The sequence below is a fragment of the Zingiber officinale genome, chromosome 8A, assembly GCF_018446385.1.
Source record: "Zingiber officinale cultivar Zhangliang chromosome 8A, Zo_v1.1, whole genome shotgun sequence".
In the NCBI taxonomy this organism is placed as follows: Eukaryota; Viridiplantae; Streptophyta; class Magnoliopsida; order Zingiberales; family Zingiberaceae; genus Zingiber; species Zingiber officinale.
The window spans coordinates 27,930,981-28,075,159 of NC_056000.1; the positions used below are offsets into that span (position 1 = coordinate 27,930,981).

General features: G+C 39.6%; 7 protein-coding genes across 25 annotated transcripts; 5 read left to right on the forward strand and 2 right to left on the reverse strand.

The window, feature by feature from the left end:
• The first annotated feature begins 11,418 nt into the window (after positions 1 to 11,418).
• Positions 11,419 to 15,853, forward strand: LOC122008178 (ubiquitin-conjugating enzyme E2 variant 1D-like). The gene is made up of 6 exons (XM_042563797.1): positions 11,419 to 11,660; positions 11,729 to 11,802; positions 14,883 to 15,022; positions 15,128 to 15,253; positions 15,329 to 15,458; positions 15,539 to 15,853. Exons 2-6 carry the CDS (start codon positions 11,775 to 11,777, stop codon positions 15,595 to 15,597), a joined length of 483 nt encoding a protein of 160 aa, XP_042419731.1. The 5' UTR covers positions 11,419 to 11,660; positions 11,729 to 11,774; the 3' UTR covers positions 15,598 to 15,853.
• A 1,653-nt stretch (positions 15,854 to 17,506) lies between these two features.
• On the forward strand, positions 17,507 to 35,572 carry LOC122008179 (chaperone protein DnaJ-like). Of its 3 annotated transcripts, none has more exons than XM_042563798.1 (12): positions 17,507 to 17,823; positions 19,561 to 19,629; positions 19,944 to 20,039; positions 20,197 to 20,315; positions 20,799 to 20,994; positions 21,845 to 22,020; positions 24,169 to 24,298; positions 32,973 to 33,133; positions 33,397 to 33,470; positions 33,573 to 33,666; positions 34,616 to 35,200; positions 35,303 to 35,572. In XM_042563798.1, the coding sequence occupies exons 1-11, from the start codon at positions 17,551 to 17,553 to the stop codon at positions 34,821 to 34,823; spliced, it is 1,596 nt and encodes a 531-aa protein (XP_042419732.1). In that variant the 5' UTR covers positions 17,507 to 17,550; the 3' UTR covers positions 34,824 to 35,200; positions 35,303 to 35,572. The 3 variants fall into 3 exon arrangements, with proteins under 3 accessions (XP_042419732.1, XP_042419734.1, XP_042419733.1); XM_042563799.1 differs by having other exon boundaries at positions 17,691 to 17,823; positions 19,571 to 19,629; XM_042563800.1 differs by lacking the exons at positions 34,616 to 35,200; positions 35,303 to 35,572 and having other exon boundaries at positions 33,357 to 33,470; positions 33,573 to 33,599.
• A 2,340-nt stretch (positions 35,573 to 37,912) lies between these two features.
• Positions 37,913 to 40,433, forward strand: LOC122008181 (actin-like). Its single transcript, XM_042563801.1, has 5 exons — positions 37,913 to 38,156; positions 38,829 to 38,907; positions 39,026 to 39,419; positions 39,497 to 40,110; positions 40,180 to 40,433. Exons 2-5 carry the CDS (start codon positions 38,848 to 38,850, stop codon positions 40,243 to 40,245), a joined length of 1,134 nt encoding a protein of 377 aa, XP_042419735.1. The 5' UTR covers positions 37,913 to 38,156; positions 38,829 to 38,847; the 3' UTR covers positions 40,246 to 40,433.
• Positions 40,434 to 41,129: 696 nt separating this feature from the next.
• On the forward strand, positions 41,130 to 50,172 carry LOC122008182. Of its 12 annotated transcripts, none has more exons than XR_006119228.1 (9): positions 41,130 to 41,216; positions 41,302 to 41,504; positions 42,054 to 42,157; positions 46,858 to 46,946; positions 47,210 to 47,282; positions 47,993 to 48,084; positions 48,257 to 48,307; positions 49,154 to 49,507; positions 49,675 to 50,172. XR_006119228.1 is itself a non-coding variant. In XM_042563803.1 (9 exons), the coding sequence occupies exons 1-9, from the start codon at positions 41,150 to 41,152 to the stop codon at positions 50,011 to 50,013; spliced, it is 1,020 nt and encodes a 339-aa protein (XP_042419737.1). In that variant the 5' UTR covers positions 41,144 to 41,149; the 3' UTR covers positions 50,014 to 50,172. The 12 variants fall into 12 exon arrangements, 7 of the variants coding, with proteins under 7 accessions (XP_042419737.1, XP_042419740.1, XP_042419739.1 ...); XR_006119227.1 differs by lacking the exons at positions 42,054 to 42,157; positions 46,858 to 46,946 and having other exon boundaries at positions 41,144 to 41,221; positions 47,989 to 48,084; positions 49,154 to 49,225; ... (1 more) ...; positions 49,425 to 49,507; positions 49,598 to 50,172; XR_006119226.1 differs by lacking the exons at positions 42,054 to 42,157; positions 46,858 to 46,946 and having other exon boundaries at positions 41,144 to 41,221; positions 47,989 to 48,084; positions 49,154 to 49,225; positions 49,287 to 49,348; positions 49,425 to 49,507.
• A 749-nt stretch (positions 50,173 to 50,921) lies between these two features.
• Positions 50,922 to 81,986, reverse strand: LOC122008183 (protein OPI10 homolog). Of its 5 annotated transcripts, none has more exons than XM_042563811.1 (5): positions 81,661 to 81,986; positions 81,527 to 81,556; positions 79,880 to 79,971; positions 56,612 to 57,388; positions 50,922 to 51,274 (listed from the first exon to the last, which is right to left on the reverse strand). In XM_042563811.1, exon 4 carries the CDS (start codon positions 57,227 to 57,229, stop codon positions 56,639 to 56,641), a length of 591 nt encoding a protein of 196 aa, XP_042419745.1. In that variant the 5' UTR covers positions 57,230 to 57,388; positions 79,880 to 79,971; positions 81,527 to 81,556; positions 81,661 to 81,986; the 3' UTR covers positions 50,922 to 51,274; positions 56,612 to 56,638. The 5 variants fall into 5 exon arrangements, with proteins under 5 accessions (XP_042419745.1, XP_042419743.1, XP_042419744.1 ...); XM_042563809.1 differs by having other exon boundaries at positions 56,632 to 57,388; positions 81,661 to 81,985; XM_042563812.1 differs by lacking the exon at positions 50,922 to 51,274 and adding an exon at positions 52,719 to 55,417 and having other exon boundaries at positions 56,632 to 57,388.
• Positions 81,987 to 89,825: 7,839 nt separating this feature from the next.
• Positions 89,826 to 93,465, reverse strand: LOC122008185 (homeobox-leucine zipper protein ROC8-like). Of its 2 annotated transcripts, none has more exons than XM_042563814.1 (11): positions 93,328 to 93,465; positions 93,095 to 93,236; positions 92,912 to 93,029; positions 92,566 to 92,754; positions 91,998 to 92,465; positions 91,820 to 91,921; positions 91,546 to 91,755; positions 91,309 to 91,468; positions 90,969 to 91,237; positions 90,806 to 90,895; positions 89,826 to 90,697 (listed from the first exon to the last, which is right to left on the reverse strand). In XM_042563814.1, the coding sequence occupies exons 2-11, from the start codon at positions 93,187 to 93,189 to the stop codon at positions 90,326 to 90,328; spliced, it is 2,073 nt and encodes a 690-aa protein (XP_042419748.1). In that variant the 5' UTR covers positions 93,190 to 93,236; positions 93,328 to 93,465; the 3' UTR covers positions 89,826 to 90,325. The 2 variants fall into 2 exon arrangements, with proteins under 2 accessions (XP_042419748.1, XP_042419749.1); XM_042563815.1 differs by having other exon boundaries at positions 93,305 to 93,465.
• Positions 93,466 to 95,958: 2,493 nt separating this feature from the next.
• LOC122011599 (transcription factor MYB52-like) lies at positions 95,959 to 96,878 on the forward strand. Its single transcript, XM_042567983.1, has 3 exons — positions 95,959 to 96,164; positions 96,234 to 96,497; positions 96,567 to 96,878. The coding sequence occupies exons 1-3, from the start codon at positions 96,041 to 96,043 to the stop codon at positions 96,767 to 96,769; spliced, it is 591 nt and encodes a 196-aa protein (XP_042423917.1). The 5' UTR covers positions 95,959 to 96,040; the 3' UTR covers positions 96,770 to 96,878.
• The last annotated feature ends 47,301 nt before the right edge of the window (positions 96,879 to 144,179 follow it).

Consider the following 144,179-nt stretch of genomic DNA (forward strand, 5'->3'; position numbering starts at 1 on the left):
AGACTCACTCAATCAAATGAGCTCAATATCCTATATTGACTCATTTGGACATGGCCATGCACTTCGTGGTCTCACTCTATCAAGAATATCGATGTCGCTCCCGTCATATATGAGGGATAGATCCTATCTACATCACTCACATCCCTCTGCATAATTCGTTACATACCCAGTAATCGCCTTTATAGTCCACCCAGTTACGGGTGACGTTTGACGAAACCAAAGTACATAACTCCTTATGTAGGGATCCATGGTGACTTCAGGTCTAAGGACTAGTAGTCATACTAATAGCCACATGAGAAAGTATATGACACTTATATAACGATCCATGATACTTTCTCATGGCGGGTCATTCAGTATACATTCTCCAATGCATACCCATGTGTCAACTTGATATCTCTATATCCATGACTTGTGAGATCAAGTCATCGAGTTGACCTACATGCTAGTCTTATTGCATTAACATTGTCCCTGAATGTTAATACTCGACTAGGAATGATTAAGAGTAGTGTTCCCTATATCATCTCACTATCGGTTCAACTAACCGATTGATATAGGTGAGAACCGTCTACTCAAGGACGTTATTATACTTAGTTTATTTGGCACCAATACAAGTAAGTATAATAACCAAAAACCAAATGCCTTTATTTATATAGAATATGATACAACAAGTCCAAAATACAATCATCAAATGATTGACTCTAGGGCTCTAGCTAACAGTGAGGTTTATTCCGGATTACCAAAATCATCCAAGCGAGGGGAGCTAGAGCGAGAGCCTGGATCACCTGGGCACCCCCTGGGCGCCTCGCCCACCGGGGGTCGTATCGACACCGTCCAAGCGCTCGGAACCCTTTCGGATGCTCAGATCAGAAAGTTTATCGAAATTCAATGTGTCGCGATCCGTTGCGACATGAATAAAATTTTATCCATGTCCAGGCGCCTGGAACCCTTCCAGGCGCCCAGATCAGGGCTATAAATACAACCGTAATCCCAAAAACTAAAAATAACACTTGTAATCAATTCTGTTCCTATTTAGCTTTGCAATTCAGTGCTTCAACTATTGTAAGAGGCTTCTCAGCCCGAAAGAGACTTTACTGAGCTTTCAACGTCTTAGATTAGTAATTTCCTGATTGCAAGCCAAGTAAAATCTCTGTATGTCTCTTCTTTTAATTTGCTTACTATTTTTATACAAGTGTTTATGTTAATTAAGCTGTAAATTTCGAGAAAGGTATTTGTATTTGATTTTAGGCTATTCAACCACCTCTAGCCGGCCGTAAGGGATCAACAAGTGGTATTAGAGCAAGGACACTTTAGAAGGACTAACTGACGACCGAAGCATAAGAGATGGCCGAACCAAGTATCTACCCACCGAAGTTCTAGGGGGAGTTCGTGATTTGGAAAAGAAAGATGGAGGTGTTCTTCAAAATGGATTTTAATTTATTACTAATGTTAAAATATAGTTTTTAGCTCCAAAAGACAAAGAAGAATATCAATGGACCAAGAAGGAGCAAGCAGATTTCGTAGCAAATGGATGAGTTGAATTCCATTTACTGAGTGTGCTACCTCTACAAGAAGTCAACAGAATCAGGCCTACGAATCAACAAATGAGCTTTGGGAGAAATTCCTGGAGCTACACGAAGGTAAGTCCGAAGCCAAACTCAAGAGACGGGACATGTTTCGGAACCAGATCAGCAATCTTCGGCTAGAAGAAGGCGAAACCGTCGCACACATTCACTCAAGGATCAAAGAACTCATCACCAGACTCACGAATCTCAGAAAAAGGTAACCAATCGAGATTCACTAAGGTACGTGCTTAACGAATTTCCAAGGAATCTTGAATGATCAACCTTAGTAGATGCTTTTTACATCTCTAAGGATCTAGAAGTAAGTACATTAGAAGAATTATTTTCTACACTTGAAGTGCATGAAACTAGATGTGCAGATCCGAAGAAGGAGCCCAAGCACAACATTGCCTTAAGGGAAAAAATGGACAAATCAAAATCTGAAACGACTCTTGATGATGATGAAACGACCTTTATGGTAAGAAAATCGAAAAAATTTATTAAAACCAATAAGTTTAATCAAGTGTAGGATAATAGAAGAAAAAGAAAGGTAAGATGCTACCACAGTAATAAAGAAAGACACATCAAGAACAACTGTCCAAAACTAAAGAATAAGAACAAGGACAAGGAAAAAGACAAAAAGGCAACCCAAAAAAGGCACAAGAAGTTAAAGGCGATATGGGACGAAACTTCATCAGAATCAGAAATTGAAACCTACGCTGGACTTGCACTAATGACAAATCACGAAGAAGGTGATGAAGCAAGCTCATCAGAAATGAGCATCGAGAGTATCAATAAAGGGAGAGCAACGTTAGAGGAAAGCAACTCTTCAGGGGGAGTGTCTGAGCTCGACAAGGTAAGTCAGGTACGATCTCTACCTCCGGATAAATTATTTAAATTTATAAAAATGTTGTCAAAAAGTTCTTGCAAATTAAAAATAGAGAATAAAAATTTATTAAAATAATGATTTTAAAAGAATCCTAACAACCTATTGTCGATTGGAGGATTTCGATAAACTAAAAATAGAGAATAAAAATTTAAAAGAACAAATGCAAAATTTGAAAAATTCTGCATGTTTAACTTTTATTCCTTCAAATTTTATAAATAATTCATGACTAAATTGATATTTTAGATATCATAAGAGCAAAGTTAGAAAGTTATAATCAAAATATATCTCTAAAAAATTTTAAATTAATCCAATAGAAAAGAACCTATTTTGGGTTCTAAAATCATGCTTGGATTAAATTTTTAAGCATGTTTTACATTTGAATTGATTAAATATTTTTTCTTACTTAGAATTGACTAAATAATTTTTTTACGTAATTTCTATTAAAAATTAATTTGATCCAAATTTTTTTGAGAAAGAAGATTTCATTACTCATTTATAGAAATTTTTTTAAATTTTTTTTTGACCTTGTGTTATTTTTTTATAAAGTTTTCAACAAAATTCCTATTTTTTAATTTAAAATTATTTAGCCAAGTTAATTTCTGCAAAATGTATCTTTCTATAAGATATTATCATTTTTTCTATCTATGAAATTTTTTAACCATTGGTGAATTTTTTTTATGAATTATTTATCCAAATATAAATTTTTAATATTAAAAATTCTTGAAAAGTTATTTTTTAAAAATATATTTTCTCTGCAAAGCTACTTGTTATAATACATATCTAAATTTTTTTTCAAACTCAAAAACTATTTCTAAGAATTTCTTTTGAAAATTCAACTTGTGTAGAAGAAAATTTATTACTGCTTAAATCAAATTCATAATTTCATAAAAATTTTATTAAAGCCTTGGTTATGTCTGCTTTACCGATATAAAAATTTTCAGATTAAAAATATTTTTCAAATTATTTTTTTTAAAAATAGTTTATAAGTTATAAAAATCCATATTTTCAAAATTTAAACTTAATGATTTCTTTTTTGGATGTTAGTCACCTTATTTTTATCCCTTAGATTCTTTTTACATTTTTTTTCAAGTTATTTTCATGGAATACCCCATTTTAATGTGATCAAAGGGGGAAAACTAGAGGTAAAGTCTAAGGGGAGGGTACATTTTTAATTTTTAATTTTTGTATATTTTTCTTAAATGTAAAATATGTACTTGCTAGTTTTCTATTATTTATTTTGGTTAACACTAACTTAACTTGAGTTGCTCACATCAAAAAGAGGAGGTTGTAAATACTCCATGGTAGTTTTGATGTGATCAACTAAGTCAAGTTAGATCATGTTATGATTTGATCCTTGTGTCTAAGTGTACAGAAGCTTAGGAGCACAGGAAGTTGAGCCAAAGACGTAGCTAGCGAGAAGGATGACACGGGAGCGAGTAGAGGGGACGAGGCGCTGCGGAAGAGTATGTTGGCGGACCAGAAGGAAACGCGTGGTGGTTCCAAGGGACAAGTAGCCGAAGCGTAAGGTTGCTCGAGAAGGCCGAAAAATATGTTCGGGCGAGTCCTATTCCAGATGGATGAAATCATCCAAGCGAGCAGAGCTAGAGCGAGAGCCCAGACTGAAAAGTCAACAGGGAAGTTGACTTCGGTCTCGGTGCCCGGACTTGGTCCGAGGGCCTCGATCACTTGGATGCCCTCGGGGCGCCTCGCCCAGCTGGGGTCGTATCGACATCGTTTAGGCACTCGGAACCCTTCTGGGTGCTTGGACCATAAAGTTTATCGAAACTTAACGTGTCGCGATCCGTTGCTACCTGGATAAAATTTTATCCACGTCTAGGCACCTGGAACCCTTCCAGGCGCCCCGATTAGGGCTATAAATACAGTCTTGATCTGAGAAGCTAAAAATAACACTTGTAATCAATTCTTTTCCTGTTTGGCTTTGTAATTCAGTACTTCAACTGCTGTAAGAGGCTTCTCCGACAGAAGGAGACTTTAGTGAGCTTTCAACGTCTTGGATTAGCAATCTTTTGATTAGAAACTAAGTAAAATTTCAGTGCCTCTCTTCTTTTAATTTGCTTACTATTTTTTGTACAAGTGCTTATGTTAATTAAGCTGTAAAGTTCGAGAAAGGTATTTGTTTTTTATTTTAGGCTATTCACCCCCCTTTAGCCACCCGCAAGGGACCAACAAATTATTCTGGAAACTTGAGTAGGAAGAATTTCCAATCTTGGACAATTAGGGCTTTAATTCGATCACTACCGGGTCTTTAATTATAAGGTGCATGCTATGAAAGACACATCTCATATTCAGAGTTGTGTGTGGAGCTACTTCACAATATGGAGCAAGTGGATCCTGAAGAGTTTGAGGAGGATCTTGAAAAGTTTGAGGAGGATCCAAAAAAAGATTTAAATATGAACAAAATGGAGAATCTTAAAGCTAGCCTATCTGAGATTGCCCCAAATGAGTCCAGGTTAAAAGGGATAGTGTTGACCACTACACTAGTGTTTGTCCAAGTGGGAGTAATGTTAGCTTATCTAGTTTATTGGAGTTCTGTTATTATCATTATGTACGAATAGTATTAGCTCATTTAGTTTATGAAAATAATATAGTAGAAACTGTTGTTATGTACACACATTGCTATATAATGAAAAAATTATATTATGTATTAACAAACTTTAAAATGATTAGTTCATGTTTAATTTAAATGATTAATTTATTTGATGGGATGCGTGTAATAAAATTAATCAATGTTGATTAGATTAGATTATATAAATGATGTGTGGAAATGAAGTTTGATTTTGTAAACCAATTCAAATTTACATTGAGTCAATCATAAATTATATATATATAAATTACATTGAATTACTAAGTAATGTGTTTATTTTAGATTATGACTAAGAGCATCATAGCTGAATTTAATAAGGGAGAGAAACTATATAGGGATAACTATAAAATATGACATCTTAAGATACAGTATGTTCTTGCGGATTAAAAAGTTCTAGATGCTATAAATCAGTTTATAGAAGAACCTGTAGATGGTTCTACAGTACAACATAAACGTGATATTGATGCCTATAAGGCATGGAAGAAAAAGGACTCCACTACTAAGAGGATATTGATTAGTTCATGGTAGACGACTTGTATTTGATTATGAACCATTATCATCAGCTCATGTTGTCTGGATTGCCCTGAGAGAAAAATAAGTGGAGTTAACTTGAGCAAGCTTCGTCAGCTGATAATTAAGTTTGACAATTATAAAAAGCATTCGACTGTATCCATGATTCTGTTAGTGCAGTTTGCACTAATAGTCTAACTCAAGTTTTGATAAATGACAAGTAAGTTAAATTTGATTTTGTTGTGATCTAACCACTTAATTAAGTATACAAGAGAAGTCCAGATAGGTTGAGGGGTTGACTGGATATCTGGCAGAAAATTCAGCTAGGTCAACAGGCCGACTGGATAGCTGGTACGAAGTCCAAATAGGTCGATGAACTGACTAGATATCTGGCGAGAAATCCAGCTAGGTCAACGGGTCGACCGGCTAGCTGGCATGAAGTCCAGACAGGTCGACGGGCTGACCAGATGTCTGACAAGCTGGTAAGTTAAGGTAAGTAACTAGAGGAGAGTGACCTTGTGAGGACGCATCCTGATTAAGGGACAATAGACGTCGATCCAATTTAGGTCTATTTGAGATCCTTAAACTGAGACTTTGACTAGTTCCTGGTCCTGGGAGGACAAGAACTAATTATTACTCTTTATTATTAATTATTATTGTCCAAATACTTGTGTTGCAAGTTATTTGGACTAATATTATTTTGCAGGACAAAGGAGAAAATTTGCCTTCGGATGAACAGTATCTGAAGGGCCTTTGTACTGTTCATAGAAGACGCCTTCCACAGGATAAATTTTGGACGCAGTCTTGGGTAAGTCCCGAGCTGCTCGGGGGTCAAATTTACCAGGTTGAAGGCGCCTTCAACAACTATTAAAGGCGCCTTCCAAGCCCTATTTAAGGCAGTCTCAAGAAGGCTTTGAAAGAACACTGATATATGAGCTACTGCGCATCCATTTGAGCTTCCGACTGCTCCAGACTTATGCTACGACTCTGCTGCAAAGCTACTGCACCCGACGACTATTCCGAGGACTTCCGATCGTGGCTGGTAGACCGACAATGACACATGAACGTTCCCATTTCTATCCTTAAGTGTCAGTAACGAATTTTATTTGTGTACTTAATTTCTACAAAAGGACAAGTGTAGTGTGTTGCATTTGTTTTAATCTGTTTGTACTCGATTCCCTCTTCCGGAGGTATCGGAAGAGGTTTTTAGTGGATTACCCATAGGTAGGTCCTCGGGAGTTGGATTTTGGAATAGGAATCATTGAAGGCTCCGAACCAAGTAAATCGACTATGTTTTCTTGTGGTATTTATTTTTGATTTCTTATCTACTTTTCACTGCGTTCACACTCTATATTTTAATAACGAGAAAACAAGTTTTTGAAAATTACGTGATTCACCCCTCCTCTCATGTTCATATCGATCCAACAGACTCAACATCTAAGGGAAATGATGAATATGATTCGTGATCTAAAGTTGCTGGTCGTGAGTTGATTGATGAACAACAGGTTTAGACAGTAATTCGTTACCTTCTTGATTCTTGGGAAACGATGAAACAAAACCTTACACATAGTGACACTATCAAGATTTTCACTGATGTTTCGTGCTATATTGAACTTGAGGTGGAGAGAACTGAATTCGTATGGATTTTTGGACAAGCTTTTGTAGTTGAAGGTTTCGTTGGAGCATATGGATCCATGAATAAGAAAAGATAGTTCAAGAAAGGAAAGGGAAAGAGAATAGAAGCTAGTGTTGTTGCTGGGCATGATCCAATCAAGAAGAAAGGAAAAAAAAATATGGAAAGAAACTTAAAAACAAGCTGACTTGCTATAATTATGGCAAGAAAGATCATTTTGTTCGAGAATGTACTGAGCCGAAAAATGTAGATCCATGTTTATCTTCTTTTCATAAGTATTATATTGCTTGTTCAGTATTATTAGCTGATTTTTATCCTTTATGAATTATATATTTAGAAGCAACGAACCATATAGCTCGTGATTGAGCTATATACATAGAATATCATTAGGTACCAGTTGACAACAAATAGATATATATGGGAAACAATGTAAGGATTGAAGTCAAATGAGTTGGCACTTGCAAACTCGACATACATGGTGAATGTATCTTATTTCTACATGATGTTATGTTTGCTCCTGAGATTCAACAGAATCTGGTTTCTGTTACTAGTCTTCTTAATTTGAGTTATTGTATAAACTACAGTCATTGTGTAAAACTAAGTATTAACTATATGTTAATAGAAGATGGTTATATATCAAATGGTTTCATGATTTTTGATGTAAAACCATATATTAATTAGACACTAATGGTTATTTTTCAAACATTGTTCTTACTTGCGATGTTGATGTAAATGATGAAGTTAGACACTCTAGATTAGGATATATATGACAATAACGAATGAATAGATTAGCTAAAGAGGGTCTACTCAATATTCGTGCTAAAGTTAACTCGTGAGCATTGTCTTGTTGGAAAAATAATTAGGAAACCATTTGATAAGACTATTAAGGCTCAATCACCATTGTAGTTAATTCATTCAAATATTTATAGTCCAATAAATATGAAGGCTAGATATAGAAGTTCTTATTTTATTATATTTATTGATGACTTCATACATTTTGATTAAGCATATTTGATTTGTCATAAATTCTTGAAATTGAGTTCCTAACAAAAGGTGAAGTTGATAAGATAATTTCTTTATTTGTAATAGAGGAGGAAGATAATGTTTCTTCATCAATATATCAGGTATCACGAGAGATACCTGAATCTAGTCAATCTAGTGGGAGTGATTATTTCTCGATGAATGAGTTAGTTTCTCAACAATCTAACCTACAAAGAAGTAGTCATCAGATTATTTCTCGGAGAAGGTTTGTCATTAAGAATGAGGCATTAATGATTCTCATAGTTGATGATGAGGAACGATTGAGGAAGCATTGAGATGCTCAGTTAGAGAAAAATTGAAAGTTGTAATGGATGAAGAAATGAAGGTGATGAGAAAGAATCAAGTTTGGGAATTAGTCTATCTTCCTCTGAGCCGAAGAGACATTAGGAATGAGTGAATTCTCAAAATTAAGAGGAAAATAGATGGATTGATTAATCAATATAAAGCTTGACCATTTACAAAAAAAATATATCTAAATGGAGGGTATTGATTTTGAAAAGATATTCTCTCCAGTTGTGAAGTTTGTGTCAATACATGTCATCCTAACTGTAGTAGCATATTATAACATGGAATTACATCAGATAGATGTAAAAATGACTTTCTTTAATGATAATCTTGACAAGTAAATCTATATTACACAACTAGAAGGTTACATTGCTGAAAGCTAAGAACATATTGTATTTAGACTTAAAAAAGTCTATATATGGCTAGAAGGTTCATGTAAATGATTTAATAATATAGGATAAAGGTAAGATATTAATGTCTCTGATTTATTTGACAAAATAGCTAAATTAAGTATAACAACTTTCTTAACAGTAATTGCTTGGTGTGCTTACTGTCACATAAACTATTTTATAAATTGAGTATTTTTTCATAGTCTTTGTGAGTAGATCATTTTTATGGATTGACTTGGATGAGTGGAAGATGTTGGATGTGTGCAGTGATTATACATGTTAATAAGAGAATGAGCATTACTTGCCCATATATATATATCGTTCATAATTGAGATTCAATTTATGGATACGGTAAGAAGGTTCCTCGTGTGTTCTTCTTGAAGACTGCAAACTCTCTTCTCCGAGATCACGGTAAGTGTTTAACATTTACAGATTTTATTTCTGTATTTTTCATTCTTAGAATAACTACACCGTCCAAGAACAAAATGAATTGACTTTGTAAAATTTTTAAAAAGATTCTTCAATTTCTTCCAGAAACATATGATTATTGAGGAACATTAAAAAAGCATTTTAAGAATTGATCTATTCTATTTTATTCGTTCCGTTTGAAGAAGGATTCTCAAGAATCAATCAAAATTGTTGAATCTCTATTATCGATCAATGTGAGGATATTTTAAATCCTTATTTCTGATAGAATCAATATGATATATGGATTGATTAGAGGATCCTTCTCATCGGTGCAAGCATGTCTCAATTCTAGACTAATTTTTATGATACAAGATGCTAATGTCACAGTTTGATATTTTTATTTTTTAAAAATTTGATTAAAAATGCTAAATCTGTGCCAATTTTGATGGCACAAAAACTAATTTAAAGATTAACTTATTATCTAATAATTAAATACTTTGCTCACTTGGCAATATTATTAGAAAGGCATGTCCAAAGCCTCCAGACATTGTGCGATGATAAACGGCCAGGCGGATAATTTGAGTTTATTCTCATGTTGGATATTTTTAAATGCTTGCAATGCTTAAACTACTGGTGATGCCTGATCGTTTTGCCCTGAACATCTGCACTTCCCAGGTTTACTCATTGTGATGAAAAATTTTGATTGAGTCTGTCTGTTTTCAGAATTAATCATGAAAGGAGCTGAATATTTGAATTATATAAAACAAATAAAAATAAGTCATGTCAAAAGATTTCAACGAAGAATCTTAAACTAAAATTATAAAAGTTGATTGTACGTATAAGAGAATCTATATGTGAAATAAAGTAACTTTCATCACAACAATCATTAATATTACGTTTTTTTTCTCAAGAAATCTAAAGAGTATATATTGTCCCGGGACAATTGTACAATGATACCACGTTTCTTAATTTTCTATATATCTAAAGATCGAGTTTTAATTTCAACTAATTAATAAATAATTTTTTTAATAGACAGTTAATCTAAGAACGTCTGGTTGAGCTGATCAATCTTACACTACGAGTGCTTCATAATTTATTCTGGTAATAGATTGGAAGTTTTCTTAGGACTAGATTGGTCGTCTCATGATTAATCTACATAAATTGAATATATTATATTAATTAAAAATAATAAAAAATAAAAATAAAGAGTGTTTTTTTGAATGATGATTTTTTTTTTGCCATTTTCATATTCTAACAAAACATCTAATTAAAAATTTTAAATGACTCAAACCCGACTAAAAAAAATTTACAAAGAATTATCATAATATTATTTGATAGAGGTGAAAATCACCCTAATATTATTCACTAGAATTTATCATCCCAAACAAGACACTCATAATCCAACTAGATACAATCACTTCCATTATAAAATAGCACATGAAAAAACAAAATTAGTTCCCCTAAATTTTTTCATGATCGATAAAAAAATATTTTTTGGTAAAAATCACATAGGCGTTCCAAATTATATACATTGTTAAAGGGGTGCCCATTCAAAAAAAAAAAACAGTTAAAAAGATTAATCACTAGATGTTTTTTCTCGATAATACATTTAAATTTAATAGGGTATAGCAACTATGATTAACTGCTAAAACAGATAATCACTATAATATTGTTCTTTATTCCAAGTGGCATTGTAGTAATTACGATTAACTGACGTGTAATAGTTATCGTAATTATCAGTTATCTAAATAGTGGTTATGACTATTTTAAAATTATTTTTATAAAATTTAAATAATTTTAATTAAATTGATTATTCCATCTTGAGAAATTAAAAATGGAATCAAAATGCTTGAAAAGACTGTATTATTATAGGACCATAGTCTTCGCAGTTTCATACGTGCACTGATATTATTATTGTTATTATTATTATTATTATTTTATAAAATGTCAAAAAGTGTATTTTGGTAACTTGCCAGAGTAATTATCCAAATAAAATATTTTTGTGTATGAAAATGTAAATGGAAGGCGAGCGTTTGCCCACCATTCATATTTGGTCTGGCTGCGATGCTGATCAATAACGAAGCAGGTGAGAAAACGGGTGGAACCCCTTGTTTTATCTTTTAATTCCGTGTTGCCAATGGACAGCTTTCCGACACACGGCCGTTCGGCCTTCCTGCGCTTGGTCACCTACTCTTCTTCAACGCTACTGATGGCGAATTAGGGCGGAGAAGTGGAGGAGAAGAAGGTTTTCGGTCACTTCTGTTGGCTATCTGCTGTTTCCGTCCTGCATCAACTGCGCTTGCTTTGCGTGGAGGCGGGTCGAATCCCGCGGAGTCACGAGGTGGTTATCTGTCCAATCGTCCGATCCCTTTCCTAGCTCAACGATACAGTTCGGACTCCCCAGTGCAGGGTCGCCTCTGGAAGTGAAATAGAGAGGGATAGAGTCGCCTTGAGGATGGGAACCGAGGAAGCGAGTGTGGTCGGTGCGTTCTTTTTACCACTTACTTGATTTCTTCCATATTTTATTTTATTTTATTGGAGTTTTCATTGGTTTCACTGCGTTCGCTGGATGGATTTCTTTGCGTTCGACCTTGCTGGTGTTGTTGATTTTGTGTGGGGGATATTTCTTTTTATACAGTGTTCACGGTTGTTTCGATCTGTGCTGATTTTTTTGAGATTCTCGTGGCTTCTCCTCTTAGTGCTTCTTCCAAGATCGTATTTTGTGGAGCTGATAACGATCTAGATGGAACTATCCAGTCTATGATGGTTTGAGTTGTTTGCTGAAGTAAAACTTCGGCAAATGATTAACGGCATATGTTAAATGAAAATTTAAAAGAAAAAAAATTAAGATGGTGGTGTGTATTTGATTCCTGTTTCTATGGAAGTTGTTAGGAAACGAGATTTGAAGAGATTAGCTTGAAAATGTAACTATTTGGGATTGTGGGTGATGGTTCCGAGCTTCATAGTGGATCAAGAAGAAAGTTAAAACTTAGGAGGTTTCATGTCAGAACCGTAAGGTTCAGAATAAGCAATTCAGGTTGAAGTTGGGAAATTTTTACATGTTCATAGGAGACTGAGAATGTGCCCTATGGGTACTCTGATGCTCAACTTAGTCATACTCCCCTAAAAAAATAAACTTAAGAAACTTCAATGTTCTTTTCCAATCGCATTTCTGGTGGGAGGGAATTTATGTAGGCATGAAGATGATTTGTGGCCAAACAAGTCCAATAATTTTCATCACTTTTTTCCATACAAGGCACCACTTTGATGTATGTTGAATCATTTGAAACTTGACATCTTCTGTTTAGTACTTGATTGATGTTTGCATGTGTTTAGGAAAACTCAGCCTCATAATATCCTAGTCAGGTCTTCATGGTTGAAGTCAGGTTTCTTGGTTAAAGTTGGAATTCCGAATTTGAGATGGGGAGTTTTGAATAGGTGGTAAATCATCTTCACAGTTTGGTTCATTTTAAGTGTGTGTGAAGTTATACTTCGTCTTATTAGCCTAGGATGTTGGTATTTCAGCATGGTCCATTTAGGCTTGTGTGGAGTCGGAGCTTCATCTTACCATCTTAAGATGGTTCTCTTATTAGCATATCCCATTCAGGCTTGTGCGGGGTAGGAATTTTATCTTACCAATCTAGGATATTGCTCCTCTCAAATATGGTCCATGTTAGGCTCACACGAAGTTAGAACTTCTTATCATCCTATGCCATTGCTCTTCCCAACACAGTACATGTTGGGCTCATGTGGAGTCAAAATTCTGTATTCCCAGCCTAGTATGTTCATCTGCCAGGAGCGTCCAGGTTGTGTTCATGTGGTGTTAAAACTCCATCTTATTGACCTTTGACATTGCTCTTCCTAGAGTAGTTCATGTTGGGTTTGAGAAGGGTTGAACCTTTATCTTATTGGCTTAGGATATTGCTTTTCCTATCATCTTTCATGTTTTTGGCTCTTGCAGAATTTAACTTTGTCTGACCAACTTAGGATGTGTTTTTTTCTCAATTTGGTTTATGTTGGGCTGGCCTAGTGGCAAAATTCTAACAATCGAGGATGTTTCTCTTCTTAACTTAGCCCATGTTGAACTCACATAGAGCCGAACTCTTACTGACTTAGGATGTTGCTCTTCTCTGTCAGGCTTTAGCCTTGTAAGGAAAGGCCATCTTCTGACTTAATCCTCATAAGAACAAGAGCTCAATTCTCAAAAGATACTGGGGTCACTTAGAATGCTTTGATCATTCCATCCCCATTTATCCACATATTTGTAGACCAGTATTGAACTTACAGAGGCTTTTTAACCTACATGGATGCACAGAGGGTTTGTTTGGATTTAAAGACATTTTTGACTGCAATCATGGCAATGAAATCTTACAGCAATAAAATATTTGAAAACTTGTATTGTTTCATCTTCTCTGTTGTTTCTTGGATATGTCCTTTCCAAAGAAGGCCTTTTCTCTTGTGCCAATGATGAAGTGCAGATGGCTGTTGTTTTGGATCTCTAAAGTTGGAATTTTAAAGTTGAAAATTTAGGTTTGAGTCTAACTTCTGGGTTTACGGAACAGAATGGCATCAAGGATGGCTGCAACAGTGCCACAAGTCAACGCTCAAATAAGTGAACTTAGAAGCTTGAATGTGCTTATTCAACGCATTAGGGTGAATTGATGAGGGTGAAAGGTTTATATAGGTGCAATCTGTAGATTGTGCCGCTTTTCTAACATGCAAAAATTACTAAGATTTTGGATTGTCACATGGTTAATCATCTGACATGTGGCATCTCTTTGTTAACAACTTGTATCACGCTTCAGTATTTCGGGAAAATCAGTCTTGTAATCAAGGTTTAAAATCTCGACCTGTGCCGATGTTCCGCAGTACCTCAGGTGTGCCGGTGCCGATTTTGGTTAGCGAGCGGAACATATTTTTTTACCTGTGCCAGGCAACACGTCACGATATTTTAAACCTTGCCTGTAATATCCTTGTCTGTTTTAATGAAAATTTTCTAATTGGAATATCTTGGTCCGAGTCCGTGTTTTTCAGTTGGAATTCTTTATTGAAATGCTGACGTAGGTTGTAAACAATTTCTTATCAATATTCTCATTTTTATTTGAATAGTTTACAATGTGGGTCTTATTTAAAACTTATGTTGGCAAGACCTTCACAATCATGCTTGTGTAGTGGTTTGTTTGCTGTTAGCTGCATTCATACGCTTTGCATATTTCTCCATATGCTTTCTCACTTGCTGTTTAAGTAGAGGGACAGTTTTTTTTTTCTGCTAAAGAGTTGCAAAGAATTAATTGTATTGTATTTTTGGCTTGATAGCCACGCTTCTAAATAAAAAAGATTTGTGAAAAAGGCCGTCTAAGTAATATATTCAAAGACACTAGAAATGCACTTTGGGGTCATTGAAACTTGGAATTTTTATTCATCCTGAGTTATTCTAGAGTAGATCTTGAAGATATACACCCTCCCCTCCCCCATCTTTTTTCAATGCACTTTGATGGAAAGTACATCGCTCAAGTTTCAATTCAAAGCTTAGACCTTGTTCATTTTAGTTGTTATTTTGCAGTTCCAAGAAACTTCAGATTGCTGGAGGAGCTTGAGAGGGGGGAGAAGGGGATCGGTGATGGTACTGTCAGCTATGGAATGGACGATGCAGATGATACTTTCATGCGTTCTTGGACAGGGACTATTATTGGTCCTCCTAATGTATGCGTCTGATATTAGCAGTTTTGTTATACACATCTGAAAAACCAGTCTTCCTATGTTCTATATTTGTTAAAAGTGTCTTTTTTCCTTCTAATTCTCCTATAGAGCGTTCATGATGGCCGGATATATCAGTTGAAACTGTTCTGCGACATGGACTATCCTGACAAACCTCCGATGGTTCGGTTTCAGACACCGATAAATATGGCATGCGTAGACCAGGAAACTGGATTGGTACTCATTTATTTACACTAGTTAGCTGAAAATTGTAAAACCTCTTATCATTGGTATTGTTATCTGTCCATCCAGGTTGAACCAAACTTATTTCCAATGCTTACAAATTGGCAGAGGAAATTCACCATGGAAGACCTTTTAGTGAGCTTGAAGAAAGAGATGTCAGCTTCCTATAACCGGAAGCTTCACCAGCCGACTGCGCAAGGTATAGTCATCAATAATTGCACACACTATTGTAACTTTCTTCCCATTTTGGCATAAACATTCATAATGACAACGCTTTAGGCAATGACGATCGGAGGATGGAACAGAAGGACATAGTACTAAGATGTGTCATCCTTTGAGGAGGGCGGCATGTGAGTATCTGTTATCATGGAAGATGATGGTATCTGCTGAGGATCGAGGAACAACGAGAGAAGTAATAAAATTTTTATGTCATCTTTGTGATACATTTGTTCTTACAGAGTCTGTCTTGCAATCTGTATCCAAACTAGTGCCCTTCAGTTCCTGCTGGTGTAGGTGTGCCATTCCATCTTAAATTTCATGGATATTTAACTGATGTTGTGAATTATAATTCCAAAGAAGAGCATTATTGAGAAATGGTTCATAATTCAAATGCTTAGCTTAATTTTCATGCAGGCTTTTAGCTGATTAAGATGAACAAGACTGCATAATGGATCAATTGTTAATCCCAATTGCTTAACGGCATTAGCCACTTTCAACAAAAGCTTTAGGCATTTTTAATGTGTTCTTTTTGTAATATTTATATCTCTTACTTTCATCCTGTTAATTTAATGTATTCAGTAATAATAATTTTACATCTAATATTGTGGCCATAGATGGTAGAATATTCATGTCCAATATTTTATTTTTATTTAGTTTTTATATTTTTATTTTAGTTTTTTCAGACTTAGTACACAGGTCATGCCTGCTCATAGATGAGCCACCTGGTTTACTCCGACTAGCCTCAACCTAATTAGGTCCATTCCTTTATGGGTACGTCACGAGGATAGATCTTCTGGATCATTTTTTACGGTCTAGGAGATGATCCTTTTACATGTATTAGTAGAATAGATGACCCTTACTCATAAAATAGATGGAGATTATTCATCCCTATTAATACATATAAAGGGATCATCTCCCGATTACAAAAAGCGGTCCAGAGGATCCGGTCCCGTATGACACAGCCACTAGTGCAGCAGCTAAGTCGGATTCACATTAGGCCAAGGTAGACTAGTTCAGTAGCTCAGTCACATTTACATACGGTTGTAAATAAATTGATATTTGATTAGGTTTTATACTATCAGATAAATTTAAAAAGTACATTGATATTTGATTAGGTTTTATACTATCAGATAAATTTAAAAAGTACAGATGAATCCTGACAAACAGTGAAACATCACGAGTGATTCAAATATTATGGATGTATAAAATTGCTTGGCGTGAGTTTTAAACCTTTGTTATATGAGAGTCTATCTTATCTCTTATCATTTCATCATGTCTTAAGAGTGACGGTAAATTGTTCTTGAATAATATTTCCATAGACAATTTGTAAACTGTATTTGTCAAATAAGTTGTTTTACTAAATTTATAAATAAATAAAAATCTCTAAAAAAATAAATTTATAATATCACATTTATTAATAACTAACTTTACAAATATAAACTTTTAAAACAATCTTAATTAAAAGTTTGAACTAATATAATATTAATTTTAATGTTTATTGATTTGAGTTTATTAGATTAGATGTTCTATTCAAAAGATTTTATTATAAATTTTAAATAAAATAGTTAAAAAAAATCTTTAGTTATCTTATTCATTGTCTAAGTTATATATTTATAAATAATATTTATTTAAATTTAGGGAATAGATTTTATTTTTTAAAAAAGTAGATCCGTTATTTTAGCGGCCCCTCTATTGCCGGCCCACGGATATGAAGGGAGATTCATACAAGTACATAGGTCATAGGCGCATGGCAGGGTAAATCCTAGATCGTCAGTTCTTGGAAATCAACCCTTGATCATTATGCTAGAGATAATATGTGTCCATCGTATGTGAAATAGAGAAACAAATACAGATCTATTGACAAATGAATATCTAAATTTAATAAAATATTTTTTTATCATCTTAAATAAAAAAGTTGACGTGGATGTTGTTAGTATTTACCGTCCATCCACTGGGCTTTGCAAAATTCTCCGGGCCAAGCTGGACCGGGCCGCCGATAATTTCGGTCCAAAAGCTGTGTACGGTGATAATAGCTTTTCTAGTTCTATTCCTTTCTTCGCCCTTGCGCGGACATGGCGACTCTGCATGTCCATCCCTTCTCCTCCGTACCATTCTTCTCACTGCGCACACCGCGCCGCGGGATGGAATTGGCTTTCCCTGCTTCGGGATTCGCCTCCGGATCACTACCTTTCGCCGGCTCCCAGAGCTTCTTTAGGTCGAACAGCCGCCGACGCAGATGCGCCTCGATTAGTGCCAAGACGGCGGATTACTACGCGACTCTGAACTTAAGCAGGGATGCTACCCTCCAGGAGGTCAAGAGTGCTTACAGGAATCTTGCGCGCAAGGTAAACCTTCCGCGCTTCCGAAGCATCTTCTTTGTCCAGAAAAATGTTTTGATTACTGTGTTACGTTTCCGACAGAAAAAGGAATTTTTATTTTATTTTTTTTTTTTGGGGGGGGGGGGGATTATGCAATTATGCAACGACGAATATCTTACTCGAGCAACAGCCGCTCAACGAGAACATTGAAATTGTAATACCGTGAATACGTTTCTTTCAAATAATCCGTTGTTGAATCTTGATTAATCTCTTCTTTACCTTTTTTTTTGGATAGAGAACAAATGGTCATGAAATTTGAACGCATGACAACGGTGTGGTTGATTCATAGAACTGTGCAAAGTGTTCTTTGTTCCATTTTTTTCTATTTACTATGTCTACAACTGATATAAACAAAAAACACAAAATAGGAATGGAGGTGAGAAAACAAGTTTAGAAGCAGTAGAAATACAAAATTAAAGAAGGATGAGAACCAATACAGTCATTAGGTTGCATCCTTTAGTCCGTCATCTATATATGTGCTCCCTAAATGGACCCTATTGTTAATTATGGATTCATAGAATCAATGCACTCATCAAGTAATGGAATGAATATATCACCTAATCAAGAATCAGAAATCTAGGATTGCTAACTAAATTTTTTGATAGCAGTCCATGAGTATTCTAAAACTAGGAGTTTAAAATACATAAGAAGTTTAAATGATCACTTCAACTGTTATGCCCAAAGGATGTCCACATATCTCCACAATGACATGATATTGATCACTTTGGGCCTAGGCCTTCATGCCTTTGCTCTCGGGCTCTCTCCAAAAGGCCTTATGCCAATGGAGATATCCTACATCTTTTTAAACTCATGATCATTCCCAAATCTTTTCAATGTGGGTCTTTGATTGAACCCCAACAATCCTCTCCTCAAATGAAGGACCACAATTACTCTCATGGTTTGAACCTCCCCGCGAGCATCTGGTCACCTTGACTTGCTCTGGGCCTCCCGCGAGCATCCGATCACCTTGATCTACTTGCCTCCCCGCAAGTATCTGGTCACCTTAATCTGCTCCAGACCTCCCCGCAAGCATCCAGTCATCCTAACCTGCTTCAGGTCTTCTCGTGAGCATTCAATCATCTTGACCTGTTTCGGACCTCCCTGCGAGCATTCGGTCACCTTAACCTACTCGTCTCTCCGCAAGTATCCAGTCACCCTGACCTGCTTCAGGTCTCCCCGCAAGCATCCAATCATCTTGACCTGCTCCGGGCCCACCTTCAACTTCATTCAAGGCTACCCCATATGGTATCGGGTCTAGACCATGGTTCTGATATCATTTGTTGGGACCGAAGGATGTCCACATATCTCTACAATGACATAATGTTGTCCATTTTGGGCCTAGACCCTCATGGCTTTGCTCTTGGCTCTTCCCAAAAGACCTCATGCCAATGGAGATATCCTACATCCTTTTAAACCTATGATCTTTCTCAAATCTTTCTAATGTGAGATTTTGATTGAATCCCAACATCAACTAATTGGTTCGGTTTAAAGTTCTCATCAAGCAATTGATGAACCTAAAGAAATTAGTATGGACGTTATCACTATAATACAGCATCGCATCTTCTAAGAGTTGCAAAAACTTGTGAGTTTTTATAACTTATTACTTGGGCTGTAATTTTTTTACTTTGAATTGTTAAAAGCTTATGTTATTTTATTTCAACCTTATCATGTGTTATTTTAATGTATATTTTTTCTTTGTATTAGTATCATCCAGACATGAATAAAAACCCTGGAGCAGAAGAAAAATTCAAAGAAATTAGTGCTGCATATGAGGTACTTGTTTTTTCTATGTTATTTATAAACTGTGGAAAGGTCAGGTTACAAGATGAATTAATGCATATTTTATTCAATGCTTTGGTTTTTGTATATAATAATGCACTTTGATATTTCTGCACGTAACTTGTTAAGATAATTCATAAGCCAATCAAAAGCGTACTGACATAAAAATTACCTAATAAACAGGAAATTATTCCTTGTGTTATGTGTACTTTCGAAATCCTTAGTTTCAGTTTTCATTTTTTAAATTGAGATCACGTTGTCCTTCCATTGTTTTTTTTTTGCACTCTGGTGAGCAATCATCCTTGTAGGTCCTCTCAGACAAAGAAAAGAGATCTTTATATGATCAGTATGGTGAAGCAGGCTTACAAGGAGAATATGGAGCGGAAGGTGTTGGCCCACAGGGAGTAAGAATCTTGTTGCATCCTTCTAAGCCCTATTACATAAAAATTGCAGCATATCATTATCTTTGGTTTCTTAGTAATTAGTTATGCAAAAACATGATTACATGTTATGGATGTATGCATGAAGCAACTTATTGATTGTTCATCTACAATTTTGTAGGTAGATCCTACTGAAGTCTTTAATGCCTTCTTTGGTGACTCAAGTAGATTTTTCGGAGGTGACCTATATCCTGGGGGATTGAGTACCAACTCACATTTCAGTCAGGAACTTGATATTCGGTAATTCGCTTACACTGTTAGCTTTTCCCAATTTGTGCCTACCTTCCAGGTTCAATCTGGAACTAATTGTTTATTATTGGATATGGATATTGTCATATATACTTTTCCTCTGTTATTTATGTTTTCCAAGTCCTGGTTTCCTTTTGGTAAACTACTTATGAAATGCTTAGGAAACTAAAAAATGTGGAGTAATTGATTGTAAATGTAGTAGATTTTTTTTATGACACTAACCTTTTAGTACTTAAACTTTTTCTTTTTGCAAATTCACTCTGTTTTTCATTCTAATTAATTTTTCGATAGAAACTTATTTCAAGAACCATTTAAGAAATTTCTAGCTCAACTCAATTGCAGACTTCCTCTCTGAGGATGCTATTTGCTTGACAATAGCTCATACTTTTTTTTAGTGTTGGTTTGTTGTTTCCATTTTGGTATTGGGAGGCTTTACAAACAAGCCTTCTGTGTGTTTCTATGTTTCTTCTTCAGGGATGACTTAACTTTGAGCTTTGAAGAATCAGTTTTTGGATGCCAGCGCAAGGTAAATGTTACCCACTTTGAAACTTGTGACAAGTGCAATGGCACAGGTGCAAAGTCTAGCAGTTGCATAAAATCTTGTAAAGAATGTGGAGGTAGGGGCCGAGTGATGAATTCACAGAAAATGGCATTTGGGATAGTATCTCAGGTGAAGTAAAGTTAATTCTTTGGAATAAGGCTTCCTTCCATGTAACCTTTCTTGTTATGTTTGTTACAAATTGTGAACATGTGTAAATTCATATAGAACTTTACTATTGAAGAATATAAAAGTTTTGAGAAATGTACTATTGTTTGAAAGGATCCAACTATGAATATCATATTTATTGTGCTCTACATGTGTGTTATTGCTCTCTTCCTTAACGTGATCCTTTCAAAGTCACACCTTAAACAATGTTGTGTCCCCAGGGCGTAGCACAGATGGGGAGTGCATGGTTCTGTGGTTGAAAGGTCCAGGGGTCGATCCCCGGGGTGTCACTGCCTGGGGTTAACGTCTCCGCTATGCACTTTCCACCTGTGTACCTGCATTTACCTCCCTCCATATCCGTGGGACCGGCTCTAGGGGGGCCGCTGATGTAGCGATTCCACATTTTTTTTAAACAATGTTGTGACAATGTTGACCTGAAATAGCACCGATATCAATATCTTATCAAGTTATCAATTAATGCATGCTAATCTTCAATCATATCAGTTAATACATATCATGCTGTAAAAATGCTTGGTAGTATTTTCAATGAATAGACTATAAAATATAAACACTCATTCATATTGTCGGTACAAGTTTGTCCATGGGGAAGTTGGTATACATGTTTTTTATACTTTGTTATACTTATAGGCAGATATTGTTTAAATGCTATTTATTGTGGGATGCCTTTTATCCCACAAGATTTTGCAATATGTAGATCAAGCATTGTGCAATTACAGTTTGAGGGCACTCAAATGCATTTTATTTGCATTGAGCTCTCTTGTCTGATGTATATACATTGACATATGTTTTTTAGGTATCTACTTGTTCAAAATGTGGTGGTAATGGCAAGATTGTTACTGATTTCTGTAGAAGTTGTAGTGGAGAAGGAAAAATACAAGTTCAGAAAAGCATTCGAGTAGATTTACCTGCTGGTGTTAATGATGGATATACAGTTCAGATTAAGGGAGAGGGAAACTATGATAAGAAAAGGTAATTGTCTTGTTGAACCATGATTATATGTTATAATAGTAAGACCACCTTTGGTTTTAGTTCTTATATACATGTTCTGTAACTTGATTTGTAATGATTGTTTTCTGTTAGAATCCTTTTATATTCAATTGGGTTGCACGAGTTATGGAAATAATTATTAGAAATCTGGCTATGAAAAGAATAGGTATGCCTTTATGGTTCACTCCAGTGCTTTTGATTTCGGAATAATGAAAAGAATAGGTATGTCTGCAGTCTGCATTATAATGTATTTCAGCTGATCATTCTCAATTTACCATTATGTTGCATTATGGCGCTTCTTGTATTCTCAATGACTCTTTTAGCTCATTAAAAGTCAAGACTATTAGAGAAATTTTCTCCCTTTTTATGAGTGAGTTTCTCATATGATAAAATTGGAACTAAAGTATAGTATGTGGACAATCATGCAAGATCTGGAAGAACGGGAAAAAAGGGGGAAGGAAGATGTAATCCTTTGCTTGTCTGTCACTATAGCAAGGTGTTCTCTTGGGTGTTGGATACTTCTTATCATGTAATAAGTAACAACATCATGTCTTTTTGTTTAGGATCTAGGATAGTACAGTCTACAGATAGTGAAAAAAAAAGATAATACAGATAGTGAGAAAAACTGTCTAAAGAAGCTTGAGCTCTCATCACTGTCTATTGGTTTCTTCATATCATTGATTTTTCTGGGAAGCTAGAGTACGCTAAAAATCATGAAGTTGAATTTGAAAATTGTGAGTATTTGTATTGATTTCATGAATATTAAGCCTTGTTTGTTCTAGATTTTTTTTAAAAAATTATCTTAGAATAGAATTTAAAAGTTGAAAACAAAAATAAAACAAATACTTATATTAACTTTTTCAAAAAATTTAAGTTTATTAGAGGCGGTTGATGTGATGAATATATATATATATATATATATATATTATTTTTAATAACTTGAAATTATAAACTGAAAATACATAATTTTCAGTCGCCAAACACAGCCTTAATACTTGAAATTTCAAAGATGCTTATGACTCTTATTGATCATTTTCATTTGAATTACATGTTAGATGTTATTCTTTTTATGCATTAAGCATGATCACAATTAGGAATTGTTCATCCTTTCTCAGTGTTGCATTATATGAATCACATAGTTAGTATAACCATCAAATTTTAACTTTTAAATAATTGGTGTGTGAATATTTGTACTTGTCTTGTGTTGCAAATCCTATTATTTGTGATTTTTTATGATATATTTGGTATGCATACAACAAAGGCTAAGAAGCCAATCGTGGAACTCTTGATCATAGTTGTGAAAGACGCGCGCTTGGCTACGTCTAGGTGCAAGGCACTGCCAAGTGCGTCATTTTGCGCTTGGGTAGTGATCCAGGTGCATTGTTTGAAAGAAGCGTGTGCCTTTTGAGAGACAACAGACACGCGTAAGGTTTAATTTTTCTCGCCAACCCTTGCAGCGGCCGTGGAGGCATTGCGCAAGCCTCGTGGTCGAAGCGTCGCGCGAGCCCTATAGCGAATGCGTTGAGCAAGCCTCGTTGTCACTGCTGACACACGCGCTAACCCCACGGTCACGACAGATGCATCTTGCGAGCCCCATGGTCACAGCGGATGCTTCGCATGAGCCCCGCAGTTGTAGGCGAAGCGTAACATGAAGTCAATTAGTTTTTAATTAAATAAAACTTAAGTTAATAATTTTAATAACTCCTAGTTATAGTAGGGATAATTTAAATAGGCTTAATTAAACTTTAATAAAATTATTCCATTAATTATGTATATATATATATTTATTTATTTATTAAAAAATATTTTAATTTTTATATATATTATATTTTAAATATTTAGATTAATTTTTTTATTTTTAGTTAATATATTTTATATTTATGTGTTTTATTTGAATTATGCGTATAAGATATTTACTTGTTAGTGAATTTTATATTTACATTAATGTTTAATATTATATGGACTATAATTTTGTTAGTGAAATATTTTGACATAAATTTCCTATATATGTTAGAATTGTAAAAATTATACCCCACCTTCCACCTCAGGTCCCAAGTACCTATACGCTTTTGGGGTTCTCACGTCTTAAATAACCATGCTCTTGAGTATCATTTATTATTTTTTTTGCAGAAATGTAGTTGGTGATGTTTATCTATTCCTCCATGTCGATGAAAAACCAGGCTTTAGAAGAGATGGTCTCAATCTATACTCAGAAGTCAGCATAGATTATACTGAAGCAATTCTGGGAACTTTAACCAAAGTAAGTATTCTTTTAATATATTTATGCAGAGGTAATAGTACCTCTTCTTCGGTAGGCTGCTGTCATTGTCTGGGATGTCAAACTATTAGGATGGTTTTTTTTCATTTTTATTGTTAAGTAGTAAATGCTTAGAATGTTTAAGAGTTGCCGTAAACAATATTTACTAATATTCTTTATTTTTCTTATTATGAATGTTTGATGTACTGGAAAAACTACAGTTATAGCTTTGGTGATTTCTCTTGATTTGTTTATATTAAGTACATTGTTTCACTTGGTAATGATTCTCTTGTTAATTTTAGCCAAGGGTTATGGAACAAAATTATGATGTCACTGATATATAAATTTGTGCATTCACTTGCTGCTTGATTTATTTTAGTTTGTCAGTTCCTGCAAGCAATGTTTTGAAAAGTATATGGGTGATTGAAAGAGGACAATAAGAACATGGTGTAATATAATCTTATTTAAGATTTCAAAAAAACAAAACGAGTATTCATATTTCAGTTTTAAGTATTATTGAACATACAGCGAGCCTTTTATCTTAATATCACTTATTAGTTACTAGACTTTTGTGTGTATTGAAGTTACTTTATTTGTGTACCTGTTTTAATGCAAGTTTATGTATATGTATTAAGCAGTGAATCATCGAAGGCAAGTCTATAGGGTATATTAATATAGTGTCATTTAACACGTGGGTTGTTGCCCTTATTGGTGATAAGTAGCAATATAGTGAAGCATTCAATAATTGGCCACACACACATGATGGACACTGATCCTGTTCGAAAACAGTGAAGACAATTAGCTGGGGATATGGCTCCTCGGTGGACTGTGTGAAGGCTTCGCTCCGCTTTGCAATACAAAGAACGTCAGCGTCGGGCTAGGGAAGGGGTCTTCGGCGTTGGCCCTTTGACGCTCAAGTCAGTCATCGGAATAGTAGAAAAGGCGGCAAAGAACTGTAGCAACAGCAAAAGCTCTAGCACAGATAACATATACCTCCACCGGTACATGGACCTCCCCTTTATATAGTGCTCTGGTAGCAAACGTGCACACTTCTCAAGGCATGTGCACGTTTTCCCAATTGTCCTATGAAAAGATAAGAAAAGTGTCTACACTATTTGTTAACAAGGCGCGCAAATCCCTGACATGACGGTAGAAGCTTCCATCATACGATTTTGTCTGTTGACCATGCCTTGTTGTTAGCGGCACTATCTTCTAGAAAGATATAATGAGCTGTCACACGTTGGGTCGAGCGAGGGAGCCGCTCGGCCAACATTCCCTGTCTTGCTGCTTCTTCCCCATGTTTGCTTGGGCTCAGTAGGTCGTTCCTCGCCCAGCCAGACATGCGATCCGGTCGGACTAGCCTTCTCTTAGTCATAATTCTGATGTTCTCTATATGGTCATCTCGGCGTGATGAGCAGTTTGCTCAGATGAGCCTCCGTGCCGATCAGGATCCTTCATGCCATGTCGACATGTTGCTACCCGCTCAGCTGACTTTGGTCAGCCGACTCTTTCCTTCCTCTGACCACTTTGATTTTGATCTTCACGTCGGCTGCTGCCCCTGCCTCTGACCCAGCTTGGCGGGCTCCTTTTATCGTCGCATCACAAGCCTTCCCCTCAAGTCTAGTTGAAGGAAGCTGTAAGTTCGATTGATTGGACAAACAGTGTCCTTAGTGACCTTTACGGCCGACCGAACATTCTAGGTTTTAGAGTTGCCGCTCGGTTATAAGGAGTACTGTAGTTGCTTCCTGCCTGAGTTTAGAGACGCCACTTGGCTATATTTTATTGTCCTGGTTTAGAGCCGTTGCTCGGCTATCACTTATGGACTCGGATTTAGAGCAGCCGCTCAGCTATTGTTTATTTGCTAATCTAATGTTTATAACCGCCGATCTGCTTTAGTTGTCGTCAGGGTTCATAGCCGTCGCTTGGCTTTAGTTGTCATAGACTCTTGGGTTTATAGCCGCTGCTCGCCTTTAGTTGGGGTAGATTCTCAGGTTTATAGCTACCTCTCGACTTTTGTTGGCGTCGACTCACGGGTTTATAGCCGCCGCTCGGCTTTAGTTGGCGTAAACTCTCGGGTTTATAGTCGTTGCTTGGCTTTAGTTGTCGTCGACTCTCGGGTTTATAACCGCTGCTTGACTTTTGTTGGCGTCGACTCTCGGGTTTATAGTCGCCGCTCGGTTTTAGTTGGTGTAGACTCTCGGGTTTATTGTCATCGCTCGACTTTTGTTGGCGTCGACTCTCGAATTTATAATCGTCGCTCGGCTTTAGTTGGCGTAGACTCTCGGATTTATAGTCGCCGCTCGACTTTATCTTCACTATTCAAGGGTTTATAGTCGTCGCTCGACTGTTGGTATTCAATGCTCGAGGGTTTATAGTCGCTGCTCGACTTTTACACTTGGGTTTTTCATTCATTATTCCCCTGCAATTACAAAATAGACAGTCTTTCCCATGAGGCTTCTAGCTTGGTGACGTCGCCGACAAGTTTCACTCTCTTTTAAACCAAGTCGCCGACCTGGAATAACTTCGGAATCACCCTTCGATTATGGCTCTGCTTCATGCGCTGCCGATATGTCATGAGTCGAATGGCGACCTTATCTCTCTCTTCATCCACCAAGTCAAGTTCCATGAGCCTACGATCGGAGTGTCCCTTGTCGTAGAGCTGCACCCGGTCAGACTCTACTCCCACTTTGATCAGAACCACCGCCTCACCCCCGTACATCAGATGGAATGGGGATAAGCCCACAACATACTCGGGAGTTTGTCGACCCAGCTACCCCCGGCCTAGTCGAATCAAGCCCGGAGTCCTCTGATGATTTCTCTGTTGGTGACTTCCGCCTGACCGTTACTTTGGGGGTAGGCTATTGACGTGAAGGCCTACATGATGCCATAGCCCGTACACCATTCTCTGAGCCTCCGCCCTACGAACTGTCTTCCGTTGTCTGAGACGAGCTTGCGAGGGATGTCGAACCAACATAGGATGTTTTGCCATATAAATTTGATAACCATGTGCTCGGTTATCTTGGTGAGCGACTCAGGCTCCATCCACTTTGAGAAATAATCTACAACCACAAGTAGAAATCTCCGTTGTCCGGTCGCCATAGGAAATGGTCCAACGATGTCCATGCCCCACTGGTCGAACGGATAAGACACGACAGATGCTTTAACTCCTCAGTGAGTCGGTGCGAGATGTTCTGGTACTTCTGGCAGGAGATGCAAGTGGCCATCGTCCGAGCGGCGACGTCTTGCAATGTGGGCCAGAAGTATCCGGCCAGCAGGATCTTGCGGGCCAGTGATCTACCGCCCAGATGACTACCGCAGGAGCCTTGGTAAACTTCTTGTAGAATATACTCAAGGTGATCCGATACACTTGAGCAGCGGCTTCGAGAAAGCTCTTTTATATAACTGATCTCCTATTAGGGTGAACCGTTCGACCCTCTTTTTTAACAAACGAGCTTCTTCCCGGTTAGTCGATGTGGTCCTCGCTCGGAGGAATTCAATCAGCGGCGTCCTCCAGTCATTTGGGAAGCCCATTCCAACCGTCTTGTTGATATGTGCCACCAGTAAAACCTGCTCGACCGACTTATCTATGACGACTGGCGATAAAGAACTTGCTAACTTGGCCAGCTCATCAGCATACTGGTTGTCCACCCGGGGACCTTCTATATAATTACTTCTCGGAAACTTATCTTTAATTTCTCGAAAGCTTCAGCATACAGTTTGAGTCAGACATTATTTATCTCGAATGTTCCTATGACAGTTGTTAAGCTGCCAATTGAGAATCCGAATGGATGAGGATTCTTGTGACTCCTACATGCCAGGCTACTTGCAGACATGCTATCAAGGCCTCGTATTCTACCTCGTTATTCGTAATCCGATAATCCAGACGTACGGACAACTGCATCCTATCTTCGCGAGGCGATATTAAGAGGATGTCGATTCCACTGTCTTGCCGGGTGGACGAATTATCTACATATATCTTCCAAATCGTGTCCGTCTCGGCATTTTGTACCTCGATGATGAAATCGGCTAAGACTTGGGCCTTGATTGATGTCCGAGGCTGATACTGTATATCAAATTCACTTAGCTCGGTGGTCCATTTGATTAGTCGTCCAGACGCCTCCGGGTTAAGGAGGACCTTTTCCAGTTCGTTGTTAGTTAGAATCACGATGGGATGTGAGAGGAAGTATGGACTGAGCCTCCGAGCGGCGAGTACTAGTCCGAACGCTAACTTTTCGAGACAGGTATAGCGAGACTCTGCATCTTTCAATATATGACTTAAGAAATACGTCGACTGTTGTTCAAAGCTGTTCTTCCGCACCAACGTCGAGCCAATCGCATGCTTTGTGGACGATAAATATATCCAGAGTGGCTCGCCGGCAATGAGCTTTGCCAATATAGGTAGGGAAGTAAGGTATTTCTTAAGTTCTTCCAGTGCCTTGTCGCATTCCGAGTCCCACTGGAATTTCGCCGTGCTGCGAAGTATCTTAGAGAACGGGTGACTCCGGTCGGACGATTTGGAGATGAAGCTTGACAAGACGGTGATCCGTCCGGTCAGCTGTTGGGCCTCCTTTAGGTTGCGGGGTGGGGGTGCGTCTTGCAACGTCTTCACTTTGCTCGGATTTGCCTCGATTCCCCGCTTGGTCATGATATAACCGAGGAAGCGGCCACTCTTTGCCCTGTACAGACATTTATTCGGGTTCAGCTTGATCCTATACGTCCTCAGGGTTCGATAGGTTTTTTTAATATTTGCGCAAAGGTCAGTGGCTCGGAGCAACTTTATTAATATGTCGTCGACATATACCTTCATATTCCGGCCGATCTGCCGTCGGAACACCTTGTTCATCAGTCTTTGGTAAGTGGCGCCAACGCTCTTCAGTCCGAATGGCATGACGTTGTAACAGTAAATCCCGTCAGCCGTAATGAAGCTGACCTTCTCTTGGTCTTCCTTAGCGAGCGACACTTGATGGTATCTCTGGTACGTATCAAGCATGCAGATCAGCTTACAGCCTGCCGTGGAGTCCACCATTTGATCTATACGTGGCAAGAGATAGAAGTCCTTCGGGCAGACTTTGTTTAAGTCGCAGAAGTCGATATAGACTCGTCACTTGTTGCTTGGCTTAGAGACTAGGACAACATAGGCCGCTAACTCGGAAATTAGATCTCGCAGATGTGACCGACCTCCAACAATTTTTTCACTTTTGGTCGGATGATCTGATTCTGTTCCGAGCTGAAATCTCTCTTCCTCTGTTTCACTGGCCGTGCAGCTGATCAGATGTGAAGCTTGTGTTGCGCCACACTTGGTAAGATGCCCGGGAGCTCATGAGTTGACCGGGCAAACATTTCATGGTTTTGCCTAAGGCAGACGACCAACTCGGCCTTCCTTTCATCTGTCAGGTTGGCGACGATAAATGTTGTGGCTTCCGATCGGTTAGGATGGATCTGAACCTCTACTTTTTCATTATAGACTAGCGCAGGTTGTTCCTCCATGATTGTGTTCACCTCCAATCGCTGAGTCTTTTGAGCGGTTTTTGCCTCTGACTTGACCATCTCGACGTAACACCGCCGAGCGACCAATTGGTTGTCTTTTACTTCGCCTACCGTATTGTCCACTGGAAATTTGATCTTCTGGCAGAAAGTGGATACTACGGATTGGAACTCGTTCAGGGTAGGCGGACCACGCATCCATCACAATGAAATTTGTGGCCCTGGTCCTCTTGATAGGCTTCTCTCCAAGTGATATGGCCAGCGAGCCTGGTCGATCGACAATACTTAATTACCCGTGAACCCATACAGTAGGGTTGTCATGGGCTGTAATTTGCTCCGATCGATTTACAGCTGGTCGAATGCCTTCTTGAAGATGATGTTCATCGAATTATCTGTATCCACAAAAGTTCGATGAATAGTATAATTAACTATTACCTCTCGGATGAGTAAGGTGTCGTCATGAGGGATTTCCACTCCCTCCAGGTCTCGAGGGTCAAAACTGATCTCTGGTTCTTCGGTCTTCTCTTTGCTGCATCTCACAGCATGTATCTCCCGTCGCAGGGTGTGCGACTTCCTCTTTTTGTTGGAATCATAGTCGGTCGGCCCCCTGACGATCATTCCGATTTCGCCTCGAGCTGTATTGCTTCGATTTTCCTCCTCCCGAGTTAAAGGTTGAGCTCGCTCAGCCGAGACTAGGGCAGGACTTGCATTTCCTCTTCCCTCTTCGTTGAGGCTAGCGTTGACGTTGCTCGGCCGTTGGTCTCTCTTCTTTCCTTCGCCAGTCTGATTGGCGTCGATGATGCCGATCGGGAGAGGGTGAACGACGACGGTATCCTGGAGGAACCGGTCGGCTTGAAACTGATCTCAAGTCGTAGCAGTCCTATGTGTTGTGCGTCGCTGAGCGATGGTAGGAGCAGAACAATGGTGTCCAGGGCCTGCCTTTCGTAGCCTTCGGCCACTCTGCTTCCACATGCTGCACTGCATAGGCTAGGGGCTCCTAGTGCGTTTGTGTTGCTCTCGATCGAGGACCCTTTGGTGGTTGATGGTTATTGGTCGGCCGTCGTTCCGAGGGAGCAGTATGTTCAGCGGGCATTTCCTTCTTTCGTGCCGCTTGAGCCTCCTCCATGTTGATGTATTCAGTAGCGCGCCTAAGTAGGTGATCAAAGTCTTTTGGCGACCTCCAGATGAGTGAGCGAAAGAATTCCCCTTCGATAAGCTTCTGCGAGAAGACACCAATATCTCTAGGTGATCGATGGGATATCCATGCTCTCTATCTGCTCGGCCTTGTTCCTCTGCAGGAGTATGGAACAACGCCCGATGAAAGGGGATCGACGAATTTGGCGCATCCCCATATGTGTCGGTCGGCTTCATGTTTTGCCCCCGGACGGATATATTTTCCGCTCGGTCTCTACAACCGGCCTGTTGTCCCGCTGCTGATGCCGCGTGTTCATTTACTTGGCGCTTGACCATCGCCTGCTGTTGCTGCTCCACCATCTTGGCAGCCTGGGCTTGTATCAGCATGCCCAACTTCTCCTTTGTTAGTGTCACCGTCATGAGTCATCTAGTATCTTTCATCTCCACGTCTCGGATACAGGTTAAGTTCCCACACTGCCCTGGTCCAGTATTGACGTTTTTTGTGTTGCAGAGCGGAGCGAAGCCTTCACACAGTCAACCAAGGAGTCACATCCCTAGCTAGCTGTCTTCTCCGTTTTTAGACATGATCAGACACTATGTGGAGCTGATAGGTGGCTAGGAGCTTGATAGAATAGCTTATCTTGAAGTATTCACTTTTAGCATTTTTTTTACCATTTACATCATCCATTTGTTGTAGGCACGTTATTCATTTTATCTTTCCACATCATTAGGGGTGATCACGGATCGGGTTGGTTCGGTTATTGGGGTAAAAAATTATTCGGCCCTACTAGATCAGATAATGAAAAATCGGGACCTACATCCGACCCTATATCCGGCGGTTCTTATGTTTCAGATATCCGATGGGTTGTCAGTTATTTGGATATCCGACTCTATATCCAATGAAATATAAAATATAAATATAAATATAACAAAAAAAAAAAAAAAATTTAAAATGATAATAGATATTACTCATTACACGTTATAGCAGCTAATCGGAAATAACTATTACAACGTGTAGCAGCTTATCGACAATAGTTACTACAACGTGTAACAGCTTATCAACATCAGTTGCTACAAGTAGGGGTGATCGGATCGGGTTGGTTCGGTTATTGGGATAAAAAACTATCCGATCCTACTAGATCAGATAATGCAATATTAGGACCCTACATCCGACCCTATATCCGGCGGATTATTTTTTTTCGGTTCGGTTCGGGTCGGTATAAGAGGGTTGGTCGGTTTGGCGGATTGACTGCTCACCCCTACACATCATATAACAATTTCGCATTTAATGAATAGTTAATTTGAGGGACTAATTTATATCACTATTTATTAACCATTGTGCTTGTGTTATTAGGTAGTTTCTATCTTCTATAACATAAGAAAAGCATACAAGTATCCATATAAATCTAACATGTAGCATGGAAACTAAAGCAATTTAAAAGATACGTATTTGTCTAATAGTAACAAAGAGAAGAGTGCTACATGGAGAGAAGAGAGGAGATGAGTTTATTCTCCTAAGAAAATCAACTTTCATACTAACCCAAACAAGCACGTCTAAACCAGTCTAGCTCAAGTATAAACTTGGTTCAACCCTAAACTAGTCGATATACAAATTGGGTTCAGTTAATCTCCTTTGGCTACTTGATGAACTCAACCAAATCTTAATTATCACTTAATGTTACCTCCAAAGCTGATAAGTTGCTGCAATTCAACTTATTTGATCATCTAGAATTTAAAATAAATTAGGACGAGCAATTTAAATTAAAAAAAAAACAAAGTTATGGTTTTTTGTTCCATTTTTTACTTTTTACCATTTTTTTAATAATCTGGTTTATGTGGAAATTAAGATATTAAAAGGGTTTCAGGTGGCAAGCTATCAATTAATAAAACAACTTCTCTAAAGATTTTTATTTGAATTATTGACAGGTAGGTGTAAACAAATATTTATGAAAGAAAAAAATACATTACAACTTTCTTATATGAGAATCATTTTTATTTACTCTTTATTAGTAATTTACTTATTTTCTCGTAATTTTAGTTTGGATATATATTGTTTCAGGTTGAAACAGTGGAAGGACTTAGAGATCTTCAAATTCCTTCTGGTACTCAACCAGGAGAGACACTGAAGCTTGCTAACATGGGAATACCAAACTATAGGAGACCATCGGTCAGAGGCGATCATCACTTTCTTATAAAGGTGGAGATCCCAAAGAATATCAGGTTGGAATATTTTTTGCTATTCACTATCACCACGTCTCTGTTATTGATATGGATGTATCTGGACAATTACACACTTCTCTTCGTAAGAAATTTTGCTAGAATCCATTGAATTAAGTTTATCCATGATATGCTTTTTGTGTAAAACACAATTATGCAGGATTAGGAATCAATATTTTGATGACTGAATTTTTTATTCTATTAACTATCATTCTAACTGTTGCAGTGGGGAAGAGTTCTATTAACTATCATTCTAACTGTCGCAGTGGGGAAGAGCGCTTGCTAGTTGAAAAGTTGGCATCTTTCAGAGCTTCGAAGGATAGTTTTGTTGGATCAAAGGGTATTGTGGACTATCTAGTTGAAATTTTTGAAATTTCATACTTATATAAATATTTATATGTAAGCTGTCTTTTTTATTTTTGTTGTTGGGTGTTTTTGATAGGGATGCATCAGGATAAGGAAAACTTCAAGAAAAGAAATACCCGTGCTTCGAAGAGAAAAACTTCATTTTTGAGCTACATGAGGAACTTGTTTGGGTATGGAAATATTTGATACTTGTTATACCTATAATCACTAGTCATCTCGTCTGAAATTTAATTGTCATCTAAACTTTAAAGTTTAAACTTATCGATATTTTCTAGTTCCCTGGCATATAGCAATTGAAAGTGTCATACACCCATTTAACATATACAGTTCTGATATATGACTGTCAAGGAAGGGTACCTGGATGCCTTCTCTTCCAGGAAGTTCTTTGATACAACTTTAGTAGCATTAGAAGTTATCTGTAACAAGGCAAGACTGATAGACTAACTTCTAATTGAAAAATTACTGTATGATGTTTGTACCTTAGAAGTCAATCTAATGTAGTCTTTGGATCTGAACTGTTTTGGCCATATTGACTTTTTTCCTAGCTGCTATTCTAATCCCAGCTATTTTTGAAAGATAGCTTTTACTTTAGAAAGATGCCTTTCTTATGGATAGACATGTTTCTCCTACATGTTTATATGGGGTCTAATTGTGGCCTGGCTCAAGCAATTAGATCAATGTTGAAATTAGAATCAAACATCGTACATGACTGTTTGATGATCAGAGTATTCAAAGAGTACTTGTGGTAGTGGGGGTGGGCATGGTTTTGTTTATTGATTTGATAAGAAAAATCAGTATACGCATGCACAAATATGTAACCAAATTGAATCGATATAACCATAGAATGAGTTTTCTCAAAAGTCAGGTCAGACATATATGCTACCTTTCGAAGAGATATAATCTGCAAGAGCATATTTGGTATAAATTAGATTCATGAGTGAAACTGTTCAAGTTGATTAGTCAGGTAGTGTATGAGTCTATGATGGAAAAAGGAATATAATCACGGCATTGTAAAGGCAACTGTTATTCTTTACTAATCACTGCCAGCTATCTGAATCTATGTCAGGTTATGAAAGCTCTGATTTTTTTTTTGTTATGATAATTCCTTCTATTGTGCAGTGGAAACTACTCTGGAACAAGGTTTGCTTCCATTAGCCTACAAGCACCTGTGCCAGGATGGATTTCTCCTGGCAGAACTGAGCAGACACTCATAGCTTCTGTTTATGGGGCTTTTGTATTAACATGCACGATCTCCCTGATATTTAGGATTAGTGGCTTCGTACTGGTAACACAAAATAATTTTTTGAGTTGGAACAGAGCAAGATGAGTTATAAGAACACATTTGCACTTTACATCAAAAGTGATCATTCAGATGCAGATTTTTATTGTGCCTTGGGATCAGTCTCTTTGAATTAGGTACCAACTGTGATATGAGGCCCTAGATACTTGACAGGATGATATTTTGGAGGGCTAGGATCCTATAGTATTTAATCATACAACAGAGCAAATTTGTCGGAAAGTGTTTTTGAGATGGCTAACTTGGACTCATGCCAGCAAATCAATTAGAGAAACTATATTGTCCTCATTGCACTGATGCTTACTGTTTCTATTGTTTCAAATTGGTTAATTTGTCCCGAGTCAGATAAGTTTGTGACCTGAAGAAAGCACTGTAATGGTGGATGATTCTTCATTCTTGCGTACAGCGTACGTAGTATTTTTTATTTGCCTATTTTTTCCCTTTATTTTTTCTCGTTCTAATGCTTATTTCGGAACTTATGGTTGCCTTATTGGGATATCTTTTTGCAGAATTTGCTTCAGAAAATATGGAGACAGTGCAAGTTCTGCACAATTCTAAACTGTAGTCTGCTTGACAAGGAATAGCTGAAGTTGTTGCATCACAACCCTACAAGACATAATCTAGCAAACATTTTCTTCTCTTTTATCACAACAACAAGAGTACACATCAAATTTAGGATGTGTCCCATCACATCGCAAGTGTTTTGACAACTATATCAAACACCTTGATTTGATTTTGACTGTATTAATGCCAATTACATGTATTATTTTTCAGCAGCACAACACAGTTTCAATTTCATAGGATAAAAATCAGTTAGTATGAGAACACATTACATACAACTAGAATCAAGAATCCAATTCTCACCAGGTTTGGAGTCACTGTCACAAGCAAATAGGAATTATCTTAACACCAGTTTCATTAAAAATTTCCCCTTTTTGATTAGCAATATCCTTCTTTTATTCTGCAACTTATAGCGTCCAGGTTTGACATAGTTTTTTTTCCCCCCACTTAATTTTTATTATAAGATTTCAACCTTCTCCTCACATCATCATTAGAATTCTTCTGTGTTGTTCCTCCAGAAATGAGTCTCTTGACAAGAATGAAATGAATACAATGGGATTAACTCTAGAACTTCTTCATTATTGTACTAAACCTTTATGAAATGATTTCGACAAAGACAATTAAGTGATTGTCTACATATGTGCTTTCTACAAATGGGAATGCATTTGTTGCTTGCTCCAACTTTAACTGCAAATATCATTTCTTATTTCATGATTAGTGTTGGTGAAGGTCAAACTTATTATGCTACCAGCACAAAGAAATACAAATGTTTATATAAACAAAATTAAAATTGGTAGAAGAGGAAATTTTAACAAATTACATCACATAACAATATATATATATATATATATATATATATATATATATATATATATATATATATATACGCTCATACAAAAACTTAATTATTTTTTTTAGCGAGATTCAGCAAAATTTGATTATCTTATTTGAATTCAAACGTATTCACGTCTATTAGTTTGATCTTATTATAAAGTTCAAAACTTAAACTCATCTATATCTTATCATAATATTATTATCTATTGAATCAATGATTCAGCTTATTATAAATACAACCATATATCACTAATTGTGGATGAAATAAATTCTCTCTCTCCCTGTTAAAATCATTTGTGGTTAAGTGGAAACGATGTCTTTTAGTCCCACATCGTTAAATCATAATGTAAATTTCATATGTATATTTGATTTTGAAAACCTTACCGTGCCGAACTGAGTTGCTTCAGTTTGTAACCTAAGCAGGGGCAATGAATGGTTTGGATGCTGTTACTAAGTTCTGTGGAGTGGGCTTACCGTTAGATTAGTGGCCGGCCCGTTCCAAGTTGATTGTGAGCCGATCGAATTGGGCGTAGGCTCAGGTTGGTCGGGTTCATAATGGGGTGGGAACTGGATCAGGCTGGATTCACAGAGCAATTACGCCCGCCCACTTTCAACGGTGGAAGGATAACAGGTCATTATACGGTAGACCCACAATAATCCTCAGAACCATTGGCTATCAGACAAACCATTTTTCCATGTTTTTTTCATTAGCATAGAAATTTTTCTCCTTTGTTCATAAATTCATAGTATAATTTATTCAAAGGTCGACTTCCATCATATTTTAATTTATTTACCATCATAGTAGAATTGGGCGTAGGCTCAGGTTGGTCGGGTTCATAATGGGGTGGGAACTGGATCAGGCTGGATTCACAGAGCAATTACGCCTTTCAACGGTGGAAGGATAACAGGTCATTATACGGTAGACCCACAATAATCCTCAGAACCATTGACTATCAGACAAACCATTTTTCCATGTTTTTTTCATTAGCATAGAAAATGTTCTCCTTTGTTCATAAATTCATAGTATAATTTATTCAAAGGTCGACTTCCATCATATTTTAATTTATTTACCAGTTTTATACACGTGTGCTATTGTTTCTTAATCATTTCTACCAACGTAGTTTAGTATTCTAAGAAATTGGAGGTCCAATCCATCCGTTCTTCCCTGTTTATCTACAGTAGAATTTTGTAGGTATATACGTAAACTCGACCTTTTAAAGAAATTTATGCTCGCTATATTACTATTCCATCAAAAAAATTAAAAATTTTACCCTTTTTAAAAATATTTTTTCACTATCATAAAATTTCTCTTTTAAAACCTCACTTCTTTTAAAATCTTCTCTATTCTCTCTTTACTAATTTTTTTTTAAACATGATCTTAAGATTTTGATATAGATTTTAAAAAAATTATAAACCCCATTTGTATAGAGTAGAGGGAGAGATTTATATTGAGAAGTTCATAGTAAAAATAGTAAAATTGCATGGTATAAATTTTCTATTGAATATGCTCGTAAGATCCATCGGATCGATCCATCCACCCAATCATGATCTAAGATGGAGCCACGTGTCTTAAGTTACCCAGGCTTAAGCACTGAGGCTTCACGTCATTGCGAACAAGCTGTAGTCTGAATTTGCAGTTGGAAAAAGAAAAAACGTGACGTTGGCGATCATCAAATTTGAAGTACATTTGACAGGGTTTGACGAATACAAGACCACACCAAAGACAACTATAGTTGGTCGTCGCATAAAAGTCGGGTCGCGATGCGCGGATGCCCGCTGCTAACTCGCCGCGCGGTAGCAGCGGTGCACGGAGCGAACGCCTGCATACTCCGCTTCCTGCGGGTCATTCTACTTTTATAAGTCACTCCTGGGAGGAAAGACATCGAAGGAAACCGGCGAGAAGAAGGGCGAGAGGCAGCAGCGAGGGTTTGCACTCCACGATCGTCCTACTTTTCTTGCCTCCATTTGGTATTCATTTAATCTTATGATTCTCATGCAGTTTATCGACATGTTTTCTATCGTTTTCGCCAATTCGCCGTTGTGTTCTTGGAGGGGATAAAGTTGTTTTGGCAAGAGACAGAAAGGGTTTTTCTAGTTAATTCTATTTAGGAGCGAAATGCCTATACAGATTGCTTTAATTTTTACAGTTACATTCTCAGTTCCGTGAAGAATGGGATCTGTAAAGCTTGTGGGATTTCAATAGATCGGCAATTGTGTATTATTATTATTTTTGGGGAGCTGGTTGTCAGCTTCTGTAGATTCATATTGAAGCTGTTTGGTTTAGGGGTTGGATTCCCAAACTATCATGCGTTTTTAATACAATTTTCAATAAAAAAGTAACATCTTTGGTAATTACCCTGGGCATAGCTGCCACTGATGTTGATTAAACTGACTTAACAGAATGAAAGACATTTGCAAGAATTTATTTTCTTTTTGACAATAAGTTATTGCAGCGTCTACAATAGCCATTTAGCTTATGCCACTGTTTGTTAGGAACAAGGAAAAAAGGAAAATGAACAAAATGGAGCACAAAAGCAAGACTAGAATTTTGTATACACCAATCTCTAATGGTTTTAGAGTTTCTGATGGCCATTAATGTTGAAATGATGAATATTTGTGAATATGATCCATTATTTACAGGAAATCTTTTATATAGACAATGGCTGAGGGTGAGGATATTCAACCTCTTGTTTGTGATAATGGCACTGGCATGGTTAAGGTAAATTAAGATTCTTATTTATATGCAGCTTATGCTTTAGTAGTTTCCAAGTTAAAAACACTCCAATAGACAAAACTACTTTAGATATGAAAAGAATAGCTATTTTTCTCTTTGTTAGTCTGGATTTGCCGGTGACGATGCTCCAAGGGCTGTTTTCCCTAGCATTGTAGGCCGTCCACGCCACACAGGTGTGATGGTTGGAATGGGCCAAAAAGATGCATATGTTGGGGATGAGGCTCAATCGAAGCGAGGTATTTTGACCTTGAAGTATCCTATTGAGCATGGTATAGTGAACAATTGGGATGACATGGAAAAGATATGGCATCACACATTCTACAACGAGCTTCGAGTAGCCCCGGAAGAACACCCAATTCTCCTCACTGAGGCTCCTCTCAATCCGAAGGCTAATCGTGAGAAGATGACCCAAATCATGTTTGAGACCTTCAATGCTCCTGCGATGTATGTTGCTATCCAAGCAGTCCTCTCGCTGTATGCCAGTGGACGCACAACTGGTACAAAATTATACTAAAATTGGCAACAAATTTCTTTATGTTTTCCCATTCATGCGATATGCAATTTTTTTGTGTAGGGATTGTGCTGGATTCTGGTGATGGTGTTAGCCACACAGTGCCAATCTATGAAGGATATGCGCTCCCGCATGCTATACTTCGTCTGGATTTAGCAGGGCGCGACCTCACTGACAACCTCATGAAAATTCTAACAGAGCGCGGTTACTCATTCACTACCACTGCTGAGCGTGAAATTGTCCGGGACATGAAGGAAAAGCTTTCGTACGTTGCTCTTGACTACCAGACACAGCTGGAGACTTCCAAGAGTGACTCTTCGGTAGAGAAGACCTATGAACTCCCTGATGGACAGGTGATCACCATTGGTGCCGAGAGGTTCCGCTGCCCGGAGGTCCTTTTCCAGCCATCCCTGATTGGGATGGAAGCTGCAGGCATTCATGAAACCACCTATAACTCCATCATGAAGTGTGACGTGGATATCAGGAAGGATCTCTACGGAAACATCGTTCTCAGTGGAGGAACCACCATGTTCGACGGCATTGCTGACAGGATGAGCAAGGAGATCATTGCTTTGGCTCCAAGCAGCATGAAGATCAAAGTGGTAGCTCCTCCTGAGAGAAAATACAGTGTTTGGATTGGAGGCTCCATCTTGGCATCACTCAGCACCTTCCAACAGGTGAAACACTTCTTTCTAGTCTAAAATTGGACAGAGTTTCTGACGTATATAGTTTGATTTTAATTGCAGATGTGGATTGCCAAGGCAGAGTACGATGAGTCTGGGCCATCAATAGTGCACAGGAAATGCTTCTAACTTTCTGGATTTAGGCATCGAGTTCAACTCGGACACAATTCATTAGATATTCTGTTGCTGCGTTTTGTTTGTTTTTTGTTTTTGTTTTGCACATTTCCTCTTGTTTGTTTTTCATATGTTTTTGGAAATCAATTTGTTGGACCACATTCGTTATGAACTATGATTTCCATTTTACCTTTATTCTATAAGGAAGAAATTCGAGTTGAGGCCTTCAAGAAAAATATAAATAAAATAAAAAAGTATATTAATTAAAATTAATATTATTGTAAATTTAATTGTCATATACTCATGGGAGTTTTAGCACAATGTTAACGTTGTTGTTGTATGATCTAGAGCTTATAAGTTAGAGTCTTGAAAATAGTTTATTGTAAAAATAGGATAAGACCGCTTACCATATACATTTCACTATGATCATATTGGCAAGTAAACATTTATAAACAAATTTGATGTTTAACTTTGTAAGAATTTATTTATGTTCATTCAATATATACAGATCAAATAAATAAACAGATTTGGACAATTGGTTAAACTAAATAAATAAATTTAAACATACATGTTAAATAATAATAAAAATAAAATGAACAAGTAAATTTAAATTATTTAATTCAATAATCAATGCAATGAAAATTTCATACAATCAAATAACTTTAAATCAAAACATTAATATTCAACCTAAATTTAAATAAATAAAGTAAAACTTGAACAATGATTTTAGATTGAATTCGTTTCTGACTCGGTTACTAAATTTAAACACTCCAAAACTAAACTCAACTTGCTTTTTTCCAGCCCTCGTGGGCTGAGTGTTTGTTTTTTATCGGCGTGGCCATCATCGCATCCTAAAAGTGATTAATATAACTTCGGGGGGCATTTTAGAAAGAGCACTCCAAATATATCTCGCTTAACAATGGCGGCCGCCCCATCGATGGAGAATCCTCGTCGTCTCCTTCGTGGCTTCTTCTCCTTCGAGCTTTGTAAGGTTCTTCTTCTCCGCCTTTTTCTTCTTTTCCGTTTTCTCCTTTCATGGGCAAACGTAATCTGCGCTGGGTGGATGTTTAGGAGCTGGAGTTCATTCACCGGAGCAGCGGCACTGTGGGTTACAGGCCCAGCGTCTTCTCCACCACGCTTCCCCACCTCGCAGCCACCAACTGCGGTCACTTCATCCTTCCCTTCCTTCCTCTACGCGACCGCCTCAAGGATGCCGTGGAGGAGACATTTGGGTGCGAATTTGAGCTCTTTGTTGAGTTCACCGGCCTCATCAGGTGGGATCCTTTTCTTTCCTTTATCTTGAACATAAGATTACCAAATTTTACCTATTGAATTGCACAAGTCCGATTGTTAGAGGTACGATTCAATGAAGAAGGGCGTAACTTAGAGAGAGAGGAGTGTTTCTGCTTGTCATGAATTCACAATTAAATTTGTTATGATTCTTCTACTCAACTGGTCAACACACTGTTAGCCCTTATATAAAACAATATATACCCTTTGGTTGGACTGCATATCTTGAACTACACACGGCTACGCCTATCCAAATTTATCCTAGCTCATTGCATTGCTTGGATGCTGTAGATCACATTGGTTAACGTAAACACAATTGGTCAATTGGTTGAACCACTTGAGCCAAAATTAGACCTATTGGCATCATGTCTTGTTAGCAAAGCCATTGACCTGCATAGCGAATGAGGTGAACAAAGACTTCCTACATGATGATAAATTGAATGCGTGTGTGCCTCAACTTGACTCATGAGAATGTCTGTGTGAAGTAAAAGGATGTCAACAAAGTTTCACATTTCACCTCTTGTGTGTCACAGAATCCTCATTTGCCATGTGTGCTTGTGTGCGCCATGTGGATGCAACATTGCTCTCAACACAAGTGAGTCATGCGTCTACTTATTGTGATGTGGTGCACGTACTGGTATGTAAAGTATATAATGCCCCTACCAAGTATAGCTTGCCAAGACTACTTTTTGTAAGAATCTAAATTTAAATGCCTCTCTCCTGTAAAATTTTAGAATGTTTTGGTAGAATGTTTTGTAATACTTCAACTAGGTAGTCTCAAAATCTTAATTTGGTAGCTTCATCTAATCCTACTTGTGGTGCATATATGTTAATTACGTTCATAGTTTCTTTCGCTACTATTATCTATAATTCTATCTTATTTTCTAACTACTACAACTTCATCTTTTAACGGACTATCTACAACAATACCCACTCCATTTTTTATTTTACTCTTTCATGTCTACCATAACTTAAAACCGGAGTTCTCTACCATCTTTGCCTTCTTGCCTACCCATTTTGTCTCTTGTACACTCAAAATACTAATTCTTCTCCTAATCATCGCAGCTACTACCTTAATTGATTTACTAGAGAGGGTTTTTATGTTTCATGTTCCAAATATTAGACTATTAGTTTTCCTATAATATTTGTTCTTATCCAACCTATGATATGAGAACTATTGCCTATTTAACACTATACCCAAGTTCTCATAGAAATATAGTAGTCCTTGCCGATACGTTACAGTCGGACCTTGCAACGCGAACTCTTGCATATTTAGCACTACACCTAAGTTTTGAAGATGTAGCGGTCCTTGCCGAGACGTTACAGGTTTTTCGAGAACAACTTAGCATTAGCACAATAGTTTAATGAATTCATTTATTGAACATTTGTCATTGTTTAAGCTGGCAACATAATGCAACCCTCCTCTTTTATCCGGACTTGGGACCAATCATAACTGGTTCATCATAGATGGAGTTCTCTCAAAACAAAGCAATCTTGAAAAATATATTTCTATTATTTTTTTTGTCTTTTTTGTAAGCATATATGTCTTTTGACTTGAATCTATGATTTAGTAAGTCAAAATAATTCCCCATCATTAGATAAAGCAATTATAAAAAGTATATATTTAGACATTTGATGATTTGGTTTGTCCTTTTGCCTAGGCTTAGATTTCTTGCAACTTAACTCCATGCTTTAGTAAATTATCTCAAAGTTAGATGAAATTGCATAGTACACAAACCTTGAACTAGCTATTTTATTTATCTAAGTGGAGACAACATACACAAAAGAGGGATCTGTAAATCGGGTTCCTGAAATGTTACCTGACACTATTATGGCCATATGTCCATATCCATTTAAAATTAAACTCTTGAGTTCTTGGAGTGGGCACACTCTACATTCACAAGTGATCCGTGTAGATGCTGATATTTGACATTTGATCCTTGGTTCTTTAAGAGAAACAACTCACCCTCTTTTTATCCTATGAACTTTTATATGTTCTTTGAAAGGAAGGCAAGTTATTGCTTTTGATGAATCAAGGACCAAGTCAAGTATATGCATCTATGAAGATATTTGTGAATGTAGAGTATAACTGATCTTAGGATTTAAGGGTTTAGTCCTAAATGTTATGGAAGGATATGGGCACATGACTGTAATAGTGTCATACTGTCATGTAGTATTTTTGACACTCAATTTCGAGGATTATTCATGTGTAATTTATCTTTGGTTGGAGAAATGAAATAGCTAACTCAAGACTTGTCTATTATGTAATTTTGTCTAATTTTGAGAGGATTTATTAAAGTGTGAAGTGAAGTCATAAGACATCTATGCTATGCTAAGGACAAAAGCACTTTGAATTGACTTGAGAATGCACAACAAGCAATAAATCTCCTTTGTCCATCTGACAAATATCCTTCTTTCTCCCTGTAGAGGAAGCTCTGGCCACTGCATTTGCACACTTTAACATGTAAATTCTAATACCTTGTCTTCGAGTTAGATGGTGTTGACGTTTCTTAGGGAAAATTCATCAGACCCCAACATCACACCATTGGTAGAGGTGAATTAAGCATTAAGTGGCTTCGTGCCTCGGGATCGTCAATCGCTTTGAGAACAAACAATTATTCTGATCTAGCAGCAACTAAAGCTTACAACAAATATATTAAAAAAAAAAACTTAATGGCTCAGTCTTAAATGGAATGCCTGAAAAAAAAACAATTCAAGGGAACTTGTAGGTATGAGAAGCATAGTTCCTCCACCAATTATAGAGTAATGCGAGATTGTGCTGTGTTAATCTAAAATCTCTAGATCCTCATCTTGGGTAGATCTGGCAACAAAGTTCCAAGTTGCCATTTCCCTCACCACTAGAGGGGTTTTCAGATATTGTTTTCAAAGAAAATTTCTCCCAAGTTTATTAACATCATTAACCACCCATTCAGGAAGAAGTTATGAATTTGTTTGATAAGAAGAGGTATGTGACCAAAAATGCTATTGATGAGGGTTCTGCCATAGAAACTAAAGGTTGTTGCCATGGATGTAACTTCTTGGCCAATTTCGGAATTACCAGGATCTAGTAATCATTCTATGGTTTGCTAACCCCCAATTGAGAACCACATAAGGAGTTGGATGAATTTGAGAGACATCCAAACAAACTTGTTTAAGTTGATGTACAGCCTACTAAAGGGAGTGAATGCTGCAAGGATATCTTCAAGAGCAGTTGTTCCACAGCTTGTACAAACATCAAGTTATGATCAAGTGTGCAAAATCCTTAGTTGACATTTCTAAAACCTTGTTAGTCTCTGAGCATTCTAATAAGACGCTGATTTTGCATAAATTAGATCTCTTGGAGCTAATAGCCATTTCTAGAACCTTATTACTTGTTGAACATTCAAACACCAAGATGTTGAAAGTAAAGGACATATTTTGACATTGGCAGCAAAGATAAAAAAAAAAAAACAGATGAGTAGCAGCTGGAAATTACCAGTCCTTTGATTTGAGCTACATCAGGTTCAACTCAGGAGGATTCAAATCCAACAAAAGTGGCAATTTGAAGATGGTGTCTTCGAGTTGCTTGACATTGCAATCTCCTTGGAAAGTTGTAGATACCCTTTCAGTTGCATGACAGGCCAGGAGGGCAGTCCCTTTTCCATGGAAATGGTTTACCAAATCTACGGAACAATGGGGATTTTAGGGCCTTTGGCACTGATGGGTTTTGCATTTGTTCGTGGTTTAGGGATAGGGTCCTCACTGTTTGGACCAATTCCCTGATTGCTTGATTTCTCTTTGAAATAAATAGCTACTTTCCAAAATTGTCTCATTGTCACCCATATTGGAGGACTCTCAACGAGTAGACCTTGTATGGGAGCAATAAAGTTCAATTCATTCAACCAATGGAAGGAAGCAATAGGATGCAATGACTCGCCCAAATCTTGATCCAGGTGCAGGTTGTCATCAAAAAGTACAGAAGCAGAGTTGTTCAAGTTATGTCTAATATTGGACATAGCAGAAGTTTCATAGAACAGCAGTTGCATGGAGGTTGTATCCACCTGCAGGGTATCAGGTTTCTCCTTTTTGATTTTCATCATTGCATGCGATCCTAGAACCATCAGCATCATCTTCTCTAATGATCGAGTTTGCCAGAAGAGCATGAACCATATTTTGTCCAAAGGAGATTTGATGTCTAGAACCAGGAGGAGCAATTTCTGGTTCTTAGCAAAATCTGGCAAAAAATCAAAAGATGAAGCTAGCAAATCTTCTCTTGTTGGCTAATGAAGTCTTGACATATGCCTCAGATTAGACGATTTTATTGTAAATTTTGATTTTCTCAGGCTATCAGCATTCCTGAGAAGGATACGTTACATAGGCCACAGTAGTAATCCATAACCTCCTCGCACTGAGATAGATGGGAGCATTGAACAAATATTCATTGGTTGTCCGTTGTTCATAACTTTCAGGTGTCATGAGTAGTTTGCATGAGTCCGTACGATCAAGGAAAACTGGGAAATTAACGGTAAACTTACATGGAGAAAATATAGTAACTAGGATGGGTTGGGCTCATAATCTCTTTCAAATTTGAGTCTCCATCACTCTATCTAGGAAGACACCGTATTGACCTATGAGATTTTGTGCTCTTAATAATATTAAGAGTATGTGACAAATAATACTTTTCTATGTGCTTCTAGGACATGATTAAAATGCAGTTGTGTAGGTCTTTTGCAGCAGGGAACCACATTTCATATGGGCCATAAGGCCTAATATTCGATTGGCTTCACAGACCCAAGTGACGTTGTCTACTGCATATGTGCCATGTATGTGGACATTAACAAACTGAACTGTAGTTTACTCAAATTGATTACTTTAAATACTTGCTTTCCATGTGTTCAGTTATATGCACATTTTATATATGTCACATTGCACATTATTGATCAATGTGGATTGTTATATAATGTATTTCTTTTTTCTACATTACATATATTTTTTATATGGAATTATTGCTTAAATAGCTTGATTAGTATATACTCTGTTATATGTATGTAAGCATATTTTGTGAATATCAATAAATTATAATAAATTTTTAATATGGACCACATATGCCCTTAAATATGTGCTTGTATACTGCATGTGCTATATGCATATTTATTTTTTTTTAATAAAAATGGTCAGGAATATGGAAATGTTAAAAATAAACAGTTTTTCTACATCTGATGTCGTGTGCTTGTGGATCAATGCTATGGTAAAATGTTTTAGATGTACTTCTCATGATGAGACTTACTCCCAATTATTCCTATTCATAACTTTCTTCAACTGGTTTTAGCATAATGAGCTTTGGAAATATGAACTCAGGAACCAGTGGACACGAAGATGAATTAGCTAAATCAGATTTGATAGTTTTATCTGCAGGTCCAGTCTTGATGAAAGGCTGATGTCTTATGGTAATCTTTCCTTCGTTTTGTAAATTGTGGTATGGGCACTAAATTGTTCAAACAAATGCATGTAATTGGTTACCTAAATGAACTATAATTGGTGGCATGTAAAGCCATTGCCATCTCAGTACTCTGTTATTGTGCATTTTTGTGCATAAAGCATAACAAATTCTATATTATATTGTTTATTTATGCTTGTTAAAATCAAACTAATTACAAAAATGCTACTTGGTAATAATTTACTTATAAATTCCTTTCCTCATTGTCTGTAGTTGGTGTAAGGGTGCATCTATTGGATGGCATAGTGATGACAATAAGCCCTATCTAAGACAAAGAGACTTTGCGGTGAGCATACCTAATTTTCTTTGAAAGTGTACGGAATACTGAAAGTCTAATTCCACCATCATTTGTTCTTAATACTTGCTGAAATTGATAATACAAATTTATTCGCCGAAAAATCATTAATACTATGCAAATATGACTTTTGCACAGACATTGTAGCATTTACGGTGTCATTTTGGTTTAGAGAAGATATTTAGCATACTTTTGTTAATTCTTTTCTTTTGAAAGAGCACTATCAATAGCTGCATATGATAAATTGTCCTAGATCTAAAGATGTACAATGTGGGAACCAAACACCAGTATCCTACAATGTCAGGAAAAGCCTAGTTTTCAACTGATTATGTATTGATTGATGGTACTTGTTTCTAACAACCTTCAACTAGCTCCTGATACCCAATCTGTTCAGGAGCATCTTTTTCTCATAGCACAAGTATCATTCTAAATTATTTATTTTGCTTCCAACTAGAAGCCCCTCAATCTCACATTTAAGGTTCATCATCTAATTATGATTAAAAATATTTTATTTAATTCTTCTTCAACATTATGAAATAAAAAGGTAAAGCGCATTGAGTAATAAATTGTGATTTGAACAAGAAAAATCTTGTGTTTTTCCTAGTATTGCTTTTGGATTTCCATGTTCATTTCTGTTTCTGAATCTTTGTTTAAAAATGAGTTACATTATTAATTGGTGGTAATTACTTTGAAATAGGCAGTGTGCTATTTGAATAATCATGAGAAAGATTTCAGAGGTGGTCTATTTCATTTTAAAGACGGTGAGCCTTCTTCAGTTGCACCAATTGCCGGAGTAAGCAATTCTTAAGATGTTCCTAATTCTTTATGAAATGGTATTTCATTTGTTAATGTTTACTACCTTTACTTTTTTGCAATATTCCATTTTTTTCATAATGCATTGTACTTATCAATTAACAACTCTTCAAATGTGGCCCTTTAAAGTAACAAGTCTGCATGATATTCAGGATGTTCTGATCTACACAGCTGATGAACGCAATATCCATTGTGTAGATGAGGTATGTATAAACATCATTTCAGCAACTAAATATAATAGTTATCGCAACTAAATTTGCTTTAATTTTCTCTATTCATTTTTCTATCTACTGATGCATATTATTGATGCAAACATATTCTCACATTGGAAACTCTGGAATTTTTGTTCACCTTTCTCTTTGAATTTCTATGCTAATACTAGTGTAATCTGTCAAGAACAAATGCAAATTAAAATGTGATAGCTTGTGACCTTAGGACAACTCAAATAGGTTAAGATGCCACCTACATTCCGTGTGTTGCTTATATAGTTGACAGAATTAGATTTATTGTTTTTTTTAATGGTTTCATCTTTATGTATAGAAGGGGAGCCAACAATAAAGTTACTGCCATGTGACCTGGAGGTCACAAGGTGAGTCACGGACAAGTCTCTTGCAAAGTAGGGTAAGACCGTGTACAATAAACTCTTCTCTGGACCCCACATTGGTCGGAGTTTCATGTACCGGACTATCCTTGTTTCATCTTTATGTATCATCTGCAAAGTGTTCTGCAAACATGTGCTTTAAGAGAATGACTACACGAACATATAACAGAGGTTGTTATTAAGTCACAAATTACTCATTCCTGATGATCCTGTTTCATAGACCAACCTAATTTTAACTCCAATAAGATTTCCTGATCGGACAGGACTGAAAAGTTTAAAGAGCTCCCTTCTGATGATCAAGTTTTCTGTTCCCATTCATCAGAATCCACTATAATAATATGTTAACAATGTTTACTGGATGAAACTATTTGTTCATTTTAGATAGTTAACATTTGATCTCTCCATACAAAATTGTTTATATGTGGTCAAACCATTTATTCTGCTACAGGTAATTGATGGCGAAAGACTGACTTTAACTCTTTGGTTCACGCGTGACTGCTCACATGATGAGGATGCCAAGGTTATCAATATTCTCTCTCAAAGAATACAATATGAACCTGACTCCTTCCTACCTTTGCCAGCATCTAGTACCATGTATTGGTTTCAGAAGGATGGGTCAGGCTTTGATGTGCGCCATGCTAGAGTGAGCTTCCTTGGTTATGATTTCTCTTCAACAAAAGAAAAGTCTAGAGCAGATAATTCATTATGTGATCCTTTAGAGCTACTTGATGGGAGATTGTATCTTGCTAGGGGAGATGAAGTTCTTGTCAAAGAATTCTTAAATAGTCTACATGCTTTGCAGGTAATTGGGGAAGTAGACCTTTCAATTAAAGGACTCTATCTCATTACACATAATCACTGCCCTAATTTCTTGTTTGTGCTGCTCTTCCAGTGCCGGTTTACTTTTCCTTCTTCTCCAACCTGGTGTTCCCTAAAATTTCTGGTTCACTATAGTTTTGTTTATATTAGGTTCTACAATTCTGCTACTGGAGAGCTTCTGAATTAGCCAAAGGAAGGGAAGAGGTCCATCGTCAAGGATCTGCTCGACCGGCGATTTTAAAGAGAACAATCAATTTGAAATTGCCACTGCCACATGACGACAAACTTGCTGTGGAAATTTTAGGGGGGCCTTCTTGTAACTGCATAAAACTTCAATTCAAATGGGAAGATTTGGTGTTAGGAAGCGCCAAGTGGGAGGAATACGTGTCTCAATTACACAGAAACATGCTAGTGTGTATTCCTAGCTGGTTATCCAACCACACTCTTTCGTTAGATAATCATATTGTTGAATTCGTACATGCAACATGAGATGCAAACCGCACGTTCATGGTGATCAACTCAACTTTCCTATTCATTTTTGTTTGAACTTGTGTTCATCTTTGTACCTTCTTTACCAAATTTTTATCTTTTAAATCTTTTGTTGTAAACATTATTATTTTATTTGATAGTCCGATCATTTGTTTTTCATTCTTGATATGATATGATGCGAAAAGAGAAGAATTTAGGGATGACAATGGGTCGGATTCGAATTAGATTCTATATCCTCCGTCCCCATACCCATCGGGTATAGGATCTCCGATGAGTATACCCATATCCATTAAATGATCAGATATCTTCTATAATTATAATTTTTTTTCTTTCTATCCAACTATTATGATTCAATAAAAATATATTAAAATTAACAATCTATTAAAATATATATATATATAATTAAAAAAAATAGATTAAACATCTATATAGTCTCCTCCTAATATCAACAAAAATAATAAGTTAATTTTGAAAAAAGAAAAATTTCTTTAATATATGTATATATATTATTTAATCGGATATTCGGGTCGAGTATCGGATATTAATAGTCTCTCCATACCCTCTTCCATTCGGATCGGATGTCGGATCCTCTAACGAATTCTGGTGAAATTACCATCCCTAGAGAAGATTTTGAACATAGCTTGTAGCTGTCAATGAGTGAGACATTGGTCATGGAAGAACTAGTGACACTATTTTTGAGGAACTATATGCTCTTATAAAATTGAATGATGAAGGTTTGTTGTGACATTGAACTGAATGGAATCATTAGGATTGACCGTAACAATAATGAAATGATGATCCCTACTGAAGTTGATTTTGACCAAAGCCAACACATAATGTGTTCCATGGCATGCTTTCATCATTAAAACATTCTCGTACCAGTGTCACTAAAATAAACAAATGACAAGTACCTACGAACCACTTTTGGAGGAGTTTAGTAGTGCATTTATGAAAAGAACGAAAGAGATCTAGGATACATTCATTGAAGAACAGCAAGATATTACAGAACCTATGAAACATTGTAGCTGAACAGATGTTTCCGAGTGCAATTCATCTTCCCAAGAAGAAGATTTCGTCGGAATAGGGAAAAAAAACATAGCCTTCGTCTCAACGACTGGTGTCCCCTTATTAACGAAGATGTCATTTGCCAATTCCGGAGGTTGTAGTGTTTTGGCATGACACCTTTATCGCGTCAAATCCATCAGGTGCATACTATGTTCAAAATCCACAAGGTCCTCTCTGTTCATTAAATAAACAGCAACTGGAAATAACAAAAAAAGAAGAAAAAACAATGTTACATACTTTTCAGAGAAAAAGAAATTAAGCAATAGGTGCTTCTAGACATCTTCAATTAATTCATCTGCCATTACAGTTTGGGGAATGAGATCCTCTCGACTCGCCTTCTCTGGTACCCCCGACAGCATAACTCGTATAAAAGGCGGATCATGTGCAAAACGCGTGCATGCAAAAACACACGCATCCACGTAGCAAAACCCTAGCCTCTCGCGATCTGCTACCTCCTGCGATCTTCCTCCCGTAGCTTTTGACCCTCCTGCGACGTCTGAACACAACCGTCCGAAGCACTGAGCAGCATGCCGTCGACGACCCAGTTCTCCGACTCCTACGGCGACAGCCACCTCCAAGGCCCCGCCATGCCCTCGACAGCCCAAGCTCTGCCCTTGTTAAGGTTGATTTTCAAGTACTATTTTACCTTAATTTTGATCGTTACCCTAATTTTAACCTCGTCGGATTTGTGAGAAATAGAAAACGAAGGAAGAAAGGAATATCTATATTTTATCTTTATGAAATCTTTATGCTACACACCTGAAAATAAATAAAGGCTATGAATGTAAAATTCCTAGTTCTCTTCTACTAAAGACTATACATCCTTTATAACTGACATTTTAATTAAAAACGTGATGCTAACATCAATATTATACTCATAAGGTGTTGAACATTCTTATGAGCAAAACCTACTGCATTACGTTCGAATGTATTAATAGTTTCAATTGTGTAAAAAAATTCTTGATGCACACTAAATTCAATCTTGATACAAGACTACATTACTTGGGATTAGGATTGCTTAGCCGTGTTGTATACTTGCTAAACTAAAGGTTTAGTAAATTGCTGGCAGTTGAGGCATTTTCTGCATATATAGTAGAGCATGAACTAAAGGTTTACTGGGGATGGGGAGTTCATGAGGATTTTTCATTTGGAATGGTTAATTATCTTACATGCTGACTATACACAATTAACTAAATTGAAGTAATTGAGAGTTCCGAATCCTACACATTTTCTTAAAGAGAGATCTATGAAAAGGTTCAAGTGATTGTGAGTTATTGAATTTAACACTTGAAGGGCATTGATAAAGCACACATTATAATCCACCGAGTTTTTTATCTTCTCTTAACCCATAAGGATGAGAAAGCACTTTAAAGTATATTCTCTTTTACCTTTTTCTTTTTGGGTTTTCGATGGAAATGGGTAACCTTTGATAACGTCATGTTTGTCAAGTCCAAGTTACATATAAAGCAAATGACAGCAAGTGTGAGTTACTCAAAAGTTTTACACAATGGACAAGTAATGTTGAGTGTGACATTCTTAGATGGGATTAAGGCATTTTATGCATGTTGGAGGTTGTTGCTAGCTTTTTTTCGTCGAAATTTACATGCTTTAATCAAATTTATGTCTTTTTCGTAAATTGATGTTGTTCAGGTAAAATGAAAGAAAAATCATGGCAGCCAGCTCTTCATCAGCATCATCTTTCACTCGATGGCGCATGAACGACAAGCAATGTGAAGTTCCCCACATATTATGTTATTGTGGGTTATGAGCTATTCTCCATACATCATGGACGGAATCTGATCCAAAAGACGATTTTTTTCATGTCCAAAATTTAAAGTAAGTTTTCGTTATACCAACATGGTGTTGTGAGTTTCTTAATTATTGAGTTTTGATTAAGTTGATTTGAAATTCAAAAAAAGAGATATGACTTCTTCTTATAGCATGACCCAAAATCATCATAAAGAAATAAGGCAATGATTAATGAGTTGAAGAGGCATAACAAAAAATTAAAGTTGCAGATTAGTGGATTGAAGAAATGTACTAGTTACAAGGGTGCAGTTGAATACAATGATGTTCTGGATGATGGAAATAATAATCATGTAACTATGCAATTAAGTGATGAAATATGTTCACTGAATGAAAAATTTAGAATTGCTATCGTTGTAGTTGTATTTACTTGGATTGTGATGATGAGAATGCGGTTGATGTAACTTGTTTTGTGATGTAACTTTGACATTTTGCATAACAAAACAAGTTACGTCAAAATGTCAAGTTACATCACAATGTCAAGTTACATCACGAAACAAGTTATACCAACCATATCCCCATCATCACAATCCAGATACATACAACTACAACGATATCAACTCTAAATTTCATATTCAATGAACATATTTCATCACTCAACTGCATAGTTACATGATTGTTGTGTTCCCATCATCCAGAACATCATTATATTCAACTACACCCTCGTAGCTTGTACATTTCTTCAATGCACTAATCTGCAACTTTAATTTTTTGTTATTCCTCTTCAACTCATTAATAATTCTCTTACTTCTCTCTAACGGTTCTGGGTCATGCCATAAGAAGAAGTCATATCCCCTTTCCTGAAATCAACTTAATCAAAACTTAATAATTAAGAAACTCACAACACCATGCTGGTATAATGAAAACTTACTCTAAAATTTGGATATGAAAAAAGTCGCCTTCCTAGATTGAATTTCATCCATGATGTCTAAACAATAGCTCGTAACCCACAATAACATAATATGTGGGGAGCTTCACATTGCTCGTCATTCATGCGTTGTCAAGTGAAAGAAAGATGATACTGATGAAGAACCGACTGCCATGATTTTTCTTTCCTTTTACTTGAACAACACCAATTTATGAATAAGACATAAATTTGATTAAAGCATGTAAATTTCGACGCAAAAAAAGCTAAAAACAATCTCCAACATGCATAAAATGCCTCAATCCCGTCAAAGAATGTCACACTCAACATTACCTGTCCATCGTGTAAAACTTTTAAGTAACTTACACTTGTTGCCATTTGCTTTATATGTAACTTACACTTAGCTTTGGTAAATATGACGTTATCAAAGGTTGCCCATTTCCATCGAAAACCAAAAATGAAAAAGGTAAAAGAAAATATACTTTATAGTGCTTTCTCATCCTTATGAGTTAAGAGAAGATAAGGAATTGGTGGATTACAATGTGTGCTTTATCAATGCCCTACAAGTTCAAGTGTTAAACTCAATAACTCATAATCACCCAAACCTTTTGATAGAACTCTCTTTGAGAAACTGTGTTGGATTCGAAAGCACTAATTCTCAATTACTCCAATTTAATTAATTGTGCATAATCACCATACAAGATAATTAACCATTCCTGATGAAAAATCCTCATGAACTCCCAATCCCAATTAAATATTTAGCTCATGCTCTACTATATATGCAGAAAATGCCTCAACATGTCAGCAGTTTACTAAACCTTTATTTTAGCAAGTATACAACACTGCTAAGCAATCCCAATCCCAAATAATGCTTATATTTGTATGAGATGATAAGATGTTGTTACAATTCTGTATCAAAATTGAATTTACTATGCATCAGGATTTTTTTTACACAATTGAAATTATTATTACATTCCCACGTAATGCAGTAGGTTTTGCTCATAAGAATGTTCAACACCTTGTGAGTGTAATATTGATGTTAGCACCACATTTTTAATTAAAATGTCAGTTATAAGCTATAACTATGTATAGACTTGGTAGAAGGGAACCAGGAATTTTACATTCATAGCCTCTATTTATTTTCAGGTGTGTAGCATAAAGATTCCATAAAGATAAAATATAGATGCTCCTTTCTTCCTCCTTTTTCTATTTCTCACAAATCCGACAAGGCCAAAATCAGGGCAATGGCCAAAATTAAGGTAAAATAGTACCTAAAAATTAGTCCTAACAAGGGCGGAGCTCGAAGCTTGGGCCATCGAGGGTTGAGGCGGGACCTCGAAGCTGGCCGTCGGCGTAGGAATTGGAGAACTGGGTCGTCTACAACGTGCTGCTCGATGCTTCGGACAGTTGTGTTCAGACATCACCGGAGGTCGCAGGAGGATCGGAGGCCGCGGGAGGAAGATCGCAGGAGGTCACGGTGGGTTTTACTCAAGGAGGTCGTAGGAGGTAACGGATCACGAGAGGTTAGGGTTTTGCTGCATCTCTGCGTGGATCCGTGTGTTTCTGTGTGCACACAACACACGTTTTGCACGTGATCTGCCTTTTATACGAGTTATGCGGTCAAGGGGACCAGAGAAGGCAGGTCCAGAGGATCCACGCTGCTATAAGCTGAAGTGTGATATGAACCATGTAAAAGAGGAAACATCAGACCATTTAGAAAACCCCATTATATTATCCAACCTTGGTTGATGAAAAATTACTATTGGATAATGAGTATTATCTTGTTTGGTTAATGCTACTACAAGTATCAGGAGGATTCATGTTGATTTATATAACACATAATAATAATAAAATAAAATAATAAAGAAAGGTGACAAACTAATATTGCTACTTTTTAAACTCACCACAGAATTATAGCTATTAGATCCGTTCTTAATGTCTAGTAGGAAACATGCACTTAGAGTGCCTAGAATTTTCAACAGCTTAAACTACTATTCTATTTGCTAATTTTGTTAATGGTCAATAGGTCTTTAAGAATCAAGCAAGTAAATGTACACAAATCTTTTGAAATCATTGTGGAGACTATTTCATGCTGACCCTCAGATAGAAATACACAAAATATATTACTAAAACAATAATTAATGCAACTATTACAAATTGAAGAATATTGCTAAAATAACAATTGATGATGAAATTATCTCAAAAAATTAATTATGATGTGAAGAATGGAATGATTGCTGCTCTAGGAAGTAAATGATTTCAGTTCTACATCATGACTAATGAAATATTCATGTGGCAAGAATGGAGCTAGTTGAATAGTCATCAAAGAAAAGCTTTACTTTAAAGGAAGGTTAACTCAGATTTAAGTGTTTGGAGATTTCACTTTTGTCAAGGGTTTATTTATTTATTTATTTAATACCAATGCATAAAGAGTATTTTATATATATATTCAAATTTTATTTATACAATTCATAGTTTAAATTATAAGGATAGCTCTGTCACTAGTTGAGCTCGATAAAAACTCAGAAGACTTGGCTTGGTTCTTTTATAGACAGATAAGACTTCAAAAGTACCGCTGTATCAAGTTGCTCGATCCCTATATTCAATGTTTGAGGATGCCAAACAGGCAACAGCACACGAGTATTCTGTTTAACAATTTGATTCATTCTCTTTTGATTGTTATGGGATATCAGGCCCTTCCCTTTTGGAAGAGAATCAACAATGTTCTTCTAAGTTCTAATAGAAAAATTATATGCATTACTAAATGACTTACTAAGCACAATTCAAACAAATCAGATGCAACCAAAATATAATATGAAACGCGATACCATCAAGGAAAGAGATCCTTGCAAAAAGCAGCACCTTTGGGATTGGGCATTCACCTGTCTGTCACAAGGCAAAATCTTTGAGGTAACTGGGATCCTTCCGGGCTCGCTCCTGGAACTTCTTGAACCACCGGTCAAGGATATCCATGGGCACGACGAGCCGGCTTCCGTCAATCCCGCAGAAGGACTGCATGAAATTGAAGAGGTTCTCGCCAACCCTAAGAGCGAGTCGCTCGGCCTTCTTCTCCGCGCCGGCGTCAGCGACGGGTGGCAAGGAGGCGAGGTCCTCGACCGAGACGCCGATCTTGGCGGAGGTGAGCGCGAGCTGGAGGGGATTAGGGTTAGGGTCAGGAATGGGGGGTTCATCGGAAGGGTCAGGCCAGGGGAGGGAGAGGAGAGCGGATGGGCGGGCAGGGTGGACGGCGCCGCAAAAGAGGAAGGGATGACCAGGGGGCTGGAAGTAGACGGCGAGGGCCTTGCCGGGTGGGAAGGAGGAAGCCGCAGCCGGGAGGAGAAACACACAGAGTTCTCTGACGTCGCGGTAGGCATCGCCGACGAGGGAGTTCATGTCAAGGATCCAGTGGAGCGGGTCGATCTGCGCGAACGCCGATGCGTCCATGGGGAAGCTCCGCTCCGGGAAGACCACGCCAAACATCGCCGGTTTCTTCTGCGAATTAGGGAATCGAGAAAGAAGCACCGAGGACAAGCAGCGACTCGGCCAGGAAGACGAGAGATCGTTGATTATGAAGACTCGATTGCGGCGGCTTCCCGATCTTTCTGCAACGGCTTAGAAGGTTCGAGAAGAGGAAGAAGGCTGTCAGCAGAGTAGCAATTAAATAGTTAGAATAATTTTTAAAATATTTTGAAAATTAAAAATACCTTTCAATGTATTAATAAAATAGTTTTTAAATTAAATGGTAAGTAAGAAAGTAAAATATTTATTAATTTTTCATAATAAAATTAATAGTTGAATTTCAAAATGAAGAGAATGAAATTATTACATTCTTGGTTATCGATCACTTTTATCTTGGAAGGATAACATAGTTGTTGGACACAAATAATCAGTTTGTCGGAGAGCGACGGATTGAGGTTTGTGAGTAGGACTGTAAATAAGTCAAGCCGAGTCGAGCCGAGCTTTGAGATGTTCAAGTTTATTTGATAAGATAATCGAGTCGAGCCGAGCCGAACTTAAAATGAACCAAGCTTTTGAAATGAGTGTTCAAATTTGACTTGGTTTATTTTTTATGAGCTTGAGCTTGTTTGAAGCTTGGCTTGAGCTTGGTTCGTTAAGATATTATCAAGCTTTCAATTCAAGCTTGGCTTGAGCTTGGTTCGAGATTGACTTGAGCTTGGTTTGAGCTTGACTTGTTTAGATGTTATCAAACTCTCAATTCAAGTTTGTTTGATTATTTGAAATTTTTAAATGTTTAATTGGTTATTAAGATTGATAATTTAAATTTATTTATTTATTTTATTATTTATTTAGCATATTGAAAAGAATTTTATTAATAAATATGGTTCGTGAATATTGTTCACGAACGTTATTCACGAACATTAACGAACTGAACACATATGTATTCAAGCTTGTTTGTTTAGCTTAACGAGTTGTTTAAGTTTGTTTGTTTAATTAATCTTATGTATATTGAACGAACATAAACAATCTTTTACCAAACCGAACACCAAGCTTGTTCATGAACGTTTGGTTCATTTACAGCTCTATCTATGAGAGTCGCAGCTTCCTTAAAACAGATTCGTCTCCACCTCCGGCTGTGCTTCGAGGCTTTACTCGGGTCGTTTGTTTTCCAAAATACAACGGTTTGACAGTAATCCCCACCAAGCACTGATAGTCACGACGACTGATAAACACGTCCTTTTGGAGCCGCTCCTTCACCCTTTTTTTATTTTTTTAATTAAAATAAGTTTTTTTTAATTTAAATATAATATTAGAGTTGTTTTTTAAATTAGGAAAGAAATATATATATATATATATATGATTTGGAGGTTTAAAAAATATGGGATCATGAAGTTTTATGTTAACAATTTATAAATTTAAGTTTTATAAAAATTTAATGATGCATAATGTAAAATATGAAGGAGAAATGAGAATTATATATAGTGAAAAGTGTGGGACCCATGAAAGAATTGAGAGGTTTTTTGATAGTAAAAAAAGGTATGAAATTTTTAACTTTTGATGTGGTACAGACATGATAACATTAAAACTCTCAGTAAGTTCTAACCGCTATGGATACCCTTATACGCTTCCACTTGTACGAAATAAATTAAGTCAGAATCAAAAGGCCATGTCAATTCTAGATTCTGTCAACTAAAATACAAATATCTATTACACATCTAGAGATAATTTCTAGCGAGCAGTAACAAAAATTTTTTTAACGAAGGCTCGAAACAAAGAGACGAAGATAGTGAAAATAGAAATTTCTTCTTCCTCGTTTTCTTGAAATACTCATAAGATAATGAAAAAACATAATTCAACAATATTAAGATACAGAGTTCGATTCATAAATCTTAATTAATTTAGAGTATTAATATGATAATACTGGCGGAAAACAGTCCTATCAAACAAAACTTGAGGAAAGAAATCGTAAATTTCTAATTGTTAAGTTATAAAAGAGAACTTTTTCCATAGTATCTATTTTCTAGATAAACTAAAGCCGCACCAAAATTTTTTACTAGTACGTATACATCCCACCAAATTCTTGTCAAGAAGATCAATGATAAATATATATATATATATATATATATATATATATATAGCTCAAAGTTTACATTGAGTGTTCTTGTTCGAAAGCATGAAATTGGAAAGTCGGGAATGTAACGATTCTACTAACTAGATGAAGACATCGCTCCTCTGCAAAATAAAACCAAACCAAGAAAGGGATTCCTGACGTTGGTCCTCCGACGCTCAAGTTAGAAACAGAAGAAGAAGAGAAAGTGAAAGTACTAGGGATCAAGATTCATCTTGCCTTTCTTAATACCTATCATATTCATTTATACCTATCTTAGTGATCTTTCATATTCCTCTATTTAATGATATTAATTGCAGATAAAAGACATCTTTGTCTTGATTTCTCCGCATTCAATGATAGATGGAGTGTTCTCTTTTGTTTTCTCTTCCCCTTATTAAGTATCTGTTTTTTCCTTTTTTATTATATCGGTTCATTATTCACTGTCAATGGTGTACCCCGAGCCGGACGGATGGCCTACTCGGCCCACTCTATTGCCGATCGTGCTGGTCAGACACTGTTTCCTCTAAACAGCCGATCGGACAGCAGTTCCTCCAATCGGCCTATATATCCCCCTCTCGCTCGGGTGACGCGGTTGAGCCACGTTGACAATCTTAACTTTGACCTCCACCGTGGTCATTGACTAGTGTCAAGTGGGCTCCTCCTTACCGCCGCATCACAAGCCTCCCTTTCAAGTCTAGTCGAAGAAGACTATAAATTCGACTGACTGGACAAGATGTGTTGTTGATTGCTCTAAGGCCCGAGTGGCCTTCATGCTTCAGTTTCCGATTGGCGATAGGCTCATGCCGCTCGGCCCTCTTTCGCGGGGTTATTGTTCGGCCCAAGCCTTTGAAGCGAAAAGACGTATAGGTCGTTCGGATATGTGGTGATCACGTGTCCATGCCTGATCGAAACGATAGACGATTATACTTGGTGAAAATTTTCTCCTGCTTGCTTCTCGTGCCCCTCGGTCGAGCGAGGTCCTGATTGATGTCATATAAATTTCTCAAAAATTGTGTAAATCCTTGATAATCATGGTTGAGCACACTGTTAGGATCCTTCGTACGGAGGCTAGAGAGGGGGGTGTGAATAGCCGGCCCCAAATCGTCGTTTCTTTCTACAAAACGTGTTAGCGCAGCGGAAAATACAAAGAAACGAAAGAGAAGAAAATCAAACCTTAACACAAGGATGTAACGAGGTTCGGAGATTAGGGCTCCTACTCCTCGGCGTGTCCGTAAGGTGGACGAGTCCAGTCAATCCGTCGGTGGATGAGCCCCCGGAGAACCGGCTAATACAATATACTCCTTGTGGGTGGAGAAACCTCGCCACAAACGTTTGCAACAGCAAACAAAGAGTACAAGAACAGTAAGAAAAGCAATACAATATGAATACAATAGCACTCTACCAATTGCTTGCTTTCTTGTCGACTGGAGGTGAAGCAACAACTTCACAACCCAAACGCAGGTCCGGTCGGAAGCTCACGCGAAGCTTGAGGCGAGCTCAATCAAAGCTCGGTTGAGCGAAGCTTGACGGAAGAACAGTTTTAGAAGAAAGAAGAAGTTGCGGCAACCCTCGACCCTTTATACTGCGAAGAAGACGGTGAAGAAACTGGCGTTGCTACGCGGCTGGGGCGGACCGATCGGTGAAGCTCGATCGGTCGTGACCGATCAGGCCGATCGGTCCCGACCGATCGAAGGCTTCGCGCAGAGTTGCCCAACTCTGTGGAATCTGATCGGTCCGGACCGATCCACTCACGATCGGTCCCGGACCGTCGAGCTCCATCTTGATCGGTCCCAGCCGATCGATAAGCCCACCTTTTTGTTATCGATTGGTCACCGACCGATCGATATACAAGCGTATCATTTGGATCGGTGCAGACCGATCCGAGCTTGGTTTTGCCCAAACCAAGTCCCAGTCTCCCAAACCAACATCCGGTCAACCTTGACTGTTGGTACATCATGCTTAGCATCCGGTCACCCTTGACTGCTAAGACTCCACCAAGTGTCCGGTCAATCCTTTGACCCACTTGGACTTTTCTCTTCGTCAAGTATCCGGTCACTCCCTTGACCTACTTGACCTTCTCAACACCGGATGTCCGATCATCCTTGATCCATCTGAATTTTCCTCGGCTTCACTCACGGGACTTTCACCTAGCTTCACTCACTAGGGTTTTCACACCGCCTAACATCCCGTTAGGACTTTCTCATCCGCTTGGCTTCACTCACGGGACTTTCCAACCGCCTAACATCCAGTTAGGACTTTCCCACCGCCTCCTCACCAGGACTTTCCACACTGCCTAACATCCCAGTTAGGACTTTCTCACTGCCTGGCTTCACTCACCAGGACTTTCCAACTGCCTAACATCCCAGTTAGGACTTTCCCACTGCCTGGCTTCACTCACCAGGACTTTCCACACTGCCTAACATCCCAGTTAGGACTTTCCCCGTGCCAAGTCTCCATACTTGGACTTTCCGCGTGCCTGCTTGGACTTTTCCCCGTGCCAAGTCTCCGTACTTGGACTTTTCCAGTGCCAAGTCTCCATACTTGGACTTTTCGCGAATCAGGTCAACCTTGACCTAAGGTTGCACCTACAATCTCCCAAACACCTATTCTTGTCAAACATCAAGAATACAACTCTCTTCTCGTCAAACATCGACATGCAACTCAACTAGGTCAACCTTGACCTAAGGTTGCACCGACAATCTTCCCAAGTCAAACATCAAAATACAACTCGAGTCAAGTCACCTCGAGTCGGGTCAACCAGGTCAACCTTGACCTAAGGTTGCACCAACAATCTCCCCCTTTTTGATGTTTGACAAAACTCATAATCAAGTTAGGTTAACCCGATAACCTAACTTAGGTTTTCCAACCATCTTCCAATGTCCAATGTTCTTTCCTTGAACATTCTCTGGACATTCTCCCCTTAGGTTAACCCGATAACCTAACTTGGGTTCTCGATAATTCTCCCCTTTTGACACACATCAAAAGAATTCCAATGTTCTTCCTCGAACATTCCTTGACATTCTTCCCTAGCTTAGGTTAACCCGATAACCTAATGTTCTTCCAAAATTCTCCAGAACATTCTCCCCTTTGACACACATCAAAAAGAGAGGATCAAGGTCAAGAGTTTCTTCCTAATGAAAGTCTCATACCTTTCATTGAAACTCTTAATTTCCCTGATACTAAACTCAACAATCAACTTAGTGATAATCTCGTATCACTAATCCTCAAAAGTCTTAAGGAGTAAAACTCCCCTAAAAGTCAACTCCCTTGACAATTAGGTAAAACTCCCCTAAAGGTCAACTCCCCTTGACCATTGCACCAACAATGTCTTTGTGAGTTCCAACCTTTAGAAATCCACGAACCCAACTTAGCTGAACTTTCGGACAACGATGAAATCGTGCAAGTTAGCGCGCCGATCGGTCCCCGGACCGATCGAGTCCCTGGACGGTCCGGTGACCGATCCACACTCTGACCGACGCTGCCGGATCGGTCTGCAGACCGATCCAGCTTCTGGATCGGTCCGCAGACCGATCAAGGCTCTAAACACAGATTTCGATTTTCCTCTTAAAATTAAACCCTTTTAAAATTCAGAAAATTTCAAAATTATAAAATTTTGAGGATACATTCCTCATAACATATACTATCATGGAAAAATAATTTTCTATGAAAATAACTTCTATTTTTCAATCTTAATACAAAGTTCAAAAACTTTGAAATAGTTCAAGTTTAACTCAACTTTGTATCACAATGTTCAATGATGAATGCAATCACTAAGATGGCTTCATCAAGGTTTTCCAAATCAATTTCAAAATGATTTTAATCCTTTTAATTTAGGACCATAATCTTAGGGCTAAATGTACATGACTTGTACACAAGCTTTCCCTATGATCCTCCATTTCTTGAATTAGGCTCATCTAGGTACAAGAACTATGCACCTTGATCCTAATTCATGATCCTAATATCTCACACACATCTAAAGTGTATCAAACACATCCATGGCAATTTTGATGTGAGATATGGGTTTAGGTATCTTAGACTAAGGTCTCATGCATTTTCAAAACACAAATTTGATCTCAATATCAAGATGTGTTTTTCATCCTTAAATCAATTCAATTGATTATTAATGCAAGAGATGATGACATGACATGAAATAATATCATAAATAGAAGCATGTGCCAATGTCATGATGTCATGACATAAAGTTTGAAACTTAAATAAACATGACATAAAACTAACCTAAGCATTATCATGACATTTCAAAAGATAAACTTAAATATGATGTCATGACATGTGAGGGCAAACAATCATGGCAAGATTTAGCATGAATAAGACATACCTAGATTATCTATCTAAGTATCCTTAGCCTTAGCTAATACTTAAGCTTTAACCCTTGATTGCCCTAATATGCCAAAATCCTAATTTTGACACTTCTTGAACTCTAGATTCATTCATGCCACTTAAAGATCAAATTTATCCTCAAATCTTGACATGTTTCATTTTTCCTCAAGAGTTCTCTAGATTTTCCCAAATTGTGCCAATTGAAATTAACATCATCATTTTCCATGATGACACATTTTACTCTTCCAAGGAGTAAATCTTAATGATTGTTCCATTTCATTTTCAAAGGTTCCCAAAAACCTTGAAAATGCTCCTTGAGTGTCAATTTCCTCAAAGTTGGGTTAACTACCCTTCTAATTGGAGTTGACACTCTCTAACCCATCTATGGGGTAGAGAAGATGCTCCTAGGTACCCAATACCTATTTGAGCTCATTGGGTTCACTAAATATTCACTAGGGATAACTTCCCTAGCAACCCTCCTAATGACCCTCTTAGGCTTTAAAGCCTTGGTCATTTGGGACTCATCAAGATCAACTCTAGGGGTGACTCCCCTTGTGACCTTGGTGATGGTCTTCCTAGCCCTAGATTTTGTTCCATAATCGAATGGAACATTATGATAAGTGGGCTTGACCACTTGGGACTTAGGTTTGTGACCCAAACCTTTCTTATCCTTGGACATTGGTTTTTGACCCTTAAACCCTAGAGATGACTTCTCCAAGTTCTTAAGAGCCTTTTCCAAAGTATCAAGTCTTGACCTCAAGACTTGATTCTCCTTCTCTAATACCTCAAGTTTTAATTTGTCATTGTTCTTTGAGGCATTCCTAGGCATGTGTCTAGTTGATTTGGGGTTTCTACCTAGATTTTCCTTAACCTTAGAAGTGTTAATCCTAGGGTTAGCATTCCTAGTAGTATCCCTATCTAGGTTGACATGTTTAGCACCTAAGCACATGTATTGATTTCTAGTGTTAACATGCTTATCATTATTGACTAATGCAATAAAATTACTAGCATGTATCCTACTAGAATTGCACGAATGAGCCTTAAAAGATACCTTAGGGTTTGCCTTAGCTCCCCCTATCGATGTGCATCTCTTGTCCTTGTGAGGTTTCCTCCCCTTCGTACATTGGCTCCTATAGTGTCCCCGTTGCTTGCATTGAAAGCACACCACGTGCTTCTTGCCTTTGCGTGTTGGGACTCCGGCTTCCTTGACCTTTGGTGCCGGTGGAGTCTTTCTAACCTTCTTTGGACATTTGCTCTTGTAATGTCCATGTTTCCTACACTCAAAACACATTATGTGTAATTTGCTTGAAATCACAGTGTTTGAGTTACCTAGGGTTGTGGATGGAGATGAGCTTTCTTCTTCAACCCTTCCGGAGGTGGGAACTTCTTCTTCTTGCTCCGAACTTGAACAAGAGGAACTCTCCTCATCTTCTTCCTTGGATGTTGAGTAGCCCTCAACTCCCAATTCGCTCCCTCCATTATGTGAGCTACTTGGCTCACTAGGCTCCTCTTCATGGCTTGAAGTGGAGCTCTCCTCATGGTACTTGGCTAAGTTATCCCACAACTCCTTGGCATTGTTGTATTTACCTATCTTACACAAAACATTAGTAGGTAATGAAAATTCAATTGTTTTAGTTACCTCATTGTTGATCGTGGATTGGTGGACTTGTTCCTTCGTCCACTTGTTCTTCTCTAGAGGCTCTCCTTCTTTATCCATTGGAGGAGTAAACCCTTCTTGTACACAAAACCAGTTCCACATATTAGTCCTAAGAAAATACATCATCCTTACCTTCCAATATGCGAAGTTGTCGTTGTAGAAGGGTGGAATGGTGATGTCTTCTCCGAATTGATCCATCTCTAGCTTGTGCTCCCACGGGTGTGAATCCGTCGAAGAGCGGCCTTGCTCTGATACCACTTGTTAGGATCCTTCGTACGGAGGCTAGAGAGGGGGGTGTGAATAGCCGACCCCAAATCGTCGTTTCTTTCTACAAAACGTGTTAGCGCAGCGGAAAATACAAAGAAACGAAAGAGAAGAAAACCAAACCTTAACACAAGGATGTAACGAGGTTCGGAGATTAGGGCTCCTACTCCTCGGCGTGTCCGTAAGGTGGATGAGTCCAGTCAATACATCGGTGGATGAGCCCCCGGAGAACCGGCTAATACAATATACTCCTTGTGGGTGGAGAAAACTCGCCACAAACGTTTGCAACAGCAAACAAAGAGTACAAGAACAGTAAGAAAAGCAATACAATATGAATACAATAGCACTCTACCAATTGCTTGCTTTCTTGTCGACTGGAGGTGAAGCAACAACTTCACAACCCAAACGCAGCAGCTGGTCGACGACTGGAAGCTCACGCGAAGCTTCGGAGGCGAGCTCAATCAAAGCTCAGTTGAAGCAGAAGCTTCAGCAGCAGAAGAACAGAAGTTCTAGAAGAAAAGAAGAAGTTGCAGTGCAACAGCAGCCCTCGACCCCTTTATACCTGCGAAGAAGACGGCGAAGAAACTAGCCGTTGCTATGCAACGGCTAGGACGTGGACCGATCAGGCTGAAGCCTGATCGGTCCCCAGACCGATCAGAAGGCTTCACAGAGAGTTGCCCAACTCTCTGTGTGGAATCTGATCGGTCCCCGGACCGATCCCACCTGTCCCTGATCGGTCCCGGGGACCGATCAGGCTCCATGCTGATCGGTCCCCAGACCGATCAGTAAGCCCACAGCCTTCTGTTTGTTATCTGATTGGTCACCAGACCGATCAGATATACAAACGTATCGCTGGATCGGTCTGCAGACCGATCCAGAGCTTGGTTTTTGCCCAAACCAAGTCCCAAGTCTCCCAAACCAACATCCGGTCAACCTTGACCTGTTGGTACATCATGCTTAGCATCCGGTCACTCCCTTGACCTGCTAAGACTCCTCACCAAGTGTCCGGTCAATCCCTTTGACCCACTTGGACTTTTCTCTTCGTGTCAAGTATCCGGTCACTCCCTTGACCTACTTGACCTTCTCAACACCAGATGTCCGATCATCCTTGATCCATCTGAATTTTCCCTCGCTTCACTCACCGGGACTTTCACCTAGCTTCACTCACTAGGGTTTTCACACCGCCTAACATCCCAGTTAGGACTTTCTCACTGCCCGGCTTCACTCACGGGACTTTCCAACCGGCTTCACTCACCAGGACTTTCACCTAGCTTCACTCACTAGGGTTTTCATACTGCCTAACATCCCAGTTAGGACTTTCTCACTGCCTGGCTTCACTCACCAGGACTTTCCAACTGCCTAACATCCCAGTTAGGACTTTCCCACTGCCTGGCTTCACTCACCAGGACTTTCCACACTGCCTAACATCCCAGTTAGGACTTTCCCCGTGCCAAGTCTCCATACTTGGACTTTCCGCGTGCCAAGCTACCTGCTTGGACTTTTTCCCGTGCCAAGTCTCCATACTTGGACTTTTCGCGAATCAGGTCAACCAGGTCAACCTTGACCTAAGGTTGCACCTACAATCTCCCAAACACCTATTCTTGTCAAACATCAAGAATACAACTCTCTTCTCGTCAAACATCGACATGCAACTCAACTAGGTCAACCTTGACCTAAGGTTGCACCGACAATCTTCCCAAGTCAAACATCAAAATACAACTCGAGTCAAGTCACCTCGAGTCGGGTCAACCAGGTCAACCTTGACCTAAGGTTGCACCAACACACACCACTATACATTTTTAATTAAGTGCCTTAAATGTTGCCTCTTGACCGAAGGACACATGTCACATACTGCTGCCATGTGCTTGATGTGGCAGGCGGATATCATATTATGACGCGACATGCACATTTTCAAATTTAACGGTTGGATCTACTTCTAGGTTTCCATAACTCCACATCGGATGGCTGGGGTTGATAGACCACGAGGTTTATAACCTCGCATGCACCACCGTCTTCCTCACTTTGTATCTTCGTCTTCGAGCTTCCTTGCGACGTTGCGTGTTTCTCCCTTTCCGGTGATCTTTCTAGTAAGCTCCCTCCTTTCAATTGAACTTCATTGTTTCTTGTCGATTTTCATTTTCGATGACAAGCTCCTCACAACCTCCCGTCTCCGTTCCTGAACTTTGGTACACATCCATCGAGTCCAGGTTCAACGGAGGTGATGCTAGAGTTTGAGAGCTGCTTTTGAAATTCCCTCTGATTATCAAATCGGCCTTCCTTCGACTTTCGACCGCCCAAACGAGCTGCCTCCGGGTTTTGTATGCTTCTTTAGGGACTAATTTACCGCCGGTCTGCGATTCCTGATCTACCCTTTCTTCTCTGTCGTTTGTAAATATATTCGCATTTCTCTCCATCAACTAGTGTCAAACTCCTTTCGGCTGCTGTGCGGGGTCGTCGCTTTGTTCTGCCTGCACGACATTTCTCTTACTCCTTGGCTCTTCTACTATTTCTATTATCCTAAATTGTCCGAGATGAAGACTTTTTTCTTCCAAGCTCGAGTGGGCTAGTCTTTTTTGATAAGTTATCGTCCTCCAATAAGCATTGGAAAGACTACTACTTCTTTTTTCGCTTTTCCGAGCATCCGAACTTCCGACCAGCTGGCAATTAGCGGTACCAACCCCTCCCAAGCTCAAGAAATACAAGAACCGATCGGACTACCTCCATACAACTTCTAGCTTAGCCGGTCTGAAGTACCATATCCACAAGTTGCTGCATGAGGGAGCCCTCTACATGTTCGGCTTGAGCCCGATCTGCACGAAGCTCTAGTCCAGCCTAGGTATGCTCCCCTTCTTCTACTTCGTAAAATCTAATTGATTTTTTCTCCTTTTTTGCAGCTCACATCATGCTGAGGGCATGTCTGGCTGGCAAGAGCAAACTTGCGGATGCAGATATCAATGCTATGACTGTAGCCGAGCTGGAGAGCTAAAATTTATAGCTGGTCGGCTCCAACAAAGATCCGCACAGAGAGAGCACACGAGTGCCAACCCAAGGGAGTGAAGGGGTGGCCAATCGGACGGCTACTGGCGAAGTGATTGGTGTAGTGAATCCTCCACCAGAACAATTTCTAGTGATTTCAGTCGAGGGGGCCTCAGAATCAGCTTCCTCCGAGGAGCCGCTGATCAGCCGAAAGAGGTGCCGCGTGGAGGTTGCCTCTCGATCTGCTTCCTCCGTGATTCGATCCCAAGCCAGGACCAGCCCACGCCTTCCTTCTGAGCGGGGTGACACCTTGACGCCTGCTGCTCAAACGGTGGCCAGTCCCCACACATCCCTATCGTCCGATTGGACAACTTCCCTGTCCGGGCTGCTACAAGAAACCATCTGCGCGCCACCAATTGCTTGCATACCGCCTCCACTGCCGAAGGCTCAAAAGTCTCACATCCGATCGACATCAACATCTCAATTAGCCAGCAGAGCAACTTCAGCTCCGTCCTCCTTTTGATCTTGTTCATTCTGATGTGTGGGAGCCTTCTCCTGTTACTACAAAAGGAGGATCAAGATATTATGTTTCTTTTATTAATGATTGCACTCGCTATACTTGAGTTTATCTTATAAAACACATATTTAATTATCTTACCATCTTCAATAACTTTAAAGCTCTTGTCAAAACTCAACATTCAACAGTTATCAAATGTTTTCGCTATGATTTGGGGGGGGGGGGCGAATACACTTCCAATAATTGTTCTCATTTACTTTCATCAAAAGGTACTATACATCAACCCTCGTGTCGAGAAATACCTGAATAGAATGGGGTTGCAGAGAGAAAGCATAGACATCTTGTTGAGACAATCCATTAATACTTATTGTCTACAGATGTTCTTAGTATTTTTTGGGGAGAAGCAATTCTTACTACTACTCATGTAATTAATAGGATTTCAACTTCTCACAATTCTGGTTTATCTCCTTTTCAAAAACTATATGGTCATGCTCCTGATTATTCCTCTTTACGTGTTTTTGGTTGTACCTATTTTATTCTCCGACCACACGTCGAGCATGATAAGTTATCCTCTAAGTCTGTTTTGTGTATCTTCCTTGGTTATGGTGTTGGTTAAAAGGGATATCATTGTTTTGATCTAGTCAGTAACAAATTGTATATCTCTTGTCATGTTGTGTTTCTTGAGCATATTCCTTTCTTTTCCATACTCTTCTACTACATGACATGACTCACGCAGATCTTATTCGCATTGATCCCTTCAATACCAACTTCGACGAAGCCTCCCCCATGGTTACTCTTTCACATGACGGCTTCACTGAATCTCGTATTCCCGAGACATCTCCTCCACCTCCCCCTCTCCCTCCTGCAAATGTTCCATTGCCTCTAGAGATTGCAGACAATCTTATTCGTCGGTCTACATGTCCTTGTAAGTCTACTAAACTACCTGATTTTGCTTATTCTTATTATTCTACTTCCTTTGCTTCTTTTATTGCCTCTGTTCATCATCTTTCAGAGTCTTTGTCCTATAGAGAAGCTGTTTGTAAAATACCAAAAAATGACGAATAATGATAAGGGAATTTTTTAGAATTTTTAAAAATTTTTCTGGAATTTTTCGGAGACCGTATGGACGAGTTTACGGGGATAAAAACTGGGTCCCGGGAAAGCCTATTTAGGCTACCTCATTTTAACGAGGAAATGTTTATTTTCTTTAAATCATTTCCTTTTCTTTTTCTTTTCTTTTATTTTCTTCTTCTCCTCTCCCCCGCCGTTTCCTTCTCCCCCCTCATGCATGCCCTGGTCGTTCCTCTCCGAGTCATCCCCGCACTATGTGAAAATCGATAATAGACTTCGGATATTATCCGAAGTAATAGATAGATAATTACCGAAGTAGACTCACGTGAAATAAAAAGGTTAATTTTTTACTTCACTACACGTTTACCGAAGTCTATCACCGGTTCAAAACCGATTCAAAATCGGACCGTTTTCGAAGTAAAAAACATTATTACTTCATCGAAACCAGTAAAATGACCGAAGTAGTTGATGATTTATTACTTCATAGGTTTCGTTTTTGTTGAAGTAAAATAGGTATACAACTGCACAATTTTTGAATTCTGGTGTAGTAAATGTTTAATTTTACTTTTGGATAATTTGTCTTGGTCGAAGTATTTATTATTGTATTACTTCATCGTAGTATAGAAGTAATAGAGTATATTTTACTACAACAAAAAATTCAATATAACGAAGTAATTTATATGAACTACTTCATAAATTTGATCAATAGTGAAGTAAATAGTTCCTTTAACTACACCACTATTTAAATTTAGTGAAGTCTTTTTTGTTGTATTACTTCATCATTTATTTATAGTATCAAAGTAATTGACCATATTTTACTACAATATAATTTAATTGACAAGAATTTATATTATAATATTTTATTGTAACACAATATTTTTTACCACCAAAATTAAACAAATATATCACAAATATGTATCAAATGTAATCCAAAAGTGTATTCATAAAAGACATGTTTAACTATAACCCAAAAACTTTTGTATCCATAAATCTCAAAATACATGTCTAAAATTTATATCATAGTCTACACTTAGGCACCCACATAGAAGTAGACGAATTCGCTTCATTCACTTCTGACTTCATCATACTGAGATTGATTGTAATACTGTTTATTTTTTGATGCTGCAAACTGAAACATTAACAGAAGTTTGAGGATCGATAAAAAATGATTCAATATTTTATAAAAAAAATATTTCATAAAGAAAAAAAATACACCTTTTTCTCCAATTGTGGATCTTCATCCAAGACTATCTCTTTCATGTACCGCATCACACAATATTCACATTCAATACCACCATTTTGTTTAACATTACCCTAATGAAATTGAAAATGTCATGCAAGAAGTCACAATCCACATAATAAAAATTATTAATTATTGTCTAAATACATAGTCACAATACATACTATCAATTGTTTAAAACCTGGTTCTTTTGAAATACCCCTTGATGCATTGTATATCTTGACCCCACTATATTGTAAACAATAGAAAATTATTTTTACAACCTATATAATGAATTGAATGCATTCAAAATCAGTATAATCTACTACTTACTTGGTCACAATAGTTTGCCAAGCAAAGTCTCGGTTCCTATTACTCAAAGAGTCTAATAAATATATCATATTCTTATCTTCATTAATTATAGTCAAGATCCAATGGTACCTGTACAAATGAAAATATTACATTGACTAGCATGTAGTAGGAATTGATAAATAATTAAAATCTTACCCAATGTTATATGGGACAATTTCTGCTATCTCTGTTCGATGCTCTCAACTGAGCAGTAATATGTTATGACAATTTACTGTCTTCTTCACCCACACCGCATGTAGGTATGTGACCAAGATCCACAAATGACACATACTCAACTCTTTTTCCTTTCTTCAAGTATTTGTAAAGGTAACTGCAAGGTAATTACAAGGTAATGACAAAGTAATGAAAAATATAAATATACCCAATGTAAACCAAAGCAAAAGCATGTGAACTAATATTGTGAACAAAGCAAACCATATGAACAAATATTGTATTTAACACATAACATACCCCATGTAAATCAAAATTTGTTTGACACCTATCTCTTTCATTCCATAAAGCGTAAGATATCTTCTCTTAGCAACCATACACTTTTAAGGCGTCCAAACATAGCTTCGTCAAATTCTATGTATATATTGTTGGTGCGGTTAGCACTAACGGTCTAACTCAGGTTTTGATGAATGACAAATCAGGTTAAGTTAGGTTCGTCGTTATCTAACACTCTGATCTAGTGTGCAGGATAAGTCCAGCTAGGTCGACGGGATGACCGGATAGCTGGCGAGAAGTCCAAGCGGGTCGACGGGCTGACCGGACGCTTGGCGAGAAGTCTAGCTAGGTCGACGGTGTCAATAGCTAGCACGAAGTCTAGCTAGGTCGACGGTGTGGATAGCTAGCAAGAAGTCCAGGCTAGGTCGACGGCCGGGATAGCTGGCAAGAAGTCCAGACGGGTCGAAGGGCTGACCGGACGTCTGGCAGGTAAGTGAGGTAAGTCACTGGAGGGGAGTGACTGAGAGGACGCGATCCCGGGAAGGGATCATTAGGCGTCGATCCGGCTTAGATCCATTTCGGATGTCTAAGTCGAGATGTGACTAGATTCCGGTCTCAGAAAGACGGAATCTAAGTCATACTAACTTATGCTAATTCATACTATTATAAATGTGCTAATAATCTATTTTGCAGGATATATATTGCCTCGGACTAACTTTGTTTTGCAGGAAAAGGAGATTTCGGAACAAGGTGGTCCGGGTGCCCGGAAGGCAAATTATATCCAGCCTAGTCGTCGCCACGTGGAGCATCACGGTTTGTGCGGCTCGACGCATTCGAGCGCCGGAAGGGATCTAGGCGCGGGCGATATAAAAGAAGCCCGGCGGGCTTGAATATAATTCATCGAGAACTCTTCTCTGCTGGTCTTCGCCGATGTTCGCTTGACGCCAACAACGCTCCGACAAAGTGCTCCTTCGCTTTTATTTAATTTCCTTGTCGGTATTGCTTTATTTTCACTAGCATTTTCTGTATTCATTCTGTAATCATATTTCGATTTGTTAGTGATTGCCCAACGAAAGTGGTCGAGGACCACGGGCCTTCGAGTAGGTGTCACTCCGAACGAAGTAAAAACATTGTGTCTATTTTACTTTTCCGCTGCGTTTATACTCTAAGTTTTCGAATCGATATTCACCCCCATCGAATCTAATGGTCCTACAAGTGGTATCGAGTCAGGTTCGCTCTGATTTGTGCAACCACCAATCAGACTGGGGTGAAATTCTTTCTTTTTTCGGTCGGTTTACACTCAAAACTCCAAGCTGGTTTATAATTTTCTATAATTTTTCTTGCTAAATTAGTGCAACACCAATCTAGATTTTTATTTTTTACTTTTCTAATCCAAGACCAAGTCTTGGGATTTTTATTTATCTATGTATGCAGGATGTCCCAACAAAAGGCTTGACAAGACGACCTCCACTTTTCAGCGGGACAATTTTTCGTCTTGGAAGAAGCGCATGGAGGTCTACCTCAAAGCAGACTTCGACCAGTGGATGGCGTTACGAGGCCCTACAAAATTCCAGCAGACACTTCCGGAATATACTGGAACTAGACAGCTGATTTGAAGAAGAAAGCATCAGCAGAAAATAAAGCAATCAACACTCTGATGCGGATTAACAAGAGAAGAACTAAGCAGTCGATCCACACAAAAACGCTAAAGAGTTGTGGGACAAGAGGGAACGAGGGACGCCAAGGTAACCAAACGAGACTTGCTCTTGAATAAAATTTTAATATAAAAATGCAGGAAGGTGAAACGGCGAATCAGCTCCACGCGAGGATCGAGGATATCCTCAACGGACTTCATGCGATAGGCCACCGGATGGATAATAGAGACTTAATAAGGTACGCATTAACGCCTTTCCACGTGATAGTTTGTGGGCATCAATAGTGGATGCCTACAAAATTTCTAAGAATCTTTCTAAATTAAAATTAGATGAGCTTTTACGTGAATTAGAATTACGAACAAACTAATGTTGGAGCCGAGAAAGGTGTAGCTTTATTTGCGAGTTCCTCGAAAGAAAGAAAAACAAGCTCGAATTTGAAGAAGACTCAGCCAAGACTCAGAAGGCGAAGAACACACGTGAACTTGGTAAGAAAAATGTTCACCGGGAGAAAGAGGAGCTTAGCAAAAGGATCTTCAAAAGATCGGTTCTCCTCGTAACAAAAGAAACTTGCTACGGCTGCAATAAAAGGGGCACTACAAGAACGAATGCCCGAAGTTGAAGAGCAACCAACCAGAAAGAAGGCACTCAAAGCAACGTGGGACGACTCCTCGGACAAATCAGAGGAAGAAGAGCAGAAACATCAGAGTCACCTCGCACTGATGGCCCGCGAAGACGAAACAGGAGACGAGTCGGAAGATGAAGATGGGTCTGAACCCGAAACAAGCCACGAGTCCATACTCGTTTCCGAAGGCCCGAATGAGGTATATTTTAATTTAAACAAAAAAATTTTTAGAATTATTTCCTGTTTAAATAGTAAATTAACCAAAATAGAAAATGAAAACAAATCACTTCTTGAGGAAAATCAAAACCTCAAGGAACAAATCAAAAATTCAAATCCAACTCAAGATCTAACACTTGAGGGGGAGAATTTATCACTAAAAAATGAGATCAACAGTTTAAAAGGAATGTTAGAAAAATTCACAACAAGATCAAAAAATCTTGACTTAATCCTGAACAATAAAAAAGCATGTTATAATAAAACCGGACTCGGATATAAGTCAAACTCAAATAAAACTTTTAAGTCGTTAATAACTCAATACAAATCAACTAATCAAGCGTGGGTTCCGAAAGCGTGCTTAACCACGCAAGTAGGACTCAATCAATATTATATACCTAAAGAAAAAATACATTATATAAAATCAAATAAACCAAACCAAAATCCAAAATACAAACCTAAATCAAATTCAAAATCTAAACAGTTTAAAAATCAACAAAATTATCACCAAGTTAACCATGACTATACAAAGAATCGACACAAGCCTAAAATCAAAATATATTAAAGGCCAATAATTCGGAGGCTCCATAATAGTTGGCACCTCCAAAACTAACTTACCCGACAGGGTTACCCAAATTTACCAACCCGGCAGGGTAATTAGGATTAATTAAAAAGAGACCAAGTTTAACTTGAATCATGGTACTGGTGAGATGATAATACGTTAGGGAAGCTTGGGCATCGCATGCCTAGAAAGATATGGCTTCGATCTGGTGCATTTGGCCAAGTGGAACTGACCGAAACTACCCTTAAATGAATCCTAACCAGTTAGACCAAGATTTAGTACTAAGTTCCGTGGATAGGACTATTCGGAAAACCTCGAAAGGTTGGTTACTTCTAATGATGTCCATGTGACTCACCAAGCTTAGAAGTTTATCCGAAGAATGCCTATTTGTGGAAACCAAAACTAAATCTGAATCTAACACACGTTAAACCAAAACTCCATAATTAAAAATCCAATTTCATCTCACGAAATCATAGGATTCTCTGATTGATAATATAGATCGGGTGAGATGAATAAGGCTAAAATTTTAATTTTAAACTTAAAAATTAATTTCAAAATTTTAATTTTAAACTTAAAAATTAATTTCAAAATTTTGATTTTAAAAATTAATTTCAAAATTTTAATTTTAAACTTAAAAATTAATTTCGAAATTTTAATTTTAAACTTAAAAAGTAATTTCAAAATTTTAATTTTAAACTTAAAAATTAATTTCAAAATTTTAATTTTAAACTTCAAAATTATTTTCAAAATTTTAATTTTTAAAACTTCAAAATTATTTTTAAAATTTTAAACTTAAAAATTATTATTATTTTTTTTTAAATATTAAAAACTTAAAAATTTTATTTTTAATTAATTTCAAACTTAAATTAATTTTACACTTAAGTAATGCAGCCCATAAGGGATTCAAACTATACCAAATGGATGTTAAGTCTACCTTTCTTAATGGACTAATTAAAGAAGAAGTTTATGTAGGTCAGCCTCCTGGGTTTGAAAGTCTAGAACATCCTGATTATGTTTTTAAATTAAAGAAAGCACTATATGGACTTAAACAAGCACCCAGGGCATGGTATGAGAGGCTAACATCTTACTTAACATCTAAAGGATTCAAACAAGGTCAAATTGGCCCAACCTTGTTTGTTAAATCATTAAATACAGACATATTTATTGCACAAATATATGTAGATGATATAATATTTGGCTCAACAAATTCAGAATTTTTAGAAGAATTTATTAATCTAACGGAAAAAGAATTTGAAATGAGCTTAGTGGGAAAATTAACCTATTTCTTAGGATTACAAATCAAACAAACAAATGAAGGAAATTATATTTATCAACATAAATACACCAAAGAATTACTTAAAAAATTCGGAATGGAAAATACAAAAGAAATAAAGACACCTATGGCAGTAAACACAATCTTAGACAGTGACCCAAATGGAAAACCAATTGATTTAAAACATTATAGAAGTGCAATAGGTAGCCTACTGTACTTAACTGCAAGCCGACCTGATATTTTATTTGCAGTTAGTATGTGTGCTAGATACCAAACCTGTGCTTTGACACAAGTTAAAAGAATTTTTAGATATCTTAAAGGAACAACAAATGTAGGAATCTGGTATCCTAGGACAAATAATTTTGAACTAATAGGGTATTCTGACTCAGATTATGCTGGATGCAAATTAGACCGCAAAAGCACAAGTGGTAGATGCCAATTATTAGGTTCATCACTTGTTAGCTGGTTTAGTAGAAAGCAACATTGTGTTGCTCTATCTACAACTGAGTCAGAATACATAGCTATAGGCGAATGTATTGCACAATTATTATGGATGATGCATACTCTAAAAGATTTCAACTTAAATATCACAAATGTAAAAGTATTAATTGACAATATAAGTTCAATTAACTTAACCAAGAATCTTGTGCATCATTCAAGAACCAAACATATTGAAATTAGGCACCACTTCATCAGGGATCATGTTACTAAATGTGATATTGAACTCAAATACATTGAGTCCAAATCAAATTTAGCTGACATTTTTACAAAACCACTCCCTGAAAGTGAATTTAACAACTTACGGCGACAATTAGGGATGTGCCTAATAGACTAGGATTTTTTTTAAAACTACTTTTAAAATATTTTTTTTTACTTATAAGTTAAAACTGTATGTTTTCAAAACTTTCTTTTTTTAGATTTTCAAAAACAGCTTTGGCCTTAGACTAGTTTTGAATCCTTAGAAAGCATGTACCCATAGATCTAGTTTTTGAGCATCTCACCAACACCTAAGGTTTACCTTGCTTGTGTTTGACAAACATAGAAAAGGGTGAGATGCATAGGCCAATTGTCTGGACTTAAGATGCTTATTTCAGTGCATCAGCATAAGTCTGGACGTTAAATACAACTCAGATATTAATCAGATTAAGTTGATCAGTCAAGTTAACTTAATCTGACTAACCAAGTGAAAGCTACTATCTTCTGATAGTCAGTTAGTATCTAATTGGTTAGACAGCTGGTTAAATTTAAGTATCAAGTTCAGGGGGAGAGTTAACTAAAATTTGTGTGTTTGAAAAATGTTTTATGTTTACAAAAAGTTAAACTTAACTAAGTGTTTGAAAAACTTGGAAGATTAATTCCACCTAATTTCCAAACCTGATTTAAAAAGTTGACTATTAAACTTTACAAATTTAGCTTTTATCAAATTAGCCTTAAAAAATTTTTTTTTGGCAAAATTTAATCTCACTTAATTTTTGTTTTGAAAAAGTGAAAAGTAAAAGTAAATGTTACTTAAACCAAAAATTTTTTTTGAAAAGTTGAAAAACCTGATTTAAAAATTTTTTCTTGAATTTTTTAACCGAACTCAGATATTTTTCAAGATCAGCTGTTTTACAGTAACTCTACACTATGTGTACCCTTGTTTTTTTTTATGAATGCCAAAGGGGGAGGGTTAGGTGGTTAAGTTAGAGCAACTAAATGCAAACTTGAAAAACTAACTTAAAACCTCGAAAATCATGCTTGATTTTTGCATATATTTATCACTAACTTAACCAGGTTGTCATTCCATCAAAAAGGGGGAGATTGTTGGTGCGGTTAGCACTAACGGTCTAACTCAGGTTTTGATGAATGACAAATCAGGTTAAGTTATGTTCGTCGTTATCTAACACTCTGATTGAGTGTGCAGGATAAGTCCAGCTAGGTCGACGGGCTGACCGGATAGCTGGCGAGAAGTCCAAGCGGGTCGACGGGCTGACCGGACGCTTGGCGAGAAGTCTAGCTAGGTCGACGGTGTCGAATAGCTAGCGAGAAGTCTAGCTAGGTCGACGGTGTCACGACGTCCAGACAGGCCGACGGGCTGACCGGATAGCTGGTGTGAAGTCCAGACGGGTCGAAGGGCTGGCCGGACGTCTGGCAGGTAAGTGAGGTAAGTCACTGGAGGGGAGTGACTGTGAGGACGCGTTCCCGGGAAGGGAACATTAGGCGTCGATCCGGCTTAGATCCATTTCGGATGTCTAAGTCGAGATCGTGACTAGATTCCGGTCTCGGAAAGACGGAATCTAAGTCATACTAACTTATGCTAATTCATACTATTATAAATGTGCTAATAATCTATTTTGCAGGATATATATTGCCTCGGACTAACTTTGTTTTGCAGGAAAAAGGAGATTTCTGGGAAGGGATCCGGGCGCCCGGAAGGCAAATTATATCCAGCCGAGTCGTCGCCACGTGGAGCATCACGGTTTGTCCAGCTACGTCGCATTCCAGGCGCCCGGAACAGCATATAAAAGAAGCCCCAGGCAGGAGCTTCAAATATAATTCATCTGAGAACTCTTCTACTGCTGGTCTTGCTGCTCGACGTTCAGTGCGACGCCAACAACGCTCCGACAAAGTGCTCCTTCAGTTTTTATTTAATTTCCTTGTCGGTATTGCTTTATTTTCACTAGCATTTCCTGTATTCATTCTGTAATCATATTTCGATTTGTTAGTGATTGCCCAACGAAAGTGGTCAAGGACCACGGGCCTTCGAGTAGGAGTCGTCACAGGCTCCGAACGAAGTAAAAAACATTTGTGTCTATTTTACTTTTCCGCTGCGTTTATACTCTAAGTTTTCGAATCGATATTCACCCTCCCTCTATCGAATCTAACGGTCCTACATATACTCTCATCTTCATGCATCAATCTGATAACATACGAATAGATATACTTGCATGCCATCGGCAATGTTTTTTCAATTTTCTTGTACTTGTCTTGATGACCATGAACATCCGAAAGGAAAAAATAATTGATGTTGCACATTTTTCTACAATATTTTAAAACATTCTTATGAGTATTCAAATAATTGAGATTTGAACTCTCCTTTTACTTTCTTTTCCAACAAATTATCCTACAATATGAGATTGTAACAAATCAATCCAAAAATTCTAATATTATTTAGCAAGGAAATATGAAAATTAGATAAAAAAAAAAATATTTATAATTTTTTCAATGACTTCTGCTATCTCCATATTTGTTATGTTACCAGATTTGTCCTCGCATGTTTTACGCCAAAGTATCGATTTATCAACTTTCTCATTTTCAACAATTACTTTTTTCTCCCTCTATAATTCCAAAAAATGATTAGTTACATAATATTAAATACTTGCTTGAAAATGACAAATATAATGCTTCGAAGCTTACCAATTCAACCTCTAAGTCGATGTAACCCTTGCGAGACAATCTGTGATAATATTTATAATGCATCGTCATTCTTTTTGCTTTTTATGAATAACCTACATAGAAGATACATTCATAAACACTTGTATGCATTGTGTGTGTGTGTATATATATATATATGTGCATTGGCTTTGTTGAATTAACACAACACTCATATGCATAGCTTAACATTTTAAAACGTAACAGTTTAACAATATGTTGAATGCATTGGTATGCCCGTTCAAAACAAACATTAATAAAAACATACATTAATATAAACTAATTTAATTTTTCAGGTGTAAGCATATGCCATTGTAAGATATACTTATTGAAAACAAACATTAATATTGCAAACAAACATATGCCTTTGGTATTTTGCAGGTGTAAGCAAACAAACATTAATATTGCAAGCAAACTTTAAAACGTATAAGCAAACAAAGTATAAAACGTGTACGCAAACAAACTTTAAAATGTGTAAGCAAACAAACTATAAAGTATTACTTGTTTAAGGTTATATATATTCACATCTTATTAAGGTTATACCGAACAAATAAAGTCTGCAAACAAACTGATTTAACACTTGGAGGTGTAAGCATATGCCATTATAAGATATACTTGTTGAAAACAAACATTAATATTGCAAACAAACATATGCCTTTAGTATTTTGCAGGTGTAAGCAAACAAACATTAATATTGCAAACAAACTTTAAAACATTAATATTGCAAACAAAGTATATTCCAAAGACTTGTAAGCCTTGTAAGCAAACAAAGTATATTACGTGCTGCAATCCTTAACTATAAAGACTTGTAAGCAAACAAACTATATTCCAAAGAATTGCAAATGCAAACAAACAAATAACACTACACTAAATGTAGGAACTTGCAAATGCAAAAGAACAAACAACACTATACTTGCTACAATCATTAACACCATTACGTATAGACTTGTAAATGCAAACAAACAACACCCTACAATTTTGTAAGTTATACAACAAGTTATATAGGGAAGATTTGTCTATGAGATATTTCAAAGATTTCCAACTAACACTATATGAACTGTTCCACACCCTCCTCATACTGTTTGGACCTTCTATCCAAGTATATCCAAGATTTATTCATTTAAATCAAGCAAAATCTACAAACAAATAGGTCAAAATCAAAAGCTCTAATAATTGAAGATAAGTAGGGCACAAGATATAATTGGTCATATGATGAAATAACAAGGAAAATAATCTCAACAGAAGAAAAATCCAGAGCTAACAAAGAGAGAAATTGAAGTAGATAGCATAAATAAACAAAGCCTTAAATCAGTAGTGATAAATGAAGTAAATAACATTTCTGATCCTTTTTACAACTACAGTTTCCATAGACAAGTGAATATGCACCTCTAATGCACTATCTAATACCGATATTCAATTTTCTAATTTAACTTGACCCATCATACGCCATCAACCTAATTGATGGAAATCAAATGAAGTCTACAACCAACTAGTGAAGCAAAGTCAAGATCAACATATTTGGTAAACATAAGATGTACTATTAACTAAATGGGGAAAAAAAGTTCAAAGTATTGATGAATTAATCTCTGGAAACAAAAGAAATCTGCTAGAAAAATCAAGAAAAAAATTCACCTTGGATCAAGAAAAATAATAAAAGGGTTCCTGCAATGTAAAAGTAAAATCAAAATCAATTCTTTAAAACCGGCATGAGAAAGGAGACAAATGCCCTAGGCAAATCAACCATGCTCTGTTCCTCTTATCCATACCTCTCTCGACAAGGGAGGTGGAGACTGCACGGATGGAAGTTATAGGAAAGCCCTGCCCCAAGCATAGCAGCGGTGTGGGGTGCTTCCGCCAAAAGTGGAGAGTCAACACAGTGTAGGGGAAGAACTGCTGTGACCTCCGGGGCTTGCAGATGTTGGAGGAGAAGAGGCGAGACAAGGAGCATGGTGAGGAGAGAAGGCGCCTTCAGATAGTGCTAGAGCAAGATAAGGAGCAGAGTAGCACAACCCTCTCCATGTCGCCCGCCGCCCTTGTCTTTGATTTCCAAGAGAGAAGACGAGATGGAGCTTGAAGATAAAGACGTGAAGATGGGTCGGCTTTCTTGTGAAACTTAAAACCTAGAAAAGTGAAGAATGTTATAAGGATTAAAATATTTTAACCGGTTCAAAATTTTTACTTCAACATTCAAACATATCAATTATATTTTACATCTTAATACTTCATAAAATATATAATACGAAGTAAAATATCAAATAAAATTAAAAACGGATTCATATTTTTTAACCTACGTAGTCTAAAATAATATTTACTGTATCAAAATTATTACTGAAGTTAACGATCATATATTACTTCATAATTAATAATTACCGAAGTAAATAATAGCGAAGTCTATTAATAAAATTCACATAGTGCCGACGCCAAGTCGTGCCCTAACCGCTCGACGGTTCCTCTCCTCTTCATCTTCTTCCTCTTCCTCTTCCGAGTTGCCGTCGCTGTACCCTAATTCCTGGTCGCCTTCTTCCTGCTCGGAGCAGCGCCACCGCCACCTATCCCTGAGCCGAACCCTTCTTTCTACTGCCATTAGTGACGCCACATCGGGCCGCCACTGTTCTCTGTCGACGCTGCCATCCGAGCCCTAGCGCCGACCTCTCCTTCTCCTCTTCTTCGAGCGCCGACCATTAGGTTCGCCGAGCCACCGTCAGCCAAGTTTCTCTCTCAGTCGATTCACCTCCGCCAGTCACTAGGTCTGACCTAGCACCGCCGGGTGCTGCTCCTCCTCAGCCCTAGCGCCGGCAGCCGAGCACCTCTCCTTTGCCTAGCGCTTGTGCCCTAGGTTTCTTCTTGCTGCCGGATCCAAACAAGACAGCAGTGAGGTGAGCAAGCATCAGTGATTTCATTAGGAAGGTGCCACGATTCTGATCGATTGGTGCCATTGTCGTTTTTGTGAGGCCAGCAGTGTTCACAGGCGAGCCACGACTCTGATCACCCTGTTCCGGCAGAGAACCCTTCGATCGTGAGTTAACAGAAGGATATTTGGATTTAGGTAAGTGTTGATTGGGGTCTTATGTGATATTGCCTAATTGTGATGATTGTAATGTAGGGTACTTGATTGGGGAAATCAGTGGATCCACCTAGCTCAGGCCAGCCGTAGGGTTCTTTGGTTGCGAGTCCTACAGCAGAGCATTTAAATTTGGGTGAGTTGTTTGGTTTGGTTTGATTCATTATGCAGTAGATTGATAATTTAGGGATGGATTGGCTATTGGTTAATTGATCGATGGATTAAGATTTCCTGGTTTAATAGGATTAGCTAATCGAGTTAGATTTACTCATACTGAGATTAGCTATGCAGGAAAATATGGACAATCCAATGGAAATAAAAACATAGTTTTTATTTGGATTAGGGTTTTTTGGTTTAGATATTTTATTTATAATAAAACTTAGCTAAACCGTACGGTTTATTACAGGATTCGGATTCAGGACGAGTACATCGACATAGAGGTTGATTAGCTCAATCTACATTGGAGGCGGGTACCTTGACTTATCTTTGATAAAGTCATGTTGATATGTTTAGTAGGTTATAACCTTTAATAATGATTATATTCGTCTTTGCTTCGGTTGGTCAATACCTGATCTGTTACATGCTTGGTTGCTCCCCTGTTATGCATTTTATGTTAGTATCCACATGAATGTATATATGCTCATAGAGGTAGTGACATATCATGTCTTATTGTGCTTAGGACCTAGGTTTTTGATACCTTATCTGATCTGTATACCTTTGATTTGATTCATTGTCCTATGGTACACATTTTATATTTATATATGGATATTGCTATGCTGATTAGGATATTACCATGTTTAGTGTCATGCATCATCTCGCATGATTGCATGTTGTGCGATAGTCTGCTCCATTATTGTCGAGCACATCGTCAGTTACATGTATCTGTACACACCACCACTCATGGATTAGTGGTATATCAGACAAGTGTGTGGCAGTTCTGCTGTTTGGCTCCGTTGGTCTGGTGACTCAGCGTGGTAGCCGGCAGACGGTTCTGCTCTATTTGGCTCCGTTGGTTTAGTGTAGCAGTGTAGTAGCCGACAGACGGTTGGACTTTGTTTGGCTCCGTTGGTCCGCTCGTGGATAGTGTGACACAGCGTGGTAGCCGGCAGAAATTCCTCCTCATCATCGTGTACCGGGAGATGAGAGCATTGAGCTCCCCATTTATGATTTGGGGTAGGAGGATAGGTGTACTCCGACAGCATCCCATCCACTTGGTCACTCATCAGGAGTAGTGACGGCAGAGTGCACGGTTGTCACAGCCCTACCCACTCGGTCTCACCATTGTGTGTGAGATGGCTGACTGGCGTCAGGGGTGACCATGTCATTGGCATCATATGCATTTATGCATTTACTGATTGTGTTTGTTGCATTTATATGCTACATTTGAATGGATGCATATGTTTGACATGCATACAGGATTTATGATACTCTCGGTCTGACGACCTGACTATTATAATAGGAGGCCCTATTGAGTACAGTTCTCTTCAGCCTTTTCTATTGTGCATCTTCCAGCTTTTGTCCAGGAGACTATACTCCATAGTTATTACCATTTGTTATAGTTTACTATACATGTTAACTAGGTATCTACTGAGTTGTTGAACTTCCCCCCCCCCCCCCCCCCCCCCCCCGTGGACACTATCTTTTTCAGGTACTAGGTTATTTATGGAGTCACTTGGAGTATCCTGCCTGCTGGTCCCCACGTCATATCGGAAGACCTGTCTCCGACTTTAGTTATTTACATTTTGGTATATGAAATTTCTGTATTTCGCTTTGTGTACCAGTTATATTTCTGGAGTGTTATTTTGTTATGTGGTGTAAGCCTAGCTGGCTAGCAGTTTTGTATTTTAGTTTGTGTGTGTGTCCGTTGTATTTTCATTGTGTTTGGTTCCGGTACAGCCAAGTGGGCTGTTAGTTTTACATATAATTGCATGGTGGTGTTTTTATTGTATCAGCCAAGTAGGCTGCATATAATCTGCGTGGTTGTGTGTTTATTCTAACCGTCTGTGGCTGAGGTATATTGTACATGTAGAAATGATTCAGATTGTCAGCCGTACAGAGAGGTGCTGTCGAAATTTCTTCGGACAGGGACTCCCCCGGGGCGTGACAATTTAGGGCGCTCACTTGGCTACCAGGATTCATAAACTCCAGTGTTTAACCTGGAGATCTAGAGTTCGAATCCTGGGGAAGGTAAAAATCCACTGGCCAGGGGTGGGAAGTCCTTGTGAGTAACGGCACGGCCGAAGGGTTGTCGGTTAACGACATAAGGGGTCGCCAGTTGGGCCGCCATTGTGGCCGCCCAGGGGACCAAGGTTGGGCCGCTAGTGTGGTCGTCCAAGGGGCCGAGGGGCCGGGTCGTTATATTGTTGGTAATTTTCTTTGGTAGAATGCTATGGACAAGGAATTAACTACTTTACACCATACTTGATCCTGTCCGAGCGCTGAGTCGACGGACGCTGGGGACGTGGCATGCTCCGTTGTCTCCGACTGGTGGTGTAGATCTCCGGCGAACCTGCAAAGAAGACGATCCGGGAGGGGTTTCCCGGCGACGGCTCTCCGACGTTCAAGTCAGACAACGAGAAGTGAGAGAGGCAGCGTAACTGTGGCTACAGTGAAGATTTGCGCATACCTTCGTTGACGTCTGGGGGTCCTTATATAGGACCCCAGGAAGGCACGAGCACGCTTCTCGATGCGTGCACGCTTCCCCAAACATACCTTAACGAGCCCATGTCAGAAAAGTACCTCTGACGTCATTCCGCAATCGTCCGAGCATATTCCGGATGTGACGGTGGAAGCTTCCGCCGTATGATCCTATGTACGGCTCGGCCGCCAACTCTGCTGCTTGTCGGCGGCAGACGTCTCGAAGATGATGTTATCCCCTATCTCCTTTGTCCTCTTGCGCCTCCTGTCTGTTCCAGGCATATCCCTTCTGCCCCGGTTGTAGGTATCGGTCCGACCGGGAGGACTCCCGGTCGTATGCTCGGATGCGATTGCTCCTACCTCTTTGTTGCCTCGTGCCCGGCCGAACGGATAGCCCGCTCGGCCATGAAACCTTTTTACCTTGAGCATCGAAAACCCGACCCCTAGTCGGGTTATCTTTCATTCGGCGGGGGGATTCACGGTCGGTCGGCATGCTTCGTCTGGTCGTCGGCCTGCTTCGTCCGGTCGGTCGGGTATCAGGATTGAATCTCTTGACCTTTGACCTCCACGTGCCGTTGACCTTCCGCCAACGAGGATCCCCCGTTCTTACCACCGGATCAATACTCATACTTGAGAGTTGGTACCTCTGCCACCAGGGAAACGTGTCATTGGGTCTATAATATCAAAATAAAATTTAATGGTTCTGTCAAATGATACAAAGCTCGTCTTGTTGTTAAAGGTTACTCTTAAGAGTATAACATGGATTATGAGAAAACTTTTGCCCCTATTGCTAAAATGACCACTGTTTATTTGTTAATCGTTGCCTCTATTCGTCAATGGAAAATATCTCAGATGAATGTCAAAAATACTTTCTTAAATGGTGATTTTCAAGAAGAAGTGTATACGGTGCCTTCTCCTGGAGTTGTTCATCGATCTGGTGAAGTTTGCAGGCTTCGCAAAGCTCTCTATGGACTCAAACAGGCATCGTGTGCTTGGTTTGTGAAGTTCTCCATAGTGATTACCTTGCTTGGTTCATCCCAGTAATCATGATTCAACTTTATTTGTAAAAAGTACACGTGCAGGTCGTATACTTTTATCTTTATATGTGGATGACATGATAATTACTGGTGATGATTTTGATAGAATTGAGTTTTTGAAGTTTGAATTAACTCACTATTTCGTTATGAAAGACTTGGGTTTACTATGCTATTTTCTAGGGATTGAGATCGCCTCTTCACCTAAATATTATCTTTTGTCTCAGTCAAAGTACATAGTTAATCTATTTGAGCGTGCATGTCTCACTTACAACAGGGCAGTTGATACCCCCTTGAGACTAATGCTAGATACTCTTCATTAGATGGTTCTTCTTTGTCATATCCTAACATCTATCGTACAGTTATGGGAAGTTTGGTTTATCTCACTATGACTCATCCTAATATTGCGTATGTTGTACATGTGGTTAGTCAGTTTGTCACTACACCGATGACAGTTCATTGGGCTGCCGTTCTTCGCATTCTTCGGTATCTTTGGGGAACCCAATTTCAGAGTATCTTATTCCCTTCTACTTCCTTGTTAGAGCTTTGTGCATACTCTGATGCTGATTGGGTGGGTGACCTTACGGATCGTAAGTCGACCACTGGCTTCTGTATTTTTCTTGGAGATTCTCTTATCTCTTGGAAGAGTAAAAAGCGTGATGTTATTTCCAGATCCTCCACAGAAGCTAAGTATCGTGCCATGACTACCACTACTTATGAGATTGTTTGGCTATGTTGGTTGCTTGCAGATATAGGATTTTTTTTTCAAAAACCTACTGCTCTTCATTGTGATAATCAAAGTGTCATTCAGATTGCGCGCAATATAGTTTTTAATGAGAAAACGAAGCATATTAAGATAGATTGTCATTTCACTCGTCATCATCTATAGTTTGACACTATCACATTATCTTTTGTTCCTTCTTTACTGCAGATAGCTGATATGTTTACCAAGGCTCATTCTGCTTCATGCTTCCGATTTTTGTCCGACAAACATTCAATACTTCTAGCTGTAGTATTGTGAGTTTGAGGGGAGATGTTAGATTATATAATTTATTAGAATTATTTATTTATAGCCTTAAGGGCAATTTAGTCTTTTATATTTTCAATTTAGGGTTTAGGTTTTTCTTGTAATTAACTATATAAGGTCTTGTACCTTTTATTTCTTAATCACTTTTGGGATTTATCAAAATCAACACCGCTACTTTTTCTTTGGGGGTCAATTTCTACAAGGTGCACCATGTGAGAGATTGGCACCACATCGAACAGCTTGCGAAGTAGCGCGGTGTAGTTGATGTTGCCCTTGACGATGAAGACACCCGCGCGGTCAAGCGGCGCCTGGCGCACCCACTTCAGGTTGGGATCGTAGTAGGTGTTGAAGTTGTCAAGGCCGAGGACACCGTAGTCACGGTGCTAAGGCCGGCGACCACACGTGTGCATCCCAATGAACCCAGTGGCCCCAGTGGCCAGGACAGACTTCTCGAAGGTAGGAGCAGACGTGCTTCTCCCAGGCAGGACTGCTCCAAGAGGGACTTGTGCTCATGCCGAAGGAGCGGCAAGTGCCGGAGGGGGAGGAGGAAGGATTGGAAAGAGGAGGGGAGAGGAGGAACTTAGCAAAGAAGAGGGCGAGGGCAAAGAAAGACCAAAATTTATGTTAATCTTGGAATCACCCAAATCTAACATCAGATTATGGGTTTATGCCCCCACTTACTGACGTGTTAAGCACGCATAAACTAAACAAGATTTTTATTGATAACTTTGAATAAATAATCAAGGTTATCAATAATAATCCTGAACCAAAAACATCCTTATGGTTCAAGCCTCACTGCAAGTATCTAGTCATTTTTGACCAACTCCGAGGCTCCCTAAGTATTTGGTCACTCTGACCTTCTTCAAGTCTTTCCACAAGCATCCGGTCATCCTGACTTGCTACATGTCTCTCCGCAAATATTCAGTCACTCTTGACCTATTTCGAACCTCCCGCAAGCATACAGTCATTCTGACTTACTTCGGGCCTCACTTTAAGCATTCAGTCACTCTTACCTACTTCGAGCCTCCTCACAAGCATATGATCACTCTTAACCTGCTTCGGACCTCTTCACAAGCATTCGGTCACTCTTGACCTGCTCCGACCTCTCCTTAACTTTGTTTAAGGCCACCTCACATGATATCTGGTATAGACCACGACTTTGATATCAATTTTTAGGACCAAAGAAATTTAATGGTATAATATTGTCCATTTTGGGTCTAAGCGCTAATAATTTTATTTTTAAACTTTACCCAAAAGACCTCATACGAATGAAAATATCTTTCACAAGTCCATGATCTTTCCTTATTTTTAATGTGAGATTTTATTTATAACTTTGCAACCCCCAACATTTTTCACCCGTTTTAGCAAAGACTAAAAATAAAAAATGATGAACCAAGTAACATCGAACCTGAGCGACCAACCTAGCTCCAGAAATCTTCCACGGGCCAATAAAATAAATCGAGAAGCGCTCGTGGTCGGGGACTCAAAAGCCCGACATCTCAAGATTGCACGACCCATTTGTACATTTCCGCTTCATCAATTTTAACAAGATATTAAGACAGCTTTCTTCTATAGCAATTTATTAAGAAAAAAGCAAGTCATAAGGTTTTATTTTTTAAATAATCTAGGTCCCAAGCTTTACTCTACTAAACATGGAATTTACTTATCGGATAAATCCATAGCAAAGCTGATGATGCCTATTCAAAATCGGTCTCAGACATATTTGTCCTATTTAAAATTTCAACATAAAAGTGTTGTACCATTACATCACATCGATATTGACCCCGAGTTGGTTGCTAAAGGGAAAACTAACCTAGTGTGTTTTTCTCCGGAGCTAAAACAATATCTAAGAACTCGGGTGGATAAGTTTAGCTCAACCCTTTTCTATGGCATAGTCAGAAGCACAACAAATAGCTTTTTTTTATCTTGTCTCGTAATTAAGAAAATGTATTTTTTTTCATATGGATTATATTGTTATTGTCAGAAGACGCAATTAAAATCGTACAACTGAAAGAGTATCTCCAAAGGAAATACATGCTTCATTAACTCATCCAATAAGAACAAAAAAGAATAGTAGATTTTTTTAAAAAAAGTGCTTGAAGTCACTTATAAATAGACGATTATGAAAAGGACAAACACCACAGCAGTCACAATCGCACAGTGAAAACACAGTTAAGAGAGAATTAGAATCATCTAATGCAGAGTTGAAAACTTAATGCGTTCTTCATCCTAGAAACAATAAAAAAAACCGCCTATTGTCTAAAGCAAATCCTAATTGGTGAAAGCTAAGGAACACAGAAGTCAATGCCCGAACCATTTCCGCGATTTGGGTGAGGGAGGAAAGGAAAGCTAGAGGAAGAGCAGTAATGGCGGAGGAAGAAAGCAGGTATGGTGCGTTCTTGACTTCATTAAGTTCCTGTAACTGTGAAGCCTGAAAGATTCCAGTAAGAAAAATTTGTGTCGTCCTGAGGCTGGCAATGGCGGCAGGCAGGAAGCAGCAGCAGCAGCATCATCTTAAAGTCTGAATTGAAGCCAACAATGGAAGCATTCAAGGCCAACCAACAAAAGCACACACCCCCCTTAATTCCCACCTTGAATGCCTCAGATCTGAAGCAGTTGAGGAAGCTGGTGAGGAGTGAAATGTGGGCTTTCAATTCTCTTCACTCCCTGCCTCAGATATCAGGACAGTTCAAGGCCGTCTTTATTTGCTGAACCGTGGTTCCGATCAAGCTATTAACCGTCGTCACCGACTCCAAGTTGAGCTTCGCCGACGGCAAACTGCTCATGAGTATTTGAAACGCGATGGTCACCAGTGATCCCGACGAGCCCGCCAGTGGGTTTGAGCTGGACGAGGCCCCCGGTGCCCGCCCGTCCGGCAGTATGGTGAAGCCTGAGGGCAGGAGAGGGATGAAGGATGGATTCTCGCCGCTCATGACCACGTTGATGGCCGGAATGTCGATCGGAGAATAGACCACGACCGAACCTGATGCGTCAGTGCAGCATTCTTGGAGTATCAGCATGGTGTTCTGCCCTGAATTGACTCCCTGTTCATTCATTCATTCATTCAAGAACATAAAATATGACAATTAATTAAAAACTTTCTGACGAACTACCGGCGAACTAAAACATGGAAAAGAGAACGAAAAGCATACGCGAAGAAGCGAAATGCAGTTCCCTGGATGAGAACCGTTCGAGATGTGAGTCACCTCTTGCACACTGTTGCCGTTCGATAAAACGTCCCACTGGAAGTTTGGAAGAGAATGCCGAGATGTAAGTAAGTTCTTGGAATTACTGACAATGGAAGGCGACGAGTACCTGAGTTCGAGTCCGTTCATCTTTGAAGAAAGCGAAGACGCTCTCCGGCGATATGGGGAGCCAAATGGTGGTCGCTGCGCTGAGCAGGACGCCGCTCGGCTGTCCGGCGTCTGTGCTTTTGTGAAGTGTAACCCTGACTCCGACGTCGTTCAACCCTGAGAGGGTGATCCACTTGTGGTCGTTCGATGCGCCGATGTTGGCGCAGAAATTGTTCACCATTCGTTGCGCGAGCTTCATCATGCTCCTCTTGCCGTCGTGCGAGACAGAAACTGGTATAAGACAGTTGGGATCATGGTCAAATGGCAATCTAGCTAAACATCTGTGAGAGATCTTGTTTTACCTCCGAGCTCCTTGGCTGGACAAGAAAATCTCTCGCACATTCTCTGGAGAGTGGCGAGCCAGCGTTGTGCTCCAAATGCCAATCCACTGTCCATGAGATCCTTGAACAGAGCAGGGATTAGATTGTTTTCTTCAATCTCCACATGTTCGACCCAAGTTACCTGCATCAACATCATCAATGTAAGAACAACAACGTTGAGGAAAAATAACTGATCAACTATGCCGATATTTGAATCACCTTAGCGTAGCCGTCAGCCATTTCCTCAACTAAACAACCAGAAGGAAGCTTCTTTGATTGAGAAGCCGGCGCGAACTGAATAGCTCGAGGAAAATCCACAGAAATATCAGCTACCACCCACACACCTTGTTGAATTGGCTGGCAGCACCTTAAAAAGCAGAATTCACGAGTAGGAACGACCGGTGAAAGAACCTGTAGTTCCTCATACATCTGCAAGTTCTGGAGTGTATTAGTATCAGCAAATCAACCAAAGGAGCTTAAGGAGATACATTACCAGTGCCAAGGATCCGCTTGCGCTGCCGACCGTTCCCGATCCTAGGACTTCGATGGTCCTTGCTTTAGAAACAATCGTCGGAAATAGGTCACACCACTTGCTCTGCCACAAAATGGGAGACAGTTGAAATGGCAACAACAGGAACTTATTTTCTTAAGAGAACAGGGTTCCAACTTACTGAATCCATGAGCATATCGATCAGTGTCGTAGCATTCATAGCGACCACTGCTGAATCCCTCGACGCCTCAATTCGAACGTCGGGGAACTTGAGTCGATGGCCTGATCGTTTGAACATTCTGTCATACGTTTCGAGTTGAAGTATGTCCCTTCCGTCATTTACTGACTTCATCCACAGGGGTTCATCAGTCTGCACGAGCCTGATAACTTCCTCCATTGCATTACTGGCCATCTCCACCATAATAGGCTTGTCGAGTTCGGATATGCTTGCATATGGAAGAGAGGAAGAAGAAGAAGAGGAGGAGGAGTTCTGTAATAGAAGATTGAGATCAAGGGAAGTGCTTATCCCTGGATTATTATAACCCCCAACCGATAAGTCCAACGATGAGATCGATACTGGAAGAACTGGGGGGAGTTGGGTCATAGGCCTTCCGAGGTACCTTGATGCAATACTAGAGACCCTATCAAGCTTCAAGTGGTAGCACAATGTAAACTTTTGTTAGCAATGGCAACTGTGATCACAGCCAAGAACTTACTTCAAGCAATAAGAAAGCCATGCTCCAACTCACCTGCTCCTTCAACCTCGTATTCTCCATCCGAAGCTTCGATTCGTCGAAGTAGGAGTCGTCAGTACAGGAGGAGCTGCCACAAGAAGGACAGATGACGTTCTTGAGGGCCTCTCGCATGGCGATGTTCTCGCACCGGATCTTGTCGTTCTCGGAGCGCAGCACGCAGTTGTCGGACCTATCTTGCTGTGCCTGCATGCAAATTATAAGCAACAGGAGGAATCGATCAAGCAAGCCGATTTCCTCAAAAAGGTGGCACCTTTTCGCTTCCACTCGCATCAAAATCCAACTTTTAACACAAAAGACAAGAAATCAAAGACAGAAAGAAGAAGAATTAGCGGGGGTTTGCCTTCGTCTGCGTTCGCCGGTTCTGGAACCAGAACTTGATCTGCCGCGGTTCAAGCCCCAAGTCACGACTCAACTGCATCCTCTGCTTCTCGTCCGGGTGAGGACACGCCTTGAACATCCTAAACAGCAATCTCTTAGAAACCCATTAGAACCTCTTAGAGAGAGAGAGAGAGAGAGAGCATACGATTCGAGTGCTTGAATCTGCCTCGGAGTGTGCCGGTGGTAGCGCTTCTTCCTCCCGCGTGGGTCGGGAACATCCTGGTCGTCGCCGGAATCCATCCGTCGCACCTTTAACGACGCCCGAACACCTTGAGTCCTACCAGTCTCTGCAAAAGACGCGAGGGAACAAGTTCATGCCGAGGTTCTCGTCGACGTTGACCCTAAAAGGTTGAACCTTTCTTCGCCTTTTCTCCTCACCGGCCACTGCGTTAGTTCTCGGCGTTGCGGCGTGAACCAAATGAGGAAAGCGGCGATGAGCGCTTTCAACCGCTTGTCTGCGACTCGAGCGGATGCGCTCACTCCGCAATCTCTCTCTCTTCCTCTCTCTCTCTGCAATAACCGACGGGATTTCAAACGCCAGGGTTTTTAACGATGTTTTCTGATAGATTGCTGTACGCATTTATGTTAACATTTATCCTTCTGTAATAAATATGAAAAAATATTAACATATCCCTACCATTTAGTAAATTTTAAAAACACCCTTAACATTTCACCCTCCATATATATTATGTTACAAATTATCATACAAAATACTTTATAATTAAGAAATTTTGATATTGATAAAAAATTAATATTCTAAAACATTGTGTCTAACATATTTTTTTTTAAAAAAAAAAATCATCTCATACAGCACTTGAAAATTTTCATTGAGGGGGCTTGAACTTTGCTCTGTTTATGGAAAATATTTCCATTTTTTTCAAAAATATTAATTATTTAATATTAAAACTAAATGCTTTACTATGACAAAATGTCCTTATGAATCATAGCATAGAGCATTCGACAACAAAATAAAAATGTTAAAAGGTATTTTAACATTAAATATAAATGCATTTTGATAATTTTTCTAATTATATCACTTTTGAGCTTCATAAATTATATTCATAATCCAAAATCTAACATAATCACATGCCAACCATATAAATTAATGTTGAATCAAGTTTGTTGGTACCGATAAATATCCAAAAGTTTCTAACTATAGACAACATAAATTTCATAGAGCCCCAAAGTTTATAAGAAGATCTCCAATCTAAGGTTTATAAGAAGTTTGTAGGTCTATAGAATTAGCTCAATTGATAAGTTCATGGTATAATAACTCTAGTGGTCGGGGGTCAAAATTCGATAGAGGATTTCATCATCTTTGTGGACTTCTACTCATGTACTTGTCAATTTGGATTGGATTTTTACTGAACTCTCTCTCAATAGCGTGGAGCAATTGTGAGAGAACTACTAATGTGACGATACAACATTTTTTAAAGGTTTAGAGCAATTGTGAGAGAACTACTAATGTGGCGATACAACATTTTTTAAAGGTTTATAAATTTAAAAAAGCTGAATAAAAAGTCAAGGTGAGAATTGAGATTAGTATTTTAATATGTATGGAACCATATAACTACATGATATGAATTGGATAAAAAAAAACTCATTTGGAAGTTTAACCATTAGAAATATTTCAATAAATTTTTATATTGTTTAGATGACATTTAGGGATAAAAAAACTGATTTAGAACTTTAACCATGCCCTAAGTTTCGTACACTGACTTTTCAAATCATGTAATACAATACCAATACTGGTAATGAATTTAAGTATATTTAAAGAGAGCAGCAAAAACAATTTGAATGCTAGTTTCAGTTTCACATAAATAGTGCAAATATTTTAACTTAATTAAGTCTTTAAAGCTCTCTCTCTCTCTCTCTCTCTCTTCTAAAGGTTCTCTCTCTCTCTCTTCCCTTTTCTAAAGGTAAATTTGATACTGAGCTGAGAACGAATTCATCAGAAACTATTTGCACTATTTATAAGAGAAGCACAAATGCCATAAATGCAGGAATTTGATTTTAGGAACTTAATGTTTATTATATCTACAGGCTGTAGACAAGTGAGAGGTGGTTGAGTCAGTCAGTGACTGTTGTATTCTACTGAATGAAGCAGTCAATGCATGCAATGAAGATTATAATGTCAGCTAGCTCAGCAGAGTTGTAATGGTTAATAGTGCCAGTTGAAAATTTAGGTGCATAAATTTATGACATCCACCTCCCTCACTCGCCATGAATTGAAATGAAATGAGCTTCATTTCAGTACTCATAGAAGCCTCTGCCATTTTTCTATATTAGATTTTTCATATATTCTTAAATCTTCATATACAAGGTGAGAGATCATCAGAGGTCAACGTAAGATATAAAGATGGATACAAGTCTCAAGTACCTCTCACACCTCTGAAAACATGGAAGAAACCTAACCTGAATATTGCTTTGTTTAGAAGTATATATTTATTCCTCCCTACCTTCTCGGAGTAAGTTAGGCCAACAGAACAAGTGTTTGCTCGAGAAATAAGGCCATGCCACCAACAAAATGCATATGTCTACCTTCATGCCTACACCTCCATCAAAGGTGGTTCTATGATGTTTGACAATCCATATAGTTGACCTAATACACAGAATTATTCCAGGACAAGGCCCGAGGTTAACTGATAGGTTATGGTAGATGTTGAACAGTAGATAGGTTACTCCCTAATCAGTTAACTACCATGCATAAACTTTCTTTTTCCTGCGGGAATTCAGCAATAATTAATTTCATGTAAATTAATGTTTGGTTTTATAAGTAGATGTTATAGGTTGGAAATATTAGAAATGGATGGTGAAAGGAGAACGGAACTCTCCTCACCAAGCAAACCCCACAAGTTCTGCCTCTCTCTTCCTTAATTAAAATATAAAGCTTTAGTTAGGTCAGACGTAGCATCAACCTGTGTGGTGAAAGCGTAAGTGTGTATGATCTTCTCAGGGCATATATATGTCAACATATAGTTGCACCAGAATCAGTTTCAATTCTTTCTCCATCTATCTATCTATCTATCTATCTATTTAAGTTAATCCGTTTCATCTCTTTGTTTCTCGATCGGACTGTTTCCGAGGGAGCATGAGCATGAGTATGAGCAGGGGCCATTGGAGGCCAGAGGAGGACGAGAAGCTCAAGGACCTGGTCACTAGGTTTGGCCCTCACAACTGGAACACCATCGCAGAAAACATTCAAGGAAGAACAGGTGAGCTGTTGTTATTAAATTTGTGAATGAATCCTTTGCTTTAATTAATTTGAGTGTGTACCTGTATAGGCAAGAGCTGTAGGTTGAGATGGTTCAATCAGTTGGATCCGAGGATCAACCGCAGCCCGTTCTCCGAGGAGGAGGAAGCGCGGCTACTGGCCTTGCACCGACTTCACGGCAACAGGTGGTCGGCCATCGCCAGGCTCTTCCCCGGCCGCACCGACAACGCCATCAAGAACCACTGGCATGTCATCACGGCGCGGCGAAAGAAGCCTCTTGGCTCCACAATCACCACAAGAAAAGCACTGGATTTTGATAACCCAACCACATATGGTAGTGATCAGTGGAGAATGGCCAAGTTTACTCATTTTCTTATATAAATTAACTTTTGTACGATTGCAGATACAGAGAATTCAGTGGAGTTTTATGATTTCCTTAGTGTAAAAAGCAGCACTGAAGAGTCTGAGGAAGCGACGACCAAGTGCAGCTCAAGTGTAGACCAGGAAGAGGAGGAAGATGAACAGTGGAGGAAACATGGTGGACTTCCCTTCATTGACTTCTTGCGAGTTAGAAGTTCTTCATGTGCTCTCAACTTTAGAAACTAAATACTTGTAATTAGGTTTGCATATATACCTGTCTATATTGAGATCAATACCTCCAGTTAATCAGTTTCAAGAAACAGTAGCGTTTGCCAGTCATTTAATTTATATCTAACAGACTTTATACCTAGCGTTGACAACTGGATAATTTTTGTTGAGATTGTGGATAAGAACGAAGTCATTTCATGTTAAAGGGAAACCCTCTTTGTTGTTGATAGTTACCTTGAAGGTGGGTGTTGTTATGACATACTGATCGGCCGGCCATTAGAGATCTTCTTGATGCATTATTAAGGATGTTTCCACATTCCATAAAGGACAAAAAGAGAACCACACTCAACATTGCTGATTTTGTCCAAAAATCGTTGAGATGGAAAGTTAAGAATGTGGATGTTCCGTTAACTGTTTGTAGACTCCGCTTCACACTACAAAATAGATGACGTTAGTGCCAAGATAGGGAAGGGGGTCTCTGTCATTGACCCTCCGACGTTCAAGTCAGTCATCGACGATGAAGTAGAAGGTAAAGCAACAAGAACGAAGACTATAGTGCAAATAGTGTATCGCGTACCTCTGCCAATACTTGGACCTCTTTTATATAGAGCCCCTGTAGCGTGTGTGTCTGCTTCCCAAGGTGGATACGCTTCCCAAAATTTTCACTGAAAAGACTTGTCAGTAAAGTATCCATGACACAATACCTTAACAAGCCGAGCATATCTCTTATGTAATAGTGGAAGCTTTCGTCGTACGATTTTCTGGTTGACCATGCTTGGTGTCAGCGACACTAACTCTCAAAAGCATGTCGATGGATAACACAAGGGGCCTACTGCTAGGCCAAGCGGAATAGCCGCTCGGCCAGAGTTTTGTTGCGTCCGTACTATGCCCGCTCGGCCGTAACTCCACTGCGACTGCTTAATCTTGTTGTCAAGCCGAGCGGGGTAGCTGCTCAGCCAGGACACCGTATCCTCCTAGCTTCCAATACCTCCTTAAGCGTCGGCTGTTCGGTGCATCCCCCCGAGTCAAAGGTAGGGTCGGATCAGGCACCTTCTCCTCCCGGTCGAGGACCTGATCGTCCGACCAGCCGATGCACTTATCGTTTGTCCGGCCATATGATACCCGAACATTGACCACCTTAACTTTGACCTCTATCGTAACAACTACCTTTCACAGAATGGGCCCTTCGTTATCACCACATCCATTGTGTTTCCTTTAGAGAGGATTAAGTTGACTCCACCTTGTCAAATGGACCTTTCAATCTAAGCCATTCATCAAATATAGAAAATTATTTTAGTATCGCATTCAAATGATAAAAGATAACTTATTTTCTATTAATTTTTTAAGCTTAAATTTTAAACTCCACTTTGATTTCTCTCCAACTACAACTTTACTCATCCTTATAATTCAATTGTGAAATAATTAAGATGTGATTTAAAAGTTTAAAAGATGAAACTAATAAACAAAGTTAATAAACTAGCTCTCATTTGTTTCATTCATTTACATTTATATTTACATTGATAAATACAAATAACAAACCGCCACAATTGCTTCTTTCATTCAAGCGAAGGATATCTTCATAAATATATCAAGCATCGATATCTCGTTTAGAAAGGGCATTTTGCTTTTGTGTCTCGAACAGAATAATTCATATGATCAATGTGTGCTTACTGAGTTGCAGTAGTAGTGTTTTCATTTCTCATTCTTAAACATGGTGAAAGAACTCAAGACCTTTTGAGGTTTCCGTCTTTGGAAGTTAATTATTGTCTAGAGAGCAACTTCCAACCTTATGAAAGCTAGTTTGATTAATTTGTGGAAAACAGTGGCATGATACCAAACTATATAAATCTTCCAAATTTTTTTCCCTTTTTTGCATTGTGTTATCGATTAGATATCTAAATCACAAGATGAAATTCACTTTAAACAAACACATATACATAATGGAAAACCTGTTGGTATTTTGATCTCATGTAAGATGAAAGATATCTTCAATTCCTTTCTCATGTAAGAATGAAGCTATTTGCTTTAGACAGAGCTGCAACATGTATCAGTACGTATGTTTTTTTTGCAGGGGAGCTCATTCAATTCACTAACCGCAGCACAATCCCAGTGCTTTTTCTCTTAACGTCTTACTGAAGTCGTTATGATTTTGATTCCAACAAATTTGTGGCTACTGGCCATTCTGTTGAAAGCAACAAGCGACTTGGGAAAGGTTTCTGAGAGAAAGAAGAAAGAGTGCAATCTTGAAGAATACAAAAGATGGATGTTGGGCAAATGTGGCGGACAGAGAGGGTTGCTGACTCTTTCTGCACCGAGTTTGCCATCGTTGAAATCAATGAAGTCGCCGGGAGTGTAATCTAAGCAAGCAGGAATTTATTTATTTATTTATTTATTGATCTTTCCCTTAATTAGCGAAAAATCTAAAGCACAATGATGAGGGTTGAGGAGGTTGTTAACTCGGTCAAATTCCACGTAGTAGGAAGTCCTTGACTTTGGTTAGAAACTTTGTGTGGCATCCTTTTGACTCGGTCAAAGGAGATTTGAATAAATATTTGGTGGGGTTCGGCAATGCTTGAGGTTATTCAGTTGAGCTCCGCAGCGGGAGGCTTGAAAGTAGCCGAGTCAGAAAGTAGTCGGTAGAACTAGGGGTATATAAGTACGGGTCCCGCTAAAGTTTATTTGAGATTTAAGTGAGAAAAAAAAATAGACCTTTTAGATTATTATTTTTTAAAAAAATTCTCACTCTTTTGTTAATTGGACTTAGTACGAACAAGATTTAGAATAAAAAAGATGGTTTAAATTTATAAATTAAATTTTTATATTTAAATTTATAAATTAAATTTTTATATTTAAATTTTGATAATCTAATTCAGAAAAATATAAATTGTATGATATTAAAGATATAATAATGCACTTAAGGAAATAATAAGTGTACAATTTATTTAGCCAAAAGTAAGTATATTTATAATTAGAATTGTTTAAAAATAAGGGAAGATAGAAGTATGCTTATTACTTAAATGGAATATGGAAAAAATAACTCTTGCAAAAAAAATAAATTTGAGAAAATAAGAACAATGAATTAAGACAATAATAGAAAAAGTCATGCTCTCTTACTCAACTCATCATCATCAGTGAAATACAATAAATAAATAAATAAAAAACATATATATAAAATGACAAAACTCATTATAATCTTTAGAAAATAAAAATCACAACAAGACTAAACCAGTCATTATCATTTATCAGGAATTAAATGAAAATCTTTTTAGACACAGAGTAAAAAAATAACTAAATCGTATTTTTTATCACCTAAACCAGAACCATTATAAATCATAGAATGGAGACAAAAGAGAAATTAGATAATTTATGACGATAAATACATCTAAATATAAGTTAACCTTAATGTCTATCAAAGAAGCGAAATGACAAAGGTATAATTCTTGTTAAACGATAAATACATCTAAATATATATATGTAAAAAAATCTAATTCTTGTTCTTATTAATCAAAGAAGAAAGTGCCACGAAAGAGAGACATAATGAGAAAAGACTAGAATTGAGAAATACTAAAGAGAAATAAATTAAATCTTATAAAAGAATATATATAATTAAAAATAAATTTAAAATGTTAAAATAAGAGCCCCTTTATGACTCTACCCATTGAAACCATAATGAAATCTTTGTGAAATCTGAACCTTTGATCAAAGAATAAGATCATACAAATTTTTAACCACGTAGGACCTATTTTTTATTCTTTTAAAAAATATATATACATAAAAATATATTTAATATATTAAAAATATTGACCCTAATTTTTAGAGAATGAGATCATACAAATCTTTTATTAGATGAGCCCTATTATTTTCCATATATATATATATATATATATACAGCGCTGATATCCTGCGCGACGGCACAATGCGCGACTATGCGCGTCGCGTAGGATTTCAGCGCTTTTTATTTCTTTTTAATTTTTTTTAATTTTTGAATTAAAAAAATAATTAAAATATTTTTTTAAAAATTAATTTTTAGGGTTCAGGTTTTGAGTTATAGTATCAAAGCTATTTTTTTTTATTTATTTTACCTCTAGGGTTCAGACTTTGGGTTATAGTATGGAAGCTATTTAGGGTTCAGGCTTTGGGTAATAGTATCAAAGTCATTTTTTTTAGATTTTACCTCTAGGGTTCAGGCTTTGGGTTATAATATCAAAGCAATTTTGTTTTTTAGATTTTACTTCTGGGGTTCAGATTTTCCAATTAGATTATAGTGTTTGGTTTAAAAAAAATAAAATTAAATTAATTTAAGTATTTATTGAGTATTGTAATATGTTAAGCGGATATATTAATGTATTAGAAATTTATATAAGGAAATGTTAATTTTTTTAATTGATTTTTTTTAGTTTAAAATATTAAAAAATAAAAAAATTTAAAAACAAAGCTTGATCTCCTGTGCGACGCGCACAGTCGCGCACTGTGCACGTCGCGCAGGAGATCAAGATTCTATATATATATATATATATATATATAATGGACCAAATAAAAATTGGGGCCCTAGGCATATGCCATAATGCCTATGCCTAAAGCCAACCTTGTTCAAAAGATGCGCTGAGAAAGCAGTTTGAGTAGTTGCTTCGACCATCAATGTAAATAATAGAGGGAAAGATGTGTCAATTACAAAGGCAGACAATTATGAAGGTATGAAGGGGTGGCAGTTACAAACATTGCAGTCACAATCACCTAAAGTAAAGGATGTCGGATGATGAAAGGTCACACCCATCTAAGCTAAGGGACGTCGAATTATGAAAGATCACAACTGCTTGAGTTAAGGTACGCCAAATAATGGAAGGTTACAACTATTGGTGTGATCTTGCTCCAGACATTATTTATTTTTGATATTTGGTTAAATAAGTTTAAATTAGGTAATGTTGGTGATCTAATATAAATGTTGAGTAAGCAGGTACAAAGGAAAGCCTAGGTATGAAGACTTGGCAAAAAAAGTTCAAGAAGATAGTCTTGGTGGATGAAGTCTCGGAGCATGACTCTTGGTGATGAAGTCTTGGAGGTGCGGTCCCTTGGCAAAAAAAGACTTAGCATGATGAAGCTTAAGGAAGCATTTGAAGGCAAGCACAAGAATGAGGAGTCGTGGGCTCAGAAGTATCCCAAGGGTGCAAGGCTGATGGAAGATACTTGAAGGTATAAGTCTAGGCTAAGGGTATGTTTCAAGTATGAAAGATCATGCATATGTTTCTCTTATAGGAAGAAATAATACACCTAAGAAGTCAATCATTAAGAGCAATGTAAAATAATCTTGGGTCCCTAAGAAATATTTGCATGATGTTACCGGATCATGTGCATGTGTACCAAAAAGTTGTGTGTTTTATATTATTTAGGTAGAAGGAAAGAAGGATTCAAACATGTGGATTGTAGATATCTGTTGCTCAAGACATATGGCCAGTGATGTGAGCAAATTCTCCATAATCAACTAGATAAAGAAAGGAATGGTATCATTTGAAATTAGTAGGAAGCTTAAGTTTATAGGTAGAGGTACAATTGAAGTATCACCTATAATCACCATTCATAAAGTACTACTAGTTAAGAATATAAAATTTAATTTGCTTAGTGTTAGCTAATTGTGTGATACCAGATATAAAGTAGAGTTTCACTCAAATAAATGTTTAGTTAAACATAATAGCTTGAAAAATGTTATGTTGGAAGGGTATAGGAAAATAAACCTTTATTATGTCAATCTTTCCTATGTTTCTAACATTTCTACTAAGTGTCTCATATCAAAAGAATAAGAAGGATGGCTATGGCATAGAAGATTTTGATACATCAACATGAAGAACATAGCCAAGATGGCTAAAATGGAGTTGGTAAAAGGACTACCGAAAGTCAAATGTGTCAAGAACAAGAGGTGTGATACATGCCAAGAGGGTAAGCAATCTAAGTTATCACACAAAGGTAAAACTCTAACTAGTACTTCTTTACCATTAGAATTATTGCATTTAGACCTCTTTGATTGTCATAGTAGTCCCTCATTTATAGGAAATAAATATTGTTTAGTGATTGTTGATGATTTTTCTAGATATGCTTGGGTCTACTTCATGAAACATAAGAATGACACTCTAAGAATAATCATAGGCTTTAGTAAAAGAGTAGAAAATGAAAAGAATCTCAAAATAACTGAATATGGAGTAATCATGTGGAGAATTTGAAAATTCTAACTTTCTAGGTTTTGCTTAGAGAATGGGTATAAGCATGAGTCTTCTTGTCCAAGAACACTCCAACAAAATAGGTAGTGGAAATGAAAAATCGAGTTTACAAGAAGTGGTTAGGACTATGCTTAATACTTATTCTTTACCTAGCTATTTGTGGGTGAAAGTCGTTAATACCGCTTGTTATATCCAAAATCATGTTATGATCCATAGGTTTTTAGGAAAGCACTCTTTGAATTATGGAATGACACAATCCCTACAATTCATTATTTCAAGGTCTTTGGTTGTGATGTCTATATCCTAAATACTAAAGATGACTTGAGAAAATTTGAATCTAAGTCGGATGAGAGAATCCTAGTTGGATACTTATTTACTAGTAGAGGATATAGAGTATACAATAAAATAACTCAAACGATCGAGGAATCATCTAATGTTGAATTTGATGAGTCTACGAGTACTTATCCTAGGAAATTTCCCATTGATAAGGATATAAATGAAAAAAAATCAAAACATTACCCAAGCAATTCAAAGCATACATTTAGAAGTATTGATTAAGGGGGAGGAAGAGGGGCTTCAGATGATGAAAGAAGCAATGTAAACAATGATCATTAAGAATGTGATGAACCCACGATTTCTTGGACCTCAAGGCACCATCAAGATGATCCTATTGACCAAGTAGTTGGAAATGTTACACAAGGAGTAAGGACTAGATCCTACTTTAGAGATCATACTAGTCAAATGACTCTAATATCCCAATTTGAACCAAAATCGATTGATAAAGCCTTAATTGATACAGATTTGATCCCAGCAATGCAAGAAGAGTCGAATCAATTTGAGAGAAGTAAAGTATGGAAATTGGTTCCAAGACTCAATGCTAGTACGATTGTTACAACAAAATAGATTTTAAACGCAAATTAGATGATTAAGATAGAGTTGTTGGAACCCCAAGGTGTTTTGATGTGATCAAACAAGTTGAGTTAGGTCCTGTTTGGTTTAACCCTTGTGTCTAAGTGTGCAGGAGCTTAGGAGCACAAGAAGTCGAGCGGAAGACGTGACTAGCGAGAAGGATGACATGGGGAGAAAGCCGACGGGCTCTATGCACAGAAGAGTACACCGGTGGATAAAAAGAACGTACATGACGTTCGAGGAACGAGAAACCGGGGAAGAAGGCTACTCGAGGAGAAGGCCGGAAGTTGGGTTCGAGTGAACCCTATTTCGGATGGCCGAGATCACTCAAGCTAGCGGAGCCGGAGCGGAAGACCCGGACTGAGGCGAGCTGAACTGGAGCAAAGGTCTCGGACGGAAAAACTCAACCGGAGTTGACATTGGGGGTCCGGGCGCCCGAAACCCTTCCGGGCACCTGGATCGAGTTTTTATCCAGATCACGGTCAAATCACGATCCGTGCGAAAGGGATAAAATTTTATCCCCTCAGGGCGCCTGGAACCCTTCCAGGCACCCCGAACAATGCTATAAATATAGCACTGATTTTCACAGTTAAATCAATTCACTTGTAATCCAATTCTCTGTGTTATACTTTTCTGTCTGTGCTGTTAACACTGTAAGAGGCTACTCCGCCCAAAGGAGATCTTCAGATAGTGCGTCATATTCTCCTTGGATTAACAATTTTCTGATTGCAAACCAAGTAACTCCTATGTGTCTGCTTTCTTTTAATTAGTCTCTTTGCTTTTTATTTATAAGTGTTCTTTATTTAGTTATAAGCCGAGAAAGAGTTGGTTTATTTTGTTAGGATCTTAGATGGCTAGAGGGGGGGGGGGGTGAATAGCTTCTTTGAAAAATACTAAACACAAATTTCTTCAAGAACTTTGTTAGCACAGCGGAATTAGAAAACTAAAACAAAGAGAGAACACAGCACACTAACTCAGAGATTTACGAGGTTCGGGGATAACTTGCCCCTACTCCTCGGCGTGTCCGTAAGGTGGACGATCCCTTGATCTTCCGGTAGATCACACCCCGGAAGCTATCCGGTTAAAGGATTCTCCTTCTCGGTGGAGTAACCTCTCCACAAAGTCTTTAACAGCAATAAGAAATTAAGCACAAGACTTACAGTAGTGGCTCAAGTGAAATGATCAAAGGAAACTCACAGCCACAATCAGCGAAGAATAAGCACAAGCAGGAACACAAGAATACAGCCTCTCTTCAAGTACAAAGCACAGCACAGCTTATTTCACACAATCAACCGAGAGCACTATTCCTTGCTTCCTCGTCTCTCTTCTTATGCCTCTGCTCTTTTGCTGCAGAAACTTTACGTCGAATCTCTGCTGTAAACACAAGCATCGCCAATCACTCTTCCTCCTCAGCTAGTTCTCTGAACTCACACCAATACCATCCTTGGTCTTGCTGGTGTCTTCTGAGCTCCAACCAACCCACAGGAGTCAAGCTGATCGCGAACAGAGATTGCAGTCTGTTAGCATTAGTATCCGTTGATGCTCAATCTTCCCTCATCGCAGTGATACACAGAAGAAAGTAAGCTCTGTCTTATTCCTTTGACGAGGCTTAATTTGAAATTAAGCACTGGAATGGAACCTGCAACCTGCACCACATAAAGCTCACAGCAGAAGTTGATTAGTTCAAACGAATCAGAAACCAGCAGAACCTGACAGTGTGTGCAGACAGTGTGGTGGATCGGTCAGCGGACCGATCCACACCTTTGAATTGATGTCTGATCGGTCGTGAAGACCGATCAGGGTATGGCCTGATCGGTCTGCAGACCGATCAGGGCTTAATGAGTGCGGTTCCTCGCACTCCTAAGATCGTCACCTGATCGGTCCCAAGACCGATCAGGATATGGCCTGATCGGTCCTACAGACCGATCAGAGTGCATATGGATCGGTCCACAGACCGATCCCCTGCCTTTTTCCTTCTCGCGACATCATCTCTTGATCGGTCTACAGACCGATCAGATTACACTCAGTGTGCTACTGAGTGTTTCCTGATCGGTCACCAGACCGATCAGCAAACCTAGTTTCATCAGATCGGTCTGTGCACCGATCAGGCAATCAAAATCTCACTGGATCGGTCTGTTGACCGATCCAACGCCTATGTGATACTAGGATTGGTCCTGAGAATGAGCTACCGAGCCCTCTCTGACTTCATCCGGTCCAGAGAACGAGCTACCGAGCCCTCTCTGACCTAGTCCGGAGAACGAGCTACCGAGCCCTCTCCGACTTCGTCCGGTCCAGAGAACGAGCTACCGAGCCCTCTCCGACCTAATCCGGAGAACGAGCTACCGAGCCCTCTCCGACTTCGTCCGGTCCAGAGAACGAGCTACCGAGCCCTCTTTGACCATTCCGTGCCAAGTCACCATACTTGGACTTTTCCCGTGCCAAGCTCCCTGCTTGGACTTTCCACCAGATGTCTGGTCAAGCTTGACCCATCTGGATTGCCCTTGCCTGACTTCACTCACCAGGACTTTCCCTCCCAACTGATCAACCTCGATCAGTAGTCATTCTGAGTTTAATTAATATCTGATACAAACTTAAATCAGTGTCAACATCAAAACAACAGCCAGGTCAGACTGTATCAACAATCTCCCCCTTTTTGTTGTTTGACAACACGATTTAAGTTTAGATCAGAATTGTTCAAATTTTCATAATTTTAGGGGAATCAAGATCCTCCCCCTAAGACGGATACAACACTATGTGAGGGTCTTCTAAAATCAAATTCGCATTCATCTAAACTTAGTTATCTTCTCCCCCTTTGTCAAACACCGAAAATGTGCGAATAAGGTAAGATAACTTAAAGAACTCCCCCTTAACCCTTACTGTCTGTTTCTTAAAGCACTTAGAATTCCCTCTAAGTGTATTATAAGACAGTAATAAAAAAATAAAGGACAAACAAGACATGCAAGTGAACAGCATATTAATAGCCGATAGAAAATGAAGCATAATAAAGAGCAAGCAAATATAAAAACTGAGTAGCATAAATACATGAGTAGCATCAGAGTGCAAACATCCAGGTCAGACATAAAAACTAACAAATAGCATCCAAAATACAGACAGTCAACAAACAAACTGTATCAATCAATATCCTCACACTGAGGAACATCACCATCATCGGCAGGAGGGGTGAAATCCTGAGGCGGCACGCTGGAGGATGGATAGCCTGGGTAAGACTGCGGAGGCGGGTAGCGCGCCATCCATCCGAGTAGCAACTGCTGTGTCACCACCTGATGACTGCGCAGATCATCGAAGCGCTGGTCAATCTGCCCTCGCAGGTCATCGTAGCGCTGGTCTATCCGAATACGCAGGCCATCCAGCTCAGCAGATATCATCTCAACGTGCTGATCAAAGCGGCTCTCCAGCTCTGCAATCTGCCAGCGCAGATCCGGATCCGCCTCTCCGTACTCAGCAGCAGCAGCCTGTCGTGGAAGCGCCCGTGGTAGCTCACCAAGTGCTCTCCCATCCTTCCACCATACTGCCCCATTCTGACCTATGATACCAGACTTGGAAAATGTCCGTTTCCCAAGTCGGCAATCCTGTCTTACCATCTTCACTATCCTACCCTTGGTCACATCTACCTGAAGGGACGCGAGCCAATCTGTAATTATATGCCCATAAGACATATAAACAGTGAAGCTGCTAGGCTGACTATATGAGATGATCGAAGTGTAAATGCTCGACATGATATCAAAATCGAGATGCCGACGCAATCCATAGAGCATCAGACAATGAAATGATCGGATCTCAGCCAGGGGTTTGGATGTGATTGGTAGGAGACAGTTCGTGACAATCTTAAAAAGAATATAATCGGAGGCAGAAAGTTTCAAAGCAGCAAAAGTAGGGAACTCAGAATCTAACTCATCTAGCCCATCCGGTCTAGGATGTCCAAAGAAATACTCATGGATGGTGTCAGATGATACATCAAGTGGGGGAAGTAATGGGACTGGTAAATCAGGATAAATAGAAAAAGGATTTCCTGAACTCCTTCGGTAATCTAGATACTCAAAGAATTCTGCAATGGAGAAATCGATAGATCTCTTAGCGACTCTAGTTCTATAGATACCATCACCGGGCTGATGAAGATTGTTGTAGAATTCAGATACTAGGTCAAAGTTGATGTCCCTTTCTAGAAAAACCAAATAATCGAGCTTGTAATAGGCAATGGTTTCTAAAATAGATGGACAAAATTCCTGCATGAACTTCTTATCAACAGATCGACAAGGGAGTAGCTTGAATGTCCTCTGGTTAAACGCTTGTTCAAACTGTTGGTTAGAAAATCTACTGGAACTAGCTGGTTGGGGTCGAGAGGGAGCAGGAGCTTTGGATTTGGATTTCTTGGTCGATTCCTTAGAGGTTCCCTCACCACCAGTGGGTTTCTTTCTAACAATTAGGACAATGGGAACAAGGAAAGAGCACCGGCCATGGGCAAACCACCGAGCACAAACCACAGTGACAGTAAGAACATGATAACATGACCTGCCAAAGACAATAAACAGTAGAGATCGAGAGATTACCTCGGTGCCATTTTGACCTTCGGCTTTTAGAAGACGATGGGTCGAGAAGACGGGAAGAAGAGAGGGGCGTCGGCTAGGTTATGAGTCGGTCGGCTAGGGTTTTGAGAAGGAAGAAGATCGGGAAGAGAGGAGGTCGGGAGGATTTAATGAGGGGATAGTGCACAGTGTGATCTGATCGGACGGCTGTCCGATCAGGATCGATTTTAATGCACAAAGGGGTCTGATCGGTCCCCCGGACCGATCAGGAAACCCTCTGATCGGTGCTCGGACCGATCAGGGGGCCTTCCTGCGAACCATAGAGAGCTGATCGGTCCTTGGACCGATCAGTTAGTGAACAGAGAGTTATGGATTCGTTCTGGATCTGTCGACAGACCGATCCAGTATCGCCTGATCGGTCCCCGGACCGATCAGAGGTCGAACAGAGAGGTTGAAACGTGCCAGAACCTCTGATCGGTCTGCAGACCGATCAGATGTCGAATGGAGAGGTTGAAACTCTCCTGATCGGTCGTAGAGACCGATCAGAGAACATCCTGATTGGTCCCTGGACCGATCAGTTACTGAGATCCAGTGATTTCAATCTCTGTAATTCGTATCAAAGACTCTGAAACTTTGTTCAACAACTTCTAAGGTCAGAACCTAGGATTTGGAGAGCCCACAGACTATATTTAGTGATACCAATGAATATTTTATAAGGATTTGTTCTCCTGGTTTGGAATCATCCAGGGCTCAAAAATTTCAGATACTTAAACTTCTTCTTGAATCTGAAAGTCTCAAAACCAGATAACTTTCAAGACCTGAGAAGTTTGTGTTATTTATTTGCTGAAACTATAATCTATAGTGAACCAAGGTACCAAAACTAACTTAGGCTATCTATAACCTGGTTCAAAATTCGTCCTTTCTATGAATAGTTTCAAGTTTATCAAAATATGTCTAAATTGCTGATATTTCTTCACCAACTTGTCCTATTTTCAATCAAGGTCACGAAATGTATCAAGCAAAGGTATCAATCAACCACATCGACCATGTTAGATTTTTTTTTATTAGGCAAATGTCCAACCAAGATTCCTTGGTTGGAATATATGAGTAAGATCTAGGAACCAAGTACACATAAATTATGTAATGGTCTTCCCCATACTCAATTTATATCTCGTCAACCTCATTATTCAAGGGATGCATGATACATTTTGAACAATTTGGTTGATCCTAGCATCTCACCCCATTTCTAGCAAGCAAAAACATTTTGTTCAACCTTATAGTTTGTGTGAGATGTTCCCAAGTTGCCCAAAATCATTCCCAATTTCTCTTGTCATTTTAATTGTCCTTATTGATCATGATGAGGTCCTAAGGACCTAAGGAGCCAAACACATTCCCAACTCCCTCCTTAAATGACTAAATTCATTCTCCGGAAGGGGTTTGGTGAAAATATCAGCTAGGTTTGACTTTGACTCAACATATGTGAGTGCAATGTCTCCCCTAGCTACGTGATCTCTTATGAAGTGATGACGCACTTCAATGTGTTTGGTCCTCGAATGATGGACTGGATTTTTAGTTAGGTTGATCGTGCTAATGTTGTCACATAGCACTTGTACACCCTTATAAGAAAGTCCATAATCCTCTAGGGTGTGTATCATCCACAGCAACTGTGATACACTCTCTCCCATGGCAATGCTCTGATACCAATTGTAGGATCGAAAAGAATTTAGATATCTCCACAATAGCATGATATTGTCCACTTTGGGCCTAAACCCTCATGGCTTTGCTCTTGGGCTCTACCCAAAAGGCCTCGGTCGTGGAGAGAGCAACACAATGTTGCTTCCGACTTGACCAACTAACTAAAGATGAACCTAAAAATTGGCAGCCCCCACTAGTACTTTTCCGATCCAGTTTGCACCCAGCATAATCGGAGTCGGTATAACCTATCAAGTCAAAAGACTCAGTACGTGGGTACCAAAGACCTACTCTAATTGTGCCTTTAAGGTATCTCAGAATTCTCTTAACTGCAATTAAGTGAGATTCCTTGGCACAGACTTGATACCTAGCGCACATGCCCACAGCAAAGAGTATGTCCGGTCGACTAGCTGTGAGATATAGAAGACTACCAATCATGCTTCTATATTGCGTTAGATCAATTGGTTTTCCACTCTCATCATTGTCAAGGCGAGTGTTTGTTGCCATTGGAGTGGACACTTCCTTAGAGTCACTCATATTGAATTTTAAGCATCTCTTGAGTGTATTTTGTCTGATGAACATAAATTCCATCTCGAGTTTGTTTGATTTCAAGTCCGAGGAAGAATGTCAACTCTCCTACTAGACTCATCTCAAACTCACTTTCCATGTGAGAAATGAATTCATTCAAATAGCCCTTGTTATTTGAGCCACAAATTATGTCATCGACATATACTTGGGCTACAAAAATATTTTCACCATCTCTTCGTAGAAATAGTGTTGGGTCTATTTGACCTCTTACAAATCCCTTCTCTAGTAAATAAGTTGACAGCCTTTCGTACCAAGCTCGAGGTGCTTGTTTAAGCCCATAAAGAGCTTTCTTGAGCTTGTATACGTGGTTTGGAGCTTCGGTACTCACAAACCCCGGTGGTTGCTCAACATAGACCTCTTCTTTGATGAGACCGTTCAAGAAAGCCGATTTAACGTCCATTTGATAGAGCTTGAAACCTCTATGTGCAGCAAAATCTAGCATCAGGCGAATGGACTCTAATCGGGCCACGGGAGCATATGTCTCATCATAATCAAGACCTTCGACTTGGCTATAGCCTTTGGCTACAAGTCTTGCCTTGTTTCTTACAACTTCACCCTTTTGATTTAATTTATTTTTGAAGACCCATTTGGTTCCAATAATGGTGGTCTTCCTAGGTCTAGGAACTAAATCTCATACTTGGCTCCTTTCAAATTGACCTAATTCGTCTTGTATAGCTATGGTCCAATCAGGATCGTGCAATGCTTCATCAACTAGTCTTGGTTCAATTTCTGAGATTAAAGCAACCTCATTGGACTCATTTCTAAAGAATGATCTAGTCCTAACCCCTTGTTGGATGTCTCCCACAATCTGGTCTTGGGGATGACTAGAGGCTAACCTAGACTGCCTTGGTGTTGGCGGTGCCTCATGAATGGTCTCACTATGCACAGGCAGAGACTCAGTATCAGGCAAAAGATCAGATTGAGTTCTTTGTTGCCTTTGCTCATCAATATCAGAGTCAACTTCGACTCGTTCTTCATTTTGATCATTCAAACTTAGATTTCTAAGTTCAAATTAAATTTCTCCTATAGCCCTTGATTGATCATTTAAGTTAGGGATTTCTTCAAAAGCTACATCAGAGGACTCTTCAATCAATTTAGTCCTATTGTTGTAGACTCGATAGGCTTTGCTGGTGAGCGAGTACCCGACCAGTATCCCTTCATCAGCCTTGGCCGAAAATTTTCCAAGATGGTCCTTGGTGTTCAAAATAAACACCTTACAACCAAACACCCTAAGATGTTTAATTGTAGGTGGTTTCCCAAACCAAAGTTCATGAGGAGTTTTTCCTAAAAACCTATGTATCAGGACTCGGTTTTGCACATAGCAAGCTGTATTTACAGCTTCAGCCCACAAGTAACTCGGTAGTGAGTACTCATTGAGCATGCTTCGTGCAGCCTCTTGTAAGACTCGGTTCTTTCTCTCCAAAACCCCATTTTGCTGTGGGGTCCTTGGAGTAGAGAACTCATGCCTATATCCCTTTTCTTGACAGAATTCTAGAAACCTATGATTTTGAAATTCCCCACCATGATCACTTCTAATGGTTTTAATCGTTGTTGATTTTTCATTTTCAGTTCTTCTACAAAAAGAAATAAAAATATCTATGGTTTGGTCCTTATGTTTCAAGAAGAAAGTCCATGTGAATCTAGTAAAATCATCAACGATTACCAAGCAATATCTACTTCCATTCAATGATATTACACTACTGCAATCAAATAGGTCCATGTGCAATAAATCTAAAGCAGTAGATGTACTTACAGTGCTTTTACCTTTATGAACACCTTTTGTTTGCTTACCCTTTTGACATGCATCACATAGTTTGGTCTTGTGGTACTTGATGCTGGGTAAGTCTCGCACTAATCCTTGGTTGGCCAACTTCCGGATGTTCTTCATGTTTACATGTGCCAACCTTCTATGCCATAGCCAAGACTCTTCTTCTTTCGACATGAAACACTTAATCAAAGCATTAGTAGCACTTTTAAACGATACTTGATAAATATTATCAACCCTTGTGTCTACTAGTACCGTATCAAGTGTGTCAATGTGTTTAACCAAACATTGACTTGAATGAAATTCAATTGTGTAACCCGTATCACACAATTGACTGACACTTAGGAGATTAAAAGTCATCCCCTTGACTAGAAGGACATTCTTGATATGGAGACATTCGGATATATGAATGTCTCCAACTCCTACAACCTTAAGGCTACCATTATTACCAAAAGACACATTACCTCTACTTTTGTTTTGAATGGTTGTAAACAGTGATTTGTCCCCGGTCATGTGCTTGGAGCATCCACTATCAACAAACCAAGTTGATAGATGCTCCCCCTCGACCAATGCCTACAAGACACAGAAGATAGAGGTTTTAGGTACCCAAATCTTGGGACCTAATGCTTCTACAACGAAAGACCTAGGAATCCATGCCTTGGTCATACCTTTCCTAGTTCCATGAGCCCTAGAAACATGTAATCTACTATTTTGAGTTCTAGACATTAGAGAAATGAAACTCGACTCCTTGGATTGATACCCTAGCCCGGCCTTGTTGTAGACTGCCCTTTGGGCATTTAGAATCATGTCTAGAGTCTTAGAGCTAGTTGAGAACTTCTCAAGCATTTTCTTGAGTTTCTCAACCTCACCCTTTAAAGCCTTGTTCTCATCCTCAAGGACTTCTAGATGTAGGTCATCGACCTCATCTTCCCTAAGGGTCCTTAAGGTTTTTACTCTTCTTTTAACAATTTATTTTCTGTTTTTGACCTTTTAAGCAATGTAGATAAGTGAGTGATAGTCTTATAACACTTTTCTATATGAGAAGAGGTTACCTCTTCATCATCCGACGATGATGAAGCCGCGGTTGAAGCGTCGCTCGAATCTCCCTCACTTCCGGAGTCCGAAACCTCCCTTGCCATGAGTGCTAACTGTCGTGTGCTCTTTTCAATCTTCTCTTCTTCCTCCGATGAGCTTGATGAGGACTCATCCCAAGTGGCCTTGAGAGCCTTCTTCTTCTTGACTCTTTCCTCCTTCTTTTTGGCTCGTTCCTCCTTCCTCTTTAATTTCGGACACTCGCTCCGAATGTGTCCTTTCTTGCTACACTCATAACATATAACATTAGATTTATCAAAATTTTGATCATTAGTTTTACCTTTTCCTTTGTATCTTCGGCTTCTTCTCATAATCCTTCTTACGAAGTTCGCCATCTCACTTGATGATGATCCACTTTCATCATCGGATTCGGAGGAAGAGGTGGATGAGGAAATCTCGCTTTCCTTCTTCTTTTCCTTCTTCCTTCTTCCTTCTTCCATCCTTGCTCTTTGGTCCTGCAAATAAAACAATACCCTTCTCTTTTTGACCTTTGTTAGCAAGCTCATGAAGTTCCATCTCACAGAAAAATTCATCTAGTTTAACAATGGAAAGATCCTTGGATACCTTGTAGGCATCTACCATAGATGACCACAAAGCATTCCTAGGAAAAGATTTAAGAGCGTACCTTACTAGATCGCGATTCTCCACTCGTTCGTCCACAGAGTGTAGACCGTTGATGATCTCCTTGAATCTCCCATGAAGTTCACTTACCGTTTCATTGTCCTTCATGGTTAGATTTTGGAGCTGATTCAAGAATAGGTCCCTCTTGGCAATCCGAGAATCTCGAGTTCCCTCTTGGAGCTCGATGAGTTTGTTCCATAGGTCTCTTGCACTTGAGAACGGACCTACCTTGACGAGTTGGTCCTTGGCGATTCCACATTGCAAGGTGACCATAGCCTTGGCATCGGCTTGTGCTTTGCGGAGTTGTTCGGTAGACCACTTTGACGAATCGAGTTCCTTACCTTCTTCATCCTTTGGTGGTGTGAAACCTTCCTTGACTGAGAACCACATGGCAATGTCGGTCTTGAGGTAATACTCCATGCGGCCCTTCCAATATTGAAAATCTGCTCCTTCAAAGTAGGGTGGTCGATTTGTGCTAAAGCCTTCCTTCATAGCCATCCTTGTTTGCTCTTTTGGGTGTTAATCCGAATCAAAGAGCCCCTTGCTCTGATACCACTTGTTAGGATCTTAGATGGCTAGAGGGGGGGGGGGGTGAATAGCTTCTTTGAAAAATACTAAACACAAATTTCTTCAAGAACTTTGTTAGCACAGTGGAATTAGAAAACTAAAACAAAGAGAGAACACAACACACTAACTCAGAGATTTACGAGGTTCGGGGATAACTTGTCCCTACTCCTCGGCGTGTCCGTAAGGTGGACGATCCCTTGATCTTCCGGTAGATCACACCCCGGAAGCTATCCGATTAAAGGATTCTCCTTCTCGGTGGAGTAACCTCTCCACAAAGTCTTTAACAACAGTAAGAAATTAAGCACAAGACTTACAGTAGTGGCTCAAGTGAAATGATCAAAGGAAACTCACAGCCACAATCAGCGAAGAATAAGCACAAGCAGGAACACAAGAATACAGCCTCTCTTCAAGCACAAAGCACAGCACAGCTTATTTCACACAATCAACCGAGAGCACTATTCCTTGCTTCCTCGTCTCTCTTCTTATGCCTCTGCTCTTTTGCTGCAGAAACTCTGCGTCGAATCTCTGCTGTAAACACAAGCATCACCAATCACTCTTCCTCCTCAGCTAGTTCTCTGGACTCACACCAATACCATCCTTGGTCTTGCTGGTGTCTTCTGAGCTCCAACCAACCCACAGGAGTCAAGCTGATCGCGAACAGAGATTGCAGTCTGTTAGCATCAGTATCCGTTGATGCTCAATCTTCCCTCATCGCAGTGATACACAGAAAAAAAGTAAGCTCTGTCTTATTCCTTTGATGAGGCTTAATTTGAAATTAAGCACCGGAATGGAACCTGCAACCTGCACCACATAAAGCTCACAGCAGAAGTTGATTAGTTCAAACGAATCAGAAACCAGCAGAACCTGACAGTGGGGGGTGTGGTGGATCGGTCGGCGGACCGATCCACACTTTGATGTCTGATCGGTCGTGAAGACCGATCAGATGGATGTCGATCGTGCGGACCGATCAAGGCTTAATGAGTGCGGTTCCTCGCACTCCTAAACGTCACCCGATCGGTCCCAAGACCGATCAGATATGACCGATCGGTCCTGCACCGATCGAGATATGACCGATCGGTCCTGCACCGATCGAGTGCATATGGATCGGTCCGCACCGATCCCCGCCTTTTCCTTCTCGCGACATCATCTCCTGATCTGTCAGATTACACTCGGTGTGCTACTGAGTGTTTCCCGATCGGTCACCGGACCGATCGGCAAACCTAGTTTCATCGGACCGGTCCGTGCACCGATCAGGCAATCAAAATGGATCGGTCATTGACCGATCCAACGCCTATGTGATACTAGGATTGGTCCCGAGAATGAGCTACCGAGCCCTCTCTCGGCCCGGTCCAGAACGAGCTGAGCCCTCTCGACCTAGTCAGAAGAACGAGCCATCGAGCCCTCTCCGGCTTCGTCCGGAGAACGAGCTACAGGGCCCTCTCCGACCTAATCCAGGGAACGAGCTACCGAGCCCTCTCCGACTTCGTCCGGTCCGGAGAACGAGCGCCCTCTCTGACCATTCCGTGCCAAGTCACCATACTTGGACTTTTCCCGTGCCAAGCTCCCTGCTTGGACTTTCCACCAGATGTCTGGTCAAGCTTGACCCATCTGGATTTCCCTTGCCTGGCTTCACTCACCAGGACTTTCCCTCCCAACTGATCAACCTCGATCAGTAGTCATTCTGAGTTTAATTAATATCTGATACAAACTTAAATCAATGTCAACATCAAAACAACAGCCAGGTCAGACTGTATCAACATATTTTTCCAGGGCAATTCACTCCTCCCCTCTTGTCGACCTCTAAAGGGATCAATAAGTGGTACCAGAGCGAGAACGTTTCAGAAGGACTAACCGCCTATCGAAGCAAAGGAACCAATGGTCGGACCAAGCATCGTTCCACCAAAATTTGAACGAGATTTCGCACACTGGAAACGTCGTATGGAGGTATTTCTGAAAATCGATTTCGAAATTCGTTTAATAATAAAATATGGTTTTGTAGCTCCGACGAGTCAAAACGGAGAAGAAAAAGAAGAAAGTCTTTGGACGAAGAAGGAGCAAAATGATTCCGTAGTGAATAATCGAGTGGAGTATCACTTGCTGAGCGTGCTGCCGCTTCAAGAAGTCAACCGCATCGGAAGCTACTCGTCAGCCAAAGAACTCTGGGAAAAATTCCTGGAACTCCACGAAGGCACATTCGAAGCCAAGCTTGCAAGAAAAGATATACTTCGGAATAAACTGACGAACATCCGTCTGGAAAGAGGTGAGAAAGTAGTTGATCTACACGTAAAGGTAAAAGAGTTAATTACCGAACTCGAGAACCTCGGTGAAATGGTAACCAACTGGGACACCATACGCTATGCACTCAATGTCTTTCCCAGAACTCCGGAATGGACCTCGATAATCGACGCCTACTATATTTCAAAGGACCTGGAGGCAAGTACCCTAGAGGAATTATTTTCTACTCTTGAATTACATGAAACCAGATGTGCAGGGACAACAAAGGAATCAAGCCAGATTATGACGCTTAACACAACCAAGAATGATGAACCCGAGTCAGACTCAGAAGAAGATCAAGAAGCATATATGGTGATCCAGTTGTAAGAACAGGGGCCCCCCGTCCGGTGGAGTCAACGCCACGTGGAAGTCAAAGTGGCAGGTGGCCGGCCGGAGAGGGGTGGGTTCGATCGGCCAGGCGGCCGGCCGGTGTCTAGTTGATGGTTAAAGGCGCCCTGTCGAAAGTCAGGGTTCTAGGGCTCAGCGGACAAGATCGCAGGGCCGATCGGACTGCACGCTCAGCCAAAGCCATCAGGTAGCATACTGCTAATAGTTTCCACAAAGCACGTGATTGAGAATCTCCCTAAGTAAACCACCGTATACGTCCGACCGGATGTCGCGGAAGCTAGCCGGCCGGACGCCCTCCCGGGAGCAAGGGCAAAAGGACAAGTGACATCTTTTTCTGACAGCGGGTATGTTCCACATGTAGGCCATGCTCCAAATCTTATGACAGGGGGTTCCGCTGTCCCATCGAGGACATGCTTGGACTGTAGCAGTATGGGTCAGGTAAGCTCACTGACAAGCCCTTACTGGGGTATGGGCCACGGACACGTGTACACCTTGGTATGTGTACACTTGCTTCTCCGCTGCCCTATATAAAGGCCCTCATCCTTCGCCGGAGGTACGCGTTCTAGTATTTTGGGAGCCACTTTTTCACTGCTTGCTTGCCTGACTTAAGCGTCGGAGGGTTGCCACCGGGAACCCCTTCCCGGCCCGACTTTTGTGCAGGCTCGCCGGAGATTCGTGCGACCAGATGGAGGCCTACGTCATCGACTAGGACAGCGCCACGTGCCCAGCGTCCGTTGGTTCAGCGATTCGGACAGGATCAATTTGGCGCCGTCTGTGGGAACGCTCCTGCATCCGAGCGGAAGCAATGGACGAAGCTGGACGACAACACACGGTGACGCTTTCCATGGAGGAACTCGACGCTCTGATCGAGTTGAGGGCCGCCAAGCTTGTGGAGCAAAAACAGAAAGCACCAGCCGAGCGGCCTGAGCAGCAAGCAACGTCAGCATTTGGTGGCCGAGCGGAAGCACCACAGGCCACCGTTCCATTCCATCGGGCCTTATTCCGCACCCCTGAAGCCGCAGCAACTAGTCGAGATCGGGGATCTTCTTCGGATGAAATACCTAGACGAGACGACAGAAAAGGGAAAGCCCCCTGAGCGGACGCATCGCCCGAGCGGATTAATCGCCAATTTTCAGAGGCTATTCTACGAGACCCTCTGCCCAAGCACTACGTGCCTCCGACGATCGGCGAAAACAATGGGACCACCGATCCTGATGATCATCTGGGTAAGTTCGATAACACTGCTACTCTCCATCAATATACAGATGGAGTAAAGTGCCGAGTTTTTCTTACCACCCTCTCGGGATCGGCTCAACGGTGGTTTCGGAGGCTGCCGGACGGATCCATCGCCAGCTTCAAAGACTTCCGAACGGCCTTCCTCCACCACTTCGCCAGCAGTCGGCGCTACCAGAAGACTAGCGTGAGTCTATTCGCCATAAAGCAAGAAGCTCGCGAGTCGCTCCGATCCTATATCCAGCGGTTCAACAGAGTGGCCATGGACATTCCAACGGCCACCTCGGAGACCATGATGAATGCCTTCACACAAGGCCTCGTGGATGGGGATTTCTTCCGATCACTCATTCGGAAGCCGCCCCGAGATTACGACCACATGCTACACCGGGCCAACGAATACATCAACGTGGAAGAAGCCCAAGCAGCCCGGAAAAAAGAAACTCCAACCGAGCGGGGTCCTCCTGCCGAGCGGAAGCCGCACGCCGCTCAACCACCCAGAGGACCGAGGGCCGAAGCAATCCGCTCCCCCCATGCTAGGTCCCACGTGCAAGAGGTAGCTGCCGCTCGACCCAAGCCAAAGAAGAAATGAACCCCAATGTTCTGCTCCTTCCACCGGACGGATACGCACAACACAAGGGATTGTCGAAGTCTTCCCTTGATTGCTCATCCCGTTTCCCGAAGTGGTGGTCGACGATCACCCTTATCCGATAGGCGACAGAGAACTCATGAAGCCGATCAGAATCAAGCTGACAGGAGAAAACAACAGACTCCCGATCGGCATCGCTCTCCGAGGCGGGAGAATCGCCGAATGTCTAGAGAACGGTCCCGACAGCCCGCTCGGGAAGAAGAAAATAGGAGCAATACTTCCCGAGGCAAGATCAACATCATAGCTGGTGGGCCGACCGGAGGAGATTCCAATCGAGCAAGAAAGGCAAGTGTCCGGCAGCTCCAGATCCATGCAGTCGGCTGCAACCGAGAGCGGGCGAGTAGACCCAAAATCAGTTTTGGGCCCGGGGACTTGGAAGGAGTTGAAGTGCCCCACGACGACGCTCTGCTCATCAAAGCGGTAATAGCCAACTACACTATTCACCGTATTTTTATTGACACAGGAAGCTCGGTCAACCTCATATTCAAAAAGGCGTTCGATCAACTGTAAATTGACCGCGCCGAGCTGCTGCCCATGACAACCCCCCTCTACGGGTTTACGGGCAATGAAGTCCTACCGGTCGGACAAATCTGGCTGGCTATCTCACTGGGAGAAGAGCCGCTCAGGAGGACGCGGACAGCAAACTTCGTGGTGGTCGACTCTCCCTCATCATACAACGTCATTTTGGGACGACCGACGCTCAGCGAGTTCCGGGCGGTCGTCTCCACCTTCCACCAGAAGATCAAGTTCCCCGTCGAAGACAAAGTGGGAGAAGTACGGGGAGATCAACTGACAGCTCGGCGATGCTACGTCGAGATGGTCCGAGCAGAAGCAAATTTCGCTCGGAAGTCGCCACGGATCGAGGTGAATGCTATAACTGAAAAGCCTCCCTCTTTAGTTTATCAAGAAAAAGAGGAAGTGCAGATACACCCGACCCGATCGGAGGCCACGACATTCATCGCGTCCGATCTGGAAGCGAGTCAGAAGGAGGAAATGATCCAATGCCTCCGAAGAAATCATGATGTCTTCGTCTGGTCGACGCATGAGCTGCCCGGGATTTCACCAAGTATAGCGCAGCATGAGCTTCATGTCCGTCCGGACGCTCGGCCAATAAAGCAAAGAAAAATGGACTTCAGCGCCGAGCAGAATGTCATCATCCAGGTGGAAGTTGAGAAACTCTTGGAGGCCGGCCATATACGCGAGGTTCAGTTCCCGAGCTGGCTAGCGAATGTGGTGCTAGTTTCCAAGCCCGGCAACAAGTGGAGAGTGTGCATCGATTTCCGGGACCTTAACAAGGCGTGCCCAAAGGACTTTTACCCCTTGCCCCGAATCGATCAACTGGTGGACTCTACGGCCGGCTGCGAGTTGATATGCATGCTCGACGCCTATCAGGGATATCATCAAGTGCCGCTCGCCCGGGAAAATCAAGAAAAAGTTAGCTTCGTGACGGCCGACGGCACCTACTGCTATAATGTGATGTCGTTCGGATTGAAGAATGCGGGAGCCACTTATCAACGCTTAATAAACAAAGTGTTCAAGGAGCAGATCGGGCGGAATCTGGAAGTTTATGTGGACGATATTCTTATCAAGTCTGTCCGAGCGGCCGATCTCTTCAAAGACATGGAGGAAACCTTCCGAACGCTGCGGAAATATGGAGTCAAGCTAAATCCCCAGAAGTGCATGTTCGGAGCAAAAGGAGGGTGTTTCTTAGGTTACATAGTGACCGAGCGGGGTATCGAAGCAAATCCCAGTAAGGTGAAAGCTCTACAAGACATGCCGCCTCCGCGAAATACGAGGGAAGTGCAGTGTTTGACCGGTCGGATAACTGCTTTGTCCAGATTCATATCCAAAACCGCCGACCGGAGCCTTCCTTTTTTCAAAATATTGCGCAAGGCCACTAAGTTTCACTGGAACGAAGAATGCGATTGGGCGTTCGAAGATTTGAAGGCATATCTGAACTCTCTCCCGGTATTAGCCAAGCCGGCTGCGGGTGAGCCACTTTGTATCTACTTGTCTTCAACCGAACAAGCAATCGGCTCGACACTGGTGAGGGCGAGCGGAGAAGAGCCTGTGTATTTTCTTAGTCATATTTTAAAAGATGCTGAATCTCGCTACACTGGGCTCGAGAAGCTGGCTTTCGCTCTGGTCCTCGCCGCTCGGCACCTTCGTCCATACTTCCTGGAGCATACCATCATTGTCAAAACCAATAGCCCGCTCGGGCGTGTATTACTGAATCCAGAAGCGTCCGGGCGGCTCATCAAATGGACGACGGAGTTAAGTGAATTTGACATCCAATACCAGCCCCGCTCGGCAATCAAAGCACAATCCTTGGCAGATTTTGTGACTGAGGTGCAGAATTCAGAGCCGGAAGCTATGTGGAAAATATTTGTGGATGGATCATCCACTCGGCTCGGAAGCGGGATCGGAATACTGTTGCTCTCCCCTCAAGAAGAAAAGATGCACTTATCCGTCCGGCTGGATTATAAAGCTACAAACAATGAAGCTGAGTATGAAGCCCTCATAGCCGGCTTGCAGGCAGCTCGGCATGTGGGAGCCGGACGGGTGACTATACATTCAGATTCTCAGTTGGCCGCTCAGCAGCTCTCTGGTACCTTTGAAATCAACAACGCTCGGCTCAAGCTCTACGCTGAAGCCTTTGAGAAGCTTAAAGCCAATTTTAGAGAAGTCATTGTCCAGAAGATACCCAGAGCGAAAAATCAAGCGGCCGATGAGTTAGCCAAACTCGCGAGCTCGATAACGCCGGTCGCCATTCAGCAGCCGATTGAACAAGTATTGTTGGTGGCGCACGTCGACAGTATGGAGGGTCTCACGTTTCCGAGCGACTGGAGGACACCCATCATGGAGTTTCTCCGCTCGGGTGCTACACCTTCCGATCGGGATGAAGCCCAGCTACTAAGGAGGAGAGCCGGTCGATTCACGCTCATTGGAGACCAACTATACAAGAAGACTTTCTCTCGCCCACTGTTGAAATGCGTGAGCTTGGAAGACGCGCGTACATCCTCCAAGAAGTGCATCAAGGATGCTGCGGTGGGCATCCGGGCGGACGATCGCTGGCTAAGAAAATCCTGCTAGCCGGATACTTCTGGCCATCTATACAAACAGACGCCGCTCGGACCGTCGCGACGTGCCTTTCTTGTCAAAGGTATCATAATTTCTCTCACCGACCGGCAGAAGAAATGAAGGCAGCCACTGTGTCATGTCCCTTCGACCAATGGGGAATGGATATTGTGGGTCCAGTCCCTATGGCGACCGGGCAGCGGAAACTTTTACTAGTGGCTGTCGATTATTTTTCCAAGTGGGTGGAGGCCGAGCCGCTAGTCAAGATCACCGAGCAGATGGTCAAGAAGTTTATCTGGCAGAACATCATCTGTCGATTCGGCATCCCCCGTCGACTTATTTCCGACAACGGGCGGCAGTTCACAGGAAAATTGCTTGAAGATTGGTGCAAAAGCTATGGCATCGAGCAACACTTCACATCTGTAGCCTATCCCCAAAGCAACGGTCAAGCCGAAGTAGCCAATCGGGAAATTCTTCGCATTCTGCGCGCTCGGCTCGACCATTTGGGAGGAAGTTGGGTGGATGAAGTGCCGGGCGTCCTATGGGCCATCCGAACGACTCCAAAGGAAGGAACGGGCGTCACGCCTTTCCATCTGGTATACGGCGGTGAAGCGGTTATTCCTGTCGAAGTTGGCATCGAGTCCGCTCGGATCTAGAATTATGATGACGACAACGCCGAGCGGAGGAACATGGAGCTGGATTTGGTCAAAGAAGAAAGAGCCAAGGCGTCCGTCCGGCTGATGGCGTATCGTCAAAGAATGAAGCAGAATTACAACCGGCGCGTAATCCCCAGATCCTTCCAGGTCGGCGATCTTGTCTGGAAGAAAGTGAAGTCGGTCAGCGACGTTGGCAAGCTAGAAGCTCCCTGGGCAGGCCCCTTCAAAATTATCGAAAAGCTCCGCTCGGGCGCTTACTATTTGGAGGATGAAGACGGACGGCAGCTGGATCGGCCATGGAGCGTGAATCATCTCCAGCCTTATCGAGCCGGATGAGAGGTGCACTGATGTAACTCATTTTTGTGTATATTCTAGTCGCCCATGTCCTTGTAATGCAGGAAGCAGAAATGAATTAAAGGATGGCTAGTGTGTCCGCCGAGCGGCTAGTGTGTAATAGCCTGTAAGGCCGTCGAGCTCCGACGTTAAAAATCGAGAGACGAGCTGGCGTCTATAAATCATCCGAGCGAAAGGTCGTCGAGCTCCGACGTTAAAAATCGAGAGACGAGCCGGCGTCTATAAATCATCCGAGCGGAAGGCCGTCGAGCTCCGACGTTAAAAATCGAGAGACGAGCCGGCGTCTATAAATCATCCGAGCGGAAGGCCGTCGAGCTCCGACGTTAAATATCGAGAGACGAGCCGGCGTCTATAAACCCTCCGAGCGGAAGACCGTCGAGCTCCGACGTTAAATATCGAGAGATGAGCCGGCGTCTATAAATCATCCGAGCGGAAGGTCGTCGAGTTCCGACGTTAAATATCGAGAGACGAGCCGGCATCTATAAACCCTCCGAGCGGAAGACCGTCGAGCTCCGACGTTAAAAATCGAGAGACGAGCCGGCGTCTATAAACCCTCCGAGCGGAAGACCGTCGAGCTCCGACGTTAAAAATCGAGAGACGAGCCGGCGTCTATAAACCCTCCGAGCGGAAGACCATCGAGCTCCAACGATAAATATCGAGAGACGAGCCGGCGTCTATAAATCATCCGAGCGGAAGCCGTCGAGCTCCGACGTTAAATATCGAGAGACGAGCCGACGTCTATAAATCATCCGAGCGGAAGACTGTCGAGCTCCGACGTTAAAAATCGAGAGACGAGCCGGCGTCTATAAACCCTCCGAGCGGAAGACCGTCGAGCTCCGACGTTAAAAATCGAGAGACAAGCCGACGTCTATAAACCCTCCGAGCGGAAGACCGTCGAACTCCGACGTTAAAAATCGAGAGACGAGCCGGCGTCTATAAACCCTCCGAGCGGAAGACCGTCGAGCTCCGACGTTAAAAATCGAGAGACGAGCAGCCGTCGAGCTCCGACGTTAAATATCGAGAGACGAGCCGACGTCTATAAATCATCCGAGCGGAAGACCGTCGAGCTCCGACGTTAAAAATTGAGAGACGAGCCGGCGTCTATAAACCCTCCGAGCGGAAGACCGTCGAGCTCCGACGTTAAAAATCGAGAGACGGGCCGGCGTCTATAAACCCTCCGAGCGGAAGACCGTCGAACTCCGACGTTAAAAATCGAGAGACGAGCCGGCGTCTATAAACCCTCCGAGCGGAAGACCGCCGAGCTCCGACGTTAAAAATCGAGAGACGAGCCGGCGTCTATAAACCCTCCGAGCGGAAGACCGTCGAGCTCCGACGTTAAATATCGAGAGACGAGCCGGCGTCTATAAATCATCCGAGCGGAAGGCCGTTGAGCTCCGATGTTAAATATCGAGAGACGAGCCGGCGTCTATAAATCATCCAAGCGGAAGGTCGTCGAGTTCCGACGTTAAATATCGAGAGACAAGCCGGCGTCTATAAATCATCCGAGCGGAAGACCGTCGAGCTCCGACGTTAAAAATCGAGAGACGAGCCGGCGTCTATAAACCCTCCGAGCGGAAGACCGTCGAGCTCCGACGTTAAAAATCGAGAGACGAGCCGGCGTCTATAAATCCTCCGAACGGAAGATGCCAACAAAAAGGATGCAATTGCCCCAGAAACTCGCCTTCAATATCGTTAGATCGTCTCTACGTTCCGCTCGGCCCAGCACCCAAAGGTACTTCATCGGTATTTAGCGAGGGATCTCTGCTATCAACGCGGAATATTAAGTAGTCAAAATATTACATATTAAGCCGAGCGGAAGGGCAATGCCAAATACCAGAGGGGTGATAATAGGCGAGCGGGCAACACACATATTCACCAGCGAAAGGACAGAGTACATGAAAGAAAAACATTGCATTAAAATTAAAACTTTAGGCCGAGCGGCCTAAGTACAGAAAAGATCATTTTTTGGCCTAGCGGCCCAACTACATCTACCGACGTCTACTCAATGTAATCATAAAGGGTCTTGGGGATGTTATCCAGAAGCGCCACCTGATCGCCGGCCGGAATGGTAGTGGACTCCGGAAAAAGACCCTTAGACTTCAGATAAGTGGTGGTGGCGGTCATAGCCAAGTCGAAGGCTGTGTACATCCGCTCGCAGATTTTCTCCGAGAATTCAGGCGAGCGGATGTAGCTCTGTCTTAAGGCAGCGACTCGACTCGGCTTGGCATCTTGATATTCTTTGAAAGCCGCCTGGGAGCCAGTAAGGGCCTCATTCAGATTCTGAAGCTTGTCCGCGTCGGCCGAGCGACCCGCCTTCTCCCTGTCGAGCTGCTCCATCAGCTCCTTCACCTTCAGCTCCTTCACCTTCAGCTCCAGGCCCCGAGCCTCCACGTTCTTTTTCTCCAGATCGGAGATGACCGTATTTTTTCGAGTGGTGGCCAAGGTTAATTTTGTGTCAAGCGACTTGACTTGTCGCTCGGACTCGGCCAGGGCATGAGCCTGGTCGGCCGCCTTCTTCTGCTTGGCCGCCAGCATATCTTGAGCTTTCTTCAGCTCCTTTTGCAGCTCAGAATATGAAGGGCCTTGAGAGCCGAACGGACCGACTGCCGCCTTTAGCTGTCTCAGTTCTTCATCCACCATCGCTAGGCGGTTGGAGACTGCAATCTCCTCCACCCATCTCTGGCAAAAGAAAATTAGAATTGTTAGTGGCCGATCGGAAAGAATGCATACAAAACTTCGGAGAAAGCGAACTTACCCCCGTGGCCTCCTGCATGTGGCTATTGGCCAAGTTTCGGAGGGGGGTCAGCGTGATGCGCGCTCGAGCATCGGCCCACATCTCAGCTAGGGGCCCTTTCAAAGTAATGGTGTGCTCGGGCGCGGTTGGTCGGTCGGCCTCTGGCAGCAGCTCTTCAGTCGGGAGATGAAGAGTGACCCGAATCGTGCGGCCATGACCGGGGGTCGTCCGACCGGCGGTCGGAAGGGGATCAGAAGCAGGCGCATAAAACTGGGAATGAATGGTTGAGCGCTGGACTGAGTGACGAGCGGGCGGAAGGGTGTTGACAGGAGTAGCCTCAATTGGAGCAGCCGGCTCGTCCCATTCAGAAGGCGTTCGGTCGGACAAAATGGCTTCGACCTCTGGCACCTTGCCCCGAGCAGTCGCAGTGACCCGCTCGGATGGTTGTACCGCGGAGGTAGCCGACTGAAGGAGAGTCTCCACTCGGCGCCTCTTTTGTAAAGGTTGCTTCTCTTCCCGACCGAAACCTTCCTCGGGGGCAGTTGGTTCTCCGGTGGGGGTGGCTCCGCTGGCCACGTTCTGTTGAGAAGCCGGAGCGGTTGACTCAGCCTGAGTCCCGCTTTCTCCTTCATGGGATCCGACCGGCTGGATACCCAGCGCTTCCATTTCTTTGGCCGTCGCGGCTTCTAGCGCTGCCGCCTTTCTCTCCAAAACGTCGGCCATCACCGAATCCATGACGATGTCCGCTGCAAAGGAAAGAAAAGAAATCAGTTAGCAATCAAAGCAAATGCCAAAGTAAAATTCTTACCGTAGCCGGTCGGAAGAGGAGTCCGTATGGGACTCAGGCCGAAGATGTACATCACTCCTTCGTGAAGAAGCTTATTGATGTCAAGTCGCAGACCGGCTAGCATATTTGCAGCGTGGAGGTAGTCCGGTCGGGTCTTGAATTTCTTCAGCTCGGGAGTGGGGGGTAGGTTGACCTGCCACTTGGTCGGGAAGTTGGCCTGATCGGACATACGGATGTAGAAAAAATAATCCTTCCAATGTTTATTGGAAGAAGGTAGTTTGTTGAAGAAGACTAAGCCGAGCCGAGCTTGGAACATGAAGGTGCCCAGCTCGGCTTGCTTGGGATAATAGAAAAAAAAAAGACCTCCGGTCGAAGGGGGATGTTGTGAATCTTAAACAAAACAACAACACCACAGAGGAGACGAAAGGTGTTGGGTACCAGACTGCCGAGCGGAACACCGAAAAAATTACAAACATCTATGATGAAAGGAGGTATAGGGAAACGCAGACCGGCGGTAAACTGGTCGCGGAAGACACAGAAAGCTCCGCGCGGCGGCCTGTGCGGCCGGGCGGAAGGACCGGCTAAAAGAAGTGTTGGTTGCTACTCGGAAAACCTAGAGGTTCCACTGTACAAAAATTTTGTACAAAGGTCTGAACCTTTTCCTAGCTACCATGTGTTCTTTTAAATTAAATTTTGGATCGCCTGCGGAACTTAACACGTTTGATCCAAAACTTAATCTATTTGTTCTTTTAGGTTTTGACTTGGATCTCCTGCGGAACTTAACATGTTCGACCCAAGTCTCCTTAAGTTATTAATTCCATTAAATATTAATTTCCATAAAAGGTTCCCAGTACTGACGTGGCGAGGCACATGGCCTTCTTGGATATGGGAGCAACCACCACCGACTAGACAAAACCTTTAATAGAAAGCTAATATTTAATTTCCTAAAATAACTTTAGGTTAACCAAAGAGAACAATCAAATCACAAGGAAAAGAAAGAAAACAAAAGAACACAACTTCGAAAAACATATTCGAAATACTAGAACGTAAGCCTCTTGTATTTGGTATTATTTCCATAAATAACTAGCATGATGCGGAAAGAAAAATTACTAGTTATATCTTGTAGAAAAACCTCTTGATCTTCTACCGTATTCCTCTTCTAACCTCGGACGTTGTGTGGGCAACGATCTTCCGAGATGAGAAACCACCAAGCACCTTCTTCTCCTCCTAACTAGGTTCGGCCAAAACAAGAAAGCTCCACCAAGGAAGAAGAAAAACACCAACCAAGCTCTAAGAGATGCAAGCTTCCTCTCCTTCTTCTTCTTCTTCTCCAAGTAGTATCCGGCCTCCACAAGACCTCCAAGCAATAGAGAGTTTCGGCCACCACAAAGAGGAAGAAGAGAAGAGATGATGGCCGGCCACAACACCAAGGAAAAGAGGGAGAGAAAACAATAGAGGTTGTTCACTTGAAGCCTTCTCTACCCCCTCTTTTATAATCCTTGGTCTTGGCAAATAAGGAAATTTAATTAAAAACTTCCTTTATTCTTTTGCCATGAAAAGGAAAAATTTATTTAATTAAAACAATTTTCCTTTTCTCAATTTATATGGCCGGCCACACCAAAGCTACAAACAAGGAGAGTTTTAATTAAAACTTCCTAATTTGTCTCCAGAAATTTATAAAATTTCTTCAATAATTTAATCCCTTCATGATTGGTTTATAAAAGGAAATTTAATAAATTAAAATCTTTCTTTTAAACATGTGGATAAAAGAAAGTTATCTCTAAAAATTAAAATCTCTTTTAATCTACAAATAAGGAAAGATATCAAATCTTTTCTCAATCTTTGTAGAAACTAATAAAAGAGAATTATTAATTTTAAACTTTCTTTAAATCATGAACATGGTTAAAAGGAAAGTTTTCTTAAAATTTAAAATCCTCCTTTAATCAACAAATAAGGAAAGATTTCAAATTTTAAACTCTCTTTAAACATGTAGATGATTTACAAATAAGGAAAGTTTTACCAAAAATTAAAACCATCCTTTTAATCTACAAATAAGGAAAGAGATTAATCTCTTCTCTTAATCTTTTGTAGAAAGTTATAAAAGGAAATTTTAATTTTTAAACTCTCTTTAAAATCATGATATCCACATAAGAAATAATTTTAATAAAAATTCTTTTAATATTCTAGTGGTCGGCCACCTAAGCTTGGGACCCAAGCTTTGGCCGACCACCTACTGACTCATCCACTTGGTCTTGGCCGGCCCTAGCTTGGGTTCCAAGCTAGCTTGGCGGCCCCATTGGATGGGTAAGAAGGTGGGTATGCGGTGGGTATAAATCTCTATATACTAGAGGCTACGATAGGGACCGAGAGGAGGAATTGGTTTTGGTCTCCGATGAAATTAAGCAGTGTTTGCCCGAACACACAACTTAATTTCATCAATAATAATTCATTCCACTAAAGAACTATTATTGAACTACGCACCAATCCCAAATTACATTTTGGGCTCCTTCTTATTATGAGTATGTTAGTCTCCTGTATTTAAGATAACAATGTCCACTAATTAAGTAAGTTACCGACAACTCACTTAATTAATATCTAGCTCCAAGAGTAGTACCACTCAACTTCATCGTCATGTCGGACTAAGTCCACCTGCAGGGTTTAACATGACAATCCTTATGAGCTCCTCTTGGGGACATTCTCAACCTAGATCACTAGGACACAGTTTCCTTCTATAATCAACAACACACACTATAAGTGATATCATTTCCCAACTTATCGGGCTTATTGATTCATCGAACTAAATCTCACCCATTGATAAATTAAAGAAATAAATATCAAATATATGTGCTTGTTATTATATTAGGATTAAGAGCACACACTTCCATAATAACTGAGGTCTTTGTTTCTTTATAAAGTCAGTATAAAAGAAACGACCTCTAATGGTCCTACTCAATACACTCTAAGTGTACTAGTGTAATTATATAGTTAAGATAAACTAATACATAATTACACTACGACCTTCCAATGGTTTGTTCCTTTCCATTTTAGTCGTGAGCTACTGTTTATAATTTATAAGGAAACCGATAACATGATCTTCTTCGTGTGACACCACACACCATGTTATCTACAATATAAATTAATTGAACAACTACATTTATCATAAATGTAGACATTTGACCAATGTGATTCTTATTTCTAGATAAATGTTTATACCAAAAGCTAGGCTTTTAGTATACACTCTAACAATCTCCCACTTATACTAAAAGACTAAGCTGCCATATCAGCTGCCATACATCTGATTCCCAACCCTTCAACATGCCCATCAAAAGCTCTTGCCTTAAGGACCTTAGTGAAAGGATCTATAGGTCATCACCTGATGCAATTTAGGCGGCAACAACTTCTCCTCGTTTATACGATTTCTCGTATTGGGTGGTACTTGCGCTCTATTGTGTTTACTTGCCTTATAGACTTATGGTTTCTTCGAGTTTGCTACTGCACCAACATTATTACAATAAATTGTAATAATCTTTGGACAAACCAGAAATCATTTCTAAGTCTATCTTGAGGTTATTGAGTCATTCAGCTTTTATGGCTACCTCAGAGGCTTGTCATATACTAAGCTTCTATGGTGGAGTCCAGAAAAACACCTATGCTTATCACTCTTCCATAGTTATGACTTTACCTCCTAAAGTAAACACAAAACCCCGAGGTTGACTTATTATTGTCCCTATCCGATTGAAAGTCAAAATCCATACAACCCACAAGGACCAAATTAACTGCCTTGTAAGCTAACATATAATCTCTAGTACCTCTAAGGTACTTCAATATATGCTTTACTGCAGTCCACTGTCCTTGTCTAGAGTTACTTTGTTATCTGCTAACTATGCCCTTGGCAAAACAGATTTATGATCTCGTGCATAGCATACATTAGGCTTCTGTCAGCCGAAGCATAAAGAACTACCTTTATTTCCTTTATCTCCTTTGATGTCTACAGAGACATATCTTTAGATAAAGTTACTCTATCCTTAAAAAGGTAAGAAACCTTTCTTGGAGTTTTGTATGCTTAAAACGAGCAAGAATTTTTTCGATGTATGAAACTTGGGATAAGTAAAATATTCTTTTCTTGAGATCCCTTATTACTTTGATCTCAAGAATATATACATTCTCTCAAGTCCTTCATATCGAATTGTTTGGACAACCATACCCTTACTTCTGACAACACTTTGATATTGTTTCCAACTACCAAAAATGTTATCTACGTATAGTACAAGAAATACCACCACGTTTCCATCACGCCTTTTGTATACACAAGACTTATCCGGTTACTAAATAAATCCATAGGTCTGGATTATTTTGATAAACCGGATGTTCCAAGACCTTGAAGCTTTGCCTCAGTCCATAGACTGATTGAGCTTACACAAGATGCTCTTAGCCCTTTGCAATGAACCCTTCTGGTTGCTTTATATGGATGCTTTCTTCAAGACTTCCATTAAGGAATGCTGTCTTGACATCCACTTGCCAAATAGATAAAAGAATCCGGATAGATTTTAGCATGACTACCAGTGAAAAAGTTTCCTTTTTCATCAAGCCTTGCTCTGAAGGTTTCTACCTTCCTGTCTATCCTTCTTTTCCTATTATAGACCTTTTACACCCAAAGGCTTTTACACCATTTGGTGGTTCTACAAGCTTCCAGATTTTATTAGAATACATATATTCTAATTCTGTTATTCATTACTCTTTGCCAAGATGCTGCATCTTTATCTTGGAGTGCTTCATCATATGACCGGAGATCAGGTTCATGTCCTTCAGGGATCGAGTCCAAAAACTCTCCCAAAACATGAATCTTTTTAGGTTGCTTAACAACCCTCCCACTATGACAAGACACTTTCTGTAATTGTGTATCATTTGTGATACGTGTTGCAGTTTCCTTGTGGTATCTCATCTTATACAGTTGGTACTAGATTAGACATATCTTTTATTATTTCCTTAAGAACAAATTTACTTATGAGCACGTGGTTCCTTATATAGTCCTTTTCTAAAAATCAGTCATTGATGCTAACAATGACCTTCTGATTTTTAAGACTATAAACCTACTTTTGTTTATCTAGGATAACTTACAAACAAGTGAACTCCTATCCAACTTATCATTATCTCTCATATGTGCTGGATTACCCGAATCCGAATATGCTTCAAAATAGGCTTACGCCTATTCAGCAACTCTATATGAGTAGAGAGTTATGACTTTGGAAGGTACTATGTTCACTTCCGTTTCCAGAGCATATCCTTAAAACAAATTTGGTAATTTTCTGAATAACTCATCATCTATCTAATTATTCCATAAGAGTCCTATACCTTCTTTCTACTACATCATTCTGTTGGGGTGTACCAGATGCAGTTAGTTGGGATTGAAATCCAACTTCTGATAAGTGACTCCTAAATTCTCCCAAGAGGTACTTGCCACTACGATCTTACCATAGTGACTTTTACTTTAACATTTCTCCGCATCAGCCTTGTACTCTTTGAACTAATCAAAGTACTTAGTCTTGCGGCACATTAAGTAAATTTATTTGTATCTTGAATAGTTGTAGACAAAATATTCAATACTACCTCTTGTCTGGATAGTCATAGGATCACACAAATAAGAATGAACCAATTTCAACATATATTTGACTCCATTCCCCTTAAAAGCTTCTTGGTTATTTTCTTTCTATGTAAGACTCGCAGGTTGGAAAGATTTCCACTACCAATGAACCCAAAAGTTCATCAGCTACCAATGAATCCTACTCAAGTATAACCTAGCTTTTAGATGCCAAAGATATAATTGGTTCTTTTCTGAAGGTTGCTTTCTCTTAAAATTAGAAGATGTGTTACTAATTTCCATTTGTTGCATCGTGGGAGTTATTGGATTATAAATTGTCAACCATCATACCAGAATAGATAATTTCCTTATTTTTCTTGATAACATCTTTGTTATCAAAATAGAAACAATATCTATAATAGTTTAGAAACTGAAATCAGGTTCTTTCTAAACTTGGTACGTAAAGACAATTACTTAAAATCCATATTTTATTCTTATCAAAGGATAAACATCTCCCACTGCAACAACTACCACTTTTACAGTAGTGCTCATGTGGACGGTGATTTACTTTTCATTTAGTTCGGGTTTCCTGGAACCCTTCTTTGCCGACATGATCAACGGCATCCTGTATCTACACTCCCGGTTCTCGTAGATAACACCACTAGACATGTTTCAACTAATGAATTAAATACACCTAAATTGTTCTTAGTTCTAAGAAGACAACCTTAATGTCCAAGTCCTATTTCCAATCATTACAATTGGGACTACTAAGTCTTTTCTATAGTATGTCTACTAGGGATTGACAAACATCCTAAGAATCACAAAATATTTGGTCAAGATCAACTCCTTAAAATCTCCATGAATTTTGTATATACAAAATCGAAGAGGAGATTTTATTCATTAATTTTATTATCTCGTCAACTTTACTTTATGACGAATAAAATTAATAGTTGATCTGTCTTTGATCAAATATTTGGTCAAAACTCTTTGAATTTAAAATAACATTGATTCCTCAAACAATATTATTTAAATTCACCAACACCTCAAACACCGTGGATTTTGCATGCCACATTAGTGTGGACGTATACAAAATTTAAACATTTGTAAGAGGAGGGTTTTACCCATTAATTATCTTGTCAATAAATCTTTATGACAAATAAAATTACCTCAAACACCGTGAATTTTGTATGCCACGTTAGTGTGGACGTATACAAAATCAAACATTTGTAAGAGGGGTTTTTAATTTTATTATCTTGTCAACCTTTTTATTTGACAAATTAATAGTTGGTTTTCTTCGGTCACACAAATAATAGCAGTGACTCCGATGGGGAGGATACTATTAGACATGCCTAAGTGTATACCATTACTTGACACTAAGTCCATTAATAAGATTATGCCCCTTCCGTTGGGGAAGATCACACGCTCTTAATTAACTTCCTATAGTCATCCAAAATTGGAAGTCTGTTCTAGTGATCCACAAACAAGCTCATCCGTTATGGAGGAAGGCACTCAGAGCCAACGCGCAAGCTTGTTTGCATCACTTACAAACCAGTAATGGAGACCATGGGATTTATTTAAAAATCCCTCTCCCACTTAGTTATTTATAAACGAGGAATTTTTAACTATATTAGTCTATGTATACTAACATACACACACAACACAATATAAAAGCAATAAATAGAAAATCTAATTTTCAACTATTATGGCTTTTATCTATTGCTGTCCTCCGTGTGTCACCAACCCTAGCTGCTGCCATCTTTGGCCACCGCCACTAGGTCTAGTTGTCGCATCTATCTTGCTCCTTGTTCCGCTGTGCCTCTGGTCCTCAAAAGGTTCCACGCCTTGCAAGATTCGATCCGCGACATAAATAGAATTTTACATTTTTCGATCCTATATTCCTCGAAGGAATGTACATGTATCTAGATCAAAAATAAAATCCTAATAAAACTAAATACAGCTCCTGCTGTATTTTATAATACAATCATGCACACACAATAAAATGCCCTTGACATGTCCAAGGGTCCAATCACACACATAATAACTATAAGCCATAATAGTTGGATCCTGCATCCACAAAGTTAGCACATCCTACTATTAACCTGCCTAAATTATGTATGACATGTGCATAATTAAACTAATACCAAATACACAGAGGCAAAACCCTAGCTCTGATACCAATTGTTGGTTGCTACTCGGAAAGCCTAATGGTTCCACTATACAAAAATTTGTACAAAGGTCTGAACCTTTTCCTAGCTACCATGTGTTCTTTTAAATTAAACTTGGATCGCCTGCGGAACTTAACACGTTTGATCCAAAACTTAATCTATTTGTTCTTTTAGGTTTTGACTTGGATCTCCTGCGGAACTTAACACGTTCGACCCAAGTCTCCTTAAGTTATTAATTCCATTAAATATTAATTTCCATAAAAGGTTCCCAGTACTGACGTGGCGAGGCACATGACCTTCTTGGATATGGGAGCAACCACCACCGACTAGACAAAACCTTTAATAGAAAGCTAATATTTAATTTCCTAAAATAACTTTAGGTTAACCAAAGAGAACAATCAAATCACAAGGAAAAGAAAGAAAACAAAAGAACACAACTTCGAAAAACATATTCGAAATACTAGAACGTAAGCCTCTTGTATTTGGTATTATTTCCATAAATAACTAGCATGATGCGGAAAGAAAAATTACTAGTTATACCTTGTAGAAAAACCTCTTGATCTTCTACCGTATTCCTCTTCTAACCTCGGACGTTGTGTGGGCAACGATCTTCCGAGATGAGAAACCACCAAGCACCTTCTTCTCCTCCTAACTAGGTTCGGCCAAAACAAGAAAGCTCCACCAAGGAAGAAGAAAAACACCAACCAAGCTCTAAGAGATGCAAGCTTCCTCTCCTTCTTCTTCTTCTTCTCCAAGTAGTATCCGGCCTCCACAAGACCTCCAAGCAATAGAGAGTTTCAGCCACCACAAAGAGGAAGAAGAGAAGAGATGATGGCCGGCCACAACACCAAGGAAAAGAGGAAGAGAAAACAATAGAGGTTGTGTTCTTGAAGCCTTCTCTACCCCCTCTTTTATAATCCTTGGTCTTGGCAAATAAGGAAATTTAATTAAAAACTTCCTTAATTCTTTTGCCATGAAAAGGAAAAATTTATTTAATTAAAACAATTTTCCTTTTCTCAATTTATATGGCCGGCCACACCAAAGCTACAAACAAGGAGAGTTTTAATTAAAACTTCCTAATTTGTCTCCAGAAATTTATAAAATTTCTTCAATAATTTAATCCCTTCATGATTGGTTTATAAAAAGGAAATTTAATAAATTAAAATCTTTCTTTTAAACATGTGGATAAAAAGAAAGTTATCTCTAAAAATTAAAATCTCTTTTAATCTACAAATAAGGAAAGATATCAAATCTTTTCTCAATCTTTTGTAGAAACTAATAAAAGAGAATTATTAATTTTTAAACTTTCTTTTAAATCATGAACATGGTTAAAAGGAAAGTTTTCTTAAAATTTAAAATCCTCCTTTAATCAACAAATAAGGAAAGATTTCAAATTTTAAACTCTCTTTAAACATGTAGATGATTTACAAATAAGGAAAGTTTTTAAAAATTAAAACCATCCTTTTAATCTACAAATAAGGAAAGAGATTAATCTCTTCTCTTAATCTTTTGTAGAAAGTTATAAAAGGAAATTTTAATTTTTAAACTCTCTTTAAAATCATGATATCCACATAAGAAATAATTTTAATAAAAATTCTTTTAATATTCTAGTGGCCGGCCACCTAAGCTTGGGACCTGCTTTGGCCGGCCACCTACTTGACTCATCCACTTGGTCTTGGCCGGCCCTAGCTTGGGTTCCAAGCTAGCTTGGCGGCCCCATTGGATGGGTAAGAAGGTGGGTATGTGGGTATAAATCTCTATATACTAGAGGCTACGATAGGGACCGAGAGGAGGAATTGGTTTTGGTCTCCGATGAAATTAAGCATCCCGTGTTCCCTGAACACACAACTTAATTTCATCAATAATAATTCATTCCACTAAAGAACTATTATTGAACTACGCACCAATCCCAAATTACATTTTGGGCTCCTTCTTATTATGAGTATGTTAGTCTCCTGTATTTAAGATAATGTCCACTAATTAAGTAAGTTACTGACAACTCACTTAATTAATATCTAGCTCCAAGAGTAGTACCACTCAACTTCATCGTCATGTCGGACTATGTCCACCTGCAGGGTTTAACATGACAATCCTTTATGAGCTCCTCTTGGGGACATTCTCAACCTAGATCACTAGGACACAGTTTCCTTCTATAATCAACAACACACACTATAAGTGATATCATTTCCCAACTTATCGGGCTTATTGATTCATCGAACTAAATCTCACCCATTGATAAATTAAAGAAATAAATATCAAATATATGTGCTTGTTATTATATTAGGATTAAGAGCACACACTTCCATAATAACTGAGGTCTTTGTTTCTTTATAAAGTCAGTATAAAAGAAACGACCTCTAATGGTCCTACTCAATACACTCTAAGTGTACTAGTGTAATTATATAGTTAAGATAAACTAATACATAATTACACTACGACCTTCCAATGGTTTGTTCCTTTCCATTTTAGTCGTGAGCTACTGTTTATAATTTATAAGGAAACCGATAACATGATCTTCTGTGTGTGACACCACACACCATGTTATCTACAATATAAATTAATTGAACAACTACATTTATCATAAATGTAGACATTTGACCAATGTGATTCTTATTTCTAGATAAATGTTTATACCAAAAGCTAGACTTTTAGTATACACTCTAACAAGAAGTTCAAAATCTTCGGGGATTTCAAAATTATCGGTTAGAATGTCAAAGTCATGCTGATCAAATCGTGACTGCATGGTAGTGTACCAAGGGCCAAGGGACTGGTCTTCGGGATGGGAAGAGCTAGCCATGGGCCGATCGGAAGAAATCAAAAAGGCAAAAAGGTAGGAGAAAAACAACAGCAAGCGAAAAGAGGTTTCAAGGATTGAAACTGGGGAGAGAAATACGGAGTAAACACCGGAAACAAGAAAGAAAAGGTATAGAGCCTTACTGCGAGGAAAAAGGATCAAGGAAGAGGCGCCGGAGAGCGTCGGAAAGCAGGAATGGAATCGCCGGAGCACCGAAACACCAGAGACAAAGGTAGAAATCGCGAAAGCAAGCGAAGATTTTATATAGCGGGGGCCGGGCGGCCTCCGCCGTTGGATCCAGGTCACGGGAATCAAAGTGCACATCGCGCCGTCCATTTCGAACCGCCTCGATCCCATCAAAGCACCACACCGCCGCCGCCGTACGATGACGATAGTTCGCCACGTGGCGTTCGGTCATTCGATGCATTTAATGAGCGCATGCTCAGCCTTAATGTCGAAGATTGGCACGGGTTACGAGGAGATCCGAGGAAGGTTGCTGTTGACTAACCTTAAAGGTCATCCCTGTGAAAAGCCGAGCGGATTAGGTGTGCCTGAAGGCGCCGCCCGGCTAGGCTAATAGTCCAGTCAGTCGGACTAATCACCTCCTTCGACTAGACTTGAAGGGGAGGCAAGTGATCCGGTTGTGAACAGGGGCCCCCCGTCAGGTGGAGTCAACGCCACGTGGAAGTCAAAGTGGCAGGTGGCCGGCCGGAGAGGGGTGGGTTCGACCGGCCAGGCGGCCGGCCGGTGTCTAGTTGATGGTTAAAGGCGCCCTGTCGAAAGTCAGGGTTCCGACGCTCAGTGGACTGCACGCTCGGCCAAAGCCATCAGGTAGCATACTGCTAATAGTCTCCACAAAGCACGTGATTGAGAATCTCCCTAAGTAAACCACCGTATACGTCCGGCCGGATGTCGCGAAAGCTGGCCGGCCGGACGCCCTCCCGGGAGCAAGGGCAAAAGGACAAGTGACATCTTTTTCTGACAGCGGGTATGTTCCACATGTAGGCCATGCTCCAAATCTTATGACAGGGGGTTCCGCTGTCCCATCGAGGACATGCTTGGACTGTAGCAGTATGGGTTAGGTAAGCTCACTGACAAGCCCTTACTGGGGTATGGGTCACGGACACGTGTACACCTCGGTATGTGTACACTCGCTTCTCCACTGCCCTATATAAAGGCCCTCATCCTTCGCCGGAGGTACGCGTTCTAGTATTTTGGGAGCCACTTTTTCACTGCTTGCTTGCCTGACTTGAGCGTCGGAGGGTCGCCGCCGGGAACTCCTTCCCTGCCTAACTTTTGTGCAGGCTCGCCGGAGATTCGTGCGACCAGACGGAGGCCTACGTCATCAACTAGGAGAGCGTCACGTGCCCAGCGTCCGTTGGTTCAGCGATTCGGACAGGATCATATGGTAAATAATTTTAAAAAATTCTTTCGATCTAATAAATTTAAAGAAATACAGAATAAGAAGAATCCAAGAAATAAAAGAAGGGTTAGTTGCTACCAGTGTCAAAAGGAATGACACTTAAAAGAGGATTGCCCAGAACTCAAGAAAGATAAAGTCAAGATACCCAAGAAGCACAAGAATCTAAAAGCTATTTAGGACGACACTTCATCATCTGAATCCGAAGTACAAGAATATGTTGGACTAGTACTGATGGCGAGCTATGAAGGGCAAAGTACATCGGAACCCAGCATCGATGAAGGGGGAGCAACTTCAGATGAATGTAGTGAAACAGGGGGAGAGTCAGACTTCAAGTCTGATATGGTAAGTGAGGTATGCCTCTTACCTCCTAATCAGCTTTATTTTGGAATTAAGTCTATGACAAATCCATGTTCAAGTTAAAAAGTAAAAATACCAAATTAAAAAAATGAAATTTTAGAAATAAAAAGAATTTTGGCAAAATCTTGTCTAATAGAAGACTTTGAAAAAGTAAAACTTGAAAATGATAAATTAAAAAAAGAAATAGAAAACTTGAAAAATTCTGTTTGTTCAAATATTTCTTCTTTTAGAAATTATAGAGGATTAAACAGGTACTATAGGTTTCATAAAAGCCAAATTAGAAAAATATCAAAGGTTTATATTCCTAAAAAACACCTGATTAACCCTGTAGGAAAGAACCTCTATTGAGTTCTAAAAACCTGTTTAATTTAAATTTAAAATTAGACTTTGCATTTTCAGTAAGAAAATTAAACATTTAATTTCTTTATAAGGCTTTGTCTAGAAAGTGGTTGTTGTTCCAATAACCAAGAAAATCTAGTGTCTCGCCACTACCTGAAGTCTAGTATTGAAATGAAAAATTTAATTAACTAACTGAAAAAGTATTAATTTGAAAAGCTTAAAAGGGTTACTCAATTTGTTTTAGACAATTCTCAAAAATATTTATGTTTACAAAAAACTTAGAGAAATTTTCTCATTTTTTAAAATTATCTTTAACTCAGATTTTTTTTTTTTACTTAGAAACTTTTTGCAACTCTTAGCACTTATTAAAATTTCTTCTAAAAGTTTCACTTAGAAAAATTCAATATTATTTCTATTAAAATATGTCATTCCGTTGCACAAAATGTTATGTTTAACTTAGAAAATTAAATTTCTTTTTACTTAAAATCTTCATACTTAGATTTTTTTTTAACACTTAAAATTTTCTAATTTATTGCAAATTCTTTTTAAAAATTTTAATTAACCTTAGACTTGTTAAAAACCCCCATTTTTTTATGTGATCAAAGGGGGAGAAGAATGTTAAGTCTAGGGGGAGGTGTATTTAAAAATTTTCATTGAAAAATCTTACTTACACTTATTTATAAAATTATTTGTTTCTACATTATGTTTGTTTTATCCTAGCTTAACTTGGGTTGCTCACATCAAAAAGAGAGAGATTGTTGGAATCCCAAGGTGTTTTGATGTGATCAAAAAGTTAAGTTAGGTCATGTTTGATTTAACCCTTGTGTCCAAGTGTGCAGGAGCTCAGGAGCACAAGAAGTCGAGCGGAAGACGTGGCTAGCAAGAAGGACGACACGGGGAGAGAATCGACGGGATCAGTGCGTCCAAGGGACGAGGTGTCGCGGAAGAGTACACCGGTGGACAAGAATAACATATGCGACGTTCGAGGGACGAGAAACCGGGGAGGAAGACTGCTCGAGGAGAAGGCCGGAAGTTGGGTTCGGGTGAGCCCTATTCCGGATGACCGAGATCACCCAAACTAGCGGAACTGGAGCGGAAGACCCGGACCGAGGCGGGCTGAATCGGAGCAGAGGTCCAGAACGGAAAAAGTTAACCAGAGTTGACTATGGGGGCCCGGGCGCCCGGAACAGTTCGAGGTGCCCGGAACCCTTCCGGGCGCCCGGACCGAGTTTTTATCCAGATCGCGGTCAAACCACGATCCATGTGAAAGGGATAAAATTTTATCCTTCTCAGGGCGCCCGGAACCCTTCCAGGCGCCCCGAATAGTGCTATAAATATAGCACTCATTTTCACAGTTAAATCAATTCACTTGTAATCAAATTCTCTATGCTATACTTTTCTGTCTGTGTTGTTAACGCTGTAAGAGGCTACTCCACCCGAAGGAGATCTTCGGATAGTGCACCATATTCTCTTTGGATTAGTAATCTTCTGATTGCAAACCAAGTAACTCCTTTGTGTCTGCTTTCTTTTAATTAGCCTCTTTGCTTTTTATTTACAAGTGTTCTTTATTTAGTTATAAGCCGAGAAAAGGTTGATTTATTTTTTCAGGGCAATTCACCCCTCCCCTCTTGCCGACCTCCAAAGGGACCAACAAGAGTCGCTAGAAATAAGACTACATTAGTGGCTAGGGATTTCAATCAAGTTGAGGGGCTTGATTATGATGAAGCCTATGCTCTGATAACTCGATTAGAGTCTATCCAAATCTTATTAGAATATGCTTCTCACATGGGTTTTAAACTTCACCAAATGGATATGAAATTGGTATTCCTTAATGGGTTTATTAAGAAAGAAGTTTATATAGAGCAACCACCCAGATTTAAAAACATAGATTACCTAAATCATGTTTATAAACTTAAGAACGCCTTATATGAGCTAAAACAAGCTCCCTGGACTTTGTATGAAAGACTCTCATCCTTCTTAATCTCTAAGGGCTTTAGAAGAGGAACAATTGGTCCAATTTTATTTCTAAAGTCTAAGGATGAAGACATTTTTGTTGCCTAAGTTTATATTGATGACATGATTTTTGATTCAACAAATAATGAGTTTCTTCATAAATTCATCAAACACATGGAAAATAAGTTTGAAATAAGTTTAGTTAGAGAATTGAGTTTTTTTTTAGAATTACAAATTAAACAAACTAGTGAAAGAACCTATGCCTATCAAACAAAATTTGATAAGAAATATTAAGAAATTTAGTTTGAAAAATGCTAAAGTAGTGTCTACTCCTATAGGAACTAATACCAAGATAGATAGTAATCAAGAATAAGAATTAGTAGACCCAAAGTAATATAGGAGTATAATTGATAGTTTGTTATACCTAACCGCTAGTAGACCAGATATACTATTTGTAGTAGGTACGTATGTAAGATATCAATCTTGTTCTAAAGAGTCTCACTTAGTGGCGGTAAAGAGAATCTTGAGATATATCAAGAGTACTCTTAATGTAGGTATTTGGTACCCTAGGACTCGGAATTTTGATTTGATTGGGTACACCGATTCCGATTATGCGGGTTGCAAATTGGATAGAAAGAGTACTAGTAGTGGATATCAATTTCTTAGATCCTCCCTAGTAAGTTGTAGTAGTAGGAAGCAACCTTGTGTTGCTTTATCGACAACCGAGGTCGAGTATATGACCATGGGTGGTTGTGTGGCTCAATTGTTTTGGATGGTGTATATCTTAGAAGATTATGAGCTTCACTATTTCAAAGTCAAAGTTTTGTGTGATAATGTGAGTACCATCAATTTGACTAAAAATCTGATTTATCACTCTAGGAAAAAGTACATTAAGGTGAAGCATTACTTCATTCGAGATCATGTGGCAAGAGGAGACATTCAACTCAATTATGTTTGAGGGACGTTTGAGGGACAAGAAATCGGGGAGGAAGACTGCTCGAGGAGAAGGCCGGAACTTGGATTCGGGTGAGCCCTATTCCAAATGGCCGAGATCACCCAAGCTAGTAGAGTCGGAGCGGAAGACCCTGACCGAGACGAGCAGAACTAGAACAAAGGATTCGGATCGCAAAAAGTCAATTCTATTGACTTTTGTGGTCCAGGCGCCCGGAGCCCTTAGAGTCCGGGAGCCCGAAACCCTTCCGAGTGCCCGGAACCCAAATCTTATCAGCGATGATGTGGACGTTGACTGACGCATCGGGGATAGAATTCTATCCCACTTCATGCGCCCGGAACCCTTCCAGGCACCCGAAACGGTGCTATCAATATAACGATGATTTCAATAGTTTATTTAACAATTTGTAATTCCATTTTTTCTGTGCTACTTTTGTTTGTGGGTTATGAACGTTGTAAGAGGCTACTCCACCCGAAGGAGATCTTCAGAAAAGTATGCTTCATTCTCCTTGGATCAGTAATCTTCTGATTGCAAACCAAGTAATTCTTCTTGTGTCTATTTCCTTTCTATTAGTCTCTTTATTTTTAGTTACAAGTGTTCTTATTCAAGCTTTAAGTCGAGAAAGGGTTGATTTGAATCCGAGGAATGAAGTATTACTTAGGCTAGGTGTGACGTAATTAGCCTAGTAGGGCTATACACATAGACCATGTCCTGAATCAAGTGGGTATAAGACGAGTGAAAGAAACGAGATACGACTCACTGTACCTACTGAAGGGGTCAGAATTAGTTCTGAGATCAACTGTGATTTTTTAGTTAATTGGGGATCATGATGTATTACTATATGTCACTCATGATCGTTCCATAATTAAATAGTTAATTATGGATAGCTAAGATAAATCAGGAAGAAGCTATTGGGTCACACGCACTGAGTCTCTAAAAGATGTAAAACAAGTTAAAGAATAGGATTCTTAAATTAAGAGATAAATGTTTGGTTGGACCATACATAAGAAAAATATGGAAATATTTATCATGATGGAAGTGCGGATAAGCTATATCTCTTATCGTAGAGTTGAACCATATTTAGTTTAATCATGAATTAATCATGAATCAACTTGGTTTATTTGTGAATCAAACTAAAGGGTTAATGGACTAATTTTTGGTTAAGGGATAATGGATTGAATTTGGGCTTTCTAATCCAATTCATTAAAGATGATTATATATATATGTAATTGGGAGAGAATTAAATACAAGTTTCGTTATTTAATTGATTGATTTTTGGAAACACAATCCTCCTCTCCCTCTCCTCTCTCTCCTGCTGCCAACAAGGGGGTGCTCTCTCTTGTTGTCGTGACCACCACAAGGGAGAAAAACTTTCCCTTGTGTGCTTCTCTTCTTCTTCTTCCTCTTGATCTCTCTTCTTTGCTCATAGCTAGTAACTTCTGAAGGAGCGACTTGTACTCAAGGAGTTGTCTTGAGGAGCTCGGCGTGGATACAAATAGAGGCGAGGTTTGACAACGTCGCTATGGTTGATACCCTCCTCGTTACAAGTCATCCGTAAGGTAAACCTAACGTAAATTTACTTTCCGTAAAATTTTAATTATGCGATCATGTTTGGCATGTCGTATCTTTGTATGAGTGTGGTGTATGTGTGATCTAATAATTAGGACTTATTATTGTTTTATTTTCTGTTATGCATGTGTTACGAAATGTGTTCTAGCATGCTCCCGCATCGAGCATATCCCAACACCTTCTTGTGTCATCCTTCTCACT

Excerpts from the sequence above, each read along its gene's own strand:
- LOC122008178 (XM_042563797.1), top strand. The coding sequence starts at position 11,775 with ATGGGAACCGAGGAAGCGAGTGTGGTCG. Across the intron at positions 11,803-14,882 it reads CGAGGAAGCGAGTGTGGTCG|TTCCAAGAAACTTCAGATTG; the intron begins GTGCGTTCTTTT and ends GTTATTTTGCAG. Across the intron at positions 15,254-15,328 it reads TAGACCAGGAAACTGGATTG|GTTGAACCAAACTTATTTCC; the intron begins GTACTCATTTAT and ends CTGTCCATCCAG.
- LOC122008185 (XM_042563814.1), bottom strand. The coding sequence starts at position 93,189 with ATGGATTCCGGCGACGACCAGGATGTTCCCGACCCACGCGGGAGGAAG. Across the intron at positions 90,896-90,968 it reads ATGAACGGACTCGAACTCAG|TGGGACGTTTTATCGAACGG; the intron begins GTACTCGTCGCC and ends CCAAACTTCCAG. Across the intron at positions 90,698-90,805 it reads ACTGCATTTCGCTTCTTCGC|GGAGTCAATTCAGGGCAGAA; the intron begins GTATGCTTTTCG and ends ATGAATGAACAG.
- LOC122008179 (XM_042563798.1), top strand. The coding sequence starts at position 17,551 with ATGGCGACTCTGCATGTCCATCCCTTCTCCTCCGTACCATTCTTCTCA. Across the intron at positions 19,630-19,943 it reads AAATTAGTGCTGCATATGAG|GTCCTCTCAGACAAAGAAAA; the intron begins GTACTTGTTTTT and ends TCATCCTTGTAG. Across the intron at positions 20,995-21,844 it reads CATTTGGGATAGTATCTCAG|GTATCTACTTGTTCAAAATG; the intron begins GTGAAGTAAAGT and ends TATGTTTTTTAG.
- LOC122008182 (XM_042563802.1), top strand. The coding sequence starts at position 41,150 with ATGGCGGCCGCCCCATCGATGGAGAATCCTCGTCGTCTCCTTCGTGGC. Across the intron at positions 47,283-47,988 it reads TAAGACAAAGAGACTTTGCG|GCAGTGTGCTATTTGAATAA; the intron begins GTGAGCATACCT and ends ACTTTGAAATAG. Across the intron at positions 49,508-49,674 it reads ATAGTCTACATGCTTTGCAG|GTTCTACAATTCTGCTACTG; the intron begins GTAATTGGGGAA and ends TGTTTATATTAG.
- LOC122008181 (XM_042563801.1), top strand. The coding sequence starts at position 38,848 with ATGGCTGAGGGTGAGGATATTCAACCTCTTGTTTGTGATAATGGCACT. Across the intron at positions 38,908-39,025 it reads ATGGCACTGGCATGGTTAAG|TCTGGATTTGCCGGTGACGA; the intron begins GTAAATTAAGAT and ends TCTCTTTGTTAG. Across the intron at positions 40,111-40,179 it reads CACTCAGCACCTTCCAACAG|ATGTGGATTGCCAAGGCAGA; the intron begins GTGAAACACTTC and ends TTTTAATTGCAG.
- LOC122011599 (XM_042567983.1), top strand. The coding sequence starts at position 96,041 with ATGAGCATGAGTATGAGCAGGGGCCATTGGAGGCCAGAGGAGGACGAG. Across the intron at positions 96,165-96,233 it reads AAACATTCAAGGAAGAACAG|GCAAGAGCTGTAGGTTGAGA; the intron begins GTGAGCTGTTGT and ends GTACCTGTATAG. Across the intron at positions 96,498-96,566 it reads TGATAACCCAACCACATATG|ATACAGAGAATTCAGTGGAG; the intron begins GTAGTGATCAGT and ends GTACGATTGCAG.
- LOC122008183 (XM_042563811.1), bottom strand. The coding sequence starts at position 57,229 with ATGTTTGGCGTGGTCTTCCCGGAGCGGAGCTTCCCCATGGACGCATCG.